This window comes from Nelusetta ayraudi, unplaced genomic scaffold (assembly GCF_046127955.1).
Source record: "Nelusetta ayraudi isolate G7.1 ecotype Tasmania unplaced genomic scaffold, CSIRO-AGI_Nayr_v1 ptg000011l, whole genome shotgun sequence".
NCBI classification, from domain to species: Eukaryota; Metazoa; Chordata; class Actinopteri; order Tetraodontiformes; family Monacanthidae; genus Nelusetta; species Nelusetta ayraudi.
In genome coordinates, this window is record NW_027466061.1 from 17,113,941 (window position 1) to 17,254,877 (window position 140,937).

General features: G+C 43.3%; 10 protein-coding genes across 20 annotated transcripts in view; 3 read left to right on the forward strand and 7 right to left on the reverse strand.

Annotated features, from left to right (window-relative positions):
• Positions 1-37,910: 37,910 nt before the first annotated feature.
• Positions 37,911-47,475, reverse strand: mylk4a (myosin light chain kinase family, member 4a). 2 transcript variants are annotated; one of them, XM_076021497.1, is made up of 15 exons: positions 46,629-47,475; positions 43,313-43,456; positions 42,925-43,021; positions 42,313-42,727; positions 41,494-41,738; positions 40,987-41,092; positions 40,418-40,511; positions 39,926-40,035; positions 39,485-39,626; positions 39,312-39,382; positions 39,103-39,231; positions 38,861-39,013; positions 38,700-38,778; positions 38,342-38,396; positions 37,911-38,047 (listed from the first exon to the last, which is right to left on the reverse strand). In XM_076021497.1, the coding sequence occupies exons 1-14, from the start codon at positions 47,157-47,159 to the stop codon at positions 38,343-38,345; spliced, it is 2,370 nt and encodes a 789-aa protein (XP_075877612.1). In that variant the 5' UTR covers positions 47,160-47,475; the 3' UTR covers positions 37,911-38,047; position 38,342. The 2 variants fall into 2 exon arrangements, with proteins under 2 accessions (XP_075877612.1, XP_075877613.1); XM_076021498.1 differs by lacking the exon at positions 43,313-43,456.
• Positions 47,476-63,167: 15,692 nt separating this feature from the next.
• Positions 63,168-68,150, forward strand: wrnip1 (WRN helicase interacting protein 1). Its single transcript, XM_076021502.1, has 7 exons — positions 63,168-63,894; positions 65,036-65,230; positions 65,698-65,936; positions 66,341-66,561; positions 67,106-67,261; positions 67,498-67,577; positions 67,671-68,150. Exons 1-7 carry the CDS (start codon positions 63,262-63,264, stop codon positions 67,950-67,952), a joined length of 1,806 nt encoding a protein of 601 aa, XP_075877617.1. The 5' UTR covers positions 63,168-63,261; the 3' UTR covers positions 67,953-68,150.
• Positions 68,046-69,904, reverse strand: LOC142885248 (proproteinase E-like). Its single transcript, XM_076021509.1, has 7 exons — positions 69,712-69,904; positions 69,421-69,592; positions 69,169-69,294; positions 68,806-68,942; positions 68,589-68,731; positions 68,355-68,507; positions 68,046-68,249 (listed from the first exon to the last, which is right to left on the reverse strand). The coding sequence occupies exons 1-7, from the start codon at positions 69,749-69,751 to the stop codon at positions 68,232-68,234; spliced, it is 789 nt and encodes a 262-aa protein (XP_075877624.1). The 5' UTR covers positions 69,752-69,904; the 3' UTR covers positions 68,046-68,231.
• A 336-nt stretch (positions 69,905-70,240) lies between these two features.
• dhx30 (DEAH (Asp-Glu-Ala-His) box helicase 30) lies at positions 70,241-76,892 on the forward strand. Its single transcript, XM_076021499.1, has 19 exons — positions 70,241-70,441; positions 70,624-70,760; positions 70,852-70,962; positions 71,047-71,322; positions 71,491-71,640; positions 71,745-71,897; positions 72,234-72,707; positions 73,012-73,395; positions 73,472-73,550; positions 73,644-73,748; positions 73,818-73,993; positions 74,068-74,274; positions 74,362-74,443; positions 74,531-74,724; positions 74,817-74,976; positions 75,066-75,223; positions 75,322-75,425; positions 75,522-75,661; positions 76,143-76,892. Exons 1-19 carry the CDS (start codon positions 70,270-70,272, stop codon positions 76,391-76,393), a joined length of 3,513 nt encoding a protein of 1,170 aa, XP_075877614.1. The 5' UTR covers positions 70,241-70,269; the 3' UTR covers positions 76,394-76,892.
• Positions 76,594-79,781, reverse strand: LOC142885244 (alanine aminotransferase 2). Its single transcript, XM_076021504.1, has 11 exons — positions 79,604-79,781; positions 79,359-79,448; positions 79,164-79,272; positions 78,640-78,773; positions 78,312-78,555; positions 78,125-78,204; positions 77,903-78,039; positions 77,500-77,674; positions 77,238-77,390; positions 77,030-77,142; positions 76,594-76,946 (listed from the first exon to the last, which is right to left on the reverse strand). Exons 1-11 carry the CDS (start codon positions 79,706-79,708, stop codon positions 76,856-76,858), a joined length of 1,431 nt encoding a protein of 476 aa, XP_075877619.1. The 5' UTR covers positions 79,709-79,781; the 3' UTR covers positions 76,594-76,855.
• Positions 79,782-80,256: 475 nt separating this feature from the next.
• Positions 80,257-87,230, forward strand: sharpin (SHANK-associated RH domain interacting protein). 2 transcript variants are annotated; one of them, XM_076021506.1, is made up of 9 exons: positions 80,257-80,895; positions 81,896-82,070; positions 83,534-83,626; positions 83,736-83,877; positions 84,888-84,978; positions 85,068-85,353; positions 85,743-85,846; positions 86,010-86,108; positions 86,223-87,230. In XM_076021506.1, the coding sequence occupies exons 1-9, from the start codon at positions 80,632-80,634 to the stop codon at positions 86,265-86,267; spliced, it is 1,299 nt and encodes a 432-aa protein (XP_075877621.1). In that variant the 5' UTR covers positions 80,257-80,631; the 3' UTR covers positions 86,268-87,230. The 2 variants fall into 2 exon arrangements, with proteins under 2 accessions (XP_075877621.1, XP_075877620.1); XM_076021505.1 differs by having other exon boundaries at positions 80,258-80,895; positions 86,007-86,108.
• Positions 87,231-89,928: 2,698 nt separating this feature from the next.
• gpaa1 (glycosylphosphatidylinositol anchor attachment 1) lies at positions 89,929-94,166 on the reverse strand. 2 transcript variants are annotated; one of them, XM_076021500.1, is made up of 13 exons: positions 93,926-94,166; positions 93,571-93,687; positions 93,244-93,423; positions 92,845-92,956; positions 92,604-92,751; positions 92,414-92,515; positions 92,034-92,230; positions 91,714-91,910; positions 91,426-91,579; positions 91,209-91,277; positions 90,731-90,927; positions 90,350-90,520; positions 89,929-90,266 (listed from the first exon to the last, which is right to left on the reverse strand). In XM_076021500.1, the coding sequence occupies exons 2-13, from the start codon at positions 93,642-93,644 to the stop codon at positions 90,023-90,025; spliced, it is 1,845 nt and encodes a 614-aa protein (XP_075877615.1). In that variant the 5' UTR covers positions 93,645-93,687; positions 93,926-94,166; the 3' UTR covers positions 89,929-90,022. The 2 variants fall into 2 exon arrangements, with proteins under 2 accessions (XP_075877615.1, XP_075877616.1); XM_076021501.1 differs by lacking the exons at positions 93,571-93,687; positions 93,926-94,166 and adding an exon at positions 93,519-93,553.
• A 468-nt stretch (positions 94,167-94,634) lies between these two features.
• Positions 94,635-96,129, reverse strand: exosc4 (exosome component 4). Its single transcript, XM_076021508.1, has 3 exons — positions 95,899-96,129; positions 95,256-95,462; positions 94,635-95,121 (listed from the first exon to the last, which is right to left on the reverse strand). The coding sequence occupies exons 1-3, from the start codon at positions 96,067-96,069 to the stop codon at positions 94,762-94,764; spliced, it is 738 nt and encodes a 245-aa protein (XP_075877623.1). The 5' UTR covers positions 96,070-96,129; the 3' UTR covers positions 94,635-94,761.
• Positions 96,130-96,480: 351 nt separating this feature from the next.
• prkacbb (protein kinase, cAMP-dependent, catalytic, beta b) lies at positions 96,481-105,409 on the reverse strand. Its single transcript, XM_076021507.1, has 10 exons — positions 105,058-105,409; positions 101,484-101,545; positions 101,279-101,407; positions 100,512-100,610; positions 100,336-100,418; positions 100,123-100,249; positions 99,938-100,033; positions 99,298-99,420; positions 99,040-99,204; positions 96,481-98,074 (listed from the first exon to the last, which is right to left on the reverse strand). The coding sequence occupies exons 1-10, from the start codon at positions 105,101-105,103 to the stop codon at positions 97,949-97,951; spliced, it is 1,056 nt and encodes a 351-aa protein (XP_075877622.1). The 5' UTR covers positions 105,104-105,409; the 3' UTR covers positions 96,481-97,948.
• Positions 105,410-137,342: 31,933 nt separating this feature from the next.
• The window catches only part of adgrl2b.1 (adhesion G protein-coupled receptor L2b, tandem duplicate 1), an 89,648-nt gene continuing 86,053 nt past the window's right edge, over positions 137,343-140,937 (reverse strand). For 4 of the 8 annotated variants that reach the window (XM_076021510.1, XM_076021511.1, XM_076021513.1 and 1 more), the window contains one exon: positions 137,343-139,530. In XM_076021510.1, coding sequence (XP_075877625.1) covers positions 138,653-139,530 — 878 coding nt within the window. In that variant the 3' untranslated portion in view covers positions 137,343-138,652. Of the gene's footprint in view, positions 139,531-140,232; positions 140,287-140,937 lie in introns of all 8 variants that reach the window. The other 4 variants (XM_076021517.1, XM_076021519.1, XM_076021515.1 and 1 more) reach the window with 3 other exon arrangements.

The window sequence follows — 140,937 nt, forward strand, 5'->3', positions numbered from 1 at the left end:
CAGTCCCGGGGTGTCAGCGGCCGGCCGTCACCGGCCAGGCATGCCAGTCATCCGCAGGGAGGAGCAGTGAAGAAGCGTACCAACCATCACTCCCATACTGTAGAGGAGTGCACGTGGTCACAAAGTCACCTGACTCCCTGAGTGGCTGGAGGGAATCCGGGCCAATCAGATGCCAGAGGTGCCAGTAAAGGAATTTGAATTATTAGTCTTTTTTTATTATTATTATTTATTTTTTGTTTTTCATATTGGAAAAAGCTGAAACGTCAAAATGTTTGACCTTTGGATGACAGTATGTTAATTTCAATTATGTATTTTTAAACCTTTTTTATCTGTAGCTATGATATAATTGTGAGTGATGGAATTAAGGGCTTTTCTGTGTTTTTATGTTACAGTATTACAGTATTATATTACAGGAAGATAAACATCAGTGGCTCTCTGACTGGAAAACAGGCAATTTCTTTGTCCTCAGTTCTCAACCGTCACTTTTCTTTTGTATTAATTTTGCTTTGGTCGACGCGAAGACCTGTCACAGATGGAAGAGGAAGGAGACAAAGAGGTGCGTGTGCGTTCACGTCTGACACAGACGCTGTTTAGTCTGTCTGCGTCAGAAATGCCTCATTACACAACCGTAAATTCACTTGCGACAACACTCCCTATTTGACCTCTTCCTTTCTGTCTTCACTCATTCTTACTGGCACACACACAAAGCCATTTATTCATCTGAACTATCTGGTTTGACTCTCGTGTATTATCTAATGATATTTCCATCAGACCGGCAGCACAGACTTTTTATTTGCTTCTCACTTTTGCCATGTTTTCAGGGTGGCTGCGAGAATTATTTCACAGTAAGTAAAAGACAATAAGAATTCTGACTTGAAAAAAAAAAGATTGAATCTTGCACCAAAAAAGAAGCAAGAATAGTTTGTCAATGACATTATTCCAAACACGCATTAATTTCAAGAATTGTACAGTGGATCTGCAATTCAGAACTGTTGTTTTGTTGTTGTTTTTTTGTTGTTTTTTGGATGACTTAATGATAATGATTTTTCAGAATGGACTGAATTAAATGTTTCCAAAGACTGGAAATATATATCAAGGATGCAACAATTAAGTAGCCGTTTGTTGCTTAACTTAGAAACCATTTTTTTCAGGTTTTGTTTTCATCTTTAAGTGTATTAATTAATTGATCTTGTGTCTGATGTCAACATTTAAGTCAGAACCTTTATGTTTTTTTTTCTTTTTTGTTGTTCAGATTAATTAAAGATATATTATAGATTATACAGGTTTAATTCATTTGGCAGCTCGTTGTTTTTTCGTCTTCTAAAAGGATGAAGTTAAAATATTATTTCATGTTTTATTTCTTGAAAATTCATTAATAATTAACCATGACTACCTGCCTAAAATATAATTTCATATTTGGGAAAAGTGCATTGACCCCATATAGTAAATACAAGTGTACATTATTATTATTATTATTATTATTATTATTATTATTATTATTATTATTATTATTATTATTACGACGACGACGACGATGATGATGATGATCTTCACTCGCCTCCAAGAGATTTTTGAAGTAAGGCAACAGAAATTAAGATAGAGTAGCAGTCAATTTAAAATTAAAAGAAAATAAAAATAATACTAAAATTCAAAGTGAAGTCTTCCATAAGGGATTTGGCCTCAAATGATTTATATTAAAATATGTTTATAGTTAAATAGTTACTAGTAGGAACTTACAAAAATACACATTTGGTAATTTACTGTGAACACTACATTTGGTTTAAAGTCTGAGTACAAGAAAGTTTTATTGAAATCAGATGTTTAACAAAAGAGAGATTCTTAGAACATTGATTTGTGTTTAAAAATACACAAAAAATGGAAATAAGGAACAATAAATTATAGACACTGGAATAAAAGGCATTCAGTTTTCACCACTGTGAGTGTGTATAGAGATGTCGAGCGCCTGAGCTGCAAAGGACGGAATCCCCCTGCTTAATTGTTTTTTAGAAGCAGCGGAGGCTGCAGGCCTGAACCCCGTTGTTTAGTTAGTAGTAAAAAAAAATTGCAGGCCGTCAGCGTCTTGTAGGCCTCACGCACTTGTGCTGCGCTTGTGCTTTGGTCATCTCCCTGTACACAAAATAAAATAAAATTACAGTCTTGTTTATTTGGACACAAGACAAGGAACAATTTTCTTATGAAAAGCTGACAATTCCAAAATTAGCTCTTTAATGGGATCTTCCAAAAATAATCAGCATGTAAACTGTAAAACTGTGAGCTGCCCAGCTCAGATAAAGGAACTCCACATCAGTATTGTTATTAGCATGTTGTGGCGCGTTGAGCAACATCAGCATCACCCAGACAGCGGGAATGACGGCGACGTCTTTCCCAAAACAAACAACACGGCGCCTTGGTGAAACATTTTGGATGCAACCAAATATTACTACCAATACGAGACAGTAGCAATCATCTGTTGCTTTCCACAGAGGAGAAACATGATATGGAAGATTTGCGGTGGAATCTCTCTTCTTCATGTGCCCTGTCTCTCCTCTGATGCTGTGTCAAAGCTGGCAGTGGGACGAACCTGTAACAACCAATAAGGGCGTCAGTACAGTGCGCTACCCAGACAAAACAAAATTTAAGTAAAATACAAATAATTTCATTTGTTTTGGTCCATTTTTACAGTACAGACATGAGCAGGGCATAATATTTATTTGTACAAATATATTATTTTGAGTACAGACATTATATTCCTTATTTGTTGCATCCCCAGTGTATCATGCCTCTGCCTCCCGTTACTGAGGTAGACTGACCTGTTTACTCTGACGCTCAACATCAATACTGTTTGCAAGGCGTGGACGTGTGGGCTTGTGGTATGGACCTGTGGCACAATAAATCGCTTTCCAATTGGAAACAATAAAAGCTACTACTTTAAACACAAATCTCTGACAACTGTTTTTTCCATCATCATAACAATAAAAATAACCACAGAACAAAGGGAACGCCCGGAAACGTTTGCAAATTGAGTCTGCTTAATTGTTAATAGCGAACTGAAAGACCAAGTATAAACGTGACTTGTTTTCCACTTTCTGCCGCGTTAATGTGCCTCCCGAGATCCCACACTTCTGGCCTCGGCCCGTGCAACGTACCAAATATTTAGAGTAATAGCTGGTTACTGCACTATCTCTGCCTGTGTGAGCTGTCAATCTCGGCCCTGCAGCTAATTGAAAAGGCTCCAGTGCTTTATTTGTTTGCACACACGTACACACGTAGACTGACAGACACTGTGGGCAGACTGAAACAGTCATGCGTGGGGGTCCCCCACACCCCTCCCGTGCCAAAATGCTGACACTCCATGAGGATCCCGGCAAAACATTAGCTTGTGTTTTCCCAGTGTGGGCGAGACACGCAGGCATGGAGTCATGATGGAGCTGATTGAAAGGACCTTTGTCTCTCTGCTGCTCTCTCCGCCTCCGCAAGGTATCGTCTAAAACACAAACGCTGTGTGAATGAGTCAAGTATTCTTACCCTGCTCGTAATTCCTCAGATGATGCAGGGATTACCATAACTTGTTCTGCATCCCATCACCTTAGCCCGGCAATCCTGCTGCCGCTGCTGCTGCTGCTGCTGCTGCCGCTGCCGTTGCCACTGCTCGGATTTCCTTCCCTCTGGAAATGTGGACTCTGTAAAAAGTGTCACAAAGCTGAGGCATGACATCTGAACTGTGTTGGACCTGAGGCTTTGGCTGCAGTGGCCTCTATGGCTCTCTGCTGCCACCTGTCTGCCTGTAATGGAGCATGTAAATAAAGGGCCGAATGTGCTGAGTAATGAAACTGGTTGTGGGTCAAGGAGATTCATTTGAATCCCCAAAAAAATTCTTATCTATTCAAATTAGGTATTATTAAGTTTATGTTTTTGGTTTCGTATTTCACTTCCTGAAGGTTTTTCTTTTAATAGATTAGACTGTTTCACCTCTCTGAGCTCTTGATGTAACACTATCACCCTCCTAGAACATAACATAAACATAATTAAAGCTACAATGCTGAGTGAGTCCACTTCCTTGTAACAAATAATTTGGACTTCCTTGAAACAAATACTTTGATTGATCGATGGCGGGGCAGCGGTGAAATGTTCTTGGTCCAGATCAAAATCTCTGTGTTCCGTGTGCAGGCCCTTGTTTTGCATGACTTTATTTGCCAAAACAGGAAGCAGTTGAAACTGGAACATAAATAGCAATCACGCCATGAGTAAATCAATCAGCAGTTTTGTTTCACAAAAAATATGCACCAATTAATTAGCAAATAGATTTCCTTCCAAAGTCAAAACATCACCGGAAACAAATTTTGAACAATATTAAAGCAAAGTCATTTGTCGATGTTTGATTGAGGAAGTCAGTATTATGTGATAAAAATCTTTGCATTGCTGAATTTTTGATTTTTGGACCGGCTGACCAGTCACTCTGCTTCATGAGAGTCTCCCATGATATTTTTAATTCTGTGCCAAATGTAAATGATAGAGGCTGCCTTCCCTTCCAGGCTGTTGGCCTCATGTGCACTCCAGCTGACTGACACAGCTCCAGCATAGTACCTAACGTTGAGCTCCATTACCTGCATTTAGCTGCAAACCACAAACAGATTGAACCAATCCTCCAGAGGGAGATCTTTGCAGCCGGCCCATCATCATCACAGAAGATAAAGAGGCGAGATAACAAGTCAGACCAGGCTCGGCAGCCCTCCGTAACGGACAGTTTGCCTGACAGGCCAGGAAGGACTCACACAGTAGTAGCCAGGAATGTTGTGTGAGCATGTGACAACGTTTCCCAGACCACTAAACATTGAAAACAGACCAACAAGGCAGCATACTGCAATGATTTAGTCATTTGACAAATAGTTTTGGACTGAGTATCCTCGTACAGTCCTTAGCGGTTGCCATATAAGTAGTGGATGAAAAGGAAACATGGCCTCTTATTTTAAGAACAGGAAATGAGACAATGGAGGGAGACAAACTTATCACATATTGAGATGATTGCGGTAACTGCGGCGAGAAATGCTCTCGAGACAGTTCCTTTTATTGTCTCGCCAGGGTGAAGCCCTGATGTGCAGTCGTCCCGTCTGCAAGGTTTTTACTCTTTTGCTGCGGCTCATCCAGCTCCACTTGTGAGTCACATCATAATTTGTTGTGTTTTCATTCCATTTCAACCTCTTATATTTAAGCCTTGCATGACCTGCTACTACTGACAGCGAGCGTCTTCGACTATCATCCTGCTCTGATTCCGAAAACCAGATGCAGGGTGCGAGGTCGGTGCACAGCCACACTTATGCTAGCCGGCAACATAAAGCACTCTCACAGACATGGCTAAACATATGCTAACACTCCAGATCTGGTAATAATACATGAGCACAAATCAAGTAGTTGGCTTTGATGGTAATTTCGGGCACTTTCTTTTTGTGACAGAGGCAGGGGAGGGACCTCCAGGTGGCAGGTGAGCTGCTCGTTGCACAGCTGGATCAGGACAGATTGAAAGGCAGTGACGTCAGACACTCCTGTTTGCCCTTTTACCCACTGCCTTTGCCTGCTACAGAGTCCAACTGAGCAACTGAAAAAAAAAATGTACGCTGAAAGCATCTGGATACATTTGTGCATGACTCTCTCACAACCTGCTCTGATAAACCAAAGATAAATTATTAGAATGTAGATGTCAGTGCCTGGAAAGGAGTGCAATGGCAAGCTTTTGTAAACCTTTGTGTTTCAGTGCTGACCTCAGCGAAGGAGCTTGTGACGGTGATAAGAGAAAAGGAGGAATGTCTTGCCGGTGATGCCCAGAAACGACGTGTGCAGGCAGCAATCGTCCTATGATTCAGTTTGAGTGCAGCAGATAGTGACGGCGCTATTTTTGTCTTCGGCCACATTTCTTTTTCTCTCCAAACACTGCCAGCGTTAGAGTAGTGTAACAGAGGAGAGTCCAAATACTACTGGGTCAGTGGTGTCATGTGACTTTGAGTCCTTGCACTCCAGAATGCTGTGAGCAGGGGTTGTGTTTTGCAGGATGCCAGCGAGTGAAGGCAATAGAGTAAAGTGACTGTGAGAGTGAAGACAACAGAGGGTGTTTCATTATGGAAGTGAGGCTGTGATTGCTCTGCTGGTTCCTCGTTCTTCTAGCAGAAACATTTAAGTTGCAGCCATTGATTGCTCTGCAGCAGCAGCAGAACACTGTGATTCTGAAACATTTTAACTTTGGTTTGATTGGTTGTTTTTTTATTTTTCTTTGTTTCTTCTTTGACATGTCAGTTTCGTATGAGCTCTGATGTTTCATGTGTTGTTGCTGAGAAAACAGTCCCATATGCGCTGATGCATACAGGAAGAATTCCGCTTCAGAAGATTCAGCTTTTCACTCAAATCATCTTCAAGTAGAAATTTACATCTGGATCTTTTCATGACAGAAAATTCCAAATTATTCCCAAATGTCAAAAAATGATGGCGACACGGTGGCGTAGTGGTTAGCGCTGCCGCCTCACAGCAAGAAGGTCGTGGGTTCGATTCCAGGGCCCGGACCTGAGACCTTTCTGTGTGGAGTTTGCATGTTCTCCTTGTGTCTGCGTGGGTTCTCTCCAGGTTCTCCGGCTTCCTCCCACACTCCAAAAACATGCATGTGAGGTCAATTGAACATTCTAAATTGTCCTAAATTGTCTGTCTCTATGTGGCCCTGTGATGAACTGGCGACTTGTCCAGGGTGTCACCCTGCCTTCGCCCTAAGACAGCTGGGATAGGCTCCAGCAGACCCCTGTGACCCTGACCTCGGGACTAAGCGGGTATGGAAAATGAATGAATGTAAAAAAATGAATTAAAATTCTTAAAAAAAAAATAATAATAAATAGTTCTCACAATGGTGAACGTCAAGTTTGGACCTCTCTTTCCTCTTAGTTCAGCAGAATCTTACAAAGATGTGAAGACCAGGATGAAATTTCATTGTCCACCTCAGTGAAAGTCCACTGCACACATGACCCTCAATAGCACGTTTATTAACTACTTTTGACTTTTATTTTGGAAAAAAACAAAAAAAGATGAACATTTGATGCAGCGTCAGCTGATTAAACATAAACACATTCGTTGCTCTGGTTACAAGTCAATCACAGAATCTACAAGTCCAACCCTGCCTTTGAGGCCTTGCAAATAAAAAGAATAATAATGAAAGCAAATGAAAGGGAACTCATCAAGTTCTTTTGTGGAACTTGGAGCGAAGAGTTAACGTTTAGGAATGTGTGTAGGATGAGGGGAAAACAAACAACTCCTACCAGAAATAACACTTTGATTTGATTTGTGCTTGCTCCCTTGGTAGCCGTTTTAGTTTTTTAAAAATATTTTTCATAAGCAGGTTTTCAAAAACTGTCTTTACTTGGCGAGTGTTGTGGAAAATCTCTCACACTTATTTTTACTGACTTCGCTAGAGGACCACCCCTCCGATCCTTTTGTCACTCAGTGATAGTGATAATACCTGCCTCTGCCCTCCCAGGTCATGCCAAGTGGAGCTTCTGTTTGACGCCACAGGGCCACAGGCCCTGACCTCACAGACCTCTTTTTTTCTTTTTTCTTTTTTCCTCTTTTCTTTTTTTCTCTAACTCTGTGACCTACAGGTCCCAGACAGTACCGCAGGCCGGCGTACTGGAGCTTGTATGCCGCCTTGTTTTTCCAGTCCATCACCGAGCACATTGTGGCCACAAGGATGGCAACTATCAAAAGAGACGAAGCAGCCGAGGTGAGAAGAGGTTAAAGAGATGCACAAACAAAAGAAGCGGGCCAGAGATAAGGTGTCAGACAAAGAGATAGTGAAAGCAGGCGAGTGACGAATGTGTTATCGCCTGGTGCGTCGGCCGCAGACACCAGGTCAGGAGGGTGTGAGACATGAGTTGGCTGGACTGGGTAGAGAGCTTTGCTGGAATATGTGTGGGGCCATAGGAAGTGCTGCGTGGAGAAGATAACACTCTGCGTGTGTGTGTGTGTGTGTGTGTGTGTGTGTGTGTGTGTGTGTGTGTGTGTGTGTGTGTGTGTGTGTGTGTGTGTGTGTGTAAGGAGGGGAGCGAGGGAGGGGCTCAGTGTCCTCAGCTCTGCCCTGCTTTCCTCTATTCACTGCCCGCATCCTGTCTGTGCGCTGCTCCCTAATGGCTTTTAATGAGCCACCAGTGAATCCCTCTTCTTCCTGCATTCACACAACAAGCCGAGCAGGAGGGTGGGGGAGAAGCTAAGGTTGAGACATGGAGGTTCCTCCAGCGGCCACAGGTCAGTCGTCTGTCCAACCCTGCCAGGAGATACAATCACAGCAAGTCTTGTTTGCAACGTCGCACTTAAATTTATATCTCAAAATAGATTATATTACACGGTATTTCCGAGTGTTTGTTAGACCGTTGGGTACAAAAAGCACTCTGGTATATGGTCTGTAGTATCAATGCACATAACAAAAGCATTTAATCATTGGAGGAATTAAAAAAAAAAAAAAAAAAGATCAAAGCATGAGTTTTTTTAAATTTATTTTTCCAAATCTGCTGGGCTGATTTTCACATACCCATCTGCAAAAATGCTGATTGGACTGTACAGTTCCAATTAGAGGAATAGAAACATGTGTTCAACTAAAATGAAACTTGCCAAAGCAATACGAGTAGATCAAGTCTTTGTGTCCAATCTTCTCTCACCGAGGAAACATCTTGATAAAACTGACTTTCTTGCAGCTGCAGTCTTTGTTCACAAGTTCTGAGTAGCTTCCTCTTCATTTCACAGACACAGCCCAGCTACACCTTCTGTTCCTCTTTCTACTTCTTACTACCTTCTGCTTTCTCCTTATTCAGTGACTAGCCAAAAAAGAGCAACAAGACACAGATGGCTTCCATTGAAATTTCATAGCTTTTTTCTTCTTTGCTATTATTTATTGATTTGATTTCTCATTTTGGCCCTGCGATGAACTGGCGACTTGTCCAGGGTGTCCCCCTGCATTCGCCCTAAGACAGCTGGGATAGGCTCCAGCAGACCCCCGTGACCCTGAATAGGAATAAGCGGGTATAGAAGATGGATGGATGGATGGATTTCTCATTTTAGGACCGTTTTGCAGGCTGACACTCCAGCCACGCACTTATGTCCGCCAGTGGAGCTGCATGTTATTTCCTCACTTACAAAGAATGCCCCTTACTGCTCCTGAAAAGGTCCCAGTCTCCTCTGTTGTTTCCAAGCATGAATCCGTGGCTCAGAGTTGTGTCTCGTCATTGTGATAGATGACAGGTGAGAGGGTCTCTCTGATCCCGCTGACACTCGGTAATTGAGTTGAGGAGGCCGGATTAGAGGCTCCTTCTGAAAGGGGCTGAGCCAGCTCTCCATTCTGCCCTATGCATGGCTTCAGAGAGAGAGAAGAGGCTTGACATTGATTAGAGGAATGTGTGCACATGAGAAACAGAGGTAGATGGAGATTGTAGGGCTGGAGTGGGGATGGGGTGGGGGTGGGGGGTACTTTTTGCATTGATTTTGTATTGCCTTGGTGGCACTGTGGGGTTACGAACAAATATGGTGCATGTACACAAAGCTTAACAGCTATTAGATGAGACACTGAACCCTTAATTATTGTTTCCATCCATCATGTTCCGTTTTTTTGCTTGTTGTCTGAGTTTATTAGCTGTCACTGTCCAAGTGGCACTTTGATCTTCCTTCAATTGGTTGGTCTAGTAAAGATGAGCAGAGCTACTAAGTTCTAACAGGAACTTTGGTTCAGCAGAAATATTGAAGAATTCAGCTGTAGCTGTCACAATATTGGACATACGTTACATTTATGGTTCAATATGTTGTAAAAAATGACTGTTTTCTGCGGATTTCATGTGACAGCTGCCCTAGCCAGGTGATCATTCTGCCCTCATTTACCACCAGTATGTTGTCCACTTCCAAACATGTTGAGCAGCAGTTTCAGCAGGAAGCTAAACACCTGGTGCTTTTACAACAGGGGGTCTGTCGACATCTGCTGTTTTCTGGAGAATCTAGTTTGTTAGCTTACACTTTACATCTCCTCTACAATCCCTAAAAACTTGTTGAAATGTGTGATCTTTGAGTCATCGTACACATCTGAAACAAGCAACTCAACAGGAGACTTTATTCTTGACGGTGAACTGAAATGCATGCGCGCATTCTCCTCCTCCTCCAGAGATCTCAGCCACGGTTGAGTAAAAGAGGGACTGGTTTGTCTTTTTATTCCATTAAGATCACCCATCATTTCCATGGCAAGAGCTCAAAAACAAATGGAGCGGGGGTCGGGCCAAGTCAGTGCTGCAGTGGTGACAGCACCAAACAGATGGTGGTTAGGTTAACATCAGTCATAAGAGTCGCGATGGCGATGATGATGACAATAATAGCTGCTGCTGCTGCTGCTGCCACCGCGGCTGAGGCAGACAGCAACTGCAGATGCGGGTGGGGGTTGGGGGCGAGGAATACGGCGTGGAGGAAATGTGTCTCTGCGTGTTTCTGCGCAAACACCTGGGTGTCTTGGCAACCCTCAGAGGAAAGGTCCCGGTCATCGGACATCCCTGCTGCAGGGCCCACTCCCCTGCAGCAGATCCCCTAATCAGTGGGAACAAAGAGGGGAGGGTGTCTAACAGCTCCAAAATAGCCTCAGGAGTAGGAGGAGTGGAAGGATGTAGTGGAGGGGTGAGGGAAGGGAGGCGGGGGAGGGAAGGATAGGGCTGATGCTGCGTCTCATATTGCGCGCATGTAAATGTAAATCCGACCCCCAGCTGATATCTGTCTCTGCAGGAAGCCGACGACACAACAGCCAGTGGAAGGATTCGCTCCCCCTCCCGTGGCTCCCGATAGCGCGAATCGGTTGGAGAAGTGTGCACTCTGGTTCACGTGGCCGCATTGGGACTTCCTTGGCTGTTCATTATGAAGCGACAAGTCTGACAAACGGTGGATCTAGTGGCAGCATCCACTTCCTGACCCCACACACGCCGGCAGCGTTTTCCCTGACGAGCTTTTCCTCTCGGACGCCACACATGGCGGGAAGGAGGGCCAGCCACAGTGTGGGGGGGTGTTGCATCACTAATCTTGTCAAGTTGGCTGCAATAAATATGCAATCAGTTTGTCAGGGGAGAGGAGAAGGGGCTGGGGGAGCGGAGGGAGTTATAAAACGGCGCACGTTTGCATCCTGTCAGGATGATTTCCTACATGTCTTGCTGGATGTTTGTGGAAACGTGATATGTGCGGGTTTACTTGGAAGCATCTCTTCTTGCCCTTTGCCACAATAATGTCCCCATCCATATGGAGAAAAGGATCATCAAAAAAAAAAGAAAAAAGCTGGAGATGATAAAATGGACAATAAGCGGGGGGCCAGTGGGTCCCCCCTCCCCTTGGGGCAACAGATTAGGCCTCCTGCACTTCCTTTGGAAAACAGGCTGCGGACCCAGAGGAAGCTCCTGTCAGCTGCGCTGCCTCACCTCCCTGGCCTCTCCACTTCTAACTCCCGGGCCTCCACTACTCTCTCTCCCCGACTCGTACTCTCCCTGTCTCCGAGATTAAACACAGGCATTTCCATCCACGCTCCATCCGGATACCGCGGAGCGTATAGCTTCATCAGGCCGCTGCGGCACGTCTCGCTTGAAAATTTCTTCTTCCCCTTTTTAGCGTCTTACGGTGTCTGAAATTACAGACGAGCACCAATCCTTAAATAGAGCAGAGAACCTCCTGCTGAGAATATCCTGCGTGGTGATGCCTGGGCGGAGCGTTCAGACTGTGGAAGGTGGTGGTTTGGAGGTTTGGAGGCAGGGGTCAGGTGTTCACTGGTGACAGTGCAGAGACACTAAGCATGACTGCAGAGTCACATCCACTGTTTAAATCACACGGCAGAAAGTCCTTTGTCAGGTTTATGCATTCACCCTTCAAATTTCAGACCTTTTCAATACCACACTGGGTTGATGTATGTGATGTAATCAGAACCTTTGACGAAAAGAAAACTCAAAGGATTTTTAGACTTTCACAAAGCAGTTATGTTTATATTTAATTAAAACAACAGGTCAGGTGACTAAATGATCAATCAATGCAAATTGTGATAATTAAATACCTGATTCCCTCACTAAAATTATCATTTAAAAGTAAACAGTCAAACAAATCAATGCATTTTATTCAACAATTCAAACTGTAATTAATGGCCCAGTGTGCAAGATTTAGTGGCCTCTGATGGTGGTAAAGCACAAAACTGTAAATATCGATACCTTGCTTGTTTTTAAGTCCCACTCCAAACTTTTTTATACCTTTTGAAATGATGAAAATAAACACATGTAAATTGTTAAACTCTGAGCATCTTCACCTTTTGATTCTACTCTTGTGCTTTTTGTTAGCATATAAAAGCACAATTGATGATGTGATTTATTTTTAGTGAAATTAGACCATGTTTCTAGCAAGAAAGTGTTTCAATTAACAACAAAAATAATAAAGAATGAATCATTTTTAGCCAGTGCCTTTTCAATTGTTGTTTAAAAGTATTCACAAATCATTATTTACTTGAGCCTTGTGTCTGTCTGTAGCTGCTATTAGATCAAAAATGCAAAAATAAAAAACAACATGGCTGACTCTGCTGACGGCCCTGATGCTGCAGGTGTCACATGTCACATGCTTGTTGTTTGTTTTTGTTTTTTTCCCATCAAGGTTTTGAGTTCTGCTCTTTGTAGCTCCGAGGGGCATATCAGGAAGTTGCAGCTGTAGGTTCTATTTCCAGCAGAACCGCCACAGGCAATTTGGATCCTATGCCGGGCCAAGCATTGCGCCTGGTGTGGTCGCTCATGGAAAGCCTAAGTAGGTAACTCTGTCAGGCACCGCAGCAGGCCCCATGGCCACTGAAGGCTGGCACACAGTGTCCTCTTCACCACAAACACTGTTACAGGTAATGTTTTCCTGAAGTCACGCCAGTCTTTCAAGAATTTCCAAGCACGAAGGAAAAAGCCCCCAGGACTACCTCCAACCTCCTGTAATACAAGTGGTCTTTTGAGCCAAGACTGGCACTAATGCAGTCTGTCCTCACAGACAGTGAGCAGACTGAAGCCCTCCTGTCTGGGAACCAAAGAGGTGAGCGGATTAGAGTTTGACACTGCATTAAGCCACACTGTGTCTTGTTTGAATCAGTCGGGCGTGCTAAAAAACAGGCCCAAACAACTCTGACCTAAACATCCTGTTTTTGACCCTGCCATGCAGTAGTTGATGTTTAACATCTGTATGAGTTTTGGGCGGGTGTCCTAAACTTCTCCAGAAAATTCAGCAATAGGTGACCACAGATAGGTCTCGTGCTGAATGGTGTTCCTGAACATATTTAGTGGATTTTTAGCAGAAATTACAAAAAAAATACATTTCAGTTGGATCAAATGGATTTAGATGAATAGACAAATTCGAGTAATTTAAGTTATGTCATTTCAAAATTCAAGTTATGTTGTGACAGCATAAATAAATATAGGTACAATTATTTATTTCAAAATAAAAACCCCACTTTTACATGCATGGCATCACATGTGGCAACATTCTAAAAGAATTTGTATATATTACGTCATTAATAGCTACAGCATGAAAATTCTCCCTTACCTTTCACAATAAAAGCTCACTTCTGTCTGACAGCAACGCGCCTCGCTCTCTTTCCATGTGTTTCAGTGTTAGACCACAGCCAGACGGGCTCACGCCCAAATTCTCCTGAGACAGACTTCCGTGATTTGCCAGCTTCTCGCCCTCGGTCTGTTCAGGACCTTAAGCAAAGCAGGCCACGAGGTTCGCCATGTGATAAATATGGGTCTTATCTGGGAGGTTGTGGCGAAGTTGGGAACTCTGTTTCCCTTCGATTACATTAGCAGGCAGGAAAGTGGGACTTTGGGGGAATGGCTGGAATTCTGAGAGGCAGACGCTCATTTTCACTTGTTTGCCGACCGATAAAGAAACCAGGGGGAGGCATGGAGAAGGTTTGCCAGACGCAGCCTGGATGAGGTCTGGGTATTAAATCTCAGAAGTTGTTGTTTTACCTGCAGAAGCAAAAGTATTTGATCGAAAATAAGTAATTTCTCGTTCAGTTTATCTGTGCATAGATCACCTTCTCACTTACCTTTGCATTTTTTTTGTTCTTGAAGACTAATGCCGGCCTCATCAGGATCCATTTCATTCTAAAACTGCTAACAGTCGATATCCCAGCGACTGCTGGGTGATTCATTGCAAAAGAGCAAAGTAGCACCTGCACCACTTGACTGCACTTGACTGGATTGTTTCCCAGCCGCAAACCTCGGCAGAGGTGAGCGATTCAGCTGAGCACACGTGTCACAGGGTCACTCAGCAGCAGCATAATGCTCAGCCAGTGCACTGCGCAGCCCTGAGGACTCTTTATGAAGTGCAATACGATACTTGTCCTTTGCTCATAAAGTATATTTGGAGCACAGCTCTGATAATTTTTCACTATGTAGGTGCGTTACATTACCTGAAATCAGGTAATGTAACGCAGCTTCTTCAGTTGCCCACAAGTAAATAATTTTTTATTTGGTGTTAATTATTTCTTTTATAATAAGTATTGTAGTAATAACTAATATACTTGCTTAGCTGTTCCCCTTGATAATTATGGGTAAAATAAGTTGTGTGGTTCAAATCATGGTGTTTATTTTTGCTGCGTTGCAAGTGCAGAAATTTTCTTTGCTATTAGGAGAGAGTGGGAAAAGGAAGAAAGAGCGATTGTGATAACTAGGCAGCAGCGCAGACAAGCATGCCGCGGCCCTTCCTCACTGACATCCTGCAGAGGAAGCTGTGGGGGTCAGGCTGCTCTGCCTCCTGCTCTGCCTCCAAACAGCTCATCAAAGCAAATCACAGCTGACTTACACTTTCATTTTACCTATATATACTGTATATATATATATATATATTTGCCTGCCCTATGACCTAGATATACTGTCTATACATGTACAGAGTCAGTCGAAACATTTTACACACACACACCAGGAAAGGAAAAACTTGCATAACTATTTGTATAAGTACTTTTACTCAAACTTCTGATACGTGAGGCCAAAGGTAACTTGTATTAATCTCACAATGTATGAATAAATTTGGTATGGTAAATTTGGTATTGAAATGTTATGTAAGCTGTTATGTAAGTTATGTATATATATATATATATATGTATATATATATATATATATATATATATATATATATATATATACATATATATATATATATATATATATATATATATATATATATATATATATATATACATATATATATACATACGTACATACATACATATATACTTATGCATACTTGTACTTTTTTCTCGTTCACATCCCCTCTCTGCCCTGAAGTTTCCACACCTGCTTGTCGCGAGTCTGAATGGAAGTCATCCACCAAATAACTGCAGATATCCACCAGACACGCCAGGGCGCAAGCAAAGGGAAAATCCTTCCCTGAGCGCCATAAATCACAATCTAGACAATCAAGCTAATTGCCTCTCGGATGGCCTCTAACGAAGCGCTGATTGAAAAAGGTGGCTGGTGCATTTGAGCAGCGCAACAAGCTGGCCTCTGGAAAGGATATCGCCGAGGGTGTCCTTTTAAGAGAGGCAGGCCTGCTGGCACCAGAGCCACAGCGCTAAACGGCACAGTTTAGCGTTACAGCGGCGGCTCCCCGGGGGCCCGTCCTCCCCTGCAAAAGCATCCTGAGGAATTGCAGGCGCTTGGAGAAAATGGCTGAAAAATAAAGAGTGAGACGAGAAGAGAACCAGGCCGTGCCAGAGAAATATGCATGCCACAAACACCCAGCAGAGATACACAAACTCAAAAGTGGATTTTATTTTTATTTATTTTTATTTATTTATTTTTTCGGCTGTATTTTTGTCTATTGTTTCGGCAGGTTTGACGGACACACTTTAAACAAGGCGTCGCCGTGAAAACAGCTGATGGCGGCTGAAAAAAAACAATGAGCAACCAGGACTTTTTCACCACGTCGCACTCATGCGACTGCCCACGTGTTGTTATTCTCCTGTCATTTCGTTCCCACATACATCCATCCTCCGGCACAGTTATCTGCCCCTGGCATGCCTGTGCAGCGCAGCGGGGGTCCCCCGGGAGAACAAACCCACACCGGCGGGTATGTAGCGCTCCCACAATCCCCTCCCCCTCCCCGCCTCCACTCTTTCCCAGTCCCACTCTGTCTGCCTCCTCCCGCTGCACCGCGTCCCAGCCTGCACAGCCCCGCCAGTCTGCCTTATGACCTGGACGCTGATAAGACCAGAGGCCCCGCGGTGCCCAGCGCCTGGTGCCAGCACTTCCCTCTCATACAAAGTCCACCGTGCTGTGTCACAGATGGGATAGGTGATCAAAAACAGCTGCCCAGTCTAAAAAAATAAAAGTATTTAACAATGGGCCCTCGACCAAAATACACTTTTAACCCTTTGAGTGGTGCCTCTCTCACCATTTGGGATTTCTTTTTAACAGCACGGTCAGTCCGCCATTCAGTACATAGCGTTCCACTGTTCAGTATCAGCTTCCAAGCCCTGTAAATAAAAATTCCACAATTATGCAAAATCCCTTTTGCCAATGTGCCAACGTGAAACATTATTTGTCTTTGACAGGCAAAGTGACCAGACGATGAGAAGTCATTCCTTTCCTTCTTTGACATGCCCCACCTTTTAGGAACTGTGTGCAAAATGGTGCAGTTTTTCAAATCAACCCTTTGTGATGTCACTAAGAGCATTAATACCTCACTGGTACCCAACAACAAACCCAGCTAGGTGTGAAACATATGGACGATATAACAAAGCAGCGATTTCAGTACATTTATTTATTTGTTTGTTTGTTAAAATTTGCAGAAAACGGAGGCGTGAGCATACCGTTCTTCTGGAGCTCTAGTGGACTTTCTTTTTTATGTATTGCGCGAGACTCCTCTACTGGAATCCAGGATGAAAAACAAAGTTTTGACAGCACACTTAGTGTGGGATCTTTGGGCATGTTAGCATGGGGACATTACCATTCAGCTAAGCTTCAAGGAAACCAAACGCTCACTGACTCACTAACATGGCTTCAGACTTTTTTTTTTTTTTTGTAAACGTTTTTGGGGGGACTTTTAATGAAGTCATTTACCTAAAAAGAAGAATCCATCCGGCATAATTAAACCTACTCAGGAGGCTACATGCTCACGCTTCCACAAATGCAACACGTGCACATACAAGCCTTAGTCCCTCGCTCAATCAGGCAATTTCACTGGAAGGCACACGGATGGAGAAAAAGACAGAGAGGGAGGCAGACGTCTGGTATGGCTAACTGCAGTTGCTATTTGTGTGGACATCCATAACAGGGCTCATCAATCTTCTTCAGAGGCTGTTCATAGTTTGGATTAAAAACACCTGGGCCTTGCGCAGGCTGACTCATGATGTGGAAACACACTCGTAGCCTGTCAGAACAGTGAAGAGCAGTCAGTCTAACAGAACCTCGGACAGACAGAGACCTGGGCAGGACCGCGTGGGTGCTCGGGTACTCTGGGACCTCGCGGTAACGCTATCCTTCTTTCCAGAATGCCATCGGGAAAAGAGGGGAGGGGGGGGGGCAAGACAACTTTTCTTTTCTTTTTCTTTTTGGTTTTTATTATTATTATTATTGTATTCAAGGCACCAATGATTCCAAAAGAAAACACTGGAGTGGAAGCAGTAATTCTGCAGACATACCCAAAACATGGACTCACTGCAAAACACCCCACCTACTGGTCAATGATTGAAGCTAAAAAAAATAAATAATTATAAATTTAAAAAAAAAACATTAAAGCACCAGGCAGTGCAAGAGGATATGGGCTTCCTCTGTGGTCTATGCAACTTCCTGAGCTGTTCTTGGCTCCCAGAAAGATTTAGTCAACTGCAGGAACAAGAAAGGTGAGATCTGAGGTTGACTTAAAAGTGTGCCTATGTTGAAAAGTCGGTGTAATGCACGGAGGAAGGAAGAACAGGCAGTCTGAGGGAGTTCGAAGACATTCCTGAGTGAGGCTGAAGCACTGCAGACACGCGCGCGTACACACATACGTACACACACACACAAAAAAAAAAAAACTTGGACGAGGAGAATGTAAAGGAAGTTAATTCAATGAAAGATGGCAAAGACATCGTGTTTCCATCTGCATTGAGAATCTGGGCACCTGTGTGTGTGTGTGTGTGTGTGTGTGTGTGTGTGTGTGTGTGTGTGTGTGTGTGTGTGAAAGCAGAGAGAGGTGCTTTGACCCCGGTCAAGTCACTTGACTTCTCGGCACCTCGGCCTACCCCAGCTGTATCAACACATCCCCGCTCTCACCCAGGCATGCAGGCAGTGGGCCGGCCGTGTGTCAGGAGCCTGGCTCCAGCCCGTCAGGCACACACTGGCTGGGTGTTGGCGTGGGTGTGAGTGAGTAGATGGAGGGTGGTGGTGGAGGGGAGGGACGTGCAACCCCTCACCACAGCCCCATCCATCCCCCAACACACACACACACACACACACACACACACACACACACACACACACACACACACACACACACACACATTGGCAAACATGCCCTGAGTAAACAAGCAGCTGGGGTCGGGGGCAAAGCAATCGGCACCATCAGGCGGCTCCTAATGCATTGCTGCGTTTGCTGACAGGTGGCTTTCCATGGTGCCTCCGAATCAATGTGGAATCAGTGGAGGCTCACTTCATCATGTTGTGGTGTGGCATTCTAATGCCATGAAAATCACGCTGACCTGCAAGTCGCCATTTGACGAACTAAGATGACCCGCTTGGGTCAAAGTCCTACTGCACACAAAACTTTAATTGTTGTGTATAGCGCTGATGTGTTGGACATAATCAACTGCACAAAGTCATTACTGACCTGGGTTACGGCACAAAGTCCAAAATGTCTAAAATAAACTTGCAATACTTTTACTTAACTTTGCAATATTTTTAGTCTGTACTGGCACAAAATGTTTCCACACCGATGGCTTCAACTGAGCACTTCATGTCCTCACCAACAGGGTGGTCTAATGGTATGAACACGCTAGCTAACATTATACAGTATCCACCAGCTAGCTATTGCTCAGCTCATGCAGGGTTTGGTGTGGTGTGTGTTTTATTTTATTTTATTTTGGTGGAGTTATTTGACATAAAATGTTGACTTTGCTATTTTAGTGTGTGCATTTGTTCAATCAATTGTCATAGTAAAAGTAGTGGTAGATGGCAGAATGCTCAAATTGGTACAACATGTTGAAATGAGTTGGCCGCACAATAAGCATACCATGTTTCGATGTAATAACGTAAGTATGCAATTTGGAAAGCGGCGACACACATTTGTAGAACACATTTTATAAGAAATATGAGCCATGGAGCCTGGAAACAAGCTCATGTTTGGGTGGAGGCAGAATATCATTTATATTTATGTGCGCTCCAAATAAAGCTTTGCATTCTGGGATACTGAAGCATCAGGTTTTCTTTTGCGCTGGATTTTGTCAGATTTATAAACACATAATTCTTGCACGTAGTTGGAAACAAAGAAAGGGAAAAGTGCACCATGTCAAGATTTGGTTCGAGGAAAAACATCCTTCACTCCTCTTTTACAGGCTTCAGCAGTTCACGACGGCTCTTATGCATCAGTCTCGTCAGACGGTAGCTTACGAGGATGTGGATATGGGTGGAGGGGGAGAACTGAGGAGGTGCCATTAACGATGATGGTGTCTGTAGCAAAATACGATCGGCTCTAATAACCTGCTTATGACGTTCAGAGGACAGTCACTGTATTATTTCGGATATGTGGGCGATTCAAAATCCATGAATTCAAATGGAAATGCATCAGCACCACTTCCTGCCCTCCCTTTTTTTTTGTTTCATCACAGACACATTTTGATCAAAGGCCTCGCCTGCTTTCCAAGGGTGACTCGAAAGTCTCTCCACAGGAAGTTTGACTCTCTACGGCGGCAGCTCGGCCTGAGCAGCTGCTCCGAATGCTGCACTTCATGTCCGCAGGGTCCCTTTTCAAGTGGATGTTAGGATGTGGGACGCCCCCAGCGGTGACGTTAAAAGCAGAAAAAGCCTGCTACTTTGCTAATCCTCTCTCAACCTCCGATATCATTACTGCGGTGGATTCATCTTTGGGGAATAGGAATGAATGGGCCTCTTTGTTTTATTATTATTATTTCTGGCACAGGCAGCCACACACATGCCGGTGCAGTGCTGACCAAGGGTCTTTACCCAGATGGCAGCAGCGCTACAACTTATTGTACAACAAACACATCTTTCAGGCTCTGCAGCCGTCTCTGGCCTCGCTAAGGGCTGGGACAAGGGCCAAACAATGCATTACCTTTCACCGCCTAACCTTCAACGCTCGCATCCCACATAGTCAGCTCTCTCCTCAACGGGAGCATCCCAATCCTGGTCTTGATTTACTTTGCTTGCAGGTACATAGAAGCCACCGCAGGACACATATATACAAGAATCATTTAACTGAGAGCAAAACAAGCCAGAAAATACAATGACATCCAAATGCTGTCGCACACCACTTTTTTTTGTGTGTGTGTGTGTGTGTGTGTGTGTGTGTGTGTGTGTGTGTGTGTGTGTGTGTGTGTGTGTGAGAGAGAGAGACAGAGACAGAGACAGAGACAGAGACAGATTAACTTCCATGAGTATTTTCACACAGAATGCGAAAACCACACTGCAACAAAAGAAAATCATTTAATTCAATTTGATAATTGAATTAATGAATCAATTGAACCACTTCACGGTTCTATCTGTCTTTAACTACAACATTGGCAACAAAGCTAGTATTTTGTTTTAGCTCCAAGCAATATCTGACAAACAAGACGCAAATTAGATAGACAAAAATCTCAGCGGGTAAAGCCGGCTAGAAGATGATGTGCCGTAAAATTGTCCAACTGACACCCTGAAATATTTACAGAACCAGATTTTGCTCCGATGAACGTCCAAACTTTTTTGCGAATCATTTTCCCCTTTCTCTTTCTGTTGCAAATCTGTCTCGCAGTCGGTGTGAATTTACAGTCCAAAATCCAAACATTTCACATAAGGATGTCTTGCATGTTTTTGTGTCATTTATTCATTTTGCACCCAGCATGTAAAGGGCCGTCCGCTGCTCACCGAATACCTTACCGCTCTCCACGGCATGACAAATGACTATTTGGTGTTGCGAGCACCGGCCAGGAGCTCGACTTGCTTGCGTGTGCACTTCTGTACAGTCTGTGTTCTGACAGCTGGCAGGGGAGGGGAAAAAAATTAACCTGGCAGAAACCTGCTCGCCACAGAAAAAGCAGTCAATAACAGGAACTCAATCAAACTGCCCCGGTTTCCGGTAAGCTGTGCACTCTGGACCGGCTGGTCTGACAGAGTCTGGCTCGCTGAAAGACTTGTTGGCTGCTGGTCGGCCCCCACCGCAGCACGGAGAACCCTGTGTTGACTCTGTTGAAACGCACTCATTTGTACCTCGTCTGAGTGAGGTTTCGTCTGTGCTGAAGGAAAAAAAAAATGTGCCGAACAGTGCGATTGTTTAAATGGAATGAGCCCTAGCTTAAAATAGGCTTACATTTACACAAGATGAAGCTATCCTGGCTTTTTACGACACGCGAGTTGAAATGAAAGATGTCAGTGGAGGCACTGGCTTTTTAATGTGATCCTCCTTAAGGCAATATTTATTTTAAACATAAGGGGGTTCCTGTGGTCAGCGCTGAAAAATGTTGGAAACTCCTAATGACTGTATTCTTATTCTTACTATGGCATTAGCTTCAATTTTGTTGGACGCCCTCTTTTGCCCCTCCCATAGCAGACTGGCATTGAGTAATACATGGCACAATTTGCAGCAAAAGAAAAGATGATACGAACACGATACAGGACGTATCTGCAAAACATTCCCTGTTTGTTTTTGGTGTTTTACAACAGGGATAGCTTCACTAACTTGCGGTGTAATTGCAATTTCCACGGGTTTAAAGTTCAAGCTAATAGGGCTAGCTAAGCTCTGGGCCAAACTTCTTACAATTTCAATAAAGGTTTAAACAAGACAGTGTTCCCAACACCGCAAAGCAAAACATAGCTGCCGCTGCTTTCTGTCCATGTGCTGGCCAGCTAAATAATCTAAATCCAGCTAAAAACCGTCAATTCCGCATTTGAGACTGTTCTCTGTTCTATTAAAATTATAACATGGTTGTTGTTTTTTTTTAACCTACTGTAGTTTACAGTTTAATTTGGGCCTTGTGCTTTCTACAGTTCTTTAGGGCCCAATATCCCTCAGACACTATGGAAACTTTAGTCTTTCAGCTTTGACAAGTGCTTACACCATCAACTGGAAGCAATCCCCTAAAAGTTATTCTGTAAATGTGCAAACTGATTTATTCATTCTGAATGGTTGTGTCATTAGCACACGGTGCTGTCAAATATACACAGACAGTGACCAGTGAACGCCTGCAGTAAAAACATGTTTTGTTTTCTCTCTTCTCTTCTGCCTCTGGTTAAAAGTTTTAACGTAGCCCACGAAAAAACTCTAAACCATCTTGGAAGCAACAATACTATGTCAGTGCACAAACATTAGGATAAAACGTGTTGCCGTGATGGATGTTCTACCTGCTGGTCCGTGGAGGCTGATGGGGATGTAGCTGCACACGTGTCACTGGTGTCATAGTCAGTGAACCAGCAGGGCGACTGGTGTTGCTGGCAGAATGAGCGCCGCGTGCACTCGCACGGATTCCACAGGTCCTGTCGTCACCTCCGCCTTGTTTAGTCTAAGCGTCTATCCGATCTCCATAACACAGAAATACTCCTTTAAACCCAGGACAAAGACTGTAAAAAAGAAAGAAAGATGCATATTGGTCATATTGCATGAGAGATTGATGTAAAGATGTTAATGTAACAGTTCTCTGCTTTGACATGAAGTAAGTTTTGTGTTAGAGAAGTGGATATGGGGGACAGGTTTAAATGATTGGCTGTAGAGACTCCTGATAGGAGCAGCTGAAAGGGAAAAGAAGCAGTTGGCTGGTAAATAATGTTTTTGTTTTGTTTTTTCCATTTGTCACATATTTTGTTTCAGTCATTGGTCATTTCACTCCCCAGGAAGCAGCACATCCTTATCTGACAACTGAGAATTTCCTCAGGTTGTTATTATTATTCTATCAGCATTGTCAATAAATCAGAATCTAATTAGGTCTAAATCATTTCTTTTTGCCCTTAAGATTGGAGCGATTTGGTTTTCATACGCAATCCTCTGTTTACTGCTCTTTAAATGCATCTGTAATCACATTTGACCAGGTGCTATGATTACATTATGAGTAGTTAATTAATTACCCAATCAAATGCCAAGACCATATGTTTGACACTGTGAAAGTATGGGTTACACCCTGGACAGGTCACTGGTTTATTGCAGGGCCACACAGAGAGACAGCCAACCATCCACACTCACACTCAACACCTACCAGTCAGACCAGCGTGCATGTCTTTCAGAGTGTGGGAGGAAGCTGGGGTACCTGGAGAGGAGCCACACAGTGCGGGAAGCGAACTCCTGACCTTGCTAACCACTGCACCACCGCAACACCCAGTAATGAACTGTATTCATCATTTATTCTATTTATAAAGAGGTGTCCTATGTTTTGATGATGGTACCCCCAAAAAACTCCCCATCCCCACCGTAGTGATGTTGACTAATGAACTGTGTTCACACATTATCCTTTGGAGTAAGGGGCAGTTTGACTGCACTGCACTGCAGTCAAACTGTCGTGGTAGCAGAACGTCTCTTTATTTTTTGATTAACAACAAATCATTGGAGTCTTGAAACAGCAACTTCTGCAATTTTACACAGTAGTTCGGAAGCCCCTTTGGTATTTTGTATTACTCAGTAGGACATCAAATATTTACAAAAACCAACCTGCAAAAATACTTATGGTTTAAACTTGACTGTTTTTACTATGTGCACATATTTTAATATTACATGTAGTATATATAGCACTATTCGTGTATATTTAATATACAGTGTTTACAGTATCTTCTTTGTAGCTAATAATTCAATACATCCATTTAATTCTTCACAAAGACCTAACAATCTAACAAATGATCATTTGATATTTTTTCCGTTCCTGACTGAGCGGGGTTCACTTTGAAGGAGATTGAATTTCCAACAGTGGTGTCAGGGAGCTTCAGGTAACTGAGCAGCTGCCTGCTGGTATGCGCTTTGGACTTGAGGCTTAGCAATGACTCCACTGGAATGAGCTGCAGCCACTTTAATCAAAGCCCCCCCCCCTACACCCTCCTCACCAAGTCATTAACACTTGCCACACATGCCATGTCCAACAGGCGCCACCCTCTGGCCGGACGCCTCGCCTGCACATCACGTCACAGCAATCTTTTCACGCGGGTCCCACTTCTTTGCTGCTGCGTCGAATAAGCCACCGAGTGGGCGTCTAAATATTTATTATAAACAGATCCAGCCGCTGCGCCCCCACCTCCAACGTACACAGGGATGGAGACCACCATCCTCTATCGCCGCACTTTCTCACACTCCCTGTTGCCCCACCGTGTTTGGAGCCGTGGCTGCAGACTAATTGAATAAGCAGTGACCCTGCGGACGGCCTCTCTGAGGGATTAGGATATGATCTGAACGAGGCGCTCCTCTGAGGGCAAACACAGCCAATTTAGAGGCATTTCATGCTCTGCAACTCCAGCGCGCCAGACTCCAGCATGAGGGCCACACGCACACACACACACACACACACCATAGAAAAGTAATTCATGGCCTCTTGGATCAAGCATGCTTTGAATTCTGGTCTTTCTCTCATGAAACGCAGCTGTTTTTTATTTCATTTTTTTCTCATTTTGTCTTTTGCTCGACTCCCCTCATACCGCAGAGACCATTAATTATCTAAAACTAGCCGCACGAGACAACTGCAATGTACAACGTTCAAATTGCACCACTCGAGCGTTGAATAATTACAACAATTAAAAGCTCCGAAGTCATTTGATTGTATTTTAATTTGGAAAAAAATGACCTGGAAGGTTGTGACTGATTTTTGATCGGCTATGTCCGGCCTGGGTTTGATTCTTTTGTCTGAGTCATCGAGCTGTGCCCCCGTCCTTCCCCCCATTGCTTTCACCCACTCCGTTTCATCAGGTGAACTGTGTGAACCCAATCTGAGGATGAATGGAAGAAAATGAACATATTTTCCAGTTTATTGTTGATTAATATTTTTCTTCTTTTTTGTTTTATAATTAGTGACAGACATATAAACACGTAGTCTTCTGAATTACTCCTCACATATTAACAGCTCCGACCCCTGATCACTGAGACTGCAAATGAAGCTAAATATTTAATGTTGCTTTTTTTTCTACTCCCTTTTCTTTAAATATGAAATCCATTCTCCGTAGAGACCATCTCCGCGGGCTCTGTGGTTCACAGGAAGCGAGTCAAACAGTATGTGTTTTATTACATGCCTCAGTAATCCAGGAAAGGGGAAGCACATGTCCCAGTGAAACACAATCGAATTCAGATTATGCGTGGATTTTTCGCCCCTTTTAACCCGTTACATACAAATTAAACAAAAGCCTTTCCTGACTTTGTCACTTGGAGAGAGTGCTCTTCTTCTGAGAGCGGCCAGCGCCGTCTGCTATGTCTGCCTCCTTTTTTTTTCCAGCTGCCTATTAGGCTTGTGGCTTCCCTTGTGGCCATGTATTCCTCCCGCCAGGAGAAAGAGGAGCGTGCCATTAGTTCACCAGAGCTGCCATTGCTGTCAAAACACAAGCGGGGAGCAGATCTATTAGATACCTATATTTCCTGGTAGGACGGCCTCAATCTCTGCCTTTCCCCCCTTGGCACATTAAATGGAGACAAAACCCAGATGACTGGTTCAGAATCTATAAAAACACCACCTAAGTACACTGCCTTGGATGTGGATTCTAAAAGAAAACAATGAAAAAAACCACAAAAAAGCCACTGGTGGAAAAAGGGACAAATGAAGGGTGATGCTATTTTTTGAAGATGATGTTTTTCGTCGAGTAAAATACAAATGTATTTCATTTGCTTACTCTTGCATTCCTTCTTTTGTGTTTCTATAGCTTTTCATCAATCTTGGCACACAATCATTTAATTTTTCCTGCCACAGCTGCTAATTGCTGTTCCATACTGCTGCAAACCGATCTGATATTTGTGAATCTGTGAGAATTCACCTCATCCGTCTTTATCAGCGTCTTCAAACCCAGGTGGAAGTCATCCGAAGTATTTATTACCGGGTTACAGTTCAACAATGGAGAGCGTTTGGCCCTAAAGACGTGGAGGGAATGGTGCAAGACAGATTTGTAATAAAAGCCCACTCAGGTAAATCACTTTTCAACCTGTCGTCACCCACAAGGGTCATATTATTGGAAGCAGGCAGAGTGTATAACATGTGGATATTAGCTACTCATTTCAAGGCCCCCTAAGACCTGGTCAGCAATGAATTACACTCGCTCTTATGAAATGTTTATTACTCCGTCATGCACATATTCTTGTGTTAATTCATCCACCTCCCTACAAAGATATTAATTGGAAGATGTTGGCCATTAAAATTGGAATTTAATTTGGGGTCTGATTCAAAAATATATGTCAAGCAAAGATTAAGTCTTGATTGTTCTAATATATATTCATAAAGACACTTAAACTGGATTTTGAACATACAAGAAATGCAAAGAAATTCGGTGTCAGGGTTAGTCTGTCATTGTGAAAATGTGTAGAATGAAAAAAGCGAATAAAAAAAAATGACTTAGTCCGAGCAAAACAACAAAGACCCCCTATTTGAGGTCAGCAGGTTGCTCTGCTGACCTCAAACTGGCTTAGATTTGATTTTCAGTGTGTCTGACAATAATTAAATTACATTGATTATTTAATTTTGTGAAATTAATATCATCCTAATCTTCACTTGCAAAGAGTTCTCAGAGTGGCACAGCAGCAGAAACACAAATTCATGGACAAATGTTCAAGTTGTGGACACACTTTGCTATATTTCGTTTCTGTTATAAAAACTGACGTGTTCATCTCAGCACCACAAATGATTTTATTCAAAAATGGGGGGAAAAAGGTTTTCATAAATGTATTCAGTCTTGTCAACTGGATCCTGGTGGAAAAGGTGTTTTGTTTTCTTTTGTTTTGTTTCTTCAGGGAGATTAATTCAGCACTTCTGTGAGCGAGCGCCGGTCCGCGGGGCAGACCTGAGTCTCAGGGCGGTCCACGGTTTGTGTGAGCTCTGAATCTCGCCGGCTTTAGAGGCTTTCCTCCTCCCCGGGCTGGGTGGAAAGGCTGCTGACTCCACATTCTCATCCCTCCATCCGTCTTCCTCCATCCCTCCGTCCCTCCATCCCCCAGTGTCCTGTTTACACTCGGCGGCCCTGCGGCTGTGCCACCTCGGAGACACTCCAGACCACCAAGGCCCTGGCGGCCACCTCGACCTCGCCGGTCGCCGGCGCTCACCATGGGAACTGAGAGAGGTGCTGCCGTGGGTGGAGAAGCGGTGCTGATGGTGGCTTAGCGGTGGGGAATTTTTCTTTTTTACGCAGGCAGGCAGGAGATTGAAGGTATGATTACATGTGGCCTGGCCTGGCCTTAAAATGTATGCTTTTTGCATTGTGCGGTCAGGTGACCTCCCCCCACCGAGAAAACCATAAAATGGTTGGTGAAAAAAAGGGAAACAATATTAGACTATAATTTTTGAAGAGAGGCTCGAGATGTTTCACCACTTGGTTCCAGGAGAAGCGCATAAATAGGAACATTTTCTTCCTGCTGATTCGCCGGCCACTTTTTTGCTTCTGCTCCTTCCGACAGTCAGTTTATATACCATCCTTCTTGAATTTCCACTATACCCATGAATGTAACGGGAGATGTTATTTCTGACACTGTGAAAAAGGAGGCAGAGGAGGCTGAGAAGGGGGAGGAAGAGAAGGAGGAGGTCATGCTGGCGTTGTGATGTCCCACAGGTTCTTTCCAGAGCTTTGTTCACCCTCTGCTGGCGAGCAGTCTGCACTGTGCGCCCGCTCTCATTCGGGAACACTGTGGTGTGATCACAAAGACTTAGGGGAAAAAAAGGGGAAAAAAAAGAAAACGCCTTCCACAAATTCAACTCGCACACGGGTGGTCATCTTTACATTGCTGAACTTAAAATACAGCAAAGTCTGCCCATGTACTCTGCTGCAATTTTGGGCAGCAAATCTGTCAGCAAGCCATCAAGGCTGACGGCAGCAGCCAGGCTCTTCTTTCTCGAGACGCTCACTAGCAGAACAGTGACGTTCCCGTCAGAATGACAGGGGTGGTATTGGTTTCTTTTTCGAGAGGGCTGTGTGTAATGTGTTCGAGGGCGACTTTTTCCAAGGGTCAAACATTCAGCCAAAGTTTGAAATGGAAAAAAAAAGTGCCAGAGTGGGCAAGACTAGTAATGGTGGGAGGGGGGCATACAGGTGTCAGTGCATTAGCCTCAACTTGGAGCTACACTGCATTCATTTTCTGCTGAGTTTTTGGAAAGTGGTTTCCCATTCTGAGGCAATCAGCAGAGTGCTGATGTGAGAGGTGCAGGTTGCAACGTCCTCTCTGTCTCAGACAGGGAGGGGTTGCTGCGCATGGCTGCTGACACAGCACTTCATGGAAAAGGGAGCGGCCTGCAAAGGTCCGTGATGGAGCTAATTAAAAAAAAAGAAAAGAGTGAGAGAAGCCTGAGATTTTAATACTTTATTTTAACTTTTAGATTCCAGAGTAGCAGTTTTTTTTGCTTGTGCCTCCTGTATAATCTGCTTTGTTGTTCAGATTTCCGTACCAAGAAATCACTACAACAATACAAGTTTAAGAAAAAAAATCCATTAGTCTTTCAACAGAAAAAAGAAAAACAACTTTCAACTCACTCCAAACCTGGAACAAAAGCTGGAACACTGCAGTAAGAGCCTGCGGTTTCCCTCTTTTCGCTCACAGTGTTTGTGTACAGTCTTCAGGATTTTGACAGCTACAGGATATGTGTGGGCCATTGTTAGTCACTTCGAGTGCTACCTCAGTGGTACGACTTCCCCCTTGTCCGCTAACCCTTGTTACCCACATACACAAACACATACTGCCCCACCGTCAACAATCTGTGGCATGGATTAATTTTGGTTAAAAAAAAAATTAAATGTTTTGTTTCATTTTTCTGTGTTCAGTTTGAGGTAAAACACAGAAGAATGTCCTCTTGGTCAATTTCTGTTGTATTTCAATGCGTGTTCACTTTGCTTGTCAATCTTGCAAAACATTTGGAAAGATTGTTCTGTATTTATTTAAAATTTAGAACCATTTTCAACTCTTCTAGACATTTATATGATGTAATGTTAACAAAAAGTTGTTTTCAATGACATGCAAGGAATTGTTTATAAAGGTTATTTAGAAAATATAACTACATGAATATATTTTAGATAGATTATCCATTATACTATTTAATAATAGATTAAATGTCTTCGAAAATAATATTATAATAGTATGTTTGTCACAAATTAATCAATATAGTCAATTGATCAAATAATTTGTGTGATTTTTTTTCTTGTCCTATTCATATTCTTCAATAGAATTTATTTCTGCAATCATCTAGTTTACTTCTCTGCCATAGATGCCAAACCCAACGAAAGATAATGAGAAAGTTTATTCATTTATTTATTTATTTATTTATCTATCTATTTTTCTATCTATATATCTATCTACCTATTTGATTAAATAAATAAATAAACAAATCAACAGATCTTATTATTATAATGCAGTAGCGCTTGTATGAATTATTTCACATTATTAACTTGTGGTCAGATTATACCTGATGGCATTTCCCAGCTGCAGTAAATCTGTGTGCCCTGCCAGTAAGGGCATGGGCATCGTCCAGAACGGTCCTGAATAGACACACAGCCACAGTAAATCTTTTTGGCCCGCTCCGCCTGCCACACAGCACATAAAATGTCTCCCCTCAAAATGGGCTCTTTGTGTGGTCAAGGGAATATGGCCTGAAGAATGAACCGCAGAGCTGTGACTCTCTTCCTGTTTCTCCCCCATGTCTAAAAGCAGACTGGACTCAAACGAAGGCGGTCTCAAGCCAATGCCAAAACCGAGATCCAACCAGCGATGCATATTTAGCTTACATTTGGTCAGATATCAGTGATTCCCCTCAAGGTTCACCTACCCCCGACTCCTGTAATCCAATCCTCGGCGGTGTTGCTGAATAATAATACAACCGAGGTTATGCGGTTGTATCGTGTTTCCTGAAGTATGCAGTGTTGCAAAAGCTCAACTCTGTGTTTTCCTGAAAATTTACACTCAAAATCTCAACACTACGCGTAATTATACAGCGGTTTGCTCCAGCTGAGCTTCAGGACTAGACAAGGGTTGTTCCATGATTGTTAATTTAGCGCATCCCACAGCCGTGCAACATTTGACTTGATGTATCACCCTGGCCTCACAGGTTCTAATCACTTGTTCACACCAAATCCCACCGGCGCCGTGTCGAAACTTGACATTGTGCGGTAGCAGGGGGGTCTCATAAAAGGATCTTCAGCACAAGGCTCAGTTGCACAGTTCGCCACGTTCACATCGGGCTCCGATTGCTGTGAGACGAGAGTGGCCACCGCAGCTAAACACTGACTGCAGCAAAGTTGGAGTCTCAATTTTAGAGCAAAAAGAAACAAGAATCTATTGTCAACAAGAACCACCGCAGCTGTGCCACGGCGGGGGGGCTTATTATCCATCCATCCATTTTTCTGTCACCGCTTCTCCTGCACTCAAGGTCGCAGGTCGACTGGAGCTCATCCCGGCTGCCTCGGGGCAAAGCAGGGTTACAGCCTGGACAGGTCGACAGGTCATCAAAGGCCATATAAAGGCACACTCACACCACGGCCGATTCAGAGTTTCCAATCAGCATCTTGTGCAGGTCTTTGGACTGTGGCAGGACGCCGGAGAAGCTGGAGAGAACCCACACTGACACAGAGACACAGAAAGGCCCTGGGTGAGAATCAACCGCCGTGTCGCCGTGGGTCTTATTATGTCTCATCTTATGAAATACAAATGGGAATCCTTCATTCTTAGTGTAGGGCTGGTTCAGTCCAACCCATTTGGTTGCACAAACAAATCTCCTTTCATTCCTGTCAACTACAATCTGGGTCCGTGGCGCTGTTGGCATCGCGATATCTGGTCACATCACACCCATGTTGATGCTCAGCATGTAAACGCTCCTCCCTGTGCGATGTTGCTCAATTATCACGCCCTCTGCACGTCACCTTAGCCTGAACCTGTCTCTTCTCTCTGATCCACTCAGCCCTCCGCTCTCTCCCTACCGTGCCTCACGGGAAACATTTCACATCACAATAGCAGCAGCTGTAAGTGCTGCCATTTCGGTGCCTTGAGTCCTGTTTTTGTTGGCCATGGGGGCTGTTTTTAGGAGTAGGACAGTGACTGGGTTAGGGCTCTGTTCTCGGCGGCGCTCAGTCCCCCCGAGAGGCAGAGGACCGGCTCATCGATCACTGAGCACTGCGAGGGAGGACAGATGCCATGGGTGGGTGGGTGTGGGAAGAGAACAACCGAGAGATGTTCGATATGGATATGAGCGAGTCTAACGTATAGGACGAACTGCGACTTGTGAAAGTTATACGTGCAAGTGTCAGCAAGTCGTGAGTCGTGTTTTCAGATGAAGAGTAGGCCAATAAAAGACGTTGCGGGCAGGGTAAGTAGAAGTTTGCATGGGCGCCGGGGTCATGGAGGAGTTAACTTGTCTTGGCTGGATGTGTCTGAAAAAGTGATAAAACGCGCACACATGCAGCATGTTCGTACGCCCACCGCCGCACACAGGCCTGCATTAACACACTGACCTCAGTCGCAGAGAGCCTGTTCCTCGGGTCTGTTTGAACAAGACGCTTGGCTCCATTTAGTTCCTTCAGGAGAGACTCCTCAGCGAGAGATAAAGCATAAAAGAGTACAGCACGTACACACACACATACACACAGAGGCCTGATGGATTACGGCTCTCTGGGCCACAGAGCCCTCTCAGCAGGGCTGGCAGACTGAACAGAGACCCCGTGCAGGCCGAGGGGTGAGCCAGAGGGATGAGTAAATACAAGGCTGATGGAAAGGGCCCCATTGTGGGAATGCCTGACCAGCAGTAGGGCCCAACTTGGAGATGATATGGAGCCAAGCAGATGACCCAACAGCGGGGAACCTTCACATCATTAAAGGCTTCAGCGTGGCCATTTGATCGGTGTCGAAACCACCGACCGAAAACACTGGACACAGCAAGCTGCCGTGTTTCCCCCCTCGTCTGGAAATCAATCTGCGCGTGGGTTGGATTGCTGTTTTCATTTCCAGGGTCATGTTGTAGCCTACTGTTATTGGATAAAAGGCTCATAGAGTTAAAGCGAACAGCGCTCTGTGAACTTATTTCCTTAAAAGCCCCTAACAATAATCATCTATTGTTTATTTCTCGCCTTTTAGATACATAGACCCTTTAAATTCAGGGAGTTTTTGACATGATCATTGCAGAAAGAACAGAACTATTGAAAGTAATGAATATTATCCCCCAAATCAAGTTTTCACGAAGTTCTGCGGCTAAAGTATTTACACAATAAAAGTATTTGATTCCCATTTAAGTAAGAAGGCAATTAACTCAAAGTCAGTGTCTAAAATTAATATAGGACTTTATTTTTTTTGCCAATTAATTTCTGAATGCATCAAGGACATCTTGTTACCATTGGAAAGCCCAAACCATCTTTATGAAACAACCAGACTGGACTTAAGTGTAAACTGTTGTGGAAATTACAGGGGGCGCCTTTCATTCACTTCAATTTAAGACATAATTGCCTGTTTGCACTTGTCATCACTTCCTGTGACGCAGCAGTTACAGAATGCAGATGGAGGGCAGAGAGTCAATTTCCAAGTAGACCAGAAAACCCTCATGATGTTGATGTTTTGCTGTTTTTGTGGTTGCTCAAATTTAACCAGCTGACAAACCAACAAGAGTTTTTCATCGAGTCTCCAAGACTCATAGAGTGGGGAAAATGGAAGCAGTCAATCGCGTTCGCTATTTGTTTGCTTCGTTATTATGACATTATTTTATAACCGATCCCTTACTCTGTTATTCTGGTTGCCTTTTGGACCTCTATGTTTGGTACATGTATTAGTCCTTAAATTAATTAAATAATTAATTGATTGATTGATTGATTGATTGATTGATTGACTCACTCACTCACTTACTTACTTACTTACTCACTTACTTACTTACTCACTTACTTACTTACTTACTTACTTACTTACTTATCAAACAGGTATTGAGAATCCACAAAAGCCACATTGATACTGAAAATCCCATTTGAAAGTGCAACACAATATTAACTTCAGAATTTACAAGACACCGAATCAATCAGAAATCATCATCGACCAGAATCATGAATCAGCAAAGCTAAACAGCAGTAAGTTAACAACGACACAACAACAATAATATAACAGCATGGATGTCATTGTCTTTGCATAATCCAAAAAACAGCAGCTCCATTGGCTCCTTAAATTGCCTTTTTGCCTTAGAGGGCGTATGGTGCTTTTGTCCTATTGTAAAGCATTTAGACTATCAGTAAATGGACCTTCCTTCATCTCGGCCATAGCTGCTCCTTACCTTCTATCTAGAGTTTAGTGGTTGCACCTCTTCAGAATTATGACTACAAACAAGCAATTCTACACTGCGGGGCTGGAGAGATATTTGTTATATAGTCTAGACATCACCAGCAACACTAGATTATAGATGTCAACCCTGGAGGACAACGGTGAAGGGATAATTGGACAGTCTGTTTTTATTGGTGGCAAACCTCACGCGGTGTTAGAAACAGATCACTCACTCAGCGTGTTCCCACAAGTGGACGTGACGACATGTGTACTGCCATTAAGTGAACATAAACGTGGCCGGCGCCCGCCCCCTACCCCTCCGCCTCCCCTCTCCCCTCTCCAAATCAGAACCACCTGCCCCCCGAGCTCTGAGAACCGGGCCGGCCCTCATTGGACCTCCTCGGAGGGAAAGAGCACCTCTTGTTTGGACAAACGTCGGGGCTCTTGCATGAAACGAGGCAAAGGTGCGGGGAATCTTAGCCCGAGCTGGGCGCTGATATTTTTAATTATGCACAGGAAACTCCTGTTACAAAGGACACTTTCTCAGTCAATCTGCAGGGAGGATTGAGGGAGTTATGGGGTCTCCCCGCTTTGTCCTCTCTTGCCGGGTGTGTGGGCAGGAGGTGTATCGACTAACAAACTGGAGGGCATGCCACCCAAGGATTCGCTTCACTGCCTGTACGTTCCCAGATGACACCTGATATGTAACGGCGATGCCGTCTTAATGTGCGCTTCGACGTCATAACTCAAGATTCAGGACTCTTTCCGGCCGCCGTGCACACCAGATAAACCAGTCACGCTCACGAATCCCTGCTACATTTGTGTGTTCAAATTGCAAAACCTGTCATTATTTTCAATGACAGGACTAAAAGGTAGAAATGTCAGTTGAATTTTTTTTTAATATATATATATATATATTCTCTGAACCCTCAAAGCTGTGGTGGTCTCTAACTGACAGAAACTCAGAGACTATTTGTTATCTTTCGGCCCAATAAGTCCATCTGGTTTTGGTTTGGCTTCTCGAGATTTCCCCTTGAGACAAGGACGGAGGAGACTTAGGGGTGGTGGAGGAGCAGTTCATGGAAGCCTTTTTTTTTCCTTCTTTAAATTGAATTTCTCACCATTCCAACCTGGGCCTTGAACCAGGGATGGACTGAGAGCTTGCGTTTGCCTTCCAACCCCCGGGCTTCTGAAAAGCTATGCTAGCTGAGTTCGAAAGTAGGGGGAAAAATACTTGGAAGAAATCAGTTTCACCTGTTCTGCTGAGCAACTTGCCTGTTTGGAGTACCGGCTATTAACTGACTCAGACCCATTGCTCAGACTGGCCCTGTGTTTGTCATGGAAGAACGTATGAACTCTATCTGAACCGTTCCTGACATGAGACTCTTTTTGTCTTATTAAATGATGTGTGAAAATAAACAAATATCAGACTAAACAAAGCTGTCAGTTCTTTGTTGGAAATCTAAGGGAAATAAAGCTGCAGTGTTGAAAATGTGTATGGGTTGTTGTATTTAGGAAACACTGTATAGTTCATTTTGACTATTTGAACGCTAAAAGATTTTTTAAGCTATCCATCAGTCATACATAGTCAGATTTTACATTTATAGTAGTCTTGCCACCGTATGAAGATATATAGTCATACGCAACATCCAGCTCAATAAAGCTAGCCTGATAATCCCCTCCACTTAAAATACATATTTTGAAGGAGGTCATTTCCTAACAATAAATGTAAAAATGATTTGCTGATTAAGATCAACTATTGATGACCGACCGTGTAAACTTTAAGGAGCTATATTTGTATTAATAGAATTTAGAAGTGATATCTTTTCAATCATTAATAATCACTTATTTTCTTTAAAAAAAACATTTTCAATTGTAAGAAGGCAGCCAAATTGCAAATGCATATCACATGTCATATTGGTTTGGTTTTCTTTTTTTCCAAATTAAGTATTTTTTTAAACGCTTGAGTCCTAAAAATATTTAAAAATGTGGATTTTCATTTTGGTCCTCTAATTTCCTATTGTCCACGATATAAATAGGGAGAAACTGAAGTTATGGGTAGCAGACAACTTTCTCCCATCCATCTCTCATTACTCTGTATGAAGGTTGTATAAATCAAAATGGAAAACAAATGAATACAACCTTAAACTAAGAATTATTTTCTAGGCCCTTACAATTTCACGGTCAGGTCAGTCTCCAACTGGATGTAATAGTCGTCAACTATGGGGTTCTCTGCTATTTGGTGGTCGGTTTTCTTTTCTGGTACTTCTGTATAATTAAACACGTCTCCCATGGTACACCCCCAGAAAGTCTGCATTTATCCCTGGCTAACCCTGCAGCTTCTGCAAAATAAGACCTTAACGTCGTGTCAGGTTAAAAGCTACTGTAGGTGTACTTTTTGTGGAAATAGGGCTTGAAATACAATTTTTCCGAGTCACTTTGCTGTTTCTTATTATTTTTTTCTGTAACTCAGCCCTTTCTCTGACCCTCAACGTCTGTGTTTTTCCCTGAAACTACCCGAGCGAAAGTGCCGTTCTATCTACATCATCATCGTCATCCTGCAGAGTCTGTTTATTTACTCAGGTGAACATGCTGCAGTGCACACACTGGCTCCCTCAGATGCTTTGTTCGGCTCCTGGAATCGGCCGTTCTTTCATCCTAAATCACAGAGTGTGCATGTTTTTGAAAGTCCTCAAAGTACGCTGAAAAATGGTCCTGTTAAAAGGACATTTTTTAATTTCTTTATGAATTGTTTCTGCAACATTACACACACACACACGTGTGTGTATATATATATATATATACATATACATATATATATATATATATATATGTGTGTGTGTGTGTGTGTATGTATATATTTATATATATACATATATATATGTATATACACACACACACGTGTGTGTTGCAGAAACAATTCATAAAGATATATAGACATATATATATACATAGAGACAGAGAGAGAGATAATATAATCCTTAAAAAAGAATACTGCCAACACAGAGATAATTTTAGTTTAATAAATGTGTACACACTTTGCAAACACATGCTGCATCTGAAATTGCTGACGCTCGGTGAGGACAGTTTCTCTGACTAGCAACCTATATTCAACAGTTGTATGTAATGTAACATTCCTTGTTTTAATTAAAACAACAACAAACGTCATTTTGTGGTGTGTACCTTCACAGAAGGTATTTTTCACACATATATATTTAAAAGTTATCCACCATGACATAAATATGCAGCCACAGACAAGTACGACATCTAGAGCCTACAGTACAAAAATAAAAGAAATTAAAAAAAAATAAATTGCTTTTATGTGTATATCAAGTTTAAGCTTTGGTGATTGTTTTCACAAAGAATTAAAACAATATACTGTGATGATAAGACATAATCTGCGGTGGCAAAACTGTTGAGAAAGTGAAATGTATTTTTCTATATACACCCAAGGGAAAGCAGGATGAACACAAGCGTCTTAATTAAAACTATGGTAAACAATAAAAAAAAAAAGAAAAAGAAAAAGAAAAAAAAAGAAAAAAAAGACTGATGATAATGATAATATTAATTGTAATAGTAACATGATAAAGTGCACAAACTACAGCTCTTGAACGTTTCTGTACATATTACTGTACTGAAAGATACTCTGCAATTAATAATTAATAAACACCGCAATTTAACCCCCAAATATGTAAGTGAATTGTATTCTACAGCTTAGCCTTTATTTACAGTTCAAGATCGAATATAAAAAAAATATATCTGTAACACAGCGGGGAGAAATGCAATGTGGGAAAAAAAAAAAACATTAATAATGCTGCGGACTTCTTATGGAAGATGTTGAGGTATACTTCTGAGGTTATTGTCCATTAAAAGGAAAGCAGGAAAACGATTTAGTTCGGCGTAGTTGGGGAGGCAGCTCACTGCAGAATATTTCATGTATATTTTACAGGCAAAAGTGTGGCTCTCTTCAAGCTCGGTCAGTGTGTGACCTCAGCACCAGTTGAAAAAGACGCAAGAACATAAAACGTCTCACAAAGCACCTCTACTCAAGCACATTGCTGAAACAAACAAGCAAAACAGCTCAGGCACATTTTTTTTTTTTTTTCAGCAACAGTTCAACAAAAACTATATGTTTGTTTTTGTTTTGTTTTTCAACATCACAATTTTACATTGTATTCGACTGAAGAGACTTATGTGTTTTGATCTTTTTTCGTATTATTACTAATAAACAAGCAATTGTCCTGCTATTATATTATATTTTGCTCTAATGGTGAAAGCGGATCCCACGTTTGGAACACAGAATTTTGTGTGTGTGTGTGTGTGTGTGTGTGTGTGTGTGTGTGTGTGTGTGTGCGCGCGCGCGCGCGCGCGCTAGACTGATGTGAATACAAGGTAGAAGGTTGGTCCAAGTGGCCACAGCGGGAGCCTTCATCTTAATGCAGCCCTGGAAAAATACAAATAGCACAATTTGTCGTCAGGAGGCAGGAGTAAATGTATAGCTATGACACACAGGCATGTCTCAAGTTTCCTCAGTACCGCCGTGCACAAATATTTGAGATATGCTCCCCCCTTGTGGTCGTTCTGCATAAAGGCAAGTCAAAACACTTGGGCTGACTTTCACAGGTTTTCAGAAGAACTATGTCATACATGTATAACAAAGGGTCGTATAAGGATTTGGCAATAATATTTTGACATTAATTAATTCATATTACTTTTATGGAAGCTAATGCTGACAAACCTCAACTATCAGCCGCAGGCACACACGATGATCGCCGTGATCTGCACATTGTTTTCTGCCAAACAAGTCAAACAATAAAAGCCATCAATACAGAATCAATATTGACACATCAAAGCACAGGTTTATTGTCTCAAAATGTATTGTTTATCTTAATGTTTTTGAACATAGTGTGAATGCATGGTTGTTTGTTTTTTGTTTGTTTTTCAAAGGAGCAGTAATACATTTCTAACCACGACATTTAAAAAATGTACTGGCAATTAAAGGGAATGTGTTTGTCAAACTCTTTCTCACCATTTGGTGCTTCTAAATATTACACACTGGGCCTTTAAAACAAGTAATAAACAGAACCGCATCCTACCTTTGCATATAGGTGATGATGAAGGACTGAGTCAGACAACCACGGGTGTCTCAGGGACTCAGAAGCGCCCATCCTCCAGCTAAAGACAAATCCAATCCAGCCACAGTTAGAATCAAGAATCTTGACCTGTCCCCACATGCAGCTGAGGGAGTTATGCTTACCCCTTGTTTACAACCAGCAGTCTGGAGATGAAGTCTTTGGCCTCCTCAGACGTGTCCGCAAACTCCGGCTCATTAAAGTTCCACTTACAGGCCAGGATGTTATTCAGGGTCTCATTGTCGTCATCGCCAAGGAACGGACAGAGACCACTGAGACTGGCAGGGGCAAATCAGACCGTTGTTCACATTGTGTGACAATGTGGGCCCATGGATGCCCATTTTTGTGTGCTTGCGTGTTTACTCACAGCATGTAAGTAATGACGCCGAGGCTCCACATGTCTGTGTTGAAGGATACAAAATCGTAGTTGATGACCTCGGGAGCGAGAAACTCTGGAGTGCCAAAATTCACCCGCAGTTTCTCCCGGGGTTTATACCTGTTGCCGGAGATACAATCAACATTACATTTTGTATGATTACAGCGGGCAGTGATGTAGGGCAACATAACCGTACTTACACCCTAGCCAGACCAAAGTCGATGATTTTGATCTTATTCGTGACTCTGCTCACACAAAGAATGTTTTCTGGCTGAAATTCACCACAGACAAAAACAGCAGAAATTCAGTCATTTGCGGGTTTTTAACTTTCTAAATGGGAAAGAAAAAGCAGCGGACTTTACATAAAACCGACCTTGAGGTCCAGGTGGAGGATGTACATCTTGTGCATGTGCTGCAGGCCCTCGCAGATCTGCCTGATGAACGTGACGGCATCAAGTTCCATTAGAGTGTAGTTCTCATCAATGATCCTGTCAAACAGTTCCCCTCCGCCAACACTAGGGTGGAAGACAGGCGCATCAAGCTATGCATTACACACACCAACAAGGCAGATGACATTATATCAGATAAATTCATTTTTAAATCTACAAAATGTTTTAACATTAGCAAACTATTGTGGCCACAATATACGACAGGTAAATTAACATGGGCTGAAGAATAAAGAAATGTTTCTCTGAATTACAACAGATCTTACGACTTTAAAGTCCATCAACTACAACACAAGGTGTACGACATTCAACTGGCTGCTTTTTAAAAGACACACAGGTGCTGACTATATGAAAGAAGGGAAACGCACTATTCAAGTACAAGGATGATGTCATTCCTTGATTCATAAGCTGCATAGAGCTGGATCAGGTTGGCATGGTCCAAATTATTCATGACCTGGATCTCATTCTTCACCACCTCCTACCAAAAAACAAAGGCGCAGACAGACAGATGCAGAGGCAGACAGGCAGCATGGACAAACGCAGACCCACGCCCGCGCGCGCGCACACACACACACACACACACACACACACACACACACAAACACACACGATGAGAAGTTTCAGCTGTTCTCTGCTATGCATGAGACAATGCATCTTGTCTTCTAGGTCAAATATTTCTCACTTAGGTGAGAAGCATTCCCCCAGGTTCTGTTCCAAGAGGCCCCTCAGTATACTAGAATGTACTATATATTGTATGTAGCCCCTCCCCTTCCACCCTGCTGACTGTATTATGTGACCTACTCTCACTGTAGCGTAACAACTGTATTCATGAGGACGTAGACTGTCCTGCGTTCTCCTACCTTTTCCTTGAGACTTCTGGCTTTGATGACCTTCGCTGCCAAAGTGAGGCCTGAGGAGTTTTCAACACATTTGTGCACCTGACCAAAACGGCCCCTGAAAGACAGGGAGGAGGAGAGAGGCACATATTCATCTCGTCCCAGATCCACTGACACTGAATTGTGATACGACCAGAGGAGACGGCTGTTTTATGTTTCCATGACCAATCAAAAAGTGATCTTTCAGACATTTTACTGGAGGATAGTGTGCGTGCTTAATCTGTTATTTTATTAAATGTGAGCCGGCCTGTGTCTCCTCTTTGAAGACTCGGATTAACACTTAGTGATTAGCTACCAGCTGGCACCAGGGATACAGTTTCACATTCCCGTCAGTCTTGGAACGAAAATAGGTGTCGTGACTCTGGAGTTATGAACCAGGGGAGGAGGGAGTGGTTGGGGGTGGGGCTCTGGGTGGGGGTAGGGGGTAATGCAAGTAGGTTTCATGGGAATTGAAGCCCTCTTCACAACAGCCTTCCCCACACTTTTTTCTTTCTTGAATGTGACCAAGACACTTTGAAAAGTGGAGGTCTCACCCGCCGAGCACCTCCTGCCAGTTGATGGTGTAGAAGTTGATGATTTGGTTGGGCTTGGCAGAAACAAGGCGGTGGTTAAAGGGAGCCGGTGGTGGAAGGGTGGTGTCTGAGGTGGAGTGGGCAGAACAGGACAAGAAGTAAGCACACAATCTAATGCGTTATCATCATATTATATATGCAAAAACAATGGGCATTTTTGAGGACCAGTGAAACACTGCTCACCAATAAACCAATATAAAACAAGGAGCTTTAACATAGTACTAACAGTATTAGCAAAAAAGACTTGTAATACATCATAGATGTACATCCTTCTTTGCTACATTCAGCACTTTGTCTTTGTAAGGGGTTTTTGCAAATTAACCTGCCAGCACTCTCTAGTGGCAGAATGTTGAAAGTTTTTTTTTTAATTGGACAGAAACTATATAACAAAACTTCTTCTCTTTTTTTGCATATTAACCTATTTTGTATTTTCAGATAAAAGGCATATGAATGAAATTTCAATCTCACCAATAAAGTAATGCTCTACATCTTCATCATCCTCTTTCTCAGCATCCTGCTTTATACTCAGGTCCTTTCTGTCTTTCTCCAGTTTCTCTTTCAGGTTTAGCTGAAACTCAACCCCATCTGCCTTGAAGACTGCCCAGCCTTCGGACTCAAGCTGCTGCTCATCATCCCCTTTGTCTTCGTCTTTCTCCTCCTGCTTCACCTGACTCGATTCTCGGTCCTGCTCTGCTTCCTTGTGGCCATCACCACTGGAAATAACAGCAAGGCACACATAATTATTCTAGTGAACATGATTTCAAAAGAACAAAGTTCAAAGAACAAAGAAGTTACATCTAGCTGAATTGCAGTTCTGAAGAAAAAGCTTTTAATTGTTTAATTCATTTTTGCTATACACACTTCATTGCAATAATATTAAAATAATCACATTAGAGTTAAGAAAAACATAAAGTCTCAAGACTTAAAGTTAAAGTGCGGACATTCTAACACTGGGCCTGACAGCTGGTCATTAGGAATGAGATATTAAGAATGATTTGAGTATTCACTACAAATTATTTAAACTGTAATACATCCTAATCGTTTCAGGTGTAATGATTAGCACAGAAGCAATGAACAAGCACAGAATGGCATCACTGTGTTTTGTGCCCACTGTTGCACCCAAAACGGATGAAAGGTCACCTATTCGCACAACAAATATATTGAGTTTACAATAAAAGTAAAATTAGGATGAAACAAACAATATAATTGCCTTTAAACAATCATACAAAAGTCTCTCTCAACAGATAGGAAAAACAGTTTACAGCCCACTCTGTACGGCAGGACTACCTTGAAGCAGTCGCTTCCTCCACTTCAGCAGGAGATTGTGGGGTTGTGGATCCCTCTGCATCAGAAGAGACCTTGTCGTCCATCTTTTCCTCTGAAGCTGGAAGTTTATCCTCCTCCTTCTCTGTTGTGACATCCTCCACAACAAGCTCCTCTGCATCCTGCACCTTTTCCTCAACCTCTTCCACCTCAGTGGCCACTTCAACGACCTCTAGTTTCTCTTCAGTTTGAGAGTCTTCACGCTGGTAGTCCACCATGCTGCAAGCAGGGCGGTCACATTGCTGATCTTCAGTGGACACACCAGCTTCCAGATCAAGGTACACAGATGTGAGCTGCTGCCCTGATTTCTCTACATTTTCCTGATTGAGCTTCTGTACCTCTTCCAGAAACAGTGCCTGCTTCTTTAGAGACACATGCTCTACAAAACAAAATTTAGCATTGGATTAGGATGCACAGGAAATGTACAAATCAAATTTCTTTCTTTAGGCGCTATGGTGCATGTTGTTGAGGGGAAACATGCAGCAGGAATGAAAGGCCCTCTTTTTCATTTCATTTCTAAAATTCTTCTTATTCATTCCAAATTTACTGTCAAGTTGAGTTGTAAGAGTGTTTTACCTGCTGTATCTGGCAGCTTCATCTTCTTCTGACTTTTCAGAACAGTGGGGCTCAAACAGGGCTTATCTGTCCCATCTTTGCTTTTGTGGTCCTTAAACTGTAAAATAATGTTTTAAAAAAAATTAATCTGTAAACTATACCAGAAATCATAACTTTTGTTTAACCTTAAACTCTATCCAGTCATTATATTTTAATAAATCCAGCTTTACGTTATTTTTTTTTTAAACTAAAAATGACACAATGATATTATTCACAGTCTCAAAACCAATACAAATCTACACTTATGTGCAAAGCTACAGTACTCTGACATAGCTTTTTTTTTACTGATTTCTTGTGAAGAAAATGTACAGTATTTCCCTGTTGCAGACTACAAGCACAATTGACCTACAAAGTTTCCACTTTTGCGCAAGGCAAGGAAATGCTTTGGTCCATGGAGCTTTATCCTGTGAGGCGTCTGCGGAGAGCAGGGCGCACATGTAGGAATTATCCTTAATTGCTGATTCCCTTTAATGGCTTTGTTAGAGGTAGATTTCTAACAAAAAGACAAGATGACAGTGCTTAGTAGGGTTATAGAAATGCACATTGAATGTTTTAAATACATAGAAGAAAAAGAGAGATAGCAAGAGGTCAACATGATGATGTTAGCTTCACAGCACAAGGACAAATGAAAATAAATGTACATTTAATCACACAGTATAGTACAATGAAGTTATGATCACATGTATGGTGAGACACAAGAAGGAATGGAATGTTTAATTCAAATGACACAGGATGGTACAGAAAAGTTATGGCTACACTTAAAACACAACAAATGAGTCACAGGAAATTAACAACAAAATAAAACTGCAGGTTAAAAAACACTTCGATAAACACAATAGATAAACAAAAAGCTCAACCTGCCTGTTTTTATCTGATGGACTAACACACATATTGCTTGTCTCCATGCACACAGACTAGCTCGTCCAAAAGGCATGCCATTGATTATTAGTGGCAGATAGACGGACAGCAGCAGCACAGTGAATTTATAGCTTATCACTTGTGACACTCTGCAACGGAATGCGTCTCCGACCCTGAGCGGAAAATATTGCAGGCGGCCATACGCTGCTGTTGAAATTTCTCTGCCGAGGAAACCCACTAAACACTCTGTACTCAGGTTAGCATGGAAAAGACTGTCTTGAGCCCAGGGGTGTCTCACATTTGTTTTCAGAATGTTGTTGTGAGGTAAACACTGCTGGCGATATTTCTAGGACAGTGTTTTCCCCAGTGACAGCAGTGCGGCCTGGACTTCCGCTCACTGATTGGGGGAAAGGCTAAAGTGCTGAGAGGCCAAAGTATCAGAGAATCAATGTCAGGTATCTCACACCTCTGGCAGTGGACAGAAGACGGGACAAGTGCACAACAACCGCAGAAGTTCCATGAAACGTGAGTCGCATGGAAAACGTCACACTAATTAATAATTAGGTTGTCACATGAGCCTCAACTTTATTTATATACCCAAATGTTTACCAAAAGAGAGCAGTGCTGCACAGTTGAGGCATGAGTCACGACAGTGTGGCGTGACGTCACTGCCACTCAGGTGAGACTCCTCTCTGTCCGCTTGCAGAGTCAGAGTGGAAAAGAGATACGGCCCTCAACTCTGCAGCTACGTAAGTGATAAGGGTGCGGCGACATTGTGCTTTGGGGTGTCTGAAAGTGTCGTTATGGCCTATAATACCAAGAAGTAGCACTTAAGTGACCTATTCACAGGGTTACCGGCTATCAAATGGTTGCATAATAGAGACAAAACGTGAAAGGGAGGGGGCCATAGTGTCACTTCAGCATTACACAATCAAGACATCGAGAGTGTGCCATATATTCCATTGGAAAACTTGAAAAGAGGTTCAAAATGAAATCCTGGAATTCATAGTTAAAGTATGAAATTGTCAAATCTACCGTTTACCCAGTTTAAAGCAACACTAGATCGTTTTTCTACATTAACATTATGGCTGCTATTTATTTTATTTTTTTTATGATTTACTGACATGTAACAGTGAGAACTGCATCCTTGCCACTGGCACACTGTGTGTGACTGGCCTGGTATAAGCCTATAAAACTTTGAGTGCCTGCCCAGAACCCTCTCACGGGATTCCGCCTCGCACAACTAATCCGTCATCTTCTCCTTGTCGTGTCCTCTGACAGCGTCTTCTTTGGTCCCTGTAGCGCCTCTGCTCAACAAATATACACAAACTACTGAGCTGTTGCTCCAAACTCACGAGCTACCTGGCTTCTTCTGGTTGTGTGAAGCAAGCATGGTCTCAGGAAAGGGTGCCGGGCAGGCAACCAAAGTTACACTACCCCATACCAGGCCGGTCAAGTGTACTTAGTAAATAGCAGTGGTGCCATTCACCATGCTAAATGTCAACAATTCTTTTTTTTTTCCTGAAATTAGTGTATGATACGTTTTGTATCTATATATACATATACATATATATATATATATATATATATATATATATATATATGTATATATATATATATATATATATATATATATATATATATATACATATATATACATATATATATATATATATATATATATATATATATATATATATATATATATATATATATATATAATATATATATATATATATACATATAAACTCTGTACGGGCATATTTTTTTTCACAATGTCAGCCTCAAACGTTTGCTCTCATAAACGAAAAGCAGTACTTTTTTTGTCTGGTGGTGAACTTCAAGTTGGAGGTCTGCAACCTGACACACATTAGCAATGCGCCACCGATGAGCACCAGTAACCCCACTGGGATTATATTTACGTAAGCACATATTTATGAGCCGCCACAGGCGACTCCTCCAACACCATATGCCATGTTAGGTACAGACCTTGAAAATCGTCTGCATGAAAGTTACTGTGACTGCATTGCTGGCATGACTGCCAGACGGGTTTTAGAAAGAGGTAATAAAAGCTTGTAGGAAGTTGCATCATTCGCTGAGGTATTCACTTTACGACGCCAACAGACACGAGGCAGGGACGGGTCTTGATTAAGGGAGTCAGAGAGGAAAGCAAAGTGAGGAGGCAACTGACTCATCATAATCGTTGACACCCAACTCCTTGGGAGCTGGAAGGGTTAATGTATTTGCAGACCACAAACATTGCAGGCCCCCAGTCCAAAAACAGCATTTCTAAAACCAGGCCGGGCAGCTCAGATTTTCACCTCAGCAGCCTCACACCTGCCCCTCTTCTGCCCTGACGCGGTAGGTGGCCACACTGGGGCTTCTTCTCTTGGAGGCAATGTACCACTGTACACCAAGAGGTTTGCAAGGTACCAACGTGTGTAGCGTCGCAGCATCGTGTCTGCATTATGTTTTGTTTGTTTGTTTTTTATCGTGTAGAAGCTTATGCAACATGTTAAAGATAGCAACATAATCGTTTAACTGACAGGAGTCAGTAACCCAGTTTAGTGAACAGCTGCCGTGGTCCAGACATTTAAAATCCCCAAAAAGAAATTTAAGACATGAAAGCAAGTGATGAGGACCTTCTATTTACACCTGGAAGAAACAAGGCAAGACGCCCGGATCGTTAAATGAGCAGCAGTTGCTAAACCATCAACTTTTTCTGGAGTTGCAAAATACCAAAACCCTATGACACTAATCCACTTGAGAACACTCCAGACATTAAAACATTTTTGACTTTCACCAACCTTCTCAACCTTCTTGTTTCCTGCTTCTGCATCTGGTTTCCTCTTAATGGCTTGCTTGCCGATACTGTCTTTGTGTTTGGATCCCTTCCGAGCCCCGTGGCCCTTGAACATGAGCTCCATGACTCTTGAGCTCTTCACTGTTTCGCCGATGAAGCCGATGACCTGCTGCATGCTGAGGACCAGTTTCTCCATTCCTTCGAGCTTCTGAGCCTGCTGCTCGGAGCGTCGATTTACCGCCGACATGATGGTGCTCATCTCCTGGCATATCTCCCGCAACTCACGGCCCATAACCTGGGTGTGGTTCACCATCTTGGGGGGGAGGTGGATCTCCTCCTTGTCAACCTTCAGATTCTCCATGTCCTTCTCAATTCCGTCAATGTCCTGCGACATCCCATCCAGCCGGCTGAGGACCTTCTCCTGAATGTTGATGAGCTTGTCCATCTTGCTGCTCAGCGACTCAATCCGATTTTGCATGAGGTCAAAGTTTACTCCGTTGCCAGCGCCTCCCGTGTTCTTCGCCGAGGAACTCATGGCTTCAGTCGATATTAGAGTCACCTCAAGACACCGACTTTAGACAGAAATCGGACCGAGAACGTCCGTGAGAAAGGCAGGAGGACTTTACTAAAAAGCGTAGCCAGCTCTGCCTTTCAAGGTTCCCTGTGGATGTACAAACTAAGTAAAGGGGGAAAAAAATACTAACAGAGGCAACTCAAGCTAATTCTTAAAAAATCTCCAACCACAGGCTGTGAAAAAACTGATTTTAATGTCCTTAAAACTTGGTAAGCCAAGCACTGTTTTTCTCCAACTAATCCCTGTGCCTGCTTCTCCCCACACTAGAAATAGTATTTAGAATGGAGTGAGCCAGTGTCCCTAAATGTAAATGGATGGCCTACGTCAGCAGAGGTCAAGTGCTGGTGGGCGGGGGCTTGGCTCTGCTTAGAGCTTTGAAACATTTGAGTGCTGTTGTGGAAAAGAGCGAAGATGCCGATGCAGGAATACTGGGATAATAAGTAATTTAATGACAAACAATAAAAAGGGGATCGGAGCTCCGAGGCACAAAACACAGTAAAATGGGAGTGCGAGTGCGAGTGCGAGGAGGAAAGGAGGAAGAAGGTCTCTTATACACTGGACTGGGAGGGGAAGAGATAAGGAAGGGAAGAAGAGGAAAACAAAGCACAGAGAATCAGCACAAGCTGACACATTTACAGCCTCCTCTGGTGGACCACGAGGAGAATGTCTCGAGAAGGTTATACTATGAAACAAACAGATTACACGTGCTACTAGTGATCATATGACACAGAATACAACATAATAAAGAATAACCCAAGAATACATATTTCCCATTACATTCCCCCCTTTTGATCATTCTTGATCACAGGACACAAGAGTGAAAACATCCACACAGACATCAATTCATGTCCACCATTGGCTTTAGACACAAACATCATAACTTGGACTGTTACACTTCCCGTGATCACAAAGGCAGGAATCTGCAAGGCACATGGTAATACGAACTTACAGTTGTACTAAAAATAACTCTCTTTAAACATTAACCTATAAGCTATTGTTATGTATGCTAAAAACCACTACTAAAACTCTGACATTGCGTCTGTGCTGTATTTTACACAGAGTCAATGTCATCGACATCGTCATCCTCAATGATGAGATCTGGAAGTTCTGGGTACTCTGCAAACACATCGTTGTAGGTGTTGTTGAAATCACAACCAGGATAAGGGCAGCTGAAGCCCCACGCATCTGGGAATCCGTTAACATTCACAAACATCCTTTCTGACATGTCAAACTGATTGTGCGTGTCGGCTGTCTATCAGCCAGTCAGATCAGAAGTGAGCACCTTGTTGACACAACGCTTGATCAGAGGAACAAAACAGCAGGTGATAACCGAAATGACAATGAGAATAGCGATTACGGGAGCGAGCAGCTTTATTAACCGCCTTGGTCAGACATCTCGGCAGCAGAAAGTTTCTTGCGGCTATCTAAAGCCTTGGAGATTGCTCCGCCATCTGCAGCATTATCTGGAATGTACGTACAGCAAGACGTGCCTACAATGTGACAAACACCACCCTGGGGTGCAGTGAGTAGGTCTAGCACCATACAATTCTGAAGGACCATTAGACGAATAGCATTTAGCTCCTGGCTAATGGACGAGGTAGCATTCAGTGTCAAGTTTGTCAACTGCAATAAACGGTAGTGAAGTGTATCGGCGAATAAAATAAGTTTTCCCACCCCTGTCCAGGGGAACAGTGAAAGAGCAACTTTGGCAGATTCTGGAAACACTTTGAAATCGTCAGGAACATTACTTCCCCACATCGCGTCATGCGGGAACAAACAAAACAGTTCACATGTCCTTGAGCTCGTGCTGCAGAGTTTGCGTAACGCCACCAGAGATTGGTTGCGTACGGGTGTGCAGGAGTCTTCAGGGAATGAGTGAGCATGTCAGTTGTGGCCCATCTTTTGGGTCGGTCAGCCCGTCCTGGCTGCCCAACACTGATGTTCATGTGAGGTGTACTGTAAGGTGTGGTGCGAGGTGAAAAGGCAGGTGAAACAGCAGGGTGTGCTGGAACAGGAGTGCCGGAGGCAGTGATGGTGGCGTTGCCACCTTCTCCTCGGAAACTCTCCGTGCGTTTGAAGCACCAGATTGTGAAAACGATGATCCAGCTGATGAGGGCCAGGCAGGCCAGCATGCCCCGTAGGCCGCAAAAGCCTGGCCGGCGGAAAAGGTGCCATGACACCGGACGTTCCATCTTGCTGCTTTCGTTGGAGTGAAACGTTTTGATTCACCTTTCACTCGTCAGCTCCCGGCGTCCTCGGCGTCCTACAGCGTCAGGTGGTGATCCGGCACGTGGCTCTCCTCCTCCCTCTGAAGTGCCCTCGTCCGCTCCCCGGCGACGACTCGCTTGCCTCGGCTCGCGTGGATCCAGGTGGCCCTCTCGGCAACCTTGACGGCGGTTTGCGTCACCAGGAGCACTTGGAACGGCCCCAGCCAGCGACTTGCTCTCCAGCTCTTTCTCCGGAGGTCCTTCAACCGGACGTAGTCGCCAGGCTTCAGGCAGTGCAGCGGTCCCGTCGCAGCCTGAGGCAAAACAGCGGACACTTGGCGCCTTACGTCTGCTAGAGCGGATGCAAGGTTGGAACAATAGGTTAGTATTGTGTCTTCACACAAGGCCGTGGAGGGGAGTGCCTTTCTTCAGTAGTCATCCCAATCTGGGGAGGAGCTGCAAACAAAACTTCAAAAGGACTGAGATTAGCGCGTGCGCGTCTCCTCATTCTCATGTACATCAGGACAATGGGAAGAGCTTTTGGCCACGGCAGGCCAGTGTCGGCACAACATTTGGCTAATTTGCTTTTTAACGTCCCGTTCTCACGCTCTACCGCCCCACCACTGGCAGGGTGATAAGCACAATGTTTCCTGAGGTCAATGCCAAACAGTTTCCTGATTTAATTAAGCGACTCGTTTGCAAAATGTGTCCCATTATCACTGGATATTTTGTTTGGAATTCCCCATCTGGGAATTATCTCAGTCAGCAAGGCCTTGGCCACGTCGTTGGCTGATTATGTGGTGCTGGGAAACGCTTCGACCCATTTCGACCACATATCAACCATGACCAGACAATACTTTTTCCCTGCTGACAGTGTCAATTCGATAAAGTCCATCATGACATGTTCAAATGGTCTGGTTGGAGCCGGGTGTGCTGCTATTGCTGCCATCTTGACTGGTCGTCCTGCATTTTGTGAGAGGCAGATTAAACACGCTTCACAATGCTTTTGTGCTACGACTGAAAACCCTCTAGTAAACCAAAATTGATTAATTAATTCCAACATCCCCCCTTTTGACACATGGTCTAACCCATGCGTCAATTTAGCGAAATGTGAAAATAAATGTTTTGGCAGACACGGGTTACCGTTCTACCGGTCCTACCCAAATGTCAGAAACGCGGTCCCAGCGTGCGCCGGCGGAGCGCCAAGCGGCCTTCTCCTTCGCTGTGGCGAGGGACTGCATCTCAGCCAGCTATGCATCAGCCTCCTCAAATGAGGCTGTCATCATCGGGGCTGACGAGGGTGCAGGCTGCCTTGCAGCGGACTTTGCTGCCGCGTCAGCTCTGGCATTGCCTTGGGAAACAGGGTCACGAAGGTTAGTGTGAGCAGAACATTTACACACTGCTATTTGGGAGGGCAAAAGTATGGCCTGCAAGAGGTCAGCAATAAGCACATGATTTAACACCGGCTTCCCGTCTGACTTGAGGAAGTCCCTGCATTTCCACAGTGCCCCAAAGTCATGAACGACACCAAACGCATAACGGGAGTCTGTGTAGATTGTGACAGACTTGCCCGCAGCACATTTGCATGCTTCAGTTAGCGCAACCAGCTCTGCCCCTTGTGCTGAGAGGTGACATGGAAGGGAGTCAGAGCAGATGACCTCCGAGTCGGAGACAACTGCGTAACCAACTCTGTTGGCGCCTTTGTCGTCCCGGAACGCTGAACCATCTGTGTAGAAAACAAAATCAGCATTAGCAAGGGGTTCGTCAGTCAGGTCAGGTCGGGGGGAGAAAATTGTGTCTAGCTCTGCTATGCAGTCGTGTGTGGGTGGGGCACGTTCGGTGCCCTGGCGTGGACAGCAGCGTTAACTGCTCTCAAATCTTGAACAAACCTCCAGTCATCACGTTGAGGAGGAACTCTGGCCTTTTTTACAGGGAACATGGGCGTGCGCACTGGCGAGTCGGGGCATGGGACAATGACACCTGCTTCGAGAAGAGAATCAAAAACAGGAGTGATCCCTTCAACAGCTTCTGGCTTCAGAGGATATTGCGGCTGGTTGGGCCGAATATCACTTTTGGGTGTGATCTTCACCGGTTCGGCACCTTTGATCAGACCCACATCGTATTTGTGAGCAGCCCACAGTGAGGAGGGAACCTCACTCAGTTCCTCGGGCAGCTGCGATGTGTCAGTGAAACATGCAAAACTCGTGTTGTGGCGCTCGCTGTCACGTGTCTCTGTCAGGTGCAGACAGTGAAGAGCCTGTGTTTCCAGTGGAAAATCAGTCTTATGCACATTCAGGGTGGGGGAGTAAAAATGTCCCCGCTCCTTTTGGTGCCAGTCTTTGGTCGACAGGCATTTTGTCAAAAACGGACCTAGGTCCTTCCACTCATCGCCTGGACCCTTGGAAAGTGAAATGTGTGGGGTAGACCCACGGACAGAAAAAAAAGAAATGCACTCTGCTCTGGTGTGAGTGAAACAGAGGCAACGCATCGTTGGGGGCCCCAAAACAACGTAGAAACAAAAAGGCCATCATTCACGCTTGAAAAAAAAAAAATAAATAAATAAATAAATAAAAACTGACTCTCAAACACACTGTTTCTTTCATTCGTCACACTGGCTGTGCAGTGCAAATTAGGAGCTTTCATGAAGTGAGCATCACCCGGCACCTTATCGTTAGCCGCCACTATCAATTCTTCTGAGGCCTCGAGGGGAAGCAACCACTGGTAGACATGCAAGAGAGGCTTAGGAATTTGAGCCAAGGTCGAGGAAGATAACGACCTGGCAACAATCAACCCGTCGGGGGTGGAGATGAGATTCATGCCCATGGCTAGAAGCAAATCTCTTCCCAACAAATTCATCGGACACACTTCTGACAATACAAAGCTGTGTTTAATTTGGTTTTGTGATGTGCATGTCTCGTCGCCGTAGTCAATACAAGTAAGTGGAGTGGTGAGAGGCTCTCTCTTCTTCGTTCCAGCTGCTCTGACAGAATAAACATATCTCCCACTTTTTTTTTTTTTACACTGGGGAAGTTCTTCTGCACGAAGGAGCGACAATGTTGCTCCGCTATCGTCTAGGAACGTGATATTTTTACCCATGATTCTAAAAGTGACCCGCGGCAGTTTCTCAAAAGCAGCTTCTTTATACAACGTGTATGTGGGAGGAGGCGGCACGTGACGACGCTCTAAACCTGTCAATGGTGCTCAAAATTTGGTCACGTAAATCAACCTCGAACTCTGTGTCAGTGTCAATGCATGTCTCACCGTCAGGCTGAGAGCAATCAGTCGAACCTAAATCATTGTCAGAAGAAAAATCAGCATCGACATGTAAATCAGTATACGTTTCCGAATAATCAACATCAGAATATGAATCAGTGTACGTGTCTGCAGGGGAAAGGGAAGTTAGAGGGGACAGCAAGCATTTCTTCATTGCAAGAAACGTGTTGCATGTGTGTGTGTGCATCACTTCCCTGCGAAGACGCTGTAGGCCGGGGGTCCGTCTCGCCGGGTCCATGCCGTGTCCCCCACTCCACCCTCCCCCCTCAGCTGCTCTGAGTTGGATCCTCTTTTCCGGCCCTCGCGATCACTCTCTTGGCTGCGGTGGGCATGGTTCTGTCTGCGGTGTCTTCCTTTGTCAGGGCATTCTCTGGCCCAGTGACCCATTCGGCCGCAGATGTGGCATGCCCCCTTTTCGCCTCTATCTCCGCTAGTCGCCCTTTGTCAGTTGTCGTTGTTCCTGTAGGGCCGTCTCGCCGTGTCACTGAGGTGCTTCATCATGGTGAGGGAGGCACGCTTTATCTTCTTGTCCTCTGCATCGCTGGCCTCCTGCAGAAGCCTCTCAGCGTGCACTGCATGACGTCGGACCTCTGTCAGCCGGGCATCTTCAATCCCCACGCAGCAGCTTCTGTTAACTGCTTTGGCGATCTGGGGGAGCAGCCCTTGTCTGAAAGCAGTGATGAGGCTGGCCGTTTGGTTGACGGCAGTCCTGATGAACGTGGCGACGCTGCGGCGTCGGTGCTGGAGTGCGCAGGGTTGTACGGTGGTAGCGTTGGATGAGGGCAGGCGGAAGGAGGGAAGACAGGCAGGTCCGGGAGAGGGTCCCTCGGGCCTGTAAGAGAAGGATACAGACGATTTGGTGCATTTGAATGCTCGTGTGTGAGTGGCTCCTTTTCTCCCTCCTCTGGGGAGTGTGTGTGAGTGTGTGCACCCTCTGCCGTTATCTCTGTCACCCCTGTGCTCCAGCGCACAGCGCTGTTCACACGTTTTTTCACTTGTTTCCTGTCCCTGACTTCTGCTTCAGTTTTCCAAAATGAAAAAAAACCTTTCATGATCTTTGATGATCTGAATTGCATATTTCTTTGTTTTTTCTTTTTTGTAACCTCTCCCTCTGCTATCTTCAATTTATCCCGGAGGTTTCTCAATTCCTCCAAACTCAGTGATCCCCCTGCTGGGAAATCATACTTTTCAACCCAAATTTCCAACATGTCAAGACAATCTGGACCATATTTTTTCCTCATGTCGTCCACAATTGGTCCCCGCTGGGGAACAGCAGCAGCCACTTTGCTCTGGTTCTTCCCCATGTCTAGCTAGACTTACCCCTCCCGACTTTTCACAAAATTTTCACAAAATTTCAAGTCGGAAAGTTACACAGGCGTCCCCGTGCACCCCTTTTTCTTACTAAGGAGCAAAAAGGTGGAGAAAAAACTCACCCCTCTGGTAGTTTACCTACCAGAAGCTTCCGGCTCACTTGTGGAGCGGGAATTCAGTGTTGATTCAGAATCAACACCTACCTGACAGGCACGGTTAACATATGCTCTCCGTCCTGCCCCGGGACCGTTCGTAGACGACAAGGAAAACAACCCACTGGTCACTGATATGTCTGAGACAAGAACAATTACTTCTCACCCGATCTCTGAATCAGCACTTCCCTTCCAGGTTCGCTTGGATAGACGTGAAGCCGATCAGATCCACTCTTAGACGCCGATCCTCTCATCTCTGAATGCTTGGTTCGAGGTAGAGGGGGAACGAGGAGTTTCCTCCGTTCCTGGTCCGCGGCCCTCGACGTCCCAGAGTTTCACTGACGGGTCTCCAGCTATCCTGTTCGTGACGCCAAATTGTTGTGGAAAAGAGCGAAGATGCCGATGCAGGAATACTGGGATAATAAGTAATTTAATGACAAACAATAAAAAGGGGATCGGAGCTCCGAGGCACAAAACACAGTAAAATGGGAGTGCGAGTGCGAGTGCGAGGAGGAAAGGAGGAAGAAGGTCTCTTATACACTGGACTGGGAGGGGAAGAGATAAGGAAGGGAAGAAGAGGAAAACAAAGCACAGAGAATCAGCACAAGCTGACACATTTACAGCCTCCTCTGGTGGACCACGAGGAGAATGTCTCGAGAAGGTTATACTATGAAACAAACAGATTACACGTGCTACTAGTGATCATATGACACAGAATACAACATAATAAAGAATAACCCAAGAATACATATTTCCCATTACAAGTGCCTTCAAGTGTTAAGCCCGCCATCGTCACTCGCCTGGCAGGTGTCAAAGTGGTCACCGTCCACAGTGCCGGCAGTCTGCAAGAGCACCACTGTTCAATCATTGGAGATTGCAGATTGTCTTATTCTGATGACAATAAACCAATTTAACAAGAGTAAAGTTTGCAGAATATTCAAGTTATTCAAAATGAAGTTAAACTCAGATGACTAATAGAGTCCTCCAAGATGTATCCAGGCAATGTTTGAATAATTATGTAGTACCGTTCTACGTTATGCGGCACTACTTCTTTTATCTTCTCAATGGCCAAAACTTGCAATGCGGCTGTAAAGTCCAGCAGGCTTAGCTCTTCCCGTGGAAGAGGAGCTTATTGATGCAGATGATTTACAACCAGGGTTACTTACAGACAAAAAACACCCACTGATAGAATCCTTTAAGACAGAGAAGGATCAGTTACATCTTAGTTTCTGTAATATGAACACTGCCCTGTGCATTTAAATAACTGTTCTTTATTCCAGTCAATTTACTGTACAAATGATGTCATCTCAAGGGGAAAAAATAAAACAACAATGGGAATCAATGCTGAATTGCCAAAGCCAAAATTTCTGACGGACTGAAAGGCTGCAGTGCACTTAGTGTGTTTGTCAAAGCTATTTGGGAGCCATCGCAAACGTTTTGCTTAAAACAAATTTATGCATGACAGACTGAAGGAGAAATCCAGTTTTCCTCAAACCACCATGAAATACTTACAACAGCCGGGCCGCAAGCAGCGCCGCGCTGACTCACGCCAAGACTCACTTCGCTCTAGGAGCCAAAGTCAGAACTCCCTGCTGCAGGGACTGAGCGAGGAATGTAAACCCTTGGCAGACCAAACCGAGCGTACAGCTGGCTAAGGTGAGGGGACGGAATTCGGCTATCAACTCGTGTTCCGTGACACTGCAGCAGCACGCGTGTTGCTGCTCCCGGGGCACTTGCGCAAGTTGGCCGTGGTAGAAAGAGGTGGCCGCTGTGACAGGTCAGAAACAGGTGGGATGGAGATCGACCATCAATCAAAGAGGGAGTGACAGGGAGGCTCACACCTGTCCTTGGATGCCAGCAGATGACAGACCGCGGAGGTCATTCACAGAATGTTGTGTCAATTTGAAGGCGATGAGCAGTCAACTTTCCAACGCGGCAGTGCGCAAAGATCAAACCGCTTTGTTTTTTTTGTCTTTTTTGCAAGTAGTGTGCGGCACGGCAGAGTCGACACACCAGCCGATAAGGGTATTATCACATATATAAACAGACCTTTGGTCTTCAGGGCTCATGACACGCAGCAAATATCGAGGACATATCAGTGTACACCTCACGGCTGCACGACTGCCAAAGTCACAGCATGATGAGTGCCGCGTCGCGGCTTCTCTCGCCATCGTTCGCCAAGTCCCAATGCTTGTGTAAGCCGCCACTGGAAAAATCTCGGCCCTGCTCTCTGACGCACGATCAAAATGCTGTTCCGTTAACGTGACAGCGACATTGTCCAGAGGTTTGGATTGGTTTCTCAAGGCTCTCAAGGAGCAGCCACGCAATTTATTTCTTTTTAGCATTTTTAAGCAAGAATGTATGAGTCCTGATTGACCCTGTGGTTCAGGATGCAGACTGACATACAGTGACATGAAGAGGTGGAAAAAATGTGGATGAAGGTAAGGTGATACATAGTGGAGGGCCACGGAGCAACGCAGAGGAGCAGAGCATGTTGTGCATCCAACAATTTTTTTTACTGTTTCTTTCGTGTATATGGCAGCAAATGAGGGTGTGATTGGTAGGTTTTAACGTATGATTCGTTCCATGAGAGACTAATGAGCTAATTATTTGTCAGCTGCTGTAATGGTGTTTAAAGAATTGCTCGCAGCGCAACAACAGTACAAATTCACAGGTACTGCACTAGCATTAGTACATTTTGGATTTGGTAAGAATAAGTGTGCGGTGGTTAATTCTCACTGAATGTTGAAAGAAGGTGGTGCTCAATTCTCACCAACCAAACCAAAGGCATTCACGCTTTAGTAATCCAAAACTGTGTAACTTCTACCACTGTTATTTTTTGTTTACTCTCCGCCAAAGAGTCAGTTCAAAAAATTTGAATTTCATTTTTTAAATTCCACTTTTCAACATTCAATATGAAGACTTGATAACCTAGAAATGCGGCTTCACGTGTATTTCAGACACGTTAGAACCACTGCGGGGGGGGTGGGGGGGGATCAATAGTGAGTGACTTTGTGCAGTTCAGCCAGGTTGTTTAGCCTCGATAACCCTCTACAAGTCACACAAAGTAGAAAAAGGATTTTACATGTTTTCAGTTTAGATGGTATCTTCTTTCCTGAACAGTCAGTGGAGGGTGATATGATTGAATAATGTGACCTGTGCTCCTTTTTTTTAAACAATTTGTCTGGCGCCGGGACAAGATGAATAGTTAAAAACAGAGCGTGGCCAGAACACAATGTCCTGGGGAGGCAACAGAGCCGTGTGCGGTGGCCACTGTCCAGTCACTTCGCCCAGCTTCCAAACACACACAGCGCACTGCCAGCTCCCTCCAGCCAATTACTTTCTCCTGGAAACTTGTGGTTTTTAATGCACGTAGCAGCCGTCTCTTCTGTCCATCTCATGTTTTCTTCTGGAATATCTTTCTTTTTTTGGCAAGTGCTGGTTCAACAAATTTTTGATCTACGTTTATATGCACATATACTGTTACTTAACGACACTATGATCAGTTAATTTCATGGGTGAAAGAAATGGCGCTAATAAACTGTTGGGTTTTTTCCCTTTAAGTGAATGATACCCAAGCTTTTGTATCATGGCCTCAGATAATTAGAAAATAATATTAAAAAAAAATAATATTCAACTGATTGGAGGCTGCATAATTCAACTTGTATTCTTTTACAAGTTCTATATTACTCACAGTGAGTCAATAATTATAAATGCAATTTTATTTTGTTTCTTAAGCTTTTTAATGCAAGACCTCGTCAGCATCTAAAATTTTAAAGTTAAAAATTATTTAACCAGAGTAACTTTTAAAACGTATGTACAACGGCAAGCAAAAAAGCACTACTCGACTATGTAAATACAAAGATTAATATAAAAAATATAATCTTATGCAAAATATAATATTTTGTAATATTTAGCATGCACGAATGAAATTTCATTACTTGAGTGTCACACTTTCTGCTTTGTCTCATCTGTTGTCTCATCTCACCTTTGACTATTTTTTTCAGGTTTCAAATAAATTGTGTTAAATGAAATAATATAATAATAATAATGGATTGGATTTATATAGTTTATATAGTACTTTATATTGTGCTTTGAATTGTAGGCATTCAAAGCACTTTACATTGAACCCATTATTCATTCACACCACATTCACACTGGTGGTGGTAAGCTACATGTGTAGCTACAGCTGCCCTGGCGCAGACTGACGGAAGCGTGGCAGCCAAACGGACCCTCCGACCACCACCAAACATCCATTCACATTCATACGAGGCAATGTGGGTTAAGTGCCTTGCCATGGACACAACAACGGACTGGGATGGAGAGGGATTTGAACTGCCAACCTTTCAGTCATTGGACAACCTGCTCTACCTCCCGAGCTAGTCACCCACTACTACTTACTACTCTGTTATTATAATAATGTTGTCTTTTAAACACATCTATAAAATTACATGTATAATAAAATCTACATTAATTTATTGCAAATTATATATCTTGTTAGTATTTACCCATGAGAAATAATGTTTTACTTCAGCCCAAATCTTCTTTGATACACTAATGTGTCTTTTTTAATCATATGGTCCCTCTAACTAATTTGCCTATAGATGTTAAAAATGTAGAAACATTTGAAAAATAAATTAATTTATTATTATTATTATTATTATTATTATTATTATTATTATTATTATTACTATTATTATTATTATTATTATGATAACATGCGTCTTTTATATTGAACTTTTAAGACACCGTACAAAAACAAGCACATACAAAAGAACAATCTAATATTTTTTGTCTGTGTTTTCTGTCTGCAAAATTCTGTGTTTAACCTTCAGAATATTTTCATATACTGACAAAACCCTATGGATGAAAATGTATCCAAAATAAAAAGACAAGTTGTGCTGTCCAGGGTGTGTTTGCCTCTTACATAATCACAGTTGTGGTTAGACTGCACTCCCTGTGAAGTGTTGAAAGATAATAGACAGATGGCTGCATCAGTAATCTCACTTGTGCTTGAGATACATTTAAAGTCAAGTGCAGCGCCTCTGCTTAAAAGGCAGCTCAAATACTCTATTATTGCCATATGACCGTGTAAAATGTGTTTTGCATATAAGTAGTCAGTAAAGGGAATTAAAAGTTGGTCACCAGCTTAGTCACCAACAGGAGGGTCTGCTACAGTGAATGCCATTATGGATCTCCCAAATGTCAAAAGAAGGAATGGAAACATGAGAGTGTAGGCTTCGGCTTTGAGGATAAATGCCTGTGTCATCCTGCACTGAAAAGATTTAAAGGCTCCAGCTTTTATCATGTCCATGCTGCAGGACACCTAAAGTGATGAAGGGGTGAGGTGTCTGAGCTCAGAAATGTCAAGTTTTAAGGTTCTTTCTTCCCATAAGGTGTTTGTCCTTTCACACCGTCTTTGGATTTAGTTGTAATATATTAGTTTGTCATATATAAATATCAGTCTGGCTCAAGCATAAGGAAACTGTTTGTCTGTTAAAATATTTGTGTCTAAATATTTGGTTTGTTTTTTTTTCCAAAAATGTCACCAAAAAAACTCTGATTTAACAAAGCTGCAACTCTGTATCCAATAGCAACAACAACATCAGCAGGGCCAGTGCAGCGTTCCTGCTCCTGATGTAGCAGAAGATGTCCAATTTCCCTGCCATGCAATCAACAGCCCCTTAGATCACATTTTATGTAGCTATCCACAAAAAATCACATATTTTTTATATCCGATTCATTTTTCAAGCATCACAACTAAAAGGATTATCCATTTCATGCATGAGCACAGAAATTAAATTAGATGTGGTTTTGTGAGATGATAGCTAAGCAGCTATTTGTCCTCATTATCGCCATATTAAGCAGACGCTCAGTCATTTGCAGGGAGGGAAAGCAGGTCGATGCCAGATATTTAAAAAAATATATAAATAAATATGACATAAAATACTTTGAAAGTATCATAATATATTTTGTAAAAATAATGTCTTGTAGTGTTGCATGCAAACATGATTAGCCAGTTAAATACAACCAATCAAAGCATGTCAAATAAGCACACATATTGTGTTTGTGTCTTTTCGTGTCAATGTTAAACTAAAACTAAACTCTGAACACGTGTCATCCTTAAGAACATCCATTTGTCAGAAATACAAAAATACAATGCAGTAATATATCAATGTGCCACACTCCCTGCAATCAGCTTCTTTCAAGTTTTGAAATAACAAGGCTATGATCAACAGTGACAGCAAACACTTTTCAGAAGGAGGATTTCTTCTGGCTAATTGAAAAATTCCTGTGAGATTATCGAGGGAGGCTATGAAATGGTGGATTTCCCGCAGCTGTCCCCGGTGCCTCAATTGTTAACATGTTCTCTCATATCAGTGACCAATCAAGGCCATGAAGGCCTTCAAGATGCAATTGATGTTGTCTGTTGTGTCTAAGAAAAAAACCCATTCTGATTGCAAACTATTTGATACTACTACTTGGATGAATGCAACACTTTCCCATTTATTTAAATCGCCAAGTAACACAATATACTTGCGTCGGCATGACAGATGACTGCAACCAGGGCAGAAAGGTAATAACTAGATAAGTAATAAAACGGATAATATTCAGTTTGTTCGAAAAGATTTGAACAAAGCTGACTTTAAGATAAAAAGATCAAAACACATAAAACAAAATTTAAAAAAAACGTTTTTGAAACATCATCACATTTGACTGTAACGCAGACACTACAAGAACTTGGGCATTTCTGTTTTAAAGGAATTGAAGGAGAAAACGTTATTTTCTTGCGCCTATTTGATACAATGTTTAACAGCATAGTTCCCTGGCTAAGCGAATGGCTCAACATGTCACACAGCCCTGTGTACAGTAAATACCTTAAAGGCAGGTGGAGTGGATGCTCTGTGCCTCCTCCTGTAGCAGAATAACTCACACATCCAGCCCCAGAGGTAGGAAGCGACCAGACACATGCTGTTGACTAGCCAAACGTCCCAGGCAGTGACAAAGTTCTCCATGGGCTTAGCTTTACTCTTCATCAGCCTCTATAGCAGGGCTTTTCCTATGTTTAACCACAAAAGACGCGCTATAGCCTGAAAAGCAAAGTCTCAAGTGTTGAGTGAGAGGAGACGTTGGTTACTTCCCAGAGTACGGACCGCCCCGGACTTTAATACTACATTATCCTACACGGCCTCTGTTGATTCAGTCCCCACTCCAATCAGCTCCGAGAGCCAAAGGACAAGCAGTTTGTCCTTATGACAAAAGAGTGACAGGTGCCAGCAAAGGGTGCCGAAGAGAAGAGATCCCGCTGACTTGAGCTAATCCTTTCATCTTTACCACAGAACACAACTTGCATGTTTTTTTCCTGTCAGAAACAAACAATAGTAAGAAAGCATGGGTAATCCTTGGCACAGTTCTGACTCGGAAAAATGAGAGAATCGTGATACGGGGGCTCATCTTCCTTTCAACACCAGCACTTTGATGCAGAGTAAATAAATAGCCAGGGATATTAAATTACTGCTCTAAATGTCACACGGCTATCACATGGCTGCTTAAACTCAATGGTCTCCACTGAGGTAACTTCATGTTGCCTTGTATTAGATCAGCTGTGGACTACAAAGTGTTCTGTAAACTTGTTTACAATATAGGTTTAGCAAGTGCAAATCAAAAATGTCTAAGAAGGAAACATCTGGATAATACCCTGGATTATGTAAACTAATTCATTTTTCGCCCCTCAAATACCTGAAACCTTGGTTGTAAAAGCCAAGAATGTATCATCTGGCTGACTGAGGGCAATCACACTATGTACGGCATGTCTGGAGCACTCATGGCCTCCCCTGGCTTCAGCGGTAGCTCTGCCAAGTACAATTACGATCTCACTCCTGGTGAGTAAGTGGTCTTGCAGCCTAAACAGCTCAAATGAATGTCTTGGCTGTCACATGCAAAACAAGAAAAAAAAGAAGCTTATCTTTGATTAATGCCTTAGTTTGTTTTACAGTAGACAGCTGCAGCAGTTAGAGCTGTAACAAGCGATTAATGGCATCACGATTCATACTGTATGTGGAGGTAGCAAAAGTGATACAATAGTGAGGCTGTCCATGAATTGATAAAAAAAAAAAAGTCTTTTATATGACAACAAAAGCTATAATGAAAATTATTATTAGTGCCAGTATGTGAGTGTGCAGTATATAGTATTTATATGGTATGTTTGGGCTGTAAATGAGGCATGAGAAAATGCGTGTTTTACTACCCCCTGCTGGTGCTTCTGATACCTTGGAAAGATGCTTAAAATAGAGCATATCTGTGCTTGCATGGATACCTCTGGTTCAAACTTCATCTCCCAGAAGCAGCGCATGGTTTTCACCTTCTCCACATGGTTACAGGTTATTTCCACCTTGCTCAGGTTCCCACTGTTTGCACTCTGATGCATTGACTTCAGCTTGGCCATCCTCTCTGCAGGAGAAACCTGGCTGCCTCTCTTATCTTCTGAGCAGTCTTCTTGGCTGGATGACCTCTGTCACTTTTCTGTTGGCTTGCTGAGTGTTGAATCTGAACAGAGGAAAGTTGAGAGACAGTTGTCCAATATGGTCTGTTATGTGTTGCTCACAGCACGTGAACTAACGGAATATTGTAAGTGGCCTTTTTAAATAACTTTTGTATGATTAACATAGTTTATATTTGATATAACTCTGGATACAGACTGTAAAGGAAAAGGGCTGAAAATTCTTCTGCTTTGTTTTAATGAGCTTGTATTTTTGTCCTTGTATATTTGTACAGTAGAGCATTAAATTATCTATATATGTAAATTATCTATACAGATATCGTAACTTAAAAAGTTTACAATGAAAGTGCTCATTTGATGTAGGAATTACCTCATGTGCCCTCACAACACGCATATTATTATTATTATTATTATTATTATTATTATTATTATTATTATTATTATTATTATTATCATCATTATTATTATTCATCTAGGGGTATATGAAAATTGATCTAGTATAACGTAGAAAAATCGTTCAAAAATAGTGACGCTCGACCTTATTGAACACGTTTCCAACGTTGGCGCGTCACGTTAAGTTGATCACGTGATCAAAGGTCAAGCGTTTAGCGGGAACCAACATGGCGAACGACAAGACGTCCACAGCGACAGGCATGGTGCAGTGTCCCGTTTGTTCTAAGGATTTCAAGGCTGCGACAATCAATGGACACCTCGACGCGTGTCTTCAGGAGAGCGTTGCGGACAGTAGCCAGAGTGTAAAGCACCCGCCACTCGAACCTCCTCTAAAGAAGCCCCGCGTTACTACGGAGCCAGATTGCACTTTCTCTGCTGTCAACAAAACAGAGGCAGGCTCGTCCTCCAAGGCTTCCGTCTTTTCCTTGTTTCAGACCAACAAGAGCCAAGCTCCCGTTTCAAGCGACAAAAGTGGGTTCGTGTCAAGTAAACAAGCCGCTGCAGTTGCTGCTAGCAAGGGATTGAAACGTAATTTGCCGAGCGACGTTGTACCCGGAACTGCAGGTACCGATGCCCAAGTCTCCGTACCAAACGAGGACACCTCGAAGGCATCGCAAAGTATGTCGCGAAGGAGTTTGCTGACTTTGAACAAGCCTTTGGCGGAAACACTGAGACCGAACTCGCTGGAGGAATACTTTGGTCAGAACAAAGTTATTGGTCAGCAGACACTCTTCCGGTCGCTTCTGGACTCCCAGGAAATACCGTCTCTGGTCCTGTGGGGGCCGCCGGGGTGCGGGAAGGTGGGCGAAGGACCTGAATGCAGCATATCTCTGTCTCTGTTTCATTTCCCTCTTATTTGTTACAAATCACGTTGAGCAAATTTTTAATCTAGCTTTAACAAATCAAGAAAAAGTAGAAACATGTATGTCTGTCAATGAATTCATGAGGTGGGAGAAGTTAACCCTTTTCTTCTATTATGTGCTCCCCTATTCAGTACCTGTTAATGGGTCTTGTGCCCGTTGTGATGTCACATAGGGCTAAACTCTTCCAGATAAACAACACACTGTCAGGTGTCCCTCTGAAACGAAAAGTCCGTTTTTGTCCCCGTTTAAATGTGTGAAAGCCATGTCAAATCATATTTTGGTAAACAATGAGCACCAAGAAATTGCAACTTAAACAAATGTCATTTCTGATTTCCAATTCGTTAATTAAAAATGAATAAATAAGAATGACAGCCATAAAAATAGTACGCTGGGACAACTAACTGTTCTTCAATAATCAAGCAATTGTTGAAACTTTGTAATTGACAACAATTACATGTGAAGACAGCAGCATTCAAATAAGTACACAGTCACACAAATGACTTAAAACACTCTTCTAAAAATATGTTAGTCATGACTTGAAGATGGTATAAATTGAGTTGAAATCTTTTCATCATGTGAAAAGCAAAGAAATTTATTTCCAGCTGCCAGATCAGAGCTTATTTATTTGTTTAGTTCGAAAACAACATGAAAATGACTTCTTAGGCATGTCGACCTTCTAGGACGAGTTGTCATATAGCAGCTTGCCATAGCTAGACCTTGTCAACATGCCTTAGTAACACTTTACCTCTTAAACTCCGTCTCACAGATGTCTTACAGTGTTCAGGTTTCACAATGGTGGCGTTATTTTTAGAGCTTGTTACAAAGATTTATTGTGAAAAAGACTTTTATAGATCCTTCAAAAGAAGTGTGTATCGTGTGTCCTGGAAAATTGCATAATATGTCTTAGAAATTGAATATTTATATGGCTTCTATAATGGTAATACGCCTCAAAGTTATTTTGGATCAAATGTTTTTAAATTTAAGAGTGGCTTTTTACTGGTTAATATTGGCCCAACTTTGTGTTCAAATTCATTGTATTTTTGTTTTAGTGTTTGTGTGTTTTTTTCTTTCTTTTCAGACCACTTTAGCCCATATTATATCCAGCACCAGTAGAAAGAAGGGCACAGCTCGTTTTGTCTCTCTGTCTGCCACCAGTGCATCCATCAATGATGTCCGGGAAGTCATCAAACAAGCACAGAATGAACTTCGACTGTGCAAGAGGAAAACCATCCTGTTCATCGATGAAATTCACCGGTTCAATAAGTCCCAACAGGTAGAATAGTCAAAAGCATGCTTCAGTCAGAGTCCAGCCAGACTGAAAGAAGCTAAAACTGAAGGACAGCTAATCTCTCAAGTTCAAGTTATTCACTTGTGGAAGCCAGCTGAATTTCACAGCATGAATTAATAACAAAGATTTAAACCCTTAACCGTACTTTGCATTTCACAAAAATGTATAAGTATGTTTTCAGTTTATCACCTCTCAGAGAAAACCTTTTGATGCAATTAGACCACAGCCAATGAAAAAGATTTGTGTAAGATCGGTTGTTGCCTTTGTAAATATAAAGCAATACAAATATTAGTTTTTTATGCATAACTGCAAGAAGGCTTGAAAATGAAATGATGTTTGAATATGCAACAATACTCACTCCACATCACTTTTAGAGGATCAGCATCTTCTCTTTACTTCTCTCATGTTAACCACTTTCTTCTGTCTCCTTTTATGGTTTCTCCAATCCCAAGGACACCTTTCTTCCTCACGTGGAATGCGGGACGATTATTTTGATCGGAGCCACCACGGAAAACCCGTCCTTCCAGGTGAATGCTGCCCTGCTGAGCAGGTGCAAGGTGCTCGTCCTGGAGAAGCTTTCAGTGGAGGCGATGTTGTCGATCCTGGACAGAGCTTTGGCTGCGCTGGGGATCAGAGTCTTGGAGCGAGATCGACCACACGGCAAAGATCAAGACCAAGCAGTTGAACAAGAGTAAGCGCTACCCTGGGGACCCAGCTCTCACTAGTGCACGCCATGACCTAGTATGACCCAGCCGCTCCCAGTCTATTGGTTTGACTGGGAGGCCTGGTCTCTGTGGCACCCTGCGTGAGATAATAAATGGAATGGAGGGGTTCCTATAAAGCCTGATCAGAGCTGAGGGGATGGAGCCAGGGCATTCCTTTCAGCTCTGATCTTGTCTCATATGTTGAAAGAAAAGAATTTACAGGAGTTGTAGACAGTGTAGCAGCTGTTAACTGCTGGGTGACGGTGGCATGTGGCGATTATCCCCAGAGATGCGATCAAACATTTGATGTTAGGTGTTTTATTCACTATGCTATGAAACGCAGGCAAGCTCTTGTATCTTTGAAAGTCCCATTGTCACCATCTTCTCTTAGGCAAAAGATTTTCATTGAACAAAAGGCCCTCGACACCATAGCCCATCTTTGTGACGGCGATGCAAGAATTGGGCTAAACAGCCTGCAGTTGGCTGTCCAGGCGCAGGTGAACTCAGCCCGGATCTGCTCACTGGGACAAGATGGCTCTCAAGAAATACTCATAAAGGAGGAGCACATCAAGGAAGGTCTACAGAGGTCCCACATCCTCTATGATAAAGCTGGTAAGTCAATTGTGAAATGTTGTCCCAGTAATGTAACCATGATTAAAAAAAAAAAAAATCACGGGATTTGAAACATGAGCATTTGTTTCAGCACATATCCAGTTGTGTTTTGATATTTTCAAACAATGCAAGCACTTCAGGGATTAGTGTCTGTACTCACAGCATTATTACTGGCAGGTATTTTAATTTAGGTTATTTTGTAAAGCTCACTCATGTGAAAAAGTGTTTGTTTACTCTTTCACCTAGCTACAGTGTCCATCAGCCAAGCCATTCATCCCACCAGTCCCCCTGGAGTATCCACGGATAACCAGTCCAGTCTGCCCTCTTACATAACTCATCAGCTGGCCCCAAAGATTTAGATATACAGTTTGATGAAATGAAACTGGCTGTCAGTATCAGCGGCTGAGGTGTTGAACACCAGTGCCTCTGTTATTAATGTTTTTTCTTTTTTTGAAATGGCTGTTGGAAAAATTGCCTGATACAGGATGCGTCTGTTTTTCTCTTCTTCACATTGACTCACAGGTTTTTTACTTTTAACCTAAAGGTGAGGAGCATTTCAACTGTATCTCAGCATTGCATAAGTCCATGAGAGGCTCCGATGAGAATGCGTCCCTCTATTGGCTTGGCCGCATGCTGGAGGGGGGTGAGGACCCCCTCTATGTGGCACGCAGAATGGTCCGCTTTGCCAGCGAGGACGTAGGTAAGAAACATGCTGATTGCAGACTTGTTTTGATTTTTTTTTTTCTAACTTATTGCATAGTTTCACATGTGCCTGTGTCATCCTTATCACTTCATTTCCAATTTGAAAGAATTTGAGAATTTTAAAAGGTAAATTTTCTAATTAAGTGTGTCTTTTTGCTGGAGATATTGACTTATAATAGACAGTTATGGGTTCATTGTTGTTGTTTTTCTCCATCATCATGACATGTCTCTCAGGTATGGCAGACCCAGCTGCTCTTCCTCAGGCTGTGTCTGCCTTTCAAGCCTGCCACTTTATTGGCATGCCAGAGTGTGAGGTAGGCTCAGCTGACCCATCAGTCATGGTTTGAGCCTTCAAATCCGACATCATCATCTTTTATCTTTGCGACTCTCCTCTTCTCTTCCAACAGGTTATACTGGCTCAGTGTGCTGTCTATTTAGCGCGTGCACCCAAGTCCGTGGACATCTACATGGCCTATGCCAATGTGAAGGCCTCTTTGAGGACCCACAAAGGGCCCCTGCCTTCTGTCCCCCTGCACCTTCGCAATGCCCCAACCAAGCTGATGAAGCAGCTGGGCTACGCTGAGGGCTACAAATATAACCCAGCATTCAGTAACCCTGTAGAGCAGGAGTACTTACCAGAGGAGCTGCACGGAACCAACTTTTTCACCTGGAAACCATCTGACACATGACTGACTGATGCAGCCAAGTTCATCCAATATTTCAATGCAATGATGTAATCTTGTTGATCTCTTCAAAGGCATAACACTCACTGGATACATAAATGCAGCAACTTACATGTTTATTGCGTTCACATAATGCACTTTGTCAATCTTGTTCTTGTTGAATAGTGATTATTTTTGATCAAATGTCTCCATCTTTTTCTTTTATCTATTGACCATTTTTAATGGAACACAAGCCTGTTGTAGCTTCCTTGGTTTAGTTAAACTGTTGAGTTGAGGGATGCCTCTTCAGTTCTGAGCCATAGTCTGTGGTAGAAAAAGACCAGACAAAGTTTGCATCATTAAAAATTCACCTGGTTCTGTCATGTTAAAATAACATGAAGTGATTGCCATAATTTGGGATTCCTCTACCTCGCTGATCCAAGAGATGAACGTGGCCACGCGGGTGAAAACTGTGGGTCTCTGGAAGGTGTTGCAGCCTCGTCCATCCACAAAGCTAGTCACTCCTTGTACGTACCACTTACCATCTCTGCCCTTACAGTTTAAAGGGCCGCCAGAGTCACCCTGCAAGATAGTGGCATATCCTGAAATCGAGGGAGTTGGCATTGTTTGTTAAGGTTATTGTTTGTTTGTTTCATTCCTTACGTGGCATGCTGATTTACTCCCTCCTCCAGCGCACACCATGCTTGTCTTCACTGAGCTGCCCCACCAGTCACTTTGACTGCATGTAGTGTGATCCACTACTGGGAGGACGGCCTGCTGTAGCCTGGTTGCCTGGGGACCTCCAGCTAAAGGGGGAAATATTGGTTATTATCTAAAGGGTTTTTGATTCCGTTGTATGGGAGACTGCTGCATCTCTTACAGTAGAGACGACCCCAGCCTGTGACAAAGCACGTCTGGTTGTGCGCGAGAGTGGCGCCCTCCTCTGGCAGGCATGCAAGTTGGACCTTGTCGTTGATGACGGCGCTGTTCTCCAGCTTTAGAAGAGCAATGTCATTCCTGCATAACGATGTATAAAGCATTTTTGTCTTTAAGTATTGAGTTGGAAGGAATGTGCACAGATGTCTGTGTGTTTGTTTTTTGTTTTTTAAATCCTCTTCAACAGGTGAGATCCTGCAAAATCTTGTTTACACAGCTGCTATTCCATAGAAACTCTCAGAGAATGAGCTGCTATTTACTGTGCCTTTTTCTTGACAGTGCATAGGCAAGTGTTATTTTTACATACCCGCAAGACACGCAGTTCTTGTTCCATTCGGGATGGATGATCATGTTTTCTACCCTAATGGACTGCTCAGGACCCTCCTCCCGATCCATGTCATGCTCAGCAAGAACCACTCTGTATGTGTGGAATCTGAGCAATATTTCCAAATGCAATGGTAAAGTCGTGTTTAGAGAGAGAGGGTCAAATCAATAGTCTTGAAGGAACTGTTGCTTTATCTACTATAACAAAAACAAAAAAAATATCTTCTTTCCTTACGTGATGCAGTGAGCAGCAGTCAGGACCCAGTTAGGAGCAATAAGTGTTCCGCCACAGGTGGGAAAGAAAGATTCCAAAGAAACCTGCCATGGCCAGCTGTATGGACGGGCTTCCTCTCCATTCACCACACGGATAGTGTTGGGTTGGTAGCTGGGCACACTACACCCAAGCACTTACACCGTGGTGTCAGACAGAAACATGATATCATATGTCTTTCTGGGAATTGTATCCTATCTTTTACAAAATGAATCAGCTAATAACACCAACGAAATTGTCTGATTATGAACTCACCAGTTGTGACACCCAAGAAGAGAATAAGTACCAGTTCCATCTCTCACCCAGAAGAACTGATTCATCACACAGAGCTATTTATGGGCAGCAGTCCAGACAGAACCAGACAGAGCCTGGGAGTTTTCTCACATTTTACAGGTGGTAAACCCTTTGTGTACATAGAGATCCAACCATCTAAAATGAGAATGAATAAAATAAAATTAACATTCTGTTCATACGGAAAATTTGAAATCACAAATTAACAACAACAACAAAAAAAATAGAACTGTGTGTAAAAAAGAAAAAAGGAAGCAACTAGGTAAAAAAAAAATAATAATAATATTTTTTCCTTTGTCGAATTAACTATCTGCACCTATGCCATAGCGAAAACAAGTTCTTAAAGACGGAGGACTTGATTAATCGAGAGAGGACTGGACTTTCTTCAGTTAAATCAAATTAATTACGCGTAAGGATCACGTAACTATGAATCAATTTGTAGTAGTAGACGAACGGGGGCGCTGTGAGTCCCTGACGTCTCGTTTGGCGCACAGCAGCCGAAGAAGACATTGTTGTTTAAAGATGGCGCTACCCGGTGTTTCACTCGTGCCGCTCAGAACTCTGTTCAGTTTTGCCAGATATGTTCATAGGGGAGGAGGAAGAGCCGGTTTTTGGAGCAGTGAAATGCGGTGGTACGGGACCAAAGTCCGGAGTTTGCAGGAGCACACTTCAACAAATATTCCGAGAGAACGAGGTCAGTAAAACATTGGTTAGCCAAGTTAGCTAACAGATGACAGGCAGCTCTTCCTGCTCTACCCCTCAAGGACATCCATCACCTAGCAATGTCCCGTAAACCCTCACTTACAGGGCTGCCTTCCATACTGTATGTTGTTTGATAGTTGACAAAACGCACAACTGACTGTGTATTTTGTTCAGGCAACGGCAGTGCCGACCTCTTGAAGGAGTTTCCAGACCCTAAAGGTCTCCTCAATAACACTATCTCCCGCTCACTGGGAGTTGGTGACCTGTCTGAGCTCATCCAATACAGCTGCACGGAACATGCGGGTGTCAAGGTGAGAACATGGGGTGGCGGAAATATTATGAGACACAGTCAAGCCCTACAAAGCTAACTCGAGTTTTGCTGTTTAACTTCGTCCCCTGCAGAAAGTGACAGTCAGGCTGCAGTGGCCCTGCAAAATCGTTGAAGAGGGCCAGGCTTCCAAGAAGATCGATGCAGAGAGGTTTGCTGCAGCCGCTGCTTGTCTAAAGCTCAGAGTAAGTTAGTTCATTAAGACAAGTGGCACACTATTTTGTGTTATTGCGCTAAAGCTATTTTGAAACACTCATACACTTTTGCAGAAAATGGGCGTCATTGGTCCAAATAATCAACTTCCTAGGAGGAAAGCTGGCAGACAGAGAGGCAGAGGAGAACTACATTCCGCCTTATATGATCATGAAGAAGACCCGCGGATGGAAAACGCCCATGTTTTTGTTGCCAAAACGGATGACCTAAAGCGACGCCTGCCCCTTGAAACAGACGCATCAAAAATCTACGAAGCACTTTCCATGTTTCCGCAACCAAAATCCCTCCTCACAAGAGTCATCCAAGTGGCCACGTCGTCCAACAGAATAAGGGTTTGTTGGGTTCATTTTTATTTTCTTGAGAAATTATTTTTAGTGTTTCATTATTTTCTGGAGAGCACTCTCACTGCCCTGGAAAATGAATCACACTAGAAAATGATTCACAAGGAAGAAAAGTCAAGAATGTATAATGATGCAAAGGTCCAAAATTTTACCCAACAGGAGCTCATACAGTTCAGAACAAAGGGAGGGAAGCTGAAGCAGTGCGAGTTGACTTTGCACTGGCCAGAGGAAATTAAGTTTACTGCCTCAGCAAACAACAGAGTGACTGCAGAGAGGATGGCTGCGGCTCTCGCCTGCCTGAAGCTTAAGGTGAGAATTAGTTGTTTTGTTTTGTTTTTTGTTTAAACTAGAAGTTTAGTTTTGCCTACTTTTTGGAACTGTTTTGACATTATATACAACATCATGTTGTCCAGGAGTTAGAGCTGCTGGATAAGAACAACAACCCGCTGACCCATGCCAAGTACCACTTAGAAAAAGTGCAGGAGGCTCGGGAGCGACACCAGCGGCCCCCCACACTGGAAATCCCACAGTACCTGCAGGAAAACATCAAAGAGTACTTGGCACAGGTCAGTCCTCACCTCGTGGGAGATAGTTGGAGTTTAGAGGGTTTTTATTTTTTTTTTTTAATTCTTGAAGTGCGTGACATGGCTGTGTGTGGACACTGTTCACTGTGGATCTCTGTTCATGTATTTCTTCTGGAGTGACATCAATGTCATGTATGAAAATCAAAATGGGAAAATGTTTGCTGTGGCACAATTTTTCTGTCAAGTGTGTCTTGAGCTGAAGTGCATACTCCAAGTTAATATTTCTGAGTCTGATTTGCTATAAAACAGCCTTTAAATGACTGTAGAATTAATTATATGATGAGGAGCTGCGTTACTAACGCGCTGTCTTTGCAACAGTACCCGGTGGCGACTCAAGTGCAGAATCTGTGGGAGGAGGAAGAGGCCAAAGAGCAGCAGATGGTGAACCAGGAGCACGAGGAGGAAGATGAGGAGGACTTGGTGACGGACGCCATCACAGGACGGCCCTACAGAGCCTTGTCTAAAAACAAGGCCCAGCAACTCAGTGCCGACCTGCAGGAGGAATGGAAGCGGGCGAACCCGCAGCTTGCAGTGGAGCTCCCAGTGGATTCGCACCGTCAGCGCGTGATCTCTGCCGTGGAGTCCTCCCAGGTGGTCGTGATCGCCGGCGAAACGGGCTGTGGGAAAACAACGCGGATTCCCCGCTTCCTGCTGGAAGAGTGCGTGAGAGGTGGCAGGGGGGCCGAGTGCAACATCCTGGTGACTCAGCCCCGGCGCATTAGTGCCGTGTCTGTGGCTCACCGTGTTGCTCAGGAGATGGGTCCAGCTCTGAAGCGCTCCGTGGGTCACCAGGTAGATTCCCATTTGATTGGCACATCATGGCAGCAGTTGTCCATACATGATCGTCTTGCAGAAATCCATAAGAAAATGCAACAAATGCAGACTAAAAAATGTTTTGTTTTGATATGGTCTATTAACTTCTGAGGCCAGTAGATGGTGCTGAATGCTAAGTGTTGTACAGTGTGAAAGAACAGTAGAAGTGTGACCTCCTCTGTATTTAGCAAGTGAAAACACGGAAGGAAAATACTATTCGAAAACACAATATCGCAGTGCCAGAATTTAAGTCAACTAATCAAATATGTCTCCACATCCCCAGGTCAGACTAGAAAGTCGTCCTCCAGAGCAGAGCGGTGGAGCCATGCTCTTCCTCACCGTGGGCGTCTTACTGAGGAAGCTGCAGTCAAACCCATCCCTGAAGGGGATCAGCCACGTGGTCGTGGATGAGGTTCACGAGCGGGACATCAACACGGACCTGCTTCTGGCTCTGCTGCGCTCCAGCCTGAAGGAGAACCCTGACCTGCGAGTTGTCCTCATGAGTGCCACAGGGGACAAGCGGAGACTGGCCCAGTACTTTGGAGGCTGCCCTGTCATAGAGGTGCCAGGGTTCATGCATCCAGTGAGGGGCAGGTACCTGGAGGAGGTGCTGACTGAGATGGGGAGGCCTCTGCCAGTTCACGATAGGCCACTGACAGACAAGCGGGTAAGTCCTGGTGTCTGTGACATTTATAGTTTTATTTCAATCTACTTTGTCCCACCAATTTGTTTTCTCATTAAAGGGAGGGAAAGCTGAGGTCGCACCAGATCTGGATTTAGTTGCAGACGTCATTGAACACATTGATAAAAATGGAGAACCAGGTAGCAAGCGGAGCCTTTCTCACCATTTGCTTTGTGCACAAGATTATTTGTCTTCTGGAAAAATTCATCTTCGTTCATGTTTTCCTGTTTCAGGTGCAGTATTGTGCTTCCTCCCTGGGTGGCAGGATATCAAGGCTGTCCAGGATAAACTAGAGGACAGGCCTCATTTTTCCAAAGGCTCGCAGATGATAGTCCCATGTAAGACAGTGCGCTCAATATTCTATGGACCAGGGCGCATCACTCATTTTCTGCTTTCTTTTCTCCTAGTGCACTCCAGTCTGTCAGTAGCAGACCAGCAGGCTGTGTTCCAGCGCTCCCAAGAGGGCAAGAGGAAGATCGTCCTCACCACAAATATTGCTGAAACCTCCATCACCATTGACGACATTGTCCATGTGGTGGATTCAGGAACCCACAAAGAACAAAATTATGATCCACTGACTAAGGTATGGTCAAAATAATTTCATGTGATTTTCTGTCTCCTGAATGTTTGATTCTAAGACGGGAGCGACTCTTTCAGGTCTCCTGCCTGGACACAGTTTGGATATCTCACTCCAATGTCACCCAGAGGAAGGGCAGAGCAGGGCGCTGCCAGCCAGGACAGTCCTACCACCTCTTCCCACGCAAACAGCTGGAGTCCATGACTCCCTTCCCCATTCCAGAGATCCTACGCACCCCATTGGAAAGTCTAGTAGTGCAAGCCAAAATCCACAGTCCCAGTTGCAAGGTACTACAGAAATGATTCTTCTATAAATGTTCAGACTGTTCTGTGCTTGAGTGATGGATGTTCTGTATGTGTGTGTTTTGTTTCAAGGCTGTGGATTTCTTGTCCCAAGTGTTGGACAGTCCAGAGCTAGACGCTGTCAGAGATGCTGTGCAAAATCTCCAAGATATTGGTGAGAGAAAAATGGTGGTAATATACATTGTGCATTGTGTAACAGCTTTTCAAATGCAGAGTTTAAATGGCAGATTTTCTTTTGCAGGAGTTTTGGATAAGACTGAAACGCTGACACCTTTAGGGGAACATGTTGCTTGCATGTCATGTGACCCTCGGCTGGGGAAAGTACTTGTTCTGGGTGCCTTGCTCCGGTGTGTTCTGCCCATGCTGTCTGTTGCTGCCTCCTTGACTAGAGACCCTTTTCACAACAGCCTGCAGAACAGAACACAAGTCAACAAGGTGAAATGCTGGAAGCACTTAATTGTCAAATGTCTGTACTTCTAAACAATAAAAAATAAAAGTAGGTTAAGCAAAAAAAATCATGTTTTCAGGCGAAGGAGACGCTGAGCGGCAGCAGCTGCAGTGACTACTTGGTTTTCATCAGAGCCGTGTTGGGCTGGAGGAGGGTTCAGCACGAGGGCGACAGAGAGGAGCGGGATGAATATCTGGACAAACACACTCTGTCAAAGTTCAGCCTGCGATTCATCAACGGTTCGTTCAAAGCCGCTGCACACTCACCAAGTTGCAATATACAGTAAGCATTACTCTCAATTTTCCCTTTCTGTGCAAACTCCATCTAGGTCTCATCTCTCAGTTCAGCGCCAACCTGCATGAAGCTCAGCTCGTGTCTCATGCCAGCAAATGTCAGCACAACACTTCTCTGTGCAATGAGCACAGCAACCAGGAGGAGCTGCTGAAGGCTGTGCTGCTGGCTGGACTGTTTCCAAACCTTATTCAGGTACATGGCAAGTTCAGTGCAGCTTTGATTCTGCAACATTTGCATGTCAAAGTCAGCAGTGGAGTTAAAAAGCACACACTGTGCCTTTTGCCTCTCAGATAAAGAAAGGAGTTGTGGGCAAAGGAGGCCGTTTTCGCCCCAACAGTGTGGCGTTTCGCACTCTGAGTGGGCAGGTTCTCCTTCACCGATCCTCAGTCAACAGGTATGAATGTGCTGCGCTCTTGCAGCAGCAGATGGTGCTACTCTTGCAGACACTTTATTCATGGTTTGTGTCTAAACCTCTTAAATGGTCTTGTAGAGGAGAAGAGGACTTTCCCAGTCGCTGGTTGACCTTTTTCAGTGCTGTAAAGTCAAGCGGGACCGTTTTCATAAGAGACTCCTCCTTGGTTCATCCCCTTGCCCTGCTGCTACTTACAGACTGTGACATCACCGAGACAGGTAGGAGCTGTGTCCAGTTAAAACCAAGTGATTCATTACCAATGGGTTTCAGGGTTCCATATTATGCAAATTCACTTCACCAATGTTTTCTAAACGTAATATTTCTCCGGCTTCTCAAAGTCCAACCTTGACTACTTTTCAAATGGCTGCACTTTTCAAAAATTGTAAATCAACCTGTTGTGACATCACAAAGGGCATTGATGTGTCTCCTAGGTTAGTGCCGAGCAATGCTTTTTATTCATTCCAGCCTCTGAGACCCTCTTAATGAGTTTGTAATGGCTTTGGTGTCCACTTGGAGAAATCTAAAGATCTGGAACTAGTTATATAATATGGAGCCTTTTTCATTTAAAACCTACAACAATATTCATTCTCTGAGATCCCCTGCACTCCAAAATTGTTTTTCTGTTGGGAAATCTACAGTCTTAACCACAGCATCAGCACATTGTCATTGCCTGGCTTTGTATTAACTCTGATTATGCAGTTTGCGGCGATCGAGTGGAAGTTTCCCTGAATGGAAATTCTCTGGCACGTTGCGAGCTGCCTGCTGGATCGTGGGAGCTGCTGTGGGAACTACGCACCTCCATCCAGACCATGATGTACCGCAACCTCAGTAATCCTGACAACATCATCACCAACTCCGCTCAAGATGGAAAGCTCATCTCTTTGCTAGTGGAGCTGCTTAACAACACCGATTGTGTTCGGAGCCACAACAGCGACAGTGAGCTGGACTGACAGCACTGAGAACTTTTGGCCTTAGACGTGTGGTTTCTGCTGGCTGGCACAGAAGAAGTAAAACGAAATGGCATCTCATTTGTTCGTTTTGTCTTTCAAAGTTGTTGTTTTTGTAATCAGGTTTCATGCTGAGCTGAAAGTGGCAGAGGACTTTTGTCTGCTCACATTTTTGAGGTAAATGATGAACCTGAGGAACTGGATTGGAATTTGGACTGCAGTTTATTTATCACCACCACTCCAAACACATTTTTGAAAAGCAAAAGTTAGACTTTAACAAGACAGTAATCATTCTCCAAAGGTCATTTGAAAGACTACATGCAGTGCATAACCTCATCATTTGGTGCAATACATGTTCTCGTGTCAATGAAAGGTAGTTTCCTTTCATTCAACTACATAACTCCAATGGTATTTAATTGTTGAAATGCGATGGATGGAAAAGGCAGAAGGGAAAAGGTCAACCCATCAGGAAAAATCTGTCATAAATTGTGTTTGAAAACGGGTCACACGTCTCAGTAATTCCTCCATAACATCTTCAGCAACCATAATGGAAAATCTGCAGAGAAAGAGAGTGAGAGAGATGAAGTGAAACTCTCAGGTGTGTATTTTTGAGACAGATATATTGATCCAGAATCATACCTGATGTGATTGGTTCCCTCCTTTTGGTCATAATCGCATCCCGGACTGGCAAACACTCCTTCGTCCTCTAACAGTCTCATAGTGTAGAAGGTTTCTGGCTGCAGCCCGACTTCCTACAGAAGGCAAAAAGTGCAAGACTCTCAAATATTTACCTGCACATATGTAACAATTGTAACGGTTAACTCTGTTAATGAGAATGAGTTGTAACCTTGGCTTTCTGAATAGCTTTAGCTGGCAGATGCACTGTTGGGAATAGGAATGCTCCTCCCACTGGTTGGCAGGAGAAACCCGGCAGACTGTTAAAAACCTCATGTGCTCGCCTCATATTATGAGCCAGCATGCTCCTGATCTTTTGAGTTTCCTGAAGAAAGATGAGAACAGTACAAGAACTCTTGCTGTATTTAACTTTTCAAAGACAATATTTATAAATAAAAATTTGAAAAAAAAAAAAGATATTAAAATGCCCGCACTTCATGGTAAAGTGGGTATGAGGGATCTCCTGGTTTTGGAGGGTTTGTCATCAGATCCAAGGCAATTTGGCCCATGATAGATGCACAAGAGTCTATACTGAACAGTTTGTAGACGTATTTCATCACACTGGGGTCTATGTTCACCAGCTCCACGTATCCACCACGCAGACCACACCTGGTAGATCAGAGATGATTTCAACATTGATTTGAAGTCAAGGCACAAGCATGCACAGCACATCTACGCAGCCTTCCTCAGACTACTTCCACTCTGAGTGTTGCATGTCTGCACTTCTCTTTTCAGTTTACCTTGATCACAGCTACATTTTACAACAAAGTCAACAGCGCTTGTAACTGGCTAGAGTAGCTTATGAACCATAGATATTCAACTGGCCTGAGCACTCACTCTCCCATGAGGCCTTTGGATGTTGAGTGAAAGGATGCCAGCTCTACTGAGTCTGCAAACGGGTGGCCCATCTCAAACAGCACCTTCTTGTAGGAGAAAAACTCCCATTTCTCCCCAATAACAACATTCTGATAGACCTGGGGGAATAAAAATACAGTTAATCCAAATGTTTATTTCCCGAATAGGTGTAAAAGAAATGGATCGCTTGTGATGCTTACAAACCTCATCAGCCAGAAGGAAGAGTTTCTTCTCATAAGCAAACTGGATCACCTCTTGCATGGATTTTCTGCTTTGAATCTGACCTGAAGCCAAAATGACAATATATGACCCCAAGAAAAAGAGAATACACACACATACACGCATGTACGCTTGCATGCACGCGCAGATGAGCCATCTTCTTTTGGTTTACCTGCAGGATTGCCAGGGTTGGTGATGTACATAGCTACAGGTTTACAGATTCCTTTAGCAGATTCCAGTGCTCGGTGCAGCTCCTCCACCCACAGCTCCCAGCCGTCCTCCTCGCTGAGGTGGTAGGGAATAGTAACGGCTCCCAGTCCATTGATGGTCAGAGCAGTGGTGCGATAGCATGGCACAGGGGTCAGCACACCGACCTTAGGTGAACCCTCGCTGTCCACCAGGAGGTTGAGGATGTTCTGAGGCGCAAAATAACAAATTCTGTTAACTTAAAGACCATGCCGGGCATTTACTGTACACTCAGTACATGTGAGTACATTTACCGCGAGGGACCACTGTGAACCCGAGCTGATGTATATATTCTCAGGGAAAGACGGAATCCCACCATCTCTTTTTGTTATGAACTCTGATATTCTGTGGACTATTTGTGATATACCTGCCGTCGCAGTGTAAGAGCCTGGAGGGGAAATAACAACAGTTGATGACAAGAACAGTTAAGATGATTTTTTCCCCCCCATACATACACCATCCAAAATGTATGTAATAATGTTTAATTTATAATGATCTATTTACAACAACATTTCTGTATTCCTTTTAATTACTGCCTTAGTGGTAGTTACTTTACGGGAGATAATATTTCTAAGGGGCTATGTCACATCATGATACGTGGATTGGTAGATTTGATGATGGACACACTCTTTTTTTACTAACAAAGTAGCTATGTTGTACACTGATGAATTTATTTTGCTCTGCCAACTTGAAACATCTGTTCAATATCAATTATATCTACTTAAATGCTATAAAGGAACAAACAGTTTTAGAGGAACATCAAATATTCAAGCCTTACCTACACTCCCACCAGCACATGTCCCAAGCAGCCACTTAACCCTCTGCTTGACGTCCACTGGCTGACGGCTGCTGTTCAGAAGCTGAGGGTAAATGCATGCTGCAAGAACCTGAAAATCAAAGCAAACAATAAGAAAAAAATAAATGTCATTGACTCTGCAATCTTGGTGCAAGATAAGGCACATTTAATGATTACCTGCCGAACAAACGACAGAGGTTTAACCCCTGTACTGTGTGGGTCTCCAGAGGAAACATCTATTAGTTCTTGATATGGCTTTTTGGCTCCCTGTGGACAGGTGGATTAAGATTTTGGTTTAAAAAGAAGAAGAAGAAGAAGAAGAAGAAGAAGAAGAAGAAGAAGAAGAAGAATAAGAAGAAGAAGCAATAACATCAACAACACAACTCTGAAACACTGCAAATTATAGTACTTCTCTTCTTTACCTTTTTGAGCTCTTCATTGATTTGGGTCGCTCTTGTGGCCAGAATTGCATATTCCAAAGGTTTCATGTTCCTCACATGTGGATTGATTTCCTGCAAAACAGACATCTCTGTAAATTCTCCTCACTTCCACGCAAGCTGGCATGGAGTTCAGCTCAGTCACTTTGTGAAGTCAAGTATGCAAATTGGATTTTCTGGTTAAAGATGTACGAGGAATAAATGTGGTATAAAAATTAACTCGGAGCTTGGAGGTCAGTCTGTCCTTCCTGTGGTTTCATACCTCATGTAAGACTGTAAATGTGAACATATTTCATGACACAACTACCGACATAATCTGCATCCATTTTATTATGGTGTCATGTCCTTTAATAATGAATTTTGTTTAACTTTGTGCATATGTTGTATATGTTTCACATCTAACTGTAAATAATAGAAAACTGTTTAAATGAAAAATTATAATGCTATTTATTTTTTGCCAAAATAAAATAATATATTTCTCTTTCTCCTGTTCCCTGTTGAATCAATTGAGACTCAGTCAAAACAGTATGCTAGCCTTAGGTTTGTTGTATGTTGTAAGAACAAAAAGTGTATGTAATATTTTAACAATGCCCCTGCGCCCCCTCACTTTCAGCACCTCTTGTACTTGTCGAGGCCAAATGTAATTAGACTTTTATTAATATCGTGAATTTAGAATAGCTATGTTCTATGTTGACCTCTATACATATATTAGAAAAAATAAGACCGACTTGTATGTGAGGTAGGAAATTGAATGAAGCAATTTGTTGCTGTCCGGACAAAAATAAAAGACGTACCTATGTACTTCCTGTTTTGTTTTATGTCGCTACCTGGTTGTTCGGCTCAGGTCGAAATGGAAGAATGTTCGGGCTTTGAGGACAACCACCGTTTGTTCGAAAACAAACACAGCCCCTTTAAACACAGGTAGAACCCCTGTATCAAACCAGACCAGCGGGTGACATCAATACCTGTCGCGGGGCTTCCGACACCAAATCTCGGTTTCTGGTGTCCGCGACATGGCTCTCAGCTCGGGAGGCTGGGCTCCTCCAGCCTCGGTCCCTGCCTCGTCCCAACAGGTTGTATGCGGCGGGCCTGCGGCGACGGCGTGCTGCAGTACTGTATTAATGTCAGTCCGGGTTTCGGTGTGTCATTCCGGAATCCGACCTCTGTGCCTCCCCGGAGCGGGTAGCGAGGCTCTGCGACTACAGCTCAGCATGGACCCAAGCCGGGCCGGAGAGTTTCGACTGGCGCTGCGAGACATGAGCGGAAACCGCAGTGTGGTAAGATTCGAAGGTGTTACGTGCTTAAGTTCGTTAAGGACGGTCCTTGACGACTCCAATAGTTTATCTTAGCTACGGCCCCAGCACTCTCTTATATTGGCTCCGATCATTCAAGATCCACTAGAAATGTTAAGAAGACCACGAACTGATTTTTATGTACGATCTACTGCAGCCAACAGGATTTGGCGAATAGTTTAGCCACATTAAATCTCGTCTTTCCGTTTTCTCAGTGGTTTTGAAGGAGTTCGCTCATCTTTGACTGTATCATCTGAGAAAATGTATTCAGTCCGTATAGTTGAGGGCGTTTCACTTTCGTTTTCATTCTTCCTGTTAGAGTTGCTCTTTTAAATTACTCACCAAATGTAATAAACATCGCCATATAAATGAACTCTTATTGAAGATGAAGATGTAAAGAGTCACACAAAATAAAAAGGCAAATCTGGTTGGCCTTCTTATAAACTGTCAATAGTTCGAACAGTTTATGATTCAGCGGTTTATCTCAGGGTTGAAATATCACACCTGCGTTGTTCCTGTTAGTTGTTACAGTGCAGTTATCATGTGGTAAACAAACCTCCATGGCAGGAGGTTCATCCCTGTTCGCTCTTCCTCCGTACGCACAACTTATTGGGTGAACGCGATTCTCTCCATTTAACAAGAAGTGAAAAGTGAAATGGTTGATTTTGACTTGTTATTGAGATCATAACAACTTGTGTTTGGATGCACGATACATCCATGGTGTATTTGCCTCACACGTCTCGCAGTAATGTAGTTGTGGAATTTCTCTCAGTTGCAATTTTATGTTATACAATTTATTTTTTATCTTTAAAAAAAAATCTTGTGTGATTTTATTTATTTATTTATTTATTTATTTATTTGTTGTCTCCCGCAACCCTGAGCTCAGGAAGAAGCGGGTATTGAAAAGGGATGGATGGATGTTTTTTTTTTGTACAGCTTGATTGACCTTAAAGTGTAATTAATCTTCTTTTTTTTTTGCCCACAGTTCATTGCAGAATTCGACCTGCGCTCAGTGCAATATGAGGTTAAATCTTCTCGCTGCCATGAGATGCGCCTTGCTGCTCCGCCACACGACTGCATCAGCTTCAACTTCCGCTGTGACCGTGAAGCCGAGGAGTGGGCCACCGTGGTGATGTCCTCTCTGAGGGAGGCACATCGAGGTGCGTTCCACTCTTGTTTCTAAAGTCCTCACCTTGACAAGCACCTCTGCTACAGTTTGCTGCTTTATCAATGTCGCTTGCCTTCCTTTAATTTTTCAGTACTACTATTACCAAGAGGGTAGTTTAAAAATCATTGCTTCAATTTATTTATTGGCTTTTGATTGGGCAAATACACTGCCTGGCCCCAAAAAAAGTTGCCATCACAAAAATTATGGGTCTCACACTCTAATATTTCGTTTGACCGCCTTTAGCTTTGATTACGGCACGCATTCGCTGTGGCATTGTTTCAGTAAGCTTCTGCAATGTCACAAGATTGATTTCCATCCAGTGTTGCATTCATTTTGCCTACTGTGCAGGCTTGTACAGCAGGCACTAGGCATGATGGATGCAGGACTTCAACTGCCTTTCTTCTTACCCTGATGCGTCCATCACTCTGGAACAGGGTAAATCTGGACTCATCAGACCACATGACCTTCTTCCATTGCTCCAGAGTGCAATCTTTATGCTCCCTAGCAAATTGAAGCCTTTTCTTTCCAGATTTACCCCGTTCTAGAGTGATGGACGCATCAGGGTAAGAAGAGAGGCAGATGAAGTGATGCACCCATCATGTCCTAGTGCCTGCTGTACAAGCCTGTGGGGGCAGTGCTATGATCTGGGGTTGCTGCAGTTGGTCAGGTCTAGGTTCAGCAATAGTATGTGCTCAAAGAATGATGTCCGCTGACTACCTGAATATACTGAACGACCAGGTAATTCCATCAATGGATTTTTTCTTCCCTGATGGCACGGGCATATTCCAAGATGACAGTGCCAGGATTCATGGAATTGTGAAAGAGTGCTTCAGGGAGCCTGAGACACCATTTCCACACATGGATTGGCCACCACAGAGTCCAGACCTGAACCCCATTGAGAATCTTTGGGATGTGCTAAAGAAGGCTTTGCGCAGCGGTCAGACTCTTCCGTCATCAATGCAAGATCTTGGTGAAAAATGAATGCTGGATGGAAATCAATCTTGTGACATTGCAGAAGCTTATCGAAACCGTGCCGTAATCAAAGCTACAGGCGGTCCAACAAAATATTAGAGTGTGTGACCTGTATTTGTGGTGGCAACTTTTTTTTGGCCAGGCAGTGTATTACGCTTTGCTTGACACTTCCATTACTGGAACGATGCAAACCGCTTGGCTGGCTGCAATAAAGCCAGCTAGGTCGCAAGTTTTCATATCAATCAATCAATCAACCTCAGAGTTCCTCATGTTTGCTGAGGCAGATGTGTCCCAGACACCAGAGAGCTTGTTGGAGGGAGGAGGAAGCGTATTCTCAAAGGAAAATGGACAAACAGGTTTTACTGCAGGGTGTTCTCAACAGCTACCACTGGCGAGTTCAAATCAACACGCGTTGACGACACTATGGCATTAGCACTCTTTTGAAACTTGAAATCTTTTGTGTCTTGTTTCCTCATTTGACAGTCGCAAACATGAACACAATTGAGACGGATGGCAAACAAAACGACACAACGGGCGCCACACAGCAGTGCAGCTCAGCCTCTCTGCCGCTCACCGGTGGGTTTTCTCGCTCTGATCTCTGTTTACCGCCGTGTGCCTCCATGTTCGCTCACCGCGTGTCCTAAAAACGTCACTTTTGATCTCGGCTTCCTCCCCCTGTCTGCAGAGGAGTTGTGTCTGGACCTCTCCAGGGCCATTGAAGCCGGCGACGTGCACGCCGCCTCGCAGCACGCGGCGGCTCTGGCGCGGCAGAGTGTCTCTCTGACGATTCAACTGTCTGAGAAGAACTACCCAGACGGAGAGATCAAGTGAGATATGAAAGATTTGTAACTTTTTTTAATAGTATGCCCATTTTTTTTGGGGGGGGGATCTTTGTTTTTCATTCTAGCCAGTAAGCCAATGGAACTCGCAATTCTTAAAAAAACAAAAAACTAAACTCAAAATCTCCAGAATACAGTACATTTAGCCCTGTGTTTACAGCCTCCTGCTGAAACTGACACTTTGTTGGAGCTTTCACATGTTTGAAAAGGGACAAAACAAAGATGGGTAAAAAAAAAACAACTAAGCCCATTGTGACATCACAATGGGCTTAGTTTTTTAAGTTTTTAGACGTGTGCATTTTCACACATTCACACACAAGTAAAGATCAGATTTCTCTCATTTCCAGGGACTTCACTGAGAGGCTACACATGGAAATGATTGTCTTGAGTGGTCAAGCAAATATTTATACATTTTATAATGATATTATTATCATTATTTTTATATAATATAATTTTTATAATCATTATTATTATTAATCATTACTCCCTAATCCCTATATGGGAAGTTCTGTTAGTTAACTACATAGTGCACTCATTTGACAAATAAAAAAAGCTTTAGGACGCTGCTCCTGGCGCCGTTAACAACGCCATCGCACCATTAAAATGTCACTGCAGCAGGTGTTATTTATACATAACTTCATTTACACATATATAGGCATTTTTGTGACAAGTGCATATTATACTGAGCGTCTTTAAAGATGACGATGCTCCGCTCCTCTTGCCTTTTCTACCTTTGGGTCAGCCTGAGTGCAATGCATGATGGGATATATTGCCAGCGTAGCGACCATCGGTTGTCCGCTACTTTCAGCGATGCATTGTGGGATACATTGAGTGGACCACGTAGTGAATACACATGTTCACTTCGGACACCACTACAAAAACGGTGAATCCGCTGTGTAGTGAGTAGGGGGCGATTTCACACACAGCCAGCCTGCCATTCTTGTATTGACAGACTTTATCAGTTTACGCCGCTCAGTCACATTGTCTTTGTCTTGCAGCTTGTCTGTCGTGGTGGAGGACGTGTCGTCGTCTGCATGTGTAACAGTCAAAGTCTTTCCTTACATGACTGTGGCTGCACTCAAGCAACAGGTCAGGAACATGCGAACCCAGAAATGTACACGCGTGTCTTTCTTTCATTCTGGTTTTACTAACCGCCAGCGCTCGCTCTGGGTCGTCAGGTGTTTTTCGAGTACGGTTTTCACCCCCGTGTGCAGCGGTGGATAATTGGCCAGTGTCTGTGCACCGACCTGAGGTCGCTGGCCTCCTACGGCGTGCAGAAGGACGGCGATACAGCGTACCTGTACCTCATCTCTGCGCGCCAGGCCCGCATCAGCCGCCAGCTGTTCCAGCAGGACCTGGAAAGCGCTCTCCTCGGCTCGACCGTCCCACCGGGCAACAGCGCCACCTCCCAAGACAGGAGGGGCTACAGCACGCTACCCTCCAGGCTGCCCCACAATAACCAGGGTGAGTGGGGAGAATTATGGGACAGTGAGCCAGTGAGAATCTGTGATGGCTTTCTTACTTTATGCTCATGGACTTAAAGGTCCAGTGCGTAAGAGTTTTAAGGAGGTCTGCCTGACAGCGTGTTTCATATTTAGGCCACTTTCAAGCAGTAAAACAGGCACTATGTTCAGCTTTTACCCATATAACAATCAGACATCAACATAAATTTTACACACTGAACCTTTAAGTTTTAGTGTTGAGGTTAACAATGCTCTTTTTTTTTTTTTGCTCACATCATGTGAATTTGTAATTGTTTTTTTTTCCATAAGTAACTTTAAGGACAGTGTGCCTGAAGTTATGTTGAAACGTGTTCTCCAAATAAAAACTGCACGCTCACGTATCGACAGTAGGTGGCGCAAGTGCAGGAAGCAACAGAGCGGCTGACATGAAAGATCTCCTGGACATGGAGCATCTGCAGCTCAACGATCACGCCAGCAAAGCGAGTAAAGCGCAGGTATGTTGTTGTTGTGTGCTGTCGTCTGGGCATCTGTCAGCAGTTTCTTCACTTTAATCTGAACTTGTGTGTGTGTGTGTGTGTGTGTGTGTGTGTGTGTGTGTGTGTGTGTGTGTGTGTGTGTGTGTGTGTGTGTGTGTGTGTGTGTGTGTGTGTTCAGCAGACAGAGTGGGCCTGTCCCTCTTGCACTTTCATCAACAAGCCGTCCCGCCCGGGCTGTGAGATCTGTACTACAGAGAGACCTGACACACAAATCCAGCAGGTACTGCAGCATAATTGCCAACAAAGTGTGTGCGCTTGCCAAGTCTGGCAACACTTTCACACCGACTCACTCCCACTTTTTTTTTCTTTTTACCTCTTTTGTTGTGTCACAAAGGAGCGAGGGAGGAGGGAAGATCGGGGCGAGCCCGGCAGCAGTTGACTCCCCCGCCGGCGTCGACGTGCAGTCGCTCTAATCCCGCTCGCACCCACCCACACACACGCACACGGAGCAATGATGCTTAACCGGCCACGCAGCTGTTGACAAAATACTCACAGAGAGACTGAAACGTGCACTGAGAGTCTTCTGGCGGCCTGCCGGCTGCTGAAGACGTTTGAAGCGCTGTAGCATGACGCGGAGTGGCGCTGGCTGCGGCTCAGGCGTCGGTCTGCGGACAGAGGGCAACGGCTTTGACCACACACACACACACACACACACACACACACACACACACACACACACGTCCATCAATGATAAACCGAGTGTGGTCTGACCTCTTTCTTATTTATTTCGCAGTGTGTGACCTTCTTGTGTTTGTCCTTGTCCGTATGTGTGCGTGTGCGTGTGCGCGTGCGCGTGCGTGTGCGCGTGCGTGTGCGTGTGCGCGTGCATGCGTGTGTGCGTGCGCGCGCGCGTGTGTGTGTGTGTGTGTGTGTGTGTGTGTGTGTGTGTGTGTGTGTGTGTGTGTGTTTGTGTGTGTGTGTGTGTGGCGTCAAACATCACAGCTGGCCTAATATTTATTTGAGAAGGAGGTTGTTTGTTCTGGTTGCTACTGGTGATGAGGGGTCTCTGACTTCCTTCCTGCTGGGAGCAGAGAGGAGCAGAGGGGGCCTCATGCAGAACGCCGTCGTCTGCTGGTGCCAATAATGTTTGAAATGTTGAAACCCAGAGAGGTTGCTGTGTTTACAGGGTTTGTCAAGTGCTTTTATTTTAATTTTATTTTTCAAAAAGGAAAAACATTGTGATGAGTGCGTTGTTTTTAAGAATCACAGAGTGACTGGTCTATACTTGTTCTGCGTTTACTCCATTCACTCTTGAGCTGTGACAGCAGTGGAATGATATGTTTTTCAGTGCATAATACTTAAAGCAAAACTGCATCAACTGAATAAACATAACAGAAGTCAATCACCAGTTTTTCTGTGCATACCTCAATATTATTTACTCACCGTTTCTTTTTTGTTTTGAGTGTCTTAAGTTGAGCTTTGAAACCTTCAGACACTGAATTTACAGTTGTGAACTTGAGCAGTCATTTTATGGCCCTTTAAAGTTGAGGAGCGACAGTCATGAAACCAGCACTTACATGTTTGCCTCATTAAGGCCTAGAAGTTAATAATGTACTCTTTTTTTTTTTTTTTTTTTTTCTTTTACACCACTTTAAACCAGAAGTGCGTTTGACAAAAAGGTCATTATTCTCGCCCAGTACTTCTTTGATATACCAAACATGCTTTAAATGTCAAGATATTTGACATACATATGGATACAGGGCTTAACTTTCTAATTATCAAAAATGAACCTGATACGCCCAACAGCGCCATTTTTTCTTTTCATTTGTTCTTCCTTTTTCTCTCTCCTAATGTGTTTTTTACTCAACATTTCACTGAATTTCAGGCTGATCAAGTATTTTATTTTATTTTATTTTTTAATTTTGTTGTCCCAGAAAAAACATTGCATTTCCAACATGTTGAGCTTTTGCATTCTTCCACTCTGTCTCATGCTAAGCTATGATATGATGGTCATTTTGGTGAGTTTCTGGCTGTTTGGGCTAAGTTTTGTTTATTTATTAGATATCTTGATTTGTATAATTAGACTTTTTTTTTCTAGAAAAGTCCCCATGCATTTGCAAAGTCAAGAGGTTTATTTTCATAATTAATTATTATTTGTCTGGTAACATCATGTGACCTGTGTATTTACCACAGATGTGAACATCTTGTCACACCTGCCACCTATCATTTTTTTTGCATTTCATGTTCCTGCTCCTCCAAGCACCTGGAGGGGCTGCAGCTCTGCACGGGGGGGGATGTCTGTATTACCATTGGCTTTGAAATTTGCATTTGTTTCAAACATGTCGCTATCTTGAATTCGGATCAATGAATGACTTGACTGGAGCAGAGTGTTTTACTCACAGCTGGCTGTGGACAGTCACAGTGTCTGCGGGGACCCTGACTCGGTCCTCCGTGTCCAGGGTGGGTGCACAAAGTGGCCGACTGGATGTTTGAGCTCCACTTGTAAACCAACCACCATAGCTTTATCTACTCTCAGTGAAACTTATTCTGGCACTGCTGCTGAAGCCCTCACAGTGCATGAACAACACGTGCAAACGTATTCCGCAGAAGTTCCACCCCTGTCATCTGGGACTCATCTTCTTGGGAATCTTTGTAGCAAGTTCATGTGAGGACAAATCAATCAATCATTCATAAGATATTGCATCATCCTTAGCAAAATGATTAGCACTTTATAAGTTACAGTACAAGTACAGTTTGATAAGCATTACCGTCAGGTCCCTGTCAGGTCCCTAGCAGACCTTTGTCCTTCGTTTACATTTACTACAACTGTGGCCAGAGAGCATTCCAGTCACTCACTTCATAATAGGGTGGATCCTACACAGCTGCAGGTCCAGTGTTTTACGCATTTTCTTTATCAGTGTGTCTCCAATATCTCAATGGACTTCAGCAAAATGAGAAATTCATCATTTGTTTTTTGTTTTTTACTTTTTAGAACGTTTATGCTAAAATACATAGTTCTGGAGTACTTTGTGATGTCACAAACTACACAAATCTCATGCATCTTCTCGACATCACTGCCAATCAACCTGCATTGGTCAAAGGTTTAGCTGGGCTGGAATTCAAACAAATGTGTTGCAATGCGCGAGTATAAAGCCCTGAAGCTGCACATAACTTAGAACTTACAGAATACTTTACTAGGTGGCACTGATTAGAGTGTAATGTTGCATCACTTACATTAAGTAAGTATACTGTTCACTATTATATACTTACTTTATTATAATTATACTATAACACAATTCTAAATTTTAAAAGTTGGTAATTGTACGTGCCCCGCTACCTTGCGTGGAGGAGGTTGTGGCATAGAAAATGGATGCATGGATGGTAATTGTAAGTGAATACCACATGCTTTGCAGATGAGAGCAGATCACACATTACAAACCCTGGAACAAATAAATACTCAATGATGCAGGAGATGTATTTAGTAACAAAACACAAGAAACACTTATCATTTTAAGTCCTTTAATTTATAATTTATAAATATGAAATAAACATGTTCTCATAACAGTTATCAAAACAAGTATAAAAATATTGGATGTTGTGATGTTTTGTTCAACAGATGCAGATGTACGGACACTTTTAAGGAGACGTATGGAAAACCACACGAGTTGATGCATCCATTACAGTAGCCGTTTGATTTTGTATTTACACATCACCATCCAACCTGGGAAACAAAACAATATTGCAATACTTTCTTTCCCCGACCAAAATTGCAGCATTGCAATTGGTGGAACAATCCTGTACTACAAATGAAGAAAGTGTAAAAACAAAAACCCTAATTTCCTTAGAAAAAAAAAAAAAAAGAAAGAAAAAAAAGGGCGAATCAACTCATTCATATTCCCATGTGGAAAGAGCATTCTCTCCACCTCATCTTACTGGCAAGGTGTACAGTAGAAAAATGTCCATACTGCTTAATTGAATAAGAAAACCTTTTTTCTTTTTATGTCTGCGTACCATCAAAAAGTCCAAAAAGGCAGTCACTGCATATTCCACAATATTAATGTTTTCTTTCAGACACTCTGATGGATTTTTTTTTTCATCTGTCACATTTGCCACAGTGAGGACAAACCTGAGAACAAATGTTTTTTGTTTTTTCCCCCTCTCCAACAGTCTTCATTAGTCCTATGTGGCTGCCATTCACTTCCAGAAGAGGATGTTCCAGAAAAGCAGCCAGCATGGGTAGACCAGTAGGGCGATGAGTGGGTAAACCAGAGAGCCATAGAGATAATGGTCCAGGATCCCCTGTGAGATGACTGACAGGAAGAGCATCCAACCCTCCTGGAAGCTCACAGGCATTTCCTGCAGCTCTTGGAAGAAAAACACTGAAAAAAGGAGCGTGAAGGCCGGGCTGAGGATGACCATGATGGAAGCTAAGAGAACCCTGAAAGGCAAAAAAGAAGAAGAGTGAGGTCTCACACCTGTGTGCACAAAATCGTATGCGCGACAGAAAAACTCGAGACTGACTTTGGCCGGTGGGGTGTGACGCAGGCAGCCACAGGCACCAGAGTGAGAGCCAGGATGAAGCCCAGGGAGAAGTTGATGAGGGCGGTGCAGCTCAGCAGCACGGCCAGGTAGAGGACGGCCACCAGCTTCAGCACCCTCCAGCCCTGCTCCGTGCCCTCGCCCGTCAGCAGCCTTTAAGAAACAGCACAACCCACAGGTCACACAGCGGCATTACAACTAGGACCGTCACAGTAATAGAGAGTGAGAAACTGTATTTCTTTGCAACCCTTCACAAACAATACACTCACTGTTGCATTAACAATGAACAACAGCATGTTTAAAGTTTCAAAACTCATGGTGAAAAGGCAGATTGACTATGTGTATCAACATTAGTGCAGCTACCTGTTAGTGTTGTGAGGCAAAGCGAGGCCTGCTGTGTAAATGGCAATGGCTGTCAGGACCACAGCCTCGGTCTCAGACACAGGGAAGTGTTCCACTGCCATTTCCTGGAAGTGAGTGGGAAGCGTGTACAGGGCTACGCCGGTCAGATGGCTGATCACCAGAGGAGTCAACACCGACAGCACTCCAGTGCTGGGCTCCTGCAGGAGCCGGAGGAGGAAGAGGAGGCACATTAAGTTTGGTGAATGTTGTTGAACAACTCAAGCAAAAGGCCAAATATGTGACATTTACAGGGATGGAGAGCCACAACATGAACAGGCTTTAGCCAAATAAAATTCAACAATCAAAATTGTTTTTCATGTAGTAATAATGCTCATTTATATGTTTACCACTGCCAACCACTACATGCAACTACACCTTAAGCACTGAGCCTAAGAAAGACAAAACTGGTAAACTGCTGGCTCTCAAATTGATGTCGGACCTTCTCTGACTGACTGTCGTCCTCTGATCTTCCTGGAGGAGACGACAGTTGAACCCACAGTTCCATGGCCTGAATCATAGTCAAGGTGGAATCTTGTCATTAAGTATACATTAATGTGTTTTTAGGACATAGCTCAAGGCTTCTGGGTTATCAGTGTTTGTTTTGTTTTTTTTGCAGTTTAAACAAAGTCAACAAAAAATACCGCTCAAAAGGATACACGGAGCAGCAGGATGACTGCGAGGAGGCCGAAGGCTGGCATGTAGTAGCCAATAGAAACAAAATGAGAGAGGGACGGCATGAGGTAGAAGAAGTAGGACTGGTGGAGGCGCTCTAGGAGGTTGTTTAGTTTTCGGTACATTCCTTCCAGGAGCCTAAAATCAAATGAATCAATCACATCAATAAAGACAGTACATAAGACTCAGTTAAGAATCCACTCACAAAAAATATAACATTTCAAGAAATGATTAAATCCCAAAAAAAAGCCACTGTTCAGGGCTGCTCTGACCTGCCAATGGTGGTGGCGTCAGTCTTGTACTGACGGAAGCTGTTGACGCCCTTGAGGGTAGCAGCCTCAATGTGGTACCGTAGAAAGAGGCCATGATCTCCCCAGGGCCGCCCGCTGGCCTGCTTCATCACCATCAGCATCATGGTTTGGACCGAATGGCCGTAGCCTGTCACAGTGTCCCAGTCATTCCTCGGTAGCTGCGCAGACATCAATGGAAGCCAGACAGTGAAATGGCACAGTGTCATTCGAGTCGTTCTGCTTCCCGTCAAGCCTTTGATAAGGCCTGGCGCTCAAACTGTATCTCGCAGCACGAACTTCACCTTGCCCTGGATGGTGCACAGGACTCCGATCTTCTGACAGAAGGCATAGAAGAGGTTAGCGAGATCCAGGTTGGGGAGCTGCCCATTGAGGCCTTCCAGAACCAGGTCCAGGCTCGTGATCACATTGCTGCTGAGCTCCAGAGAAAGGGCTGCCTGAATGGAGCCACCACGGCCTTGGAGAGGAGACCAGTCTATACCTGCATGCATGCATCATTGACAGTCCCACATGATGTAAAATTCACTTTACATTGTTTTGAAATGACCAATTTATGTTGCTTGGCTGGAGCATATCGTTTTCTTTTTTTATGATGTCATAAAGGGCATCTCCATAGCAGAATTATTTTAGAGATGTTTTAGATGGACAGAGCACTGGCAACTACCTGTAGTGTTGGTGTGGTGGTAACCTTCCAGCCATGCCTGCATACCAATCAGGTCGTGTTCATTGACAAGGAAGATGATGTCCTTGGCCCAGTAAATTTGACCTGGTGGGAACCAGGGCAGACATTAAAACTTGCAGTGCTTCCAAGAATTCAAATGGCACAAGAGAAACCACTCTGGATGTGCACTCACCCCTGAAGTACTGGGCCAAGCCAAGAAGCAGACCAACTGCCTGGTTGTTCTCATCACCTGGGCTGCAGGGGGCGCTCAGCACCAGGGCCTCTGTCCGTGGAGCTCTTGGGGCCCGAAGGATGCCGTACACATTTGTGCCTTTCACCATCTAAGGGAAGAGAAAATAAAATATTACCAAATAGAGCTATGAAATATAGAACCAGGAGCCTCAAAAAATATGTTTTCCCTTTTCACAACTCACATATCTTTCTTTGTTTTCATCAGGGAAGGGCAGCGTGCGAGAGAACCTCTGAGTGAATACCTCCAACCCGCGGTCCTGCATGGTTTTTATTAACCAATCCACTGGCATGCCACTGTAGAGGAAAAACGGTCCCATCAAACTGAAGGTGAAAAACTTAATATTGCTAGACTTGGTTAACAACAGAAAACTATTATTCTAATGAAAAAAACAAAACAAAAACATTATTATGAAATCAAAAACATTCCATTAAGGTGTAAAGTGGGCAAAATCTGGCTCAGCACTTCAGTGCTGGTTGCCCAGAACACCAGCAAACATTGAATGATCAAAAATTTCATTCAAACAAACAAACAAACGAACAAGCCACATTCAGATAACTATTTTCCTTCAAGCGTCCCTTACCCTGCTTTCTTCTTATGAGCAGCAAACTCCCTGCCTGTGGCCAGGGCTCTCTCCCCTGCAGGGAAGCGTTCCTCTACCATGGTGGACCCCATCGCATTTTCTGACATGTAGGTTCGCAGGGTGAACGGCTCAAAGGCTAAGCCCATGAACCAGGCCACACCTGCAAAGAAGCAGACAACACTACAAAAAGACAAACACAAGAGTCACACACTTTAGTACTCACACGAGGGATTACATATATTTTTGTGAAGTGGGAAAAAAAATAAATTGGCCACGGATGCAACATTTCCGTCAACTATATCGATCTCGACGTGGCTGTGGACTGACCAGATTGGAGTGTTGAGGCGAGTGAGGAGGTTGATCAAAGCACGTCTTCTGTTCGGGTCCGACAACAGTCCCATGTTGTTGTTCTTTGTTGGCTTAGAACGGCTTAAACACTGGACCCTGAAGGCAGCACACGGACTGTCCATCAACCATTCAGTTTGGTCTACTATATAAGACTCAATATCATTTAGAAACCTGATAGTGACACTGAGCCATTGTATTGACATCAGTGGCTAGCTTGCAGCTAACGAGCTAGCTGATGGCTTTGGTTAACTATTTAATTCCGCAGCATGTTTAAAACAAAATAGAGGTTCAAACATTCATTCAAACATTGCCCTTTACACGTACGGAGACATACCTCTTTTTTAAGGTACAACGGGTCACATCCACCGGCAGAGGAGGGAGGGACTCGTCCACGGATGGCGTTACTCCAGTGGGGAACTTCCTTGTTGCAGTGGGAACATTAACGCAACGGATCTACTTCCTGTGGGGTATCACCATCGCGTACAGATCAGGTAAAATAGCCAACCGGGATAACAACAACAACCCGTGTTGGGAAGAACATCTAACAGCAAAACAGCCGAGACAGTCATGCCGCTTTTCGGACCAGCGAGGCTCAGTCATCTGACTGAGTTGAATTGAAATGACGATGATGATGCTGACATTGTCTTTTAACCATTAAACATAAAAAAGAAATAAAATTGGAATCTTTTTTTTTTTTTTTTTTTAAACTATTATTTTCATTCGCAACGTAAACGTCTGCCTCTTTATATGCCATTTCATACACCCTTTGGCTTGCTCACAACCCTAATCGCTTTAGGCTACTGCAATAATAATGTGTCCTCTTAACAATAATCTTTTTTTTTTGCAATTTAATTTCAAAATGAAGGAAAAATGAGTCATGGATGGAAAGACACAAACTTTATTTTTCATTCACTGTAAGATCAAGAGGGATCTCCATTTAATAAAAAAAAAAATAGAACACGTCCTTGTTTATAAAAATGAATATCTAGGATATTGTAGCTACGTATTTTGTGTTTCTCAGAACTGAGAGAAAGTAGAGATAGTTTGTTTTTTGCCTATGAACAGTGGGGGATAGGCGATAGGGAGTGGTGGTAGAAAGCGAGAGAAAGAGTCTTTTTTTTTGTTTATAAAGTCCAGAGACTTGTTCCAGTGTCCTGTCAAAACCACGACCTACTCTTTGGAGAGCAGAGAAACTTCTTGAAGATGTTGACGTACCACCTCATCCAGCACTTTGCTCACACCTTTACAAGCAGTCATAGCAGCTTCGATCAGAGGTTCTAGATGGTCCTGGTGGAGTCTGGCATCCATCTGCACCAAAGCAATCTGTCCACCCCTGGGCAGAAGCGCTAAGGCAAGAGAACTCACTCCTCCACTTTCCTCCGCATAACAAAGGTCCGCTAGAGGGGTCTCATCCACAAACCCCACTGTACAGGCACAGACATAGTCCCGCATTGGGATTCCAGCGTCGATTATTGCCAAGGTGGCAGCGTTCACACACACACTGTAGTTTCCACCATCTGATTGTAGAATCTGTATTTTTAGAATAACAAAAAGAAAGGTTAAATGGATTACAGAAGAACACATTCTATTGTTTTTACCTAAAACAAAAGTCCATATACAATAAATATTCGACGAATCACATCCATGTGATCTATGCCATTAACCTTGACATAGATGTCAATTTGAGAGCGTGGGTACAGCTGCGTCATCACAGCAGCTTCGAAGGTCTGCTTCAGGTGGAGGCTCATCTCTGTGGACTTCCGGTCCCCGTGCGGTCTCCTCTTCCTCTCCGCTGTGCTGAACGTGGCCATGCTATATTGACAGTTGATAATGGCTCGATCGTGACGAGCCCGACCGCGGGAACCTCGCATCTGGGGGGAGACGGTGTTGAGATTTAGTTGGCTCGAGAGAAAACTTCAAATATGCGGTTCCCATTGACACATGATAGTTTCTTTAACGGAAACTTCTTTAATGCAAACTACCGAGACCACTGTGTATCTGCAGTGTTTTGTCTTTCACTGATTTTTCAAATTATTATTAATAAGAGATTATTGCTATTTTAATGGCAAGCTAGACCGCAAGACAATAAATTAAGCTCATGTAATTGTAACCATCTCACTAAGACTGTTTCTTTAAATATGTCGTCTACAGACGTAAATTACTCGCCAGCTTGCAAGACAAACAAACTGTTGTGCGGCTACGGGGCAACGGAGACAAGAGTTCTCTTGATGCTGCGTCCATGCCGTTGGAGCAGCGGATTAGCCCACAAACATCCACACAGGCTCACGCTTCCAGGCTGCTACTTACTTCATGCGGACCGTAAACCACCGCCAGAGCTTTGGTGTTTCCCTGTTCTAGGTAAGCCGAACCGTCAGCCTGAGCGAAAACGCCCATTCGAGCCTGGACTTTCCGCAGCTCCGTGGATTTTCTTCCATCTATACGGTAGCCTTGGTCTGATAGCAGCTCCAAACCCGCCATGTTTCCACTCACTTCCAACGTCCAGCTGCAGCAAGCAAAACGCCACCACGTGCCCGCAAAAAATACTTCATTACCCATCAGCCCGCCTGTTAGAAGAGCTACAGCAAGGCAGATTGTCCATACTTAAGAGTTTGCATTATGCGTCACCATCATTCTATTTGATGCATACTTTTGTGAAATTCTATACTTATTCTATTAGCTTTGTTTTTTTTAAAATGGTAGCTTCAGAAACATTTGATAAGGACCTTTGTTAGATTTGCATGTTCTGTTATTAATATGATTGGAAAAAATAATTGCCTTTTCTTCTGATGGGGTTCATTTTTATGGGAATGTTTCTTGTTGACCAAATACTGAATTGTAAGCAAAATAAAACCGCGTTACCATTGAATTTTCAAGTACAAGTCACTACTGTGTGGTTAAATATACTCGGTTTTTATGCAAGTTATTTGCAACACAGTCAGCCTGACAATGCACTGACATTGTACAAAACATCAACACTTTTAAAAATAAAATTTATTAGCATCTCTAATGTGTATAAATAAAATCATATATGAAACAATGTATATATGTATGATGTAACAAGTTTAACAATAACAGGGTTACATGTGATACAAAGGATCAGTCTATAATTCAACCAGTGTGTTGTGAGAAAAACTGTACCTTGAAATCAAGCTTTCAAATATGCATTCCTGTACGTTGTTAACCTACATTCTTCTGATAACAACGAAACAAAGAAGTTAGTCTGAGGACAGAGAATATGGTACAATATTTAGTTCCGCTTCTGTGTTTCCTAAGATTTGAAAGCGTCTCTAATTTTATATATTAAAAATTCTGGAATTTTGTCTTAAGGGTTGCATTTTTGAGGTTGGAACACAAAGGCCCATTCCACCCTCTACACAAAATCTGAAAAAGGAAATTTAATTTCACTTTTTTGCATTTAGAAATAGTGTTGTTCCACAGATTCATGAGGAAGGGTCTTTTAAAACAGACCTGAACTCTACAGGCAACATGACTATGATGTTACACACAGCGACGAAAAGAGAGAGAGAGAGAGAGAAAAAAAAGCTACCAAAGAAGCGAGCCTTGTGTGTGTGACTAAGAGATCCACAAGGATCAAACAAACAACTTGATTCACTTATTCCTATTGTAAGATGATTTCTTGTTTTTGAGGTTGGCTTGCTGAGCTCGGGTCATTGTAGCAAGATGAGCGACAGCAGCTAGATGTCTCTGTGGGGTGAGGGTGTCTGTAGTGTTGAGCCTCTGGGCACTAAAACAAAGAAAGGAAGTGATCTGTCCTTTTGTGGCATCCTATGTTCTCTTTTTGGTCATGCTTCCAACGTACATGTTTATATGTCTCATGAAACCGACGGATATGCACATTAGCAGTAATGCTACCTTTGAAAGCTGGCTGGATAATAACAACACCCAACTTGATGTTGATTTCAAACAGATCCTTTGATGTACAATGCAGATGACCAGAGAGAATAGTGTACTGCACACATACCTGTGTGTCAGTTACAATATGTGGACTGCAACTGGCCCTTTTGTCCTCAGTCTTTCCTCGACAATTTCAAAAATTAGAGGGGGGGGGTCAGAAATAAAAAATGAGGGGGAAGGGAGGTAACATCCAAGACTACTTGTTTCAAAATTTGAAAGGTAGGTACAAAAAATAAACAAAGGTGGTGTGTCTGCTTTAATATGCAGGTTTATGTGACAGTGAGAGGTTATCGGCACCCAAGGATCATGGCAACCTCATTCAGCCTATTGGAATGAAGGGACGATGTTGTGGATCTGAAGAACAATGGTCTCTGCTCCACCCCAAGTCTTTAGAAGAGTGCAAAGATCCCCTTTTTCCCTGATATATCTGTGTACTCGCTTCCTAAAACTCTGCAAACTCCTTTGCACACTTTTCTGTTAAGGAAACGCGGATTTCCTCCTCCTCGTAGTCGTCGAAGTTGCTGGTGTCCCCTGGGCCTCTGCACTTTGGTATGAACGGGGCTTCCACCTGCACCAACAGGAGGGATACATCATTTAACCAGCCAAAGCATTTTTATGCCCACACTACCAAATGATGCTAAAAGGCATTTTAGAGGGATTCAATTTAAATGGACATGACATGGACTCAGTTTAGAAATACCCTTTCCAAACCCTCGCAACTCAGAAATTGGTGAGAAAGGAACAATAGTGTCTGTGAAGGCCCAATCCGAAGCTCAGTTTATACCTTGACTAAGCATTTTCCCTAAAGACCTGATGATAAAAGTTGTGAGGAAAACTGGACTGGCCAAAACGCTCTCGCTTTGAAGAAATGTTAAAGTAGAACAAGGGTCTCCTCCTCCTTCTCCTGTAGGCTGTTCCCTACAGCGGTGGCCATAGGAAAACACCTGCCTCCATACTCTTCTCACACTTAGATACCTTCACGTCTGTTTTAACCATTGTTTTGCAATATATTCAATGACTGACATTGATTCATTTACAGCCAGTATTGAAAACCCGGTAAGAAGCACAAGGTTTATATGAGCATTTGATTAGAAAAGAGAAGTAAAAAAAATAAAAATAAAAATCTTAAAGCGTCAGAACAACTAATTAAGCGGAAGCAACTGATCAATTAGATTGAAGTGTTAGCAAAATATCCACTTTGATTAATCGAAGAACTCCATTATCACTGTCATGCGGCCAATTGGCCTCTTGGCACACAGCTCACAGAGGCAATCAGGGACTTCCAAAATGTTTGGACCTGCTGTGAACACATCATGGTGGACCAGGAAGAGAGATGCACAACGTGAAATGAAATAGAAACTGTTGGAAAACTACAATAAAGAGGAAGAAAAAGCCACCCTCAGAAAACTTTTGGGAAATTAAACAACTGCTGTGGAGTCAACCACTAGCATTAGCATAAAAAAAAATAATGGTATAAAATCAATATCTAATTATCTTGTTAGTAATTGTGACGGGTGCCCACTGAGCTCTTGCCTTTCTCTCGTAGATTGCAATCCAGTCTGTCGTGGCAAACCATTTGTGGCCCTTGATGTCGTTGACGCCGTTCTTCAGGTTGCCATAGCGTTTGGTCAAGTCCACCTGCAGCAGGTTTCTTAACAGATCTTTCAAGTCGGAGCTGAAGTGGGAGGGGAATCGCACCTGCAAAGAGGGAGACATTTGTTTTTCCCCCCCAATAGAACAGAACATACCAGAAAACTTGACGCAGATACTTAACTGGTCATGCCAGCTTACCTTCCCAGACACAATCTTCTCATAGATCTGAATGGGCTGATCTGCAAAGAATGGAGGGTAGCCAGCTGCCATTTCGTAGATGAGGACTCCCAGGGCCCACCAGTCCACGGCTTTGTTGTAACCCTGAAAAATACAATTAGAGGCAGCTGAAAATCAAAGAGCGCTCCAACCTTTAGCTTTGCATCGTTTGGGTGGACTGACTTGCAAATGACGAGATGACCCTAATCTTAGGAATGCAGTGATTTTTAAAAGCATCAATTTACCTGCTAAAACGACTCTACATTTTTTATACCAAACATGACAGATTAAATCATCAATTGATAAAACAAACGGGAAATTATAAAAGCATACAAACATAAATGTAATAAACATTTGTTTTTAATCTGACTAACCGACACACCCAGCTTTGGGTGTTCTGCACACACTTTCATAATCTACAAGCAGTGGAATTTTGAGAGTTGTTGCCATGGTTTGCAGCCAGTTTTTCCAGTTGATAAAGAGACAACACTCCAAACAAATGCAATTGGTTTTCACACAACATTTTCTACTCACGCAACTAACAGTGACACAAGCATTACTTTACAAATTCCCTGTATCAGTTTCCAGTTATCTACCAGGGGAGTGTACAGAAACGCCATACTTTGCTGAGAATGATCTCTGGCGCCAGGTATTCCGGAGTTCCGCACAACGTCCAGGTCCTGCCTTTTACTCGTTTGGCAAAACCAAAGTCTGTCACCTTGAAAACAAAGAAGCACAGGAGCCAAACGTCAGTGTCGTGCTCAAGTTTGGAGCAGCATTTCGTGCTGGTTTTTTTTTGTGGCCGACCTGAATGTAGCCGTGGTGGTCGATGAGAAGGTTCTCAGGTTTCAGATCTCTGTATATGAGGTCTAGTGAATGGAGGTACTCAAATGTCAGCACTATCTGGGCGGCGTAAAAGCGTGCGTGTGGTTCACTGCAAGTGGAAAGAAACCAGCGTGTCGATGTCTGAGAGCAAACAAAATCCTGCACCTCCAGAGTTCGGAGGGCTGCAACTCTCACCTGAACCTTCCGATTCGTCTCAAGTGCGAGAACATCTCTCCTCCCGGAACATACTCCATCACCATGTAAAGGTTTGAATTGTCCTGTGGAATGTTGACAACAACAACCTTAACCGTGGCCATAAAAGAATATTGGGAGTTTGCAAACAACTGGAAGAGCATGAAAACAGACTTTACCTTAAACGCATACTCTAGTTTGACAAGAAAGGGGAAGCTCACGGCCTGTAATATCCTCTTCTCGTTTAACGTGTGTTCTATTTGCTTGAGTTTCACCACCTGACAGATAAAGAGAGATAAGGTGACCTTGCCGAGCAGATTTCACTTTAGGAACAGAGATAACATAAAACAGGAAAGGCAGCTAACTGTTTTTTTTTTTTTTTTTTTCACGTTACATATGCTCCGTGGTCACAAGACACGAACAGATAAAAGTGAATCGCAGTCATTTTAAATACATGGAAGTGCACATTTTAAAGCTATTACACAATTCAGACTGTTGCTTTGAGGCTGGATGCCAGAGTGCGGTCTTGTTTCAGATCCGTATTCACGGCTCGTGCTGTACGTTAGAACCTACAGTTGACTTGGAGCAGGACTGCCAGCTCACATCTCAGCTGTGTGACTGACTGCCATCACAACATGACGACGTATGTGCCGCCGCAGCGTTGAAAGACAGCTCTGGAAAATGTGCTGCGACACGTTCAAAACAAACCTAATGCTTGCGTGAAAGAGAAACCAGTGCATGGAGTGGGGTGCAGCGGGCACGGATATGGGAAGGAGAACACAGTAGAAACGCATCCCACGACACGCACTTCACTTCGACTGCGAATGACGGCTGCTAAAAATAGAAAAATCACTTTGCGGCGAGTGCTGATTTGTTTGCAGCAGGACGCCACAAATACGTGAATGTGGAGGGAAACACTGACGCGTGTGCGTGTGCCTTCACCCACCTTCTGCTTGTCCAGGATTTTCATTGCAAAGTATTGCTCTGTTCCTTTGTGTTTCACCAGCATGACTCTTCCAAACGAGCCGGTGCCCAGGGTCTTTAATCTGTCAAAGTCATCTAGGCACGTCGTGCTCTGCGAAAGTGACAACCTGTTAGCCTGTTCCACGAAGGCGGCCGAACCCCACATATTGACTTTTCATCACTCTTACTTGTGGAGGGCATTCCCATTTCCGTAAGAAGTCTTCTTTGGCTTTGGCTAGAAACTCTTTCACTGGAGAGAAGAGAAGGGGAAGTGCAGACCTTGTTAGCACAGGATTGGATGTAATAATTGGACAGGGTAATGTAGGCAATGTTGGGTTTAAGGTTAAACTGGCAAAGGGTCCAAATGTTATCATTCTAGGTGGGGGTAAATGAAGAGTTTCAGGAGGACCAAACAAAGACGACAACCAGTGGGTAGAAGGAGAAAGTCAACTCTCATCTGGATATCAGTTGAGGGATTCGTTAAAAACAAACAAACAAAAAATCATTCTGTCTACAGAACAAAGCACACAGGCATGAGACAACAAGAACCAGGACAGGCAGACTAGTGATGCATGTCAAGGCACTCAGTCCACTTGTTTCTTTGATTTGGCAGCCTTTTCCAAACAGGCAGAGAAACAGAGGAGGTTTCACTGAGCATCTTATGCATCACTCAGTACAGTTTGGGGAAGGGACAACAAACACAACATAGAGATGTCAAGCAAAGACAAACCAATGCATGGAGAAATCCAGATTGAGAGAATGTGGACAGCAAAAAGAAAGACGTATTATCAAAGAGCACACAAAAAGTTAAAAAAAAAATTAAATTAAAAAAAGGCAAGCACTTCTAGCAGGTCGTCACATTGAGACCAATGCCATTCGTCATTCTGGGTGCCTTTTGGGGGAGTGAGCATACCAAAAGTCTCTATTGATCACCAAGGTTTTGCAGGAGACAATCACCCACATGGATGGTGATGATACAGAAGAGAAGACAGAGAGAAACACACAGTTCATGTACACAACAAGTAGAACACATCAACGAACATGAAGTGTACGTAGCTGCTATGAGCCGCTGGGATGACAACAGACTTGACATTCTCTTGTGTGTACAGAGATTCCAAGTACCAACAAGGCATGTAGAAAGGAATTTTCAGTCAGGCATATCAGGTGAGAACCTCTCTTAAAACCATTTTTCACAGCAACCCTGAACTGAAACTTAAAAAAAACAACAAAAAAAAAACATACATTGTTTAGCAATATCCTGGGAAAAATATGGGGCCCAATGAGTGTCAGTAGAAAAATGATCTTTGGAAATTCTGTTGAAGTCTGGATATCAATAACTCCATCCTCTTGAGCTACTAATGTTTGGCGACTTGCTAACTTCTTTCTCAAACAGATGTCAAGTCTAAATGAAACAACGAGAAGATCAGATCGGATGCTAAGTGATCATTGTGTAACACCTCACCCACCGCTTTATGATCGCTTCATTTTAGTAGACAAATAAAATCAGCCTGAGCATTTGCTCCAACAGGAACAAATTTAACGGTCTGAAAGGCAGCAAAGTTGGCCAACTACTCCTGACAGCACTGCCAAAAATCCAGACAAGCATAACATCGTTCACTTACGGCGCTCCATCCTGTTACATTACAGAGCGAAACACAATACACAGGCAAAGCGATATGAAATGGGTGTCATGGTGGCAGCTGTTTTGTCTCCCGCTGCACGAGCGTGGCCAAGTTGGTGCCGTCCCAACTGTTTTCAGACAGTGGCGGCTATATACAGTAAACAAAGCCCGTCTGGTTTCTATACAACCCTGTAGGTAACCAGGTCTACGTGGCGGGATGGCGAGACTCCAGATGAAGCTGTAGCTCGGGGCACGGTGTCAGCTTAAACGGGTTTAACAGTTAGCCACGCAGCGGGAGCTACGGCTCACTGTAACACTTGTAACGCTTGGCAGTATAGCAACTGCTACTGATCTGACAAGCTCTGAATGTCCGCGGTTGGCGCGTTGCACTGTGCCTGCTGCGTCTCTCTCAACAGCTCAACAACCTACCCCCTGCATCGCCAGGGGACTGCAGGAGTCGGGAGGAACTGATAACGGGCACACTTCGGCACTATTTTACAGTTAGAGAAATTGTACAGGCCGTGGGCACGATGTGCGACTTCTTCACCAAACACGGGAGAGACTCTGCAGGAAAACCCATCAACGTACGTTTACACACAGCAGAGAGTTCACGCAGTGTCGTGAAAGATGCTCCGAGACGACCGGCTGCATCCCATCAGAGTGCGGAAGCGTAGAGTAACACTGACCCAGGCCTGGTTGCGTCAAACCATTCAAAGCTTGTAATACCCCTTATCCTCTGACGAAGGTCTGATGACAAGCTGCCCCGGTCAATGACGAACCGAGCGCGAGACGTGAGACTTCAGCGCCGCTGCACCTTTACCACGGCAAGATTAAGGGAACACGGGGCCCTGCAGGCAGACGCACATTTCAAATGTGTGTATGCGTGCCTGCGTGCGTGCAAATGACGAGGACGGAGAGTAGTAGGTCCAGCTTTTATGAATGGAAAGAGGGCATTTGTCATTTCTTCACCATATTTGGTCACAAGGCTGTGCAGAGGGAAAGCTTTGTTTATGTAGCCGGGAATAAAAATGTGGCAGTGAAGCCCAGGGGCAGGATTCAGTCACACAGTGCCGTGCCTGCAAGTCCAATTTATTGCCCGCTTGGAACAGATTCACGACGTCTTTATGATTTAACTTTGGGATCATCATAGAAAAACAAAACAAAAACAAACAATAAAAAAAACAATGATCACAAAACATAAACAACCCAACCAAATAAAACAACAAAAATGGAACACTGTGCGTCTCACAGCTAGGTGTGTGTGGCTAAAACACACGGTTGACAAGCGTATCCCAACTGTTTCCACCCAAGTTAAGGGTGACAACACTTAGATGCTCCCTCGCTTTCATTATGAAGCGACTGCACGCCACATCCAACCGTGCGTGTGTCTGTCTGCCCCCCGCCCCGCTTGTGTGTGTGTGTGTGTGTGTGTGTGTGTGTGTGTGTGTGTGTGTGTGTGTGTGTGTATATGCGTGTGTACAGGCCCGAACAGCTACCACCATCAAGAGGCAATGAAATTACAAGGGCCTTCTGAGGGCTAATCCCACCCGTCATAGCTAAAGTTAGCAGCAGGCTAACCTGTCACCGAGCTCCGTCGCCCGCCCGAGGGCAGGATATTTGCGTGCAAACGGACACGAAAACGTGACAAAAAGAGAAGCGCGTCACCGCTAACTATTTATCGACGGACTGACGTGTGTGTAATTGCCTTTTAATGAAGTGTTATTAACGTCGGCGATACTCTTCTTCCCCCTCCCCACCCCCATGAAAGCATGACCCCCCCCAACCCACCCTCCCAGCAGCCAACCAACCCACCCTCCCCAGCATCCACAGGGTCTTTCTGCTACAAGCTAACGTGGCAAGGCCCAGGGCTAAACATCTCATTTAATGCTTAAAACCACGACGACCGCACGCCGGGTCTCCGTGTCGCATAACGGGCGAGTGTTTTGCAGAGGGATAACCGACTGACTGAGGGGATGGACGCACGGGCCCTCCGCTCGCAAAGTGGCTCTTCGCTCACCGCTCCAGCTGGCTAGCAGCGAGTGGGGGTGTTGAGAAGGTTTTGGGCGAAATACCATTTTTTAAATGTATTTATTTTCTCCCCCAAACGTGACACATGTGCAGTTAGCGAAAGGCAGACTTACCGCTCTCTAGCTCGTTGCCCTTTTTGGCAGTGGCAGCGTTCCCCATGGTGCGGAAGACTCGGCGATCGCTCCGGCTGAGGAGATGGCGGTGGCTAGAAGCTAACCTTCCTGTCGCTGATAGCCAGGAGCTCCCTTAAAACAAGCACCTGCCAAACCGCAAAAGGAATATTTTTTATACGGTTCGAGCGTGCGGTATTACGGTCCGTTAGCCCTTCTCCACCTGGCCCCCACCGTCTCTCGCCTCGCGTATCCTCAGAATTCAAATTCCGCCCTCGCTAGTTCACCCGAGTGCGAATGTTTGACTCGCTCGCAGCTAGCGGTCACTTGTGTTTCCGTCTAAGCTGCCTCCGTCTCTCACCCGAAAACACTGTCACGGCCGCATCCGTGGCACGGTTAGGATTCGGATTGGCCCGAGATGTCTGTGCGACGATGCCGCACTCGGCTCGGCTTTCCGCGTTTTTACGGCATCCGATGGAGTCCGGAGATACAGCATGACATTTGAATACTCGTTTGATGACTTTTCTCAGGGCTAAATATAACCGCGGCGGGAATCTTGGTTAACAATTTGTTAGTCGTCAACAAATAGCGTTGCGACGTATTATTGACGCGAGGAATTCAGTACACCTTTATCCAGCGATGCACCTCTCATGCAAGTCTTTTTCTTTCTTTCTGCATATTTTATTCATTTTATTAAGTGTTTCTCGGGACAGAAACTTACGATGACCCGTGAAGAATTTGACAGAAGAAGAATTTACTGACATTTAACAGCAAAATAATAATAAAAAAGAAGATAAAATCTTAAAGTCAAGACAGAAACGAAAATGAAGAAAACAAAGTTATATTTAGCAGATTATTTCTTTGTGGCATTTTTTTTAAAGGATTGTTTTTATTATTATGAGTATACTATTGTTTTAACACTTTTATATAATTCCTTATTTGTATAGATAATCTGCTTGACATATGGGTCAAGTAGATTATGCAGGATGAGCACAGGTTGGAAATAATATATGGTTAAAATATAAAGTTCAATGATGGCACACAGACTACTTGGTCTTGGTGAATAAAGGACAGTTTGCATTAGGTCCACAAGTTGAGAAAAAGAATGTGTGTAAAAGTTACACACATTTAAGAGTGAAAAGTTGATTACAATTACAAAGATTTTTGTTTAATATATACTTTTGTGCCTTTTTATTTTTGGCACATCTTCCTGCAGCAGTGGGCTCGGTGACAAGTTACCATGCACACCAGTTTATGTCCAGCTATCCCCCCATAATATACTCAAACAAGTTAAAATTATGGTTGTGCGACACAATTGGGTATCTTCTGTGTGTGTTTGAAATAAAAACAACATATTCAAGTTTAGGGTACAGAATGGTAGAAAAAGGAGCAACAACTGCCGCTAATATTGACTGATGAAACCAAAAGGTTGGATTTTGTCATTTCGGGGCAACTTATGTTACTGTGTGCAATGCTGTATTCCTCTGGTGTTTAACAGTACATCTTGTGCTGTTAAACGTGTATTTATGTCTCAGTCACGACCTCACATGGCAGGTTTCTGTTTTGACTGGCAGTGGCTTTAGTCACAATCAAACAGTGCAGCTTAAAAATGTCTTTCCCATGTGGCATTTAAATAAATGCTACATTCCAATTTGAAAAATAGCAAATTATATGAAATGCCAAAATTATTTATAGCATTTCATATGAAAAAAACACCATGCTACAACTCTAATGCAAATGCAAACGCCTCATCCTCAAAGTTTATGGATAGGAATTTTCGGGGATGGGGATTTCTATTGGTAATTATTAACCAGTCAGATCAGACCTCCTGACACGTGTAACAGTTCAGGAGTACAATGTTGCATCAATTATTTGAAATGTATTCATAGTATTTATAAAAATTATAAAATGATTGGACAGATATAATACACATAAAGGGAGACACATGTTGCAAATTCAGTAGTTGAATCTTGCATGAAAGATTGTGACTATTTTTGCAGTTTATCATTGATATATGCAACAAATATCTTTTGTTATTTGGCCAGTTCTTATTGTCATTTGCATAGAAATGATTGAATGTATTATTCATATGGAAATTCAAACATACCATCAAACCCATAGGTAGCTCTCTGCAGGTAACTGCACCACACGTGATTGTGCAGGTAATTACAAGAGAAACGAAAATTCAACTCAGCATTGGTAAAACTGCTTTGGAATGCATAGTGCATTTTGTGTGAAAATTTCTCTTCTGACTTTCAAAATTATACTTAGGCATGTTTTTGTTTTTGTGGCGTGTACTGGATGTTAAGCGCAGTCAATGGCATGATGGAATGGAATTGTACCACGCTTCAAGCATATGTTCAAGTTGTTCTGGAAGGTATGATGAGTCTGGATGGTTTTTTAATGTTGTTTCTCTTCTGTCATTGCAAGTAAATGTAATAGCAACAGTTTTGTCTTGTCTTCATGGTGGTTAGAATATAACAATGTCATTTGTTTGTTCAAATTATTTGTTTCTTGGTACAGGTAACAATAAGAATTCTGTTGCGATAGCCTGCTGACCTGAGTTTCATCTAAAGACAGGGCAAGGCTCAAGCAACAGCCTTTGTCACTGCAGGGTTTTAATTGATCCTGTGTGTTATAACAAACAGTAAACCTCTGAAACAGTCACAGCCATGCTGTTGACATCTCCTCAGTGATCCATTTAAAACTAGTGAATTTTGCTTTATTTTAAAAGTCAAAAATTCAATATTTGCATAGGCTTTTAGAGTGAAGAGCTGCCAACTTGCCAAAATGTGCATACCAGTGGCAGAGTCACACACAGGATGTCTTTATTTGTTGTGTCCAAGGACCACGGTCTCTCTCTTTGACTGTAGAGTTGTCATATCACATTTCTAGTTTTGACACTGAAGAAGTTGTTAAACCTCCTATTTTTCTTTTGTTGATAATACAATTTCCATCCACGGTTTTTGTATATAAAATATTTGTAGGTTTTTATCACAAGCAGTAGAGAAAACATTTGAGAAGGAGTCAAACTAAACATAAAATGCAGTCACAAAAAAATATTCCTGGCCAAAATAAAAACTGGAAGGTGTCAACCCAGAAAAATGTGCAGTGAGTCTGAATGATCTCTGAAAAAGCATGCCATGACTTTCAAAAAAAGCTCTGAAGTAAGTTTTCCATACAACATTATGATGATGATTACCAGTTATCATGACTAATTTTGTTTGCTCAAGACCTGACAGGTACATTTTATCATCATTACATCAAAACTTAAAAGTAACAACATGTGCAAGATGTGCACAAGTCTCTGCTACACACACATACACTCACACGCGCGTGCGCGTGCACACACAGTCACTAATTTATTTATTTAGTTTAACCAATACAACCACGAGCAGTAGTACAGCTCCCACCTCCTTTTTACCACGACTACTGTTGTGCAACCTCTTCAAAAAAGGCAGATCAAAGTGTCTCTGTTAACTCGCTACAGGAGGGTTTTGGCCTCTGGGACTCTGCTCTAGATTGATTCCAGCCTCATGTGTCTGAGACTTTTTGTCTCCTTGTGCTTTCCACTCGTCTGCCATGGTAACATGTGGCACCCCTCAAGGTTCCACATCTGTCTTATCCCAGCAGTGAGATTGATGATTATCGTATAGCTAAAGACAGTATTCATTTGTATTTCTATTTTTAAAGGCACAACTGTACATTTTGTCAACATTGGTTTGCTGAAGAAGTGATTTAATGTATTGATTAAATGTTTGTGTTCTGGCAGCTGAACACAGTTGCAGGTATAAGTTATTTGAAGAAGATTTTCGCGCAACACACCAAAATTCTTGGCTGCTTAAAAAATCTCCATATGTCACTTCAGTAATCCTATTCAAACAAGCTTTCATCACCTTTAAAGTTTTTCTTAAGTGCTTCCTTTCGCTTCAGTGGATACTGATTCATGCTTTTACCGCCAGCAAGCTTGATTACTGTAATGGCGCCTCTTTTGACAAGTTCAGCGTTATAAACGACCAGCTGTTTGCATCACCTTCTTCAAGTCTTCTGATGATACTGAGATACAGTTGTTGTCATAAATTCTTGGCTGTTAAAACTGAATTAAATGAGTAGTCATGTATCACATTAAATGCCTTATAATGTCGTATTTTGTAATTAAACCATATTACTTTTTGTACACTGATGATATTCATTTTTCAAAAATAAGGAACAGTTTGTGCTTGTTCATTTTGCTCAGCTTCAAATAAGACTCGAAATGCTATGTTGAAGCCATGGTGGTCCTGGAGCTTGCTACTGTAAGCAACAGCCCCAGCTCTATGAATCCAAGCGTAAAGCCTCCAGAGTAGAGTCCGGGGGGAAGTGGAGTGCGACTCACAGTGAGATGCAGATACCATGGGCTGAATTATCGTCGACATGTGGGATGGGAGGTTCCTCCCCTCACTGACACACTGAGCCAGCTGTCAGGCTTTGATAAAGCATCTGACGATTGCTGTTTCCTGTTTGGATGCAGGCCGACGGCGCAGCGTGATCTCCTCTGTGGGTTGGTTATGACAGGGCTCCTCAGACAGACTTATTAATGGAGAACTCCGTAAGATAGGCGGAAAGGGACCACTGAAAGTGATACACATGATTCAGAGCTGTTTAAGGAGCAGCAACATCAAAAGAATATCTACATTTCTTCTTCTTCTTTTTTTTTTTAAAACATGAGAATAATTGATGTTATTAACTTAAGTGGCATTTTTAGGGGTTTTATGCATTTTAGATATTCACAGTAAACTGTCCTCTTCAAGAACTAACCATTAATGTCTGACATCTGACATCTAACATTTAAAGCTCAATCAAATCTTCTTAATCTGTAATCCACACTAACTCCCGCAACCTGATATTTTGAATGGACGTAACTGAGGCTACAGTCATGCTTATCTGACTGACAGCTTTAAGAACTATGCTAGAGAGTGCAATAATCATAAATGGAATTTTCACAGTTAAAATTATTGGAGCACTATTTGAATCCATTTATTTTGAATTGACTGCGACACGTCACAACAACAATATATAAAACTGATTAAATTCTATGTGCACTGACACTGAGGGCTGTGCTGTTACTTGACATTTTAGAGTAATAACAAACATGATGAACTATTGCAACTTTATTTTATTTTTATTTTATTTTTTATTAAGTACATTAAGTTAATTTCTTCACCGCCAGCCGCATATGTTTTGCTCTGTCCAACCAGTAATCACGGTCAAAGTGCAATTATGACCTACTCCACCAGAGGGCAGCAGATCTCTGTACCATAAGCATAAGCACAAAAATCTCAGTATGTCTTGTGCTTTGCTGTTTTGATTAGATTTCTTGGAATTCGGATAACTTTATTGAATTTGTCGGATGCAAGTCTGCTGGTCTTCGAGGCAGTTAATTTTTAAATGGCCTAACGCTGGAAGATGCACCCCGTGTTACAAACATGTGACAGTCCAGCCTGCACTCTTCAACTGGTTTTTGGTGTTTGGTGGTAATAGGAGAAAAAGTGCTGTGTTCACACAGCAGACGAAATGTATGTGTTGCACTCTTGAACTTAAGCACCGCGTCACTTTCTCTCACAAATGTGTGCGACTCAGAGTGGCGTTATTCTGGCAAAGCTCATCTGTTTTCACTTTTATCTCCTCGTTTCGCCCTGATTTTCTACCCAACATGTCATCTTCATCCTCACTGACCAGCTGCTCTCCATATTGGCTTTCTTGTGTTTCTCACAAACAGGCTCGGCTCCACTTCAAAGGGAATGATTTATGCCCTCTAAAATGAATGAATGAGGGGCCATATCTTTGCCGCTCGGAACTGCAATCGGCTGCGCGGTGTTATTTTGGTCTGATGCGTTCATCCACTTTGAACAGCACACATGATTATTATTATCACGGTTCCTTTGCCGCAAACCAATCATCGAGGCTTACTAGATATAACTTATTTACAGTTGTGATCATTGTAAAACATACTACAAAATATAACACGCAGTTAAGACTACGTGTTAGGCACACATGCGCTGAAAATGTTGGTATGTAACCACGACGCACACTGAAAACACACCCAGCTAGCTACACACTGGAACCATCTCATGCAACGAACGCACCACAGATTTTCTGTCTTTGGCTACCGATCAGCTCTCCACCACTGATTGAGGCTTGGGCGCCATTCTAACAGCACATCAACGAAAACGTCAACTGAACTGAGAGAGGGAGGGAGAGAGAGAGAGAGACAGAGAGAGAGAGAGAGAGAGAGAGAGAGAGAGAGAGACAGACAGACAGAGAACTCCTGCTTCTGGTTGTCAGGGGATACCTACATTAAAGAGCGTTTTTGCCAGGTTTCTAGACTAATAAAGGAGCACACGACAACTTTGCAGTCGAAGGTTATAACTTCCCTCATTCCACCTGTAGGACACATGGAGAAAACAATTATTTGGCACATTCAGCTTAAAAATCCGATTTCTGTCGAGTATTGCTCATACAAAAACTGCAGAGCTTAATTGATAGTCTTAATGTTTTTAAGCCAGTGCTACAATTTGGGCCCAGACAGAACAAGATGATCGAGTTATTTCTTTTTTTATTGGCCACTGGCACCTATTAAGGTGTTCCATGTGGTTCCAGGACATTACCCATTTCCTCCTTTGTACATCAGAGTACACCCCACCACCGCCACCACAACACACACACACACACACACACACACACACACACACACACACACACACACACACACACACACAGAACCCCCCACACTCCAACCCCCAAACGCCCCTGTTCTCCCTGCCTAATTCACTGCAGATGAACACAATGGGACATTTGATTTAGTGTGCAAAAGACACATGCATACAGCTGCGTCAGTCTGCCTCAAACAGCTGGCGTAGGGCTTCAGTACACTTTTAATCATGCATTTGTTTATGTAATTCAGATTAAAAAGAAGAGAAAAAGCACAACTCACTGGGGAGCGTGCTGTATTGTTCTCAGCTGCAGACCAATCAGATATTCCGAGAGTGATGTAGGTCCAGCCTTTGTTGTACGACACGGCCGCTTGCACAATCCCACCATAATGATATGCAGGTGATACAAATCATGTGCAAACCGCAGCGGGTCTTCCAAGTATGTGTCAACACGCATGACAGCTCACACAGTGAATATATAGTCGTCTGAATATGTTCTTTGGAAGCGGGACAGCGGTCTCAAGTGACCTGTTGCAGAGGCCAAAGTCAGTCTAGCAACTTCCACGCAGTTCAGTTTTTTATTGGTGTTAATAAGATGGTTAAATCTGAGACAGCAAAGAGGGAAAAATGAAGCAAAAAAGAGACGCCCTTCAATTGCAACACATGTTTAGTGTTCTTGCATTTGCAGCTTGCACTTCTCCTTATTCCCTGTCTCACACACACACACACACACACACACACACACACTTGCAAATTATAGTGCAACTGTTGGGGAGGTTTACCTTCAAATCATCCGGATCTGTCACTTTTCACGCTGGTTCACGATGCCATGGCCTCTCGTGCCTCGTACATTTATTCCCTTCTTAGCTGCACGACAATGCAAACGCCTATAATTTCTAAACCGCAAGATAATGTATTCTTTCCAGCAGAGGATGGGCTCAAAACGCTCAGACAGTCACCCAGGCTGCTAATTTGGGATGGATGCACATTTTTCCCCCTTTGAAGTTGCGCCTTAGTTCCTCCGCTCACAACCTCACACCCACCACCAACACCACCACCAGCAGCAGCAACAGCAGCAGCAGCAGCAGAAGCACCGCCACCCCTGCAGAACAGCACATAACAGCGTCTCCTCCCTGCACTGTTTTAGTTGCTGGAAGGTAATGCTGCGTTTGATGAAGCTCGAGTGTTGATTCATTAACCGAGCGGGGCATTTATGCATGAGGAAGTTTTAGGAGCAAAGTGCAGCAAAAAAAGGTCCGGGTCACCATGCAGGAGTCATGCTTCAGCATTTCACCCCAGAGAGGGTTATTATTTTCTACCTCGACACTCTGAACCGTGTGGGTGTTTTCTTTTCGGATGATTTCAGTTCTCCCCTCAGAAGACTTTTGGAGGCATATTTAAGGTGATTCATGTCCCAAAAACAAAATAGAAAAGTTGGCTGAACTGCTGCGGAGACAGGGAAACCAACTCAGCCTCTGTTCCACTGCGGTGTTTCCAGAGATGGCAGAGATTATGGGAGGATAACGCTGCACAACATGGATACCCTGAACCAGATCAAAGAGGAGACAATCAAAGCCAGAGTAAAAGCTACAGCGGTAAGCTCTTTTATATGTTTGCCTCCCCCCGCCTCACCTGAACAGGAGTGTTGCCCTCAACTCAACTGTTTCCATCCCCAATCTCCCCTCATCTGGGACCCACACAAGCCCTCCTTTTTTTATTTTTTCTGCATGAACACTGGACAGAAGGGCCGGACATAAATCCTTCGAAGCAAAGTAAACAGGGCGGTAAAGTACCTGTGATAATATATGACCTGGCCCGTCTCACTGCTAAGCTTATGTAAAGCCAGATATGATAAGACATGACACCGGTCGTTATCATTTACGTCGTCTGACTTAGCCGTAGAAGATGGTGGTGATAGACGAGCGGCCGTAGCTTACACATGGTTTGACATGAAAGAGTGCAACCGCTGGGCTCTCACACAGCTCCGCCTCAGCCCAGCCCACCTTGAGGCGAGCTGTCGATGTTCAAAACTCCAACGACAGCTCACCGTACATCTCACGAGTTGGGCCTCCTTGACCTCTCACCCCTGACCTTTGACCTGCTTGACTTGTGCCCATATGCTTTTAGATTGATGAGTGCGTTTCCTCGCTGTGACAGCTAGTTGCTTCTCAACCGGGTCTCAGTATGGTTTTAGAAATGAACTTCAGAGACTGGCGTCGCAGAGAGTAATCCATCATGACTGACATTTAGTCAGCATTATTCGCAGTCAAGGTCCTGTTAATGGCTGCATGGTAATGCACTTGAAAGTTTCTAAATGTTTTGAAGACTTGCCTTGCTGTCTGGCGCTAAATGCCAAAATTTCTGACGCAGCCGAGGCCCATGTTAATATTTCCATCAGGTGACAATAATTAAATTTAGTTTTCGGGGAAGTCTTAATGCATTCATGAACACTCGGTGAGAATCCAAAGCCATTCCTCACAGTTACTTTGTACAAAATGTCTGTATTGATTTTCAAATTGCTAATGTCATTCAGAGCAGGACCCAATTGACAAATATATATTTTTTTAAGATTGAAGACTTGTGTCTCCTTCATATATCAAGATGATGCAAAGTGCGTAATTGACACATGGAAAATATTCCTATTATGCTGATGCAACAGGCTGCTTTTGCAGAAGTGTTCTATTCCAGAGATTTTCCCATGTCCAGGCTTTAAATGAGGTTGCACCCAAGTTTTACGTGCCGAAAATAATTTATAGCAAAAATTAAAAGAGAAACATCTCATTAAATAAATGCAATAGGTTAACATAAATCATTCATGATCTGTTTTTTATTTTTTTATTTTTTTTAACTCTTTTTTTTTTAACTCCCATTCCATTATACAATTAGACCAAATACACTGAGGTCCACACACTCAAAGTGGCAGGACTATATTATCATTTAAAACAATGTTTTCCAAATTACAATTCCTTCATATGGAAAAGCTTGCTTCAAATCATGCATCGCCCTGTAGAATCGTCTCAGTTCACTGCAATAGATTAACTGTCCATCACCAGCCTTCAAATGTCTGATATTGAAATGACATTGAAAAGCAAACACAAGTCCACTCCCCAGAAGGCATTAAGGCAAATGATCAATGCGAAACAACGCGGAGTGTCCGGGAATATGTCTGACAGTCACACTGGATATTTACAAGGAGTAAACAGCCCATGTGGAGAAAAGGGAAAAGCCAGCAGACTCTGACTCAGAGCCTGTCTTGGATATTTGTTTTTGGCCCCTGGGGTGGAGATGGCAGCTAGACAGGAGCACCTCCAGGAGACAGGAGGCACAGATCAAATAATGTTTCACCTGCAGTGGTCGGGGACAAACCTGTATCAATTAGGAGCATCATAATGATGACGAGCGAGATCAAACACTTGACTTGGCGCTGCTTGTCAATTGGGCAGGCAGCGGCTTTTTTGGAGTATCCATAAAAATCTGTTGGAGCGGGAGAGAGGGCGCTGAGGGGAACTCTCGTTTTGATGATGTTTCGTCAAACCGTTTGAAGTTCTCTTTGGTCCCCCTCTCCTTTTTTTTCTTTCTTCTTTTGGCTGCACTTTTACTTGGTTCGCAAAACCTTTCAGTCTTGTTAAAGCATATCTTTTTTTTTTCAGAGTTTCCTATTAATGTGCTTCACACTAGCAGAACTGGGCTGCTATAAAATACTTTATATCTGAATGTGCATCTCATTAAAGTAGTAAGTAGTAAGTGATGGAGTGTTTGTTTTAGCTTTTCAGAAAGGGGATGGAATTAAAAGTGACTGGTATAAATCACAGAAACTTTAGCACGTTTATCTATGAACATTTCCACTTGTCCAACTCGGCTATTTTATTTCTCAGATCCAGATTTACATTTAACGTACTGCCTGAAGGTGACTGCATCTGGATTTAAAAAAAAACCTTCGCAATATTATGCCATTCATATAGCTCTACATTTTGCTGCAAATACAAGAAATAAAAAAAAAGATTCAGAGCTGAGACATCTGCACTGACTTCACACATAGTGCTCAAGACATTGCCACTTCAAGGAGAGCTTTTCTGATCTGGCAGCATTCATCTTGGCTCTAAAGTACATTCCTGTCAAAAACTCAGGATGTCAGTGTGGTATTTTCTATGGCCTATTCATCAATAATAAATAAATAAAATTTAAAAATCCCCTGATGGCTACGCCTTCTACATTTGGCATCCTCTCAGCTCAGGTCTGCCTTGTAATTAGGAAGTAGAATTATCAGACACGAATCATATGAAAGGCTCATAAAGCAGAGGTGAATTTAGAAATTCAGCACGCCACGGGCCAGCTTAGTTACAGGCTTAATACATATTCCCTTTGTTGAAGAGAGCAATCTCACAGGGGGCTGAAGGCAGCCGAAGGGCCGCTGGTGCCGGTGACAATATACCAGGTATTAAATGGTCCATTTCCAGTGTCACCACGTGGTAAGTGCAGGCTTCAAAGAGCCAACAATTTGCTATGAAATTAAACTAGGGCTCAGACTGCCCCACATGACACAGCAAATCTTGGGCCTCTGCAATGTGAAATGTTATGATGCAAACGCTGAGCGTGCCCGCAGCACAGACCCCTAAACAACATTATGTTCTTGCCGGTATTACTCCTCTGGGAACAGTGAGTTAACTCGCAGTAAATCATCTTGTGTTTCTTGTGCGTGGCGCAGCTCTGTGGGGGCGGCGCATTATCCATTTCGCTCCCCTACATTTGGCTCTAATCGGCTGTTTTGCGAGTCTGTTTTCGTGAACATGGCAGATATTAAACTAGCTAGCATCACACGGAAAATGATTCTGTTTGTAAAGCCTGCTTGATATTCCAGCCGTTACCGGCTAAACCATCTGGTGGCGGCCTCTGCACTCTCTCTGTGGAACATTAGTCTTAGTGATCCTATTGTCCCATCACTTGCAACCTCATTAAAATGAGCGATGATAATAAATCCCACAGGCCACGTGCAATGAAATCTCATTGATCTGCATATTTCAAACATCACAGGCATACACAGCAACACTGAAACAAGCCGGCGCAGAGGCAGCGCTTGCATAGATTTGATATTTCATTTTGAATTCCTTTTCACAGCCCGGGCCCTTTTTTTTCATTGTTGTTGTTGTTGTTGTTGTTGTTATGCTGGATGGACACTTAAGACACACTTTGAGGGCTGAGTTATTAGAATGCAAAGCAAGAGCAATGTGTAATCAGCCAAGGTCACAGTGTTGCCATGCACTGTTGTGGGAAGAGGTTGTGGGAGAACGGAGGCTGCATCTCTCATCTGTATTCTCTTCAGATGGCTTGCGTTAGTCGGATCACGCAGATACAGGACTTGTTTTTTTTTTTTCTTCTTCCTCCCTCTCCACCAGAATTAAACCCCAGATGTCAGGCTGACAAAAACATACGTCAGCACCACAGTAAAATATTATTTATAGCTCTGCAGTCAGCATAACTAATGCCTCACACTCTTGCGATCACTCATTGGGAACAATGTAAAAACAGCCTTCAATTTGAACTTGTTGGCTAAAATCCATATCCACCCAGATTTGATCCGCCTCAGACTTCCGTGCTTTCATGCGTGCGCACACACACACACACACACACACACACACACACACACACACCCTTTAACCCCAGGCAATGAACAGAAAACAGTGCTCACGCCGTGTTATTTTCCATCACTGGCAAGAGTCTCAAGAATACCCAAGCTATGGGACTTATTTTGGTTACATTAAGCGTTAATAAATGATTCACTTTAAACATAATTTTCCTTTTATGTTAAATGCATAGAGAGAATGTGCTGCCCACTTCATTTGAATCTTTCATAAAATGTTAAGACGTGAGGATAAAATGGAGTGAATTCGTAATTTCCCGCCGAGGTGAAAAATCAAACCCTATACATACATCAAATACCCTGCAGACATACATAGGCTTGCTGACAGGTTCCCACATAGATTCCCTCAATGCATTTCTCTTGATTTAATGTGGTTATGATAAGTTCGCACTCGCACAGAGAACTAGCCTTCACAGATTCTCACTGGGTGGCAGAAATCCCAGATCTGTCTTGGAGCGGTAGCTGAGACCCTCTCCTCTGCTGCACAAAGAAGAACAGAGCCTCTGATGTCCCCGGATGAATCGTGTCACAACAACCATGTCTCAACAGAAGAAATAACATCAGCACAGCGCAGGTACAAGCGACACGATGATATGACAGCTGTGTTTGATGCGATATTTGATTATGCTAATGCAGCAAACAAATAGGGCTACGGCATGAATACAGACACCAAAGAGCAGTTTAATAGGTTTGTTCTTCTGCTTTGAGACCGTCCAACGTCACTAATATTATCCTTGGGAATTCTCTCATACAAAAGGGAACAAATGTCTTTGCTTTCCAGCTCGTACCACTGCGTTCTTTCCAAACCCCTTATAGGCTCATGAAAGATGTCATTTGAGCTGCCGTCACCAACTTAGACACAGAGGACTGCTTCAGTAAGAGTGGAGGTAAGAAAAAAATAGTTCAATGTTTTGATCTATCCATCTATCTGTCTGTCTGTCTGTCTGTCTATCTTAAAACTCCATTTACAAAATTTAACGCCAGCTCACCACTCACAGAGAAAGACTTGCAACGTGTTAACACAAACAATCCAGTGGTTTTACAAATTCAGAATTTTGTTTTAATTTTTTTTTAAGAATCGCAGGCGATAAAGCGAGGCAAACTTGACCAATCTTTTTGTGGGGTTGAGTGATTAAATACGATTAGCGAATATTGCAGTGTACAGTAGTTGTTTTTACTGTGTTGTTGCTTGCTGTGTTGAAACTAAGTCTTGTTTCTTAGAGGCAGAAAGAAAATGAAAGTAATGTTCTCTGCCTCTTGCGTTTTTGTGAGGTAGCCTTCAATTTCTGGCAAAAATAAATAAATAAGAAGAAAAGATAATAGCAAAATAATGAGGGCTTGTCTGCATAGTTTTTTTCTCTCGTCCTGAGAATCTTTTTTGGCAAAGTCTACCATTCTTCTGGGTAACCTGGGACTGAAACCATTTTGAGCCTGCGCCCATATTATTGCATTCTCTGTCCTGTCATTATAATTCCACACACCGGAGAAGCGCTCTGAGGCCTTGCCAGCCACCTATACTTAGAGCGGAAGACATCAAATGGAGACATACCTGAAGTGACACAAACTTGGCGGAGCCGAAATAGTTTCCAGATAGTTAATTAACCTTAGTGACGAGCACAGCAGCCGGGCTTGGCTGCTCAGTCACAACCTTTGCCGGGATAAATACCACCAGTCATGTTGACATGTCACAGTACATACATGTCACTGGGGTACCACCAGCTATTACACTTTGTTTAGAGTAGAGCTCATGGGTTATTTTCATCAAAAGGGGAAAACGGTGCATAGCCGTGACGCTATGCAAACACAGTCATAGGATTCTCTCTGCCCGCAGTTAATCAGAGTCGTTTGTGCTAACGGAATTCTTAAGGGCTGGTGATACATATACGACTTTTAATCACCCATGCAAAAAGAAGAGATTTTCCATTTGTTGGATCTTGCTAAAGTATATTTTTTTTTACCTGCGTTTGAAATGTTTAAACATAACTTCTAAAAAGAATGAGCATGTTTATGTCACACTTTATTTGGTATTTCTGCAGACGTTTGGAGGCCGGAGGCAGACTTTGATATTTATATTGTTACATAAACTCAGATATGAATAACTATTGCGATTCTTAAAACATTAGGTCACACGAGGAGTAGCACTGAAATGTCTCAACTTGAAAAGCTATAACAACGACAACGGCGACGATGATAACGGTACAGTAAAAATAATTTTTGTAGACCAAATAATAAATATTCTATTTAACTTGCAAACAAACAATACAAATGCAGCCTAAATGGAGATTTTCTGAGAAAGTTACGTGGTGGATAGATCACTGCATTACTCAACTGACAACATTATTAGTGATGTGGTTGGGGAAATCCACCCTGACCAGTGAAGAATTGCAGTGGTCTGCAGCATGAATTCCAGATGTCACTCCACTGCGATTTCATGGAGAAAATGTCAAGCTGGGTGGTGGCAGCCCAAAGTAACTATTACTAGTATTAAATCCATAGCGTGCTGCACATATTCAAAGGGTTTATTATCTGAGTTGAGAACACATTCATATTTCTCCGTGGGTAAACATCTGAGGTCTACATCGCTGCATATGTTTAAAAAAAGTACGAATAAATAATTCCTTCAACTTAAAGTCCTGGTGTGTACTAGTACAAAATGGATCTGCTGGGACAAAATGAATTAAGTGAAGTCTGAGAAAATAAATAACTTTTTTAAAAACTGTCTAACTAAACTGTCTGACTGAAATGTATATAGAAACTGTGCGAGTCCATTTTTATCTGTTGTGCAGCCATATCTCGACACCAGTCCAGCACAAGGGCTTGCTTGGGGTTTTGTAATTTTACTGTGACAACACAACTTGTAAAGGAAAGATTAAGTTAAGGATTAGCATTGCTTGCAGCATGTGTTTGCATTAGATGCTACTAAAATCTTTGCAGAAACGTATCGGAGATTAAACTGAATAAGACGATGACACTGAATAAGACTGATTGGATTCTTCCACCTGTATTTATGCAACATTTTTCATGAACACGTTTGACTTCCCAGACTTTCCTTTGTCTCAATGTTTGTTTGTTTTAAACAATAGCACATTTGACAATGAACACCTTTAAAAGTTACCCACACAAAGGAAAAAAAGCCTTTAACAGTTTTCGCAGGCTGTGTTTCTACCAACATTGTCAGGTGGAGCCTCTCTGTGCTTTTCTTGTAAGTGCTCCCGTGCCCAGACTCATCTCCTTACTTCAAAAGCTGGGGACTGAGACCATGGTGTCTGCACCTGGAGCAGGGCCAGTTCTTTTATTTTCACCACGACTCTGTTTAGTCCCTCAAACACATGCCAGGAAAAATAAATGACAGCAATATTCCCTAGCAATTTGTTGGGCTGCCCATGTCACTCAGAAAAAAGGAGTATTAGCAGGATATTGACGCCAGGAACAATAATGGCTGACATACAGATATCTTTTTCTTGCACTAATGTCCTACACTCATGTCCAGCGCCTGATGCGTCCCTGTTAGATTCAACCCTGATATTTTCTTCTAGCAGAGCTGAGCTGATTTAAGCAACCCTAAGTGAAGAAGACATGCGGTTTTTGTATTCTCATGGCTGTTTCTTCTTAAACGTCTCCAGATTCTTTGCGGAAAGGATTGGAGGGGGTGATTTGCTGACGTTATTTACACGGAGAAGGTTTTGTAGCCTCCCAGTTGGCCATAACATTGGGATTTTGGAATTTTTTGGCGCTGACCTACATCTGGATTTCTGCACTAGAGGGTGCCCCACCCCCTTGTCAGCCTCTCACCGAGCCACAAGTCTGACTTCCCTCTCCCTCGTCGGGCTACGCTGCAGTGCACGGCGCTGCAAACGTAAAATCTCTGCCGTTCCCAGTCACACTTATAAGCTCAGAGTCCAATCAAGTCCTAAATCATCGTTAGCTCCCCCCACCTCTGTTACTAATGCGAAGCAAAAGAGGCGTTGAGCATCCTCTGAGCCTTATTCTTCACGCTGCATGTGGACGACTTTCTGGGGCTCCCAATCTGGTTTCCATCCACAGTGCCCCACCCTTTGCTGAAACACAATGGATTGGGTGCAGGCCTGTGACTTCTAACTCACTCTGCAGATCCTGCGCTGTGCCGCCAGACTGGCCAATCTGCAGTGCAGGAAAATTCCCTTGATGTGCCGGCCAAAGCAGCTTTGAATCCAATCATAAGGCCATAGGTTCCCTTGTAATAGTGCATCCATGTTCTTTCACTTAGACAGAGGGGAATTGCGTTTATGGTCAGCAATGTGGAAAGAGACAGATTGATTTTGGCCATGAATCTCAGCTCTCGGGGTGATGTATTGCAAGACACAGTTAGTTTACTAAACCTTTTCAATAGTTAATCAGCTGGCTCCCTCACCTCCTCCGCCCGTAATCCATAGAAATCCCTTTCTGGCGGTTGTTGAAATTTTGCCATGATTTAAAGATAGAATCAAACGGACTGGCAGCCTGTCAAGGGTGTGCACTCTGAGCTAAAATTGTCCTGTGCTACTTCCTGTCTGCTATTAAAGGAATATGTCACCCAATTTTCTTCATTCATTTATTTATTTATTTATTTATTGCCTGTACATTCGTCTCCCAAATGCTGACTGAGACTCCGGGGACATATTGTAATCCACTTGATGATTATCAAGACTTTCTTGACAGTAAAAAAAAAATTAACAAATAATAAATTGATTGATTGATTGATTGATTGATTAATTAATTGAAGTTTTTTTTTAACATAAAGAAAAAAATAAAAATTATGAAAGAAGCAAAAAATGAAATAACAGATGTTCAAAAAGGAGTGGGAAGAAGATGTCCTTCCCCCAGGTGGCTAAATAAATGAATGGGAAATGAAACAGGTGAAAAACATGACATGACATTTTTCAGAAGACTCCAGTCCAGTTTGTCTGGTCATGGCGACACAAACAAATATTCTTGGGTAAAATATCTGCTGTTGCCAATTGGCACAAAGTCACATTCATGTGGCTCAAGAACAAAAAAAAAAGACATGACTGTGGTTCCTGGATAGGACATTTTGGCTGAAAATGTAGTTGGTCTTAACATCATTGTTTGGATTCAAAATGGACTTTAGAGTCTTCCCAACACTTGGATGACACCACTGAACCGGTTTCTTTCTTTCTTTCTTACAGTGGAGTACCTGACCACAGCAAACTTCCACTGGAAGGAATTTTTTCCATCTGTGAATCTCAAGGAAGGTTACGTGAGTTCAAAAAAATGTCCAGTTTTGGCCGAGCTATCCCTTTAAGGATTTATTTCCCTCCATAAACGCACAAGAATGGACGCTTTAATTAAAGAAGGCTAAACTGGATGACTGAACGAGTCCGTCTGTCCCAGTTATTCATCCATCACACTTGAAACCAACGTTCACCAGACGTAAGTGTCGCCACAGTAGGTCTTGAATGATTTTCTTGTTGTAGCCACCGTACAAACAAAGGCACCCCTGTAGATTTATGTCTCATCCCTCTCTCTCATATTGGACTCTGAGGGCTTTAAGGCTGTAATTAAATTCCAATCCCCACTCTCGCTTCTCCGCCGACTGTCCCTGTCTCTGTGGGAGGCTGAGAAGTTGGGTTTACCGCCTGTTGTGGTTTGTTTGAAAGGCCCAGAGTTCTTCTGGAAACCCCAGCCATGACGATAGAATTCACACATGTGGCGCAGGGAGGGAGAAGGTGGGGGTGCGGCGGGGGGGGGCCCTCGTTCGTGCACACACGCAGTACTGCTGGGATATCCGGCACTGGTGGAGCCGTTGAGGCATGTGTGCGTGTTTCACCCACATCGCCGCCTCTCGATGTGAACCGCAGGAGCTGAGCATTCTCACGTCAGGCCCAGGGACTGCCATACCAGCACGTTGCTATTTCATGCGCACGGCGGTGCCTGCACAGTGCTGGAATGCCCATTTAAATCACTCCATCATTGCCCCTATCAATGCTTTGCCTTATTCCAGGCGGCCACCCACTGCCAGCACGCAGATTGCTGGCAGCGGCCCATAGCAGGGCCAACAAACTGGAATCAGCTTCAACAGCAGGCTGTCAGTTGGGACTCCTGACAGCGATATGAGGGGCTAGACTGAGCAAGTCCAGTCCAACAGGGCCCAGCGGGGGAGGAAGGATGAGTTCTGCACCACTGATCCAGAGTGACAGTGATGGACAGGTTCAGAGAGGAGAGATGATGGCCAAGGTTTTTCTCCTGTCTGGACAGTGTTTGAAAAGATGGACATGACGGTCGCAGGGCTTCAAAGTCCAACAGTGTATGTGTGCGTGTGTGTGCACGCGTGCGAGAGGGAGACAGAGAGAGCATGTCCGCGTGTGCGTGCATGTCAATGAATGCCTGCTCCAGAGTGCTGACGTGGTTGTGCATGGGTGTCAAATGGTCAAACAGAGGACCAAATGTGAAAAGTGACACTGAAATCCTGTAACTAAAACTTGTTTTTCGTGTGAATTTCAGAGGGGAGTTAATTTTAGTATTCTATTTGGGGAATCAACTCTTGAATAGTCTCTAATGTGCAGAAAATTGATAATTATGGAATAGAGTCCAGTAAGAATAATATCTTGCACCCTGGTGAAAATCCTACAAAAGAAGAATGCATTCTTTCAACTTATTTTTTTTTCCTGTGGGGCAAAATCTATTCTCAAGCCTTGTGGACAGAGTTGCGCAATAACATCACAATTTTGCATTTTTATTTTATTTTTTATTTTTTTAGCTCTGCCCCACTGTAATTTTAAGCAGCAAGCTGGTGTGCCACAGCAAAAAAAGAGTGACCAAATACACAAGAGCGTCATCGTCTAATTTGAGATTTGTGTAAGATTTTATTAGTGTTTTCTGATCACTTGAACTCACATCTTTATTTGCAAAGTTTTGGTGTCAGAAGTTAAAATCAAGTTAAATAATGTCAAAATCATTAAACTCTCTGCTGATCCACATTTCAGGCCACTGTCAGAAAATAAAGGCACAATAAATTGACATTATTGGCTCACAAAAAAATGTTTTTATTTTATTGACAAGATCTTATCAAAAAATATACATGATTGTTCCCACATACACCTTTGAAATGTTGTGTATGGGGCCTTTCATCGGGATGAACATCAATAATTAAAAGAAGAGAAAACGGCAGTAACATCCTCCACCACTCATCCTTCCCGCTCATCGTCCTCTTTAGCTCAATTTTTTAAAAATGGGAGTGAAATCACAAATCTCCGGTTTGGCATGTGGTTTTCTGCCGCACTGTCACTTAGCTGCTTTTAACTGTCAGATCCACCTTTTTATCTCATGCTGAGGCTGCAGTTATGCTAGTCAAGCACCAGTCACGGGGGGACATTCTTCCTTTTTTGTATTAGCTCTGTCTTGTTAAAACCCTGAATTATTGTCACCAAACATGCTTTTTTGCACTTCATGCTTCATGGAGTGCCAGGCCTGCTTCTGACGGGTAATTACGTCAAGACCAAACATTCCCAGTGGCAGCAATTAATGCTGAACTCATAACACTACGGTGCCCGAGGGGTCGTGGATCTAATGAACGCTGTTGTGCTGTTTATCCTGTTATCTACTTTCCCCCCCTTATAGCTGCTTGCATGTGCATATGTGTTCCTCACTGACTTCACTCGCAATATGTCCTGTATTTCACCGAGCCGAGTCCCAAAAACAGATTGTATATGCGATCGCAGGATTAAGGAACAAGTAGCAGAAGCAATAGGACATTTTTCCAGACACATTCATTATGAATTTTTCCCAGGTTCCAGGCGCAGCTTGACTCACAGGTCCTATTGATGATGAAACAAGTCTTCTTTTCTTCTTTTTTGAATATGAGTTCTCCTTCATGATTTGCTGCTCCTCCAAGAAATATGTTACCGCTTCATCCAAGACAGATCCCTCTTTTCCCCCCCTCAGGAAATAAGCTATAGCACAAACCTGTCCTCCCCATTTTTTCCTGGAGCCCTTCAAGGTTCCAGCTATATCTCACACACCGCACGACCAAATAATATGAATTATGCATTCGACCATGATCACTATGTGCTTTCAAAATCAGAAGTGGATGGGCTCGGCAAGAAAAACAGTCGAGTGAAATGGCCGTCACATCAGTCCGAGCGGAGAGATTGACACGCAGCATTTGGAGTGTGCAGTCTGGGGGACATGCTTCCTCTTTTTTTGCGTGAGGTGGTCAGAGACAGCTCTGGGCCCAGGCTTTAGGGGCTTTGTGAGGTTGTTAAAAAATGTTCCTGTTCACTTTTCCAGCTGTAGCCTTTTAACGGCGCATTAAACGATGGTCCTCCCCTAGCCCCCCTTCCCCAAAAGCCACCAGGGAAAACAAGAAATGCAGTCTGAAAATCAAGGGAGGGTCAAGAACAATCCTTTCTGTACCATTCAGTCTTTCTCTGTTTCTCTGAGTTGTTTGGACATGTAAAGAGAAAAAACAGACCTGCTTTTAAGGCCACCTCAAACAGTGCGAGGAAAAAATGTTTGTCACCCCCCCAAGTTTGTACAAGCAGAAAAAAGTTAATCAATTCAACACAAATTCCAAAAGGTGCAAAATAATTTTAGGATTACATCATCTGTTCTTAAATGATTTAACAAGCATCAAAGACCGTGCCTCTCATTCTATACATTCATTTTTAAAAACTCAAGTAGCATAAGAATAATGGCAATTGTTGTTTCAAGCAGAAATGCTCACCAACTCATAAAGAGAAATGTACCTTTACGTCAATAAATCCAAATGTATTTTTCCTGCTCCTGACATCTCTGGAAACAATTCATGGTTTGGAACACAACTCGACCAAAACATAGCCAGGGGTTCAGTCATTCGTAAATACTCGATTGAAATTGTCATCTTGGGATTTTTTTTGTTGTACTATTTCTTTTCTACCTGTTTTTTGTCCAGTAAGACTGTATATAAAGAGAGTGGGGCCCATATGCGACATTTATGTACGTTGGAGATGGTTATACTTTTTTTTTTTATTATTATTTTTTGCACTGCACTTCAATTTCAAAAACTTTCCCTGTAGAAAAGACAAAACAAAATGATAAGAAATACATCGCTACCTTGTTCACTTCCCCTCCTGGGGTGCTCAATCTTCTTGCAAAAAATACAAAAGTAAAATAAAAACTGAAAAGAAATGTTGTGACACTCCATTAAAGGTTAGTCCAAAGCACTACTTACATGACTGTATTTGCTATAACTAGCAAAAGAAATAGCAGTAATTTCATTGGCTGGCTAACTTGCGTCAACAGTCTTAATAGGCAAACCTGACCCTGAATTTCAAATTAGATGTTTATTTTCAAAACAAATGAATTATTGGCACAGACACAAAATTAATATTATTACAATACTAAATCAACACCAAAAAACATCCAATGTTGAGAAACATTGTTTTCTGTTTATATGATTAAAATATAAGTAAACCAACTGACACTAAAATAAAGGGACCAAACATTCCATGTTCTTACGAACTTGTTCGAATGGGCCCAGTTAAATGTTACAGGTATTCAATAGTAATTATCAATAGTTCCAAATTATTTCAAAACTTCACTGAAAACGGGTCTTTCTTAGTTCATTTGTGTGAGCGTGTGTCTTTTCTGTAAGCATTTCAACATCCACACTTATCAATTCAGAATCTTTTTTCCCTCTTGACCTCGGAGACTTGCTCACCATCGGGGTTGTATGCTTAACATACTGTTTATGTCTTCTGCTTTAATCAAGTTCTACTCTTCAACTCTTCCTCTCTGCTTTTCTTTCACATTATTTTACTTATTTCATTTGACTTCCTTGGTGCTTTTAAAGCAGTTTGAAACAAACTCCTTCAAAATGTAAACACGGCAAAAATAATAAGAGCGGGAGCAGAGGGCAGCCTCAGCATGAGGGCCCACTCTGCGTGTGCTCAGTTTTCTTAATGTGCTTCACTTTTCTTTTTCTTTTTGCATTTTCTTATTTTCCTAGACATCTTCTGTGTCATTCATAAATATAACATTTTGTGAGGATAAAAAGATTTTCACTTAAAGGTCTCAAATTGCACCCATTTTCAAATCTTTTTTTAATCAAAGGTTCTGAGGGCATAATTCATTTCTACAAAAAAACATTTTCCCCCCCAGAAAATAGCATATTTTAAAAGTATTGACTCCAAATGCTAAAGAAGAACCCTGATTCTTTCTATCATCAGCAACAATGAACTCGCAATAGTTCTGCACGCTGAGCCTTGAACGATCACAGAGCCACTCCAGGGTTCAAATCTTTCTGCAGGGATAATGTACTGTATGTGCGTTTAAATCAGCAGAACGCTGATGCACACGTTAAGTAGAAATCAATGACTTACAACCCCGCAGAGCTGTCAAGCACACAGCTGCTCATTGTTTTTCAGTTTGAAAGTGTGGAGTATGAGCCATTCCTATTCTTCCACTGTGAGAGCTGTGACTGATTTAATGTGCTGCCGTAAAGCGAGCAGATTATGTCTGGGATGCGGGAAGGAAACACACACGCTCGCAGGTGGCAAACGCCTTGTGTGCTGCTTTGTGTGTGTGTGTGTGTGTGTTTGTGTGTGTGTGTGTGTGTGTGTGTGTGTGTGTGTGTGTGTGTGTGTGTGTGTGTGTGCGCGTGCGTTTGCTTTGTTGAACATCTCATGTGTGACAAAAGACTTTGCCTGTGGATGCAACTGCAGGGGAAGAAACAAGTGAGTCGGCCTGAGAGAGTGATATTTGGAGAGGCTGACCTCTGATGGTGAAGAGAGCATGCTTCCACTGTTCACAGCGACTTCACATCAGTTCCTTTGTTTACTCTCTTTTTTTACTGCACAAAGGATAAAACAATCAATTGGAGGCTTCTGAAGAAACAGAAGCAGAGACTTGCCCTTGTATCAGTTGCCCATGTTTTTATTCGGTAGCGTCTCTCGCCTTTCTGTCACAAATTAATTTGTCTTTTCTTTTACCCTGTTTTTTTTTTGGATTTTTTTGGTTTTCTTTTACATCCACCAGAACCTATAATACAGTCAGGTCCAGGGTTGATCCAAGAACTTGTTTATCTGCCAACCGGCAGGGTGGGGAAGAGAACAGTCCGACTCAGTCCTCTGCAGGGAAAAAAGGCTTTCGAAGAAGCCACCACCTGCAACTTTTCTGCTCCTGTACCCCTTCATTTCTTATCACCTCACATCCATCTCTCCACTAGTCACATTTGCTTCTGGCCAGGGCAAGGTCTGTCATGCTGACCTCCTACGCCAAGGCAGTATCTTGTGGCAATCTGTAAGCCGTGTGCCTGTTGAGTTGCCTGAAATGCCACCCCGAGGAGGAGGAATTGCACAGCTGCCTGTGTCTCCATGCTCCTGGTGGTTGCTGTGCAGAGGCCACCTAGAAGAGAAAAGTCTCGAGGTATAACTGAAAAGTTATTTCAAACACCATTGAAAAAAGACAAGACAACATTTCAGGGGATTTCTAAAGAGAGGGACTGTTCACTGTGTCACCTTCTCCCCGTCCTTGTGCGTGCTCACAGGAATGTAGCTCCCGGCTCCAGAGGACTTTTTGTCTAACAACATGGCGTTACTGTCACTGCTATGGGCTGAAATATGTGCCACCAGAAACTGAATTTGAATCACTTACATTTGAATTTGAATAGCTAAAGGATAATAATTGAATAAAAAAATTTGAATTTGAATCACATAATTTGAAATTGTATTGTTACATTTGAATCATTGCATTGAAAAACTGTATTTGAATAGTAACATTTGAAATTGAAATTCAATAAAAAATTGATTGTCACTGAAAATCCAATTGTCTAGACAACTTCACATTCGGTTCTCACAATTCAAGTTCAGTTCTCAAAATTCAAATTCACTTCTCAAAATTCAATTTCAATTTACTGTGCCAGACATCCGGGTGCTTGGAGGATGAAGGGGAAGAGCAATCGAGCTCAGATACACAGGACTCCTCGTCGGCCAGTCAACACTTACTTTAGTACACTTACGTTGATGGACCGGCATTCCGGTTTAACTCGCGACTATGTTAACTGGCTACCTTTGTTTACTCGCATCTGTGGTCCAAGTGAACACATTCCATGTTAACGAACAGAGTTGGAAGGAGTTGTAATGAATGTTTTGTTACCAATATCGCCACATACATGAAAAACATTCATTACAACTCCTTCCAACTCTGTTCGTTAACACCGTTCCGACCAGACAGACAAGGAAACGTTAAAAAAAACAAACATGGAATATGTTCACTTGGACCACAGATGCGAGTAAACAAAGGTAGCCGGTTAACATAGTAGTGAGTTAAACCGCAACGCCGGTCCTTCAACGTAAGTGTACTAAAGTAAGTGTTGATTGTACAGCCTACATACATACATACCCCTCCACCTGGTCACTGTTATTCTGTCTACTCTGTTCATATTGTTCATATTGTTTATACTCCACCACTGTTTATACACTCCATCGCTGTTTATACTGTTGATATGTACATTTGCTCTATTATTTATGTACCACCAACTTTCTACCTCCAGATTTCCCATATTTCCCATATTTTTTATATCCGCTTGTATATAGATTTTAGCTAGTTACTGTATTTCTGGAAATGGGCAACAACATTTCGTTGTGGGTTGAACCACTGCCGTGTTTCTTTCATGATGACAATAAAGAAAGTCTAAGTCTACGTCTAAGTCTAAGTCTAATTGGCCGAAGAGGAGTCCTGTGTATCTGAGCTCGATTGCTCTTCCCCTTCATCCTCCAAGCACCCGGATGTCTGTCACAGTAAATTGAAACTGAATTTTGAGAAGTGAATTTGAATTGTGAGAACTGAACTTGAATTGTGAGAACTGAACTTGAATTGTGAGAAGTGAACATGAAGATGTCTAGACAGTTGGATTTTCAGTGACAATCAATTTTTTTTTTTTATTGAATTTCAATTTAAAATTTTACTATTCAAATACAGTTTTTCAATGCAATGATTCAAATGTAACAATACAAATTCAAATGTAAATGATTCAAATTCAGTTTCTGGTGGCACATATTTCAGCCCATACACTGCTTTGAGGCAAACAGGGTGGACACTTGAATGAGTCCACACAAGCAAGGGAGCATAGTGGAGAGTTGTTATAGTCTTCTGTTGTTTCTCTCATTGCGCATTGCGATTAAAAATATAAAAAAGAAGGAGAAGCTGCTCGTCTGTGAAACTCCGCGATGGTTACATGCGGGTGTAGAAAATCCCACCAGAGCCTGCATCGACATCAAAGGAGTAAGCAGCAAATTGTTGACATTTTTATTTTGAGCAAACTATTCATTTAAGGCCCAGGTTTAGAAAAGAAGCATCTGCAGTTTGAACAATATTTAATTTGCATATAGGTATGACTATTAACACCTATTATACCACATACATTATGGCTACATGCAAGTTTTTAGGCTCTTCTTCAGACTTTAGAAGCACAGATCTACATTTGGGGGTTCCAGACTCTTTGAGACCTGGAGCCCTCACACATGGGGTCCCCAGTTGGAGCCTTCTTGTAAATACGCTGTGCTCCAGGGCAGCTGATAGAGGGGAACTTGAAACAGTTTTGATCCCTGCCTCTATAAAAGTTTCAAGACTATTTCTCAACCATCAAAGTAAACAGAGCTCTTTGCTGCCCAAAGAAAACCATAGATAATAAGAAGCAGTTTTTTCGTTTTACTTTGGATCAAATTTAAAACTGTTTCATAATATCAGCATCATGATGAAAAAAAAAGAGAAAGTCATCTGTATGTGGATGTGTGCTGCTGTGTGCTCGTGGGTATTGTGGAGTGACGTGACTAAACTCCAAAACCAAATATTTGTTGGAATTCAAACCTCTGTTGCAAAGTTCTTTTTGTGGCAACAGGAACGCAATAAAGAAACGTTACACCGCGTGTAGAAACTCAACTCATCAGGGCCAACAAGCTTAGGCAAAACTGTAATACTGCTTCCTTTTTCACTTTTTAAAAAGAAATTGCTTTACCTGGTTTGTTAAAAATTTGTTGGCTGCAACATCGTGACACTGTTTATCTTCACAACTGTCTCCATCTGCTACTGTGCCTCTTTACTTCACACTCAAGCACGTCATTTGTGAGTGTTAGTCATTCACCAACTCTTAATGAGCAGTTAATGAGCAGTGGGTAAAAGCATTTTTAATAAAACACTGGTGAGAAACACCATCTTGGTAATGATATTGATATTGGTGGTGAGGGTGAGGGGTGCGGGGGGGTTAAGGACCAGCCACTGTAGGCCAAGAAAATCTAGGCCAAGAAAATATTACTTGTGTGGAAAAAGTACTCTAAAAATTTACTGCCTTGGCTTCTCTTGAACTGTGAAGCAGCCCCTCTCCGAAAGAATTACACTTTTGTCTCAGCCTTTGTCCTTTTCAACGATTTATTGGAAATGCAAAAATGGTCACAGATGTGTTTGTATAATCACAGGGCTTTTATTTAAATAACAGCTATACCGTTTCAGAGATAATATGGAAAACATCTGTGAGAATGACCCCTTAATTATCGTGCTGAAACACCAGCGAATCAAGCAGGAACACGGCTCTTTGCTAAAACATTTGTATTCAGCCAGCAGTTTCAGAGAGGAAAATAAATAAGTCTTGCCCATTTATCAAAGATTTCTCTGACCTTGCTTCTTTTTCTCTCTGCGCGAGGGCCACATTGTGTCTCAGCTTCGGCAGATCAAAAAACACTTTGAAGAGTGTGAGTGTGTGTGTGTGTGTGTGTGTGTGTGTGTGTGTGTGCGTGTGCGTCCGTATGTGAGTGTGTGCACAGGTGGTGGTGGTAGTGGAGTGTGTGTGTGTGTGTGTGTGTGTGTGTGTGTATTTATTGTTTAAGTGTATTACTCCTGTTTGAAGAAACATGTCTGACAGGAATATATTTTCTAATTCTTTTTTTTTTTTTTTTTTTTAGTTTATTCCTGCATTCTCAATAGTGGTTTTTATTTTTTTTTGTAACAGAGGCGGCCTCATTGAACCACTATTTAAGTTTCTCCAGGAGCTCAGAATGCAGATTAGCTTGTGTGTGTGTGTGTGTGTGTGTGTGTGTGTGTGTGTGTGTGTGTGTGTGCGTGCGTGCGTGCGTGTGTGTGTGTGTTGGGGGGGAGGTACATGATTTTGAAAAAGAAAGATGTGAGATCAAGTGGCACATCAGAAGAACATTAACATTGCAGTAGCATGGAAATTTGCTTATGAGGGAGAAACCTTGGAGAGGCCCACTTTCTGCAGGATGAGTAATTCCGACTACCAGTCCGATTGCAATCCATCACTAAGTGGCTGTGACTAATGTGACAGCAAGGCCATGGGCATAACTATAAACATGATGAATATACAGATATTGATTTATTTGCAAACTGCCTTCTAAACACTACTAAATCTTACGTACTGCGCCTTTTAACATCCTCCTCAGCCAGACAAAAGTTATGTTTGCCTCTCTGGGGACTGCGGAGTTATTATTTTAGCAGACACGACCCAACACAAACATTGGCCTCTGTGGAGTGTTTACTGCTTTATGACGGTGACGGGCCACCACGGGCCGACTCCAAGGTCCCTCCTGGTGCTTCCTTGCAGACAGGAGAACCCAAACTCAGATCACTCCTGACATATCAGACGGCTGCTGCTCTCCCGTCCGCGTCGCCAACCTCCTCTGCAGCCTCTTTGACTCTCTATCTGAGACGCTTCCTTTCATGTTACGCGCACGCGCACGCACAGGCACAAGCAAGGAATCACATGGAGCCTCTCAGAGCCACAGTCAAAAGGGACCGTCAAGCATGTTTTAAAGCCAAAGTATAATGGGCTTCTTTGTGGTAGCAGAGAAGGAAGCTCGTATTTTTGTTTAAACAGCCCTCAGATGGAGGTTGGCTTGTCGATATTCGAACAAGCAGTGGAGCAACACGCTACAATCGCCGCCATAAGGCCCAATTACTTAGCTTTCACAGCACATTAAGTGGGAATAATTGGATGGTAAGATTATGAAACGAAAACAAGGAAAACCCACATATTATTAAAAGAGCAGCAGGATTTCCAGGACTACACTTTGTGGCTTCTTTATCTGCAGCCTTTGGTCAAAGCCGAGGCTTACACATTTCCACCCTATAACACAGTGTATAACCACCGTGTGCATCATGTTTCACAGCTATGAAAATAGAATGGGGAACCTGATTTGCGCTTGTTTTCGCTGGCAGGAATTCTGTGCCTTTGCTCGAGTTCTAACGGAAGCCGAACGGCTGCTGTTTGGAGGGACAGTGGCGGCAGAGCAGGAGAGATTCAGACGTTCTTTATCTTCCTGCTGCAGAGTGAAAGTCAGAGAAATGTGAGCAGTTTCGCACGGGGCCCCAAGGAAATACGATACTCCATATGCATCGCAGCTTTGGTAATGTTATTATGAATAATTCTTGCACAAGTAAAAGATTGTTATTCCGGACTATAAACAGTGTCTGTGGGAATGCCATTGTATTTTGATTAATAATAAATAAAAATGAGATGGGGAGAATGGTGCATGTCAAATGGTTGATTTCGCAAACACAATATGGATTCCACTTTCAGGACATTTCCGGGAAAACAATAATCAAAACAGATGTTCGTGTAGAAGGGTTAGTTGAACTTCACCCCTCTACACTAAGATAACACTGAACGACTGAGAACCTGCACAGACACATTTTGTTCTTGCTCCCTTACTGTTCAGTCAGTCTACACTAACACACATACCGTTCTAGGTTTCAGCCCACCTGTGATGTCACGGAGGGCACCGAAACCGCTGCCAGGTTAGTGGCAACACCTCCAGCCAGGTGCTCAGGTGTTCCGCCCACTGAGATCACCTGCAAGGTCCATCATAGCGCCGGTTGTAACGGTGAGCTAACACTTTTCATGAGTGGCTGCAGGTCCAAGCATTCATTTTCGGAAAAATGAATTGTGTCACCTGACAATGGGTGTAAGTCCCAGGTGTGTACAAAACACTGCCAGGTCCACATCAGCTCCATGCAGTCGGAACACACATGCCACTTTTCTTTCCCCTTCTTCTACGTTCCGACTTGGTATGCAGCATCTTGTTTGATGTCTTTTTGATGATGGACATGAAATAATGTCCAAATCACCAGAGGGTGGAACATCAGACGGATTCAAATGAAAACACCGTTATGCCTCCTCAGACCGAGCCTATTTGCGCCTTCATTTGCCGCTGCCCCACGGAAGCCTAACTTTGATGGCGCGCAGATAAAAGATGAGTTGATAAAATGAAGCACTTTCATCCCCAACAAACTTTAACAAGCCCCCCCCCCCCAAACCTCCCCACCCCCGACTGGCAGCACAAACATTGCATGACTATCGTGCCGCATCATAATATTTCTCCGGCAGATGTTATTTTAGTGAATGGAATCTTATGCCAGAGCCAGAGGGGCGTCTTTAAAGAGGGTGAATGACCAGAAATCTTCACAGCAGGATGAGGTGATGTGACAGGATGTGACCCCCCCCCCATCCACCACTCCCCAACATACACTATACGTGTGAGGGTGATTATCCATGCTATACATTGTTCTATTTCAGAATCCAATGTTCTTTAAGATAATAGAGTAAGAATGCTAATGCAGCACAGGTGACTTAGTGATAATGAACCAATATATATGCATCCTGGAGAAGCGATCCTTACGCCTGGCAAAAGAGATCACAGCACATTCATCCATTCCTGGCAAAAACTGTTTTCCTCTATGAAAATGCATCATGGTTAAACTTTCCCTCATTGAAGAGAAAATCACTGACGCGCCCAAGAGCCGGCCCTATGGGAACCTCATTACGTGCGGCCCTGCTGACGCGCCACTGTTTACGAGGCACAGGAGTTTGCAGTCGAGGCCTGCTGCTCGTTGACGTTCGATTCTAATCCATAGCTCAACAGAATCCAGGATCGAAGGTGCTATCTCCTTAGAGGGTTTTTTTTTCCCTTACCCCCCCTCCTTGGCGAGTAAACCAAGGAGCTGGTGTTCAAACACCCGGGCTGACAACCACGGTGGACACAGAGCTTTGTCACGGCTGCCGTTTGACAGCACGCTGGAACTCGACTCCACCTCATGAAGCGAATCCACTCATATCCTACAGCAATTCCGTGTGTCTGCAGTGTGCGTGTGTGGTCAGTCGGAACAGGATACTCCTGGAGAGACATGGATGAAAGATGCTAAATCTGTTAAATCTATGATGTGCCTCCTCTTCGCACTCAGCCTAACACATGGAAGAACCGTTAAACTCCCGTTGTTACTGTCAACTGTGTTACTTTTGCTGATTGTTTATACAGATCAACAGTCTTGGCTGCTAGTGAGTCTTGAGCAGCTAATTTATTATTTTTTGATAGATATATATGTATCTTTTCACTTGTCCACTTGAAAATATTTAATGAAAAAAAAACAACATATGGGTAAGCGAGACAAAAAGATTTGTCCAGTGTGTGACAACAGGGAAGATAAAAATGTTGCTAACTGCTTCTGCATTTGTTTAGCGCAACAAGCTAATCTGTCAGATCAGTATAATAGTGTTGGTCATATGGCACGTTAATCAGTCTGTCATTATTACATAAGTGCACCGTCTTCAGTCAAGGTGAGTGGCTCGCCCCATAATTAGTAATTAGTCAAGCTACGGGAAGATGGTTTGGTTAGCTTTGCTAGCAGTCATTAGCAAACACATGCTTCTTGACATCTGTACATCTCAACCTCTTTTCTCGTCACCGCTGTTAAAATGGTCAACCAGTGTGTTTTGTGCAGGCTGCACAAACACTTATCTGTCAGGACATTGTGTTTTACTGTTCCCCAGACAAGAGAAGGCGTAGGCCGGCGCACTCGCAAGAAAAAGAAAAACCTTCATGACAGGACAAAATTCAAAAACAAAGTCCAGAAAAAACAAAACAAAAAACCTCCAAGCATATCATTATGAAAATGTAGCTCCCACATTATTTTCCTACAATCTAAGAGACTGGGCTATCAAACTTGCACTGTGCACTTTAAAGTGATTCATGAACATTTTAGTCAAACTTTTAAACCCTCAATCTGTTTACATAAAAACTCATTGTTTGATGCTTTAAGAACAGGGTGAAAAGTCACAACCGACAGCTGGACTCCATTCTGCGGCTCTATCGGTTACTCTTCTCCGGCGCCAAATGACATCATCGCATGCGCTGGTGTGGGGGATGTTTTGGCTCTGCTTTTGAACAGTGGGAGGAAGCAGAGACATCTTTATTTATGTCAATGAGTGGTGAAAGCAGAGGGACTTCAACTTTGCTGTGTGGCAGGTGTGTGAGTAAATCAAAGCTTGCGATCATCAACACGCCCTTGTCATGGGTCTGCATAACCAGCTGAGCCAACACTCACTTTTCTTCCCCACCCCCCTTTCTTTTTCGCACAAATGATCACATGCAGACAAATTAATTTTGCAGAGGGAGTACAAAAAGCGAAAATGTAGGCGATGCAGATAGAGCTCCTGTGAATAACAGCATAACAAATAAAGGGCACCACACTTAACAACATTAGAAAAACAATTTTAGTCATTTTTGTTTTCATTATATGTATGTATATATGTATGTATATATATATGTGTGTGTGTATGTGTCTGTATATATATTTGGAAGAGATAGAGAAAAATAAAAATATATGTGTGACCTGTTCTAAAATGTTTAAAATGCAACATGATTTGACTGGACATGTACAGCACAGTGACCTATTCCTTCAATACAAATGTTGGCACCATAGTTTGTTTAGTTGCAGCCGTACATGTTGGCTGGTTGACAAAATGTGTGCTAATCCACCCTGGAAAATGGTTCTGTTGTTCAAAAACAGACAAAACTGAGTAAGTCCTGTTGGAGCGTTAATAGAATATTATAGTCAGCCTGGTAATAACATAACTGTGGAATCTCTGGCCTTGTTTCCTTTTTCATCATTTTGGGAATAAATAATACAATGCACCAATGAGCGGCTAGACAACTGCGAACAAGAAAAAAATTCACATTTATTTGATATCAAACAGGAATTGAATTAAATACCAGCTGATGATGGGTTCTTACAAAAGGAATAAAATGAACCAAATCAGTTCTGCAACAATTGTCACAACCACGTTCCTTTTTTTTTGTTCTCTAAAAAGTTTTAGTCAATAAATTAATTAGTGTCAAAGGATGAAACAAGGTCCCCGGAACAAAAACTGCACTCACATCGCATTGACACCAACAGAAGTCTACAAACCTGACGGTTCCTTTCAAGTAAAATAAATTACACAACTTTCGAAATTCACTCCCGATTCTGTGCATGGTTTGGTGTTAACAGATAATACTACTGCCAAAAAAAGCCCAGAACAAAAAAAACAGAAGAACAAAAAAACCCTCATCATTCATGAAAGCAAGAAGCACTTCACAAGCAGAGACGTGAGCATGATTCCATATGGGCTGAAATCTCTCAAAATGTATTTTTTTTTTGTTGGTTTGTTTTTCATATTCAAACATACTACAACGAGTCAACTGTGAGAGGAAAAAAAGCACATTTCCACCATTTTTGATTAACCTTGTCTGTAGAGTCTTAATAACATTGAAAGGGCGTAACTACTGGATGGTTCCCTCTTTTTTTTCTTTTTCTATTGACTTTTTACACTAGTGGTACAGCAAAATATATTTTCTTTAGCTGTTACTTTTGACAACAATTACATGTGCAATAGAGAAAATATAAGGCCTGAGTCTGAATTAGTGGTTTCTTTATACAGTCCTCACTGTTTAGAGGCGCCACAATAGTTTTAGTTCTGTACGTCGCGACTACTAAGACCCCGGATTTGCCCAAGTCCCGGCGGGCGGCAGGCGGGAAAAGAATCGCAGGGGTGACGCAGTTTTGTTTTCTGTTTTTTCCTTTTTTTTTTTTTTTGAAAAATCCCTTCTTCGTCAACAGTACAGAACAGCAGAACTTCCAGACTTATCTGTGACACAGTGGCCCGTGTGTTGTTCTCTGCACCTCCTCGAGTCCGAGAGCGCGGCTTTCACAGTCCACACTTGTGTGGCTTCGGATGGACGTGTTTTGTGTGTTAATGAGATCTGTGTGCAAAAAAAAAAAGAAAAAGAAAAAAGAAAAAAGTCCTTTTTCCATTTCTCCCCTCCCCCTTCCCCGACCCAATAACATTTCACTTCCTGCCCTGACAGGAAGGAAGGACGTGTGGCGTGCGGAGACGGACTGGCCAGCTCTCTTGACATCAATGGGGGGACGGGGGGGGGACGGGAGCCGTCTGTGGCAAACGTGTGCAAATAAAGGCCCTGCTGCGTGCTCAGAGGCTGGTGATGAGCTGCATTTGTCCGTCGCCCGCCGCCTCCCCTTCCTGCGCCGAGTCCTCGTGGTTGGGCGAGATGATGCAGCCGTCGCTGCTCCCTCGGTTTATGTGGTAGTAGGAGACGGGCGGCGGCGCCTCGCCGAGCTCCGGCATGCTCTTGTGGTAGGCGTCCTCGCCGTCGCTGCGGGCCGGTGACGGGGAGAGCTGCTCCTCCTCCTCCTCCTCCACCGCCTCCTCGTCCTCCTCCTCTTCGTCCGGGGGGTACGGCGACGACGAGGGCGAGTCTTTCAAGTTTGGCATGCTGGTGTAGAGCGAGTCTCTGTTGTTGTTGTTGTTGCTGGGGGGGGTGCGGGGGCCCGGGGCCTCCTGCGGGGCCACAGTCTCGGGGCCCTCCGGCTGGCGGGGGGCCTTCTGGGCGCTGTACAGCAGGGAGTGAGTCCTCTGGGGCAGCAGGGGGGCCTCCAGCGCCTCCTTGTGGTGGGGGTGGAGGAGCAGCTCCAGCGTGGCGTGCCCCCCTCGGCCGCTGCCCCTGGGCGGGGACGGGGCCTCGGGGTGATCGGCCACGATGGCGTCGTCCTCGCTGTCCGCCATCACCCTGGCGTGTTGGGCCGCCGCCCGGTGCTCCCGCTCCCTCGGGCCTTCGCGGCCTCCTTTGGTGGCCCCGCGGGGCCTCAGGTTGTTTTGGACGATCTCAGAGATGATCATCTTTTCGAAGGCGGCGTCGCCCAGGTTGAGGCCCCCCAGCTCAACCGGGCCTCGGACCCCCACAGCCTCGTAGTCGTCGTCGCGCAGGGAGTAGCTGTTGTTGAAGTTGCCGTTGAGGGGGAGGGTGTCCATGGCGCTGATGTCCCTGCTGTTACTCAGGGAGTGCTGTCCTGCAAGGAAGGTCAAACAGAGCCAGTGAGGAATCGTCTTTTTCTTTCTCGCTTGATTTTTTCTTTTTTTTAGGTTTTCTATAGGAACAAAACAGCCTCCGCCACATCATTCACACACAACACGATACTGCTCAGGACACTTCTCTTTTTGTCTTATCCTTTTTTTTCCTTTTGCTCTTTGATCTGTGGCTGGATTTTAATTTTATGCTAATATAGAAAGTTTTTAAAAAAGTCTTAGAAGAATCTAATTAGCTTCCCATCACACCGATCCTCATCATGGCTGAATAATTGTTGAGGCCAATCTGCGGGGTTATCCTGAACAATATTGGAGAAATGAGAACAAAGCATGACTCGGAAAACCAAAGGGAAAGAACGTCGAAAAAAGCGGCAAGACACTGCACAGTAGGCGATGCAAAAGCAACACAGCAGCAGCAGCAGCAGCAGCAGCAGCAGCACACAAAAAAGGGCGAGGGGATAAGATGGATGTAAAATATATACTGGTATATATTAAAATGCACAAGCTGGTGAAGAAGTGTTGAGACAACGGCGATGAAAGGAAAACATTGCACCTGCTACAGAGAAGGCATGGCAGAGGAGCGAGGTGGAAACACAGATGGCCGGCCGCCTCTCGGCACTGGGGCACCACGAGCACAGCGACAAGCCCCACACACCACCACACACAGGCACGGTGCAACGACTCACTTTGCTACCACTCACATCAAGTGTGTCTGCTCAGGCTATCTGGCCTAAGAACAGCTGATGTGCAAAGAAAGTAAAACAGATGCCCGTTTTCAATTGCAGCAGAAACAACAAAATCACCGAAATAAGACAAAAGTGGAAGCTCGTCTCGTCGGCCTGGATTCAGTCCGTCCATCTTTGGATTTGTCCATGCAATTAAGTGTCATTTTGGAATTTATTCATTTATTTGATCTTTTTGAGGGCGTAGAGGGGCCATGTCACGCTCCGCTCACATTGGTCGGAGGTGACTGGACGATGAAATTCAGCATTTTTTTGACCAGAAAAAAAAGGGAACAAAACAAGGACGACTGAATCCTCGACAACAGCAGGTGAAAGGGTTCAGCAGCAAGCACAGTCTGTTCAAGGAACAGAAACATTTCCCCATCACGTCATTTCTTTTACATTTCAGACGTGTGCATCCATCATTCGTACGTGACACACACACACACACACACACACACACACACACACACACACACACACACACACACACACACACACACACACACACACACACACACACACAGGAAGGTGGGCTAATTTTGTGTGGCCACAGTTACAACGGAACCAGGAGTAAAAAAAGAAAAAAGGGGGAGGGCTTGTTTGAGTGGAGGGTATTTTTCTGTTGTTTACAGGGTGCAGCGCCAGCCTGAGAGTGAGAGGCTGACA

Coding starts and splice junctions, on each gene's coding strand:
- sharpin (XM_076021505.1), top strand. CDS start 80,632: ATGGCTCTCAGCTCGGGAGGCTGGGCTCCTCCAGCCTCGGTCCCTGCC. Junction 85,354..85,742: donor GCTGCCCCACAATAACCAGG/GTGAGTGGGGAG, acceptor TATCGACAGTAG/GTGGCGCAAGTGCAGGAAGC. Junction 86,109..86,222: donor CTGACACACAAATCCAGCAG/GTACTGCAGCAT, acceptor TGTGTCACAAAG/GAGCGAGGGAGGAGGGAAGA.
- LOC142885244 (XM_076021504.1), bottom strand. CDS start 79,708: ATGTCTGTTTTGCAGGAAATCAATCCACATGTGAGGAACATGAAACCT. Junction 78,556..78,639: donor GTTCACAGTGGTCCCTCGCG/GTAAATGTACTC, acceptor TTTGCGCCTCAG/AACATCCTCAACCTCCTGGT. Junction 77,143..77,237: donor AAGCTATTCAGAAAGCCAAG/GTTACAACTCAT, acceptor TGCCTTCTGTAG/GAAGTCGGGCTGCAGCCAGA.
- LOC142885248 (XM_076021509.1), bottom strand. CDS start 69,751: ATGGAACTGGTACTTATTCTCTTCTTGGGTGTCACAACTG. Junction 69,593..69,711: donor CTTCTTGGGTGTCACAACTG/GTGAGTTCATAA, acceptor CCACGGTGTAAG/TGCTTGGGTGTAGTGTGCCC. Junction 68,732..68,805: donor AGGCTGGGGTCGTCTCTACT/GTAAGAGATGCA, acceptor TTCCCCCTTTAG/CTGGAGGTCCCCAGGCAACC.
- exosc4 (XM_076021508.1), bottom strand. CDS start 96,069: ATGGCGGGTTTGGAGCTGCTATCAGACCAAGGCTACCGTATAGATGGA. Junction 95,463..95,898: donor TGGTTTACGGTCCGCATGAA/GTAAGTAGCAGC, acceptor GTCTCCCCCCAG/ATGCGAGGTTCCCGCGGTCG. Junction 95,122..95,255: donor AAATTGACATCTATGTCAAG/GTTAATGGCATA, acceptor CTAAAAATACAG/ATTCTACAATCAGATGGTGG.
- wrnip1 (XM_076021502.1), top strand. CDS start 63,262: ATGGCGAACGACAAGACGTCCACAGCGACAGGCATGGTGCAGTGTCCC. Junction 65,937..66,340: donor GACCAAGCAGTTGAACAAGA/GTAAGCGCTACC, acceptor ATCTTCTCTTAG/GCAAAAGATTTTCATTGAAC. Junction 67,578..67,670: donor TTGGCATGCCAGAGTGTGAG/GTAGGCTCAGCT, acceptor CTCTTCCAACAG/GTTATACTGGCTCAGTGTGC.
- gpaa1 (XM_076021500.1), bottom strand. CDS start 93,644: ATGGGACTGTTGTCGGACCCGAACAGAAGACGTGCTTTGATCAACCTC. Junction 90,521..90,730: donor TTGCCTCACAACACTAACAG/GTAGCTGCACTA, acceptor TGTTTCTTAAAG/GCTGCTGACGGGCGAGGGCA. Junction 90,267..90,349: donor GTCACACCCCACCGGCCAAA/GTCAGTCTCGAG, acceptor TTTGCCTTTCAG/GGTTCTCTTAGCTTCCATCA.
- prkacbb (XM_076021507.1), bottom strand. CDS start 105,103: ATGGGGAACGCTGCCACTGCCAAAAAGGGCAACGAGCTAGAGAGCG. Junction 101,546..105,057: donor GGGCAACGAGCTAGAGAGCG/GTAAGTCTGCCT, acceptor TCTTCTCTCCAG/TGAAAGAGTTTCTAGCCAAA. Junction 100,611..101,278: donor AAATCCTGGACAAGCAGAAG/GTGGGTGAAGGC, acceptor TTTATCTGTCAG/GTGGTGAAACTCAAGCAAAT.
- dhx30 (XM_076021499.1), top strand. CDS start 70,270: ATGGCGCTACCCGGTGTTTCACTCGTGCCGCTCAGAACTCTGTTCAGT. Junction 71,323..71,490: donor CGTCGTCCAACAGAATAAGG/GTTTGTTGGGTT, acceptor TTTACCCAACAG/GAGCTCATACAGTTCAGAAC. Junction 75,426..75,521: donor CACCGATCCTCAGTCAACAG/GTATGAATGTGC, acceptor ATGGTCTTGTAG/AGGAGAAGAGGACTTTCCCA.
- mylk4a (XM_076021497.1), bottom strand. CDS start 47,159: ATGAGTTCCTCGGCGAAGAACACGGGAGGCGCTGGCAACGGAGTAAAC. Junction 40,036..40,417: donor CCAGAAGTCTCAAGGAAAAG/GTAGGAGAACGC, acceptor GTTTTTTGGTAG/GAGGTGGTGAAGAATGAGAT. Junction 39,627..39,925: donor ATCATCCTTGTACTTGAATA/GTGCGTTTCCCT, acceptor CTTCCACCCTAG/TGTTGGCGGAGGGGAACTGT.